The sequence below is a fragment of the Argopecten irradians genome, chromosome 7 (genome assembly GCF_041381155.1).
Source record: "Argopecten irradians isolate NY chromosome 7, Ai_NY, whole genome shotgun sequence".
NCBI lineage: Eukaryota > Metazoa > Mollusca > Bivalvia > Pectinida > Pectinidae > Argopecten > Argopecten irradians.
In genome coordinates this window covers 37,866,980-38,000,412 of record NC_091140.1, presented here as the reverse complement: position 1 = coordinate 38,000,412, position 133,433 = coordinate 37,866,980, and the positions used below count along the sequence as shown (strand labels likewise).

The window sequence follows — 133,433 nt, the reverse complement described above, 5'->3', positions numbered from 1 at the left end:
CCGATATACCACTGGAGTAGTGATGGTAAAATGGTTAAGGTTTTCTGACATACCACTGGGACAGTGATGGTAAAATGGTTAAGGTGTTCCTATAAACCACTGGAGTAGTGATGGTAAAAACGTTAAGGTGTTCCGATATACCACTGTAGTAGTGATGGTAAAATGGTTAAGGTGTTCCGATATACCACTGGAGTAGTGATGGTAAAATGGTTAAGATGTTCCGACATACCACTGGGACAGTGAATGGTTAAATGGTTAAGGTGTTCCGATATACCACTGGAGTAGTGATGGTAAAAAGGTTAAGGTGTTCCGACATACCACTGGAGTAGTGATGGTAAAATGGTTAAGGTGTTCCGCATATACCACACTGGAGTAGTGATGGTAAAATGGTTAAGATGTTCCGACATACCACTGGGACAGTGATGGTAAAATGGTTAATGTGTTCCGATATACCACTGGTGTAAGTGATGGTAAAATGGTTAAGGTGTTCTGACATACCACTGGGGCAGTGGTGGTAAAATGGTTAAGGTGTTCCGACATACCACTGGGTTTTGTTGTTAAATGTCCTATTAACAGCCAGGGTCATTTAAGGACGTGCCAGGATTGTTGGTAGAGGAAAACCGGAGAACCCGGTGAAAAACCACCGACCAGCGATCAGTACCGGGAGTATCTGGCAACTGCCCAACATGGGATTTGAACTCGCGACCCAGAGGTAGAGGGATTGTGGTAATATGTCGGGACATCTAAACCAATTCAGCCACCGTGGCCCCTACCATTTGACAGTGATGATAAAATGGTTAAGGTGTTCCGATATATTACCAGGTTACCACCAACCCTCCACTTACGGGTGTTTTAAATTTCACCAATAGTATCAAGATATGTGGTCTTCTTTTTGCGATCATCATTTATCCATTTCCAGTTTTACATTCGATGATATCCAAGCAAGTAGCAGACAGTGTCTGTTAAAAAACCGCACGACGCACAGCAACACTGATTTCGGACATTTTCATTAAGATTAATAATTAGAAGACACTGGACAAATACAAATAGTAGACGCTAGATTCTAATCCAATTGAAGAAGATTATATACACTTACCGTTGTAAGTTATGGATCCTCTTATTTACACAGTGTCAATTTCAAATAAGAAAATAGCTAAGATAGCTTATTTCACGAGTACTTGGATGGGAGGAGGACGGCATAGACAGGATTCGGGGGCGGATACAGAATTCTTTTGAAATGAAATGGATACAGGAGAGGAGCAGGTAGGTACTGTAAACTTGGGTATATTCGAAAGAGAATATTTTAGCTGAGTCAGTTTTTAAAACTGTTCGTGATGTCATTATATTCCCGCTGTGTAAGATTACTTACATGTCAAGATACACTTGTTGATATGTTTGCATGTAGATTATAAAGAAATATTAGCGGAGATTTAACAAGAGCGAGATAAGTGAAATGTCCATACTCCATTGCGCCTTATCATTATGAAAAAATATGCGTAATTGGGGATGCGTATGATTCGAGAAGGAATGGCGAAGTACATAATTTACCGTAACACAATAGTCTATTCCACGTGTTATATACAGTTTATGTTTGAATTATACGTTTATTTTATATTCATACTTGACTTTATATAGAATACTTGGAAGGGGTGGCTAGTATGACTATTGATATGTAATTGCATTCATTTAAAACCGTTATGAACTTTACTTGGAAACAAATTCTTGTGCTTGCTATCCCACTACATGGTCGTAAAAGGGTGACTAAATTTGGAATCTTAATTTTGTGGGGTACATAGATGAAAATGCCTTTAATTTTTCAATCATTTAATAGCTTGTGGGACCGCAGAATCAAACCAAAAAAAGACTCATGGGAATTCCCCTTTGGGCACAAGATTTCATCATAGAGAGGTGAAGGTTTCGGAGCCTACTGATTGGGTATTCAGGCGCACCAGTTTTAAATGTTTAATGTGTGGGTTGGGCAATACATGTAGATGTAAAAATATGAAAAGAAATTTAAAAAATCTGTCATGTGTGTTTCTGACAGGGGGAGGTAATCAATATTTGGAATTTCATGAATATTTTGGTCAATTTTTGGTGCGGAACATAAGATGGCACCCCCAACATAAACGTTTAGCAAGATGGTAGAAATTAATTTCAACAGTTAAGAGAGATGCCATTCACATCTAATTAGGGACAGGCAAGCAGACTTGGAAAACTCCCATTTAACCTGGACAATGGCAAACGTTAACATATCGTATACAGGTGGAAACCATTTGGTTCTGCGGTCTTCTTAAAAGTAACGTTTAGAGCTTTATTTGGAACTTGTCATGATCTGCCTAAGATTATTGCATCTTAGGGTCACATGAAGTGGGTGCAGGCACATTTCTATCATCATACTTGCAATGTAGACTTTGCTTATTATTTTCTCTTTAAAACATATTTAAAAAACAGAAACACTTGCTTTAAATAAATGGAAAATCCAGAAGATACTTAGTTGACATTAAAGCTGTTTTATATTAATAAAAACTTGATATGCACTGAGATTTTTGTTTTTCAAAAACTTATGACAGTAAACATTTGTAACTGATTCGAAAAACAATTATACCTATTAATATTTCCACGAGTCAACAGGTAATACCTAAAGTTAGGTCTGATACATACACACTTTTCTATGAACTGAGATATGTCAAGTTCACATTAAGATGTGACATATAGACACATACAAAATATCACTAGTTAAAGCAGGGTATAATACCCTAAAACATGTAAAGACACGAGGAGAAGATTCTCGGAAGTACACAGCTGCGATAAGAAAAAGCACGACACCCGACAAATCGGGTGGCTGACATTGTTATTGGTTGTGTGAATCCGACCTGAACAGTGAGTATAGTTTACAATTTAATGGAAAGTAATACTAACACTGATCTTCATAGAATCTTGTTAGCACTAATATAATGACGATTAAATAATTTTTATTTTATAACTTTATTGAGCATTGCCCTCGTAAAATCGAATGTATTGAGGACAAGTAACAGGTGCGTAGTTGTCCTCGGTTGTGACCTTGATTTTTCTTTCGATAACTTATGTTGAATATGAAGATGGGGTGGTAAAGAGGGCTAAACCGTTATGAATTTTCTTAAGAGATTCATCAATTAATAAAAGTTGTTTCAATGGTTATAGCTTTGATAAAGATTTGATATTGGTGAGACGCGTCAAGGAAGTAATACATGCTACAATGTAACAATCAGGGTATTGCATATAATAAACAAAAGCTTATAATGAACAATTACACAATCTCTCTCTTACCTCCCTCCTCATCCTCCCTTTCTCTCTCTGAAAGTTTTTCTCCGTCATAATTCTAAAACATAATGAAAAGTAAGCTACCTATATAACAATAAATCACTTATTAGATTAATTAAGTAATTTGTAATTCTCCTAATCTAATACATCATTTATTAACCCAATATGATATATAGACACGATCGATCATCGTTTTTAATTATTCTCTCACTTATCTCGCTAATCAATGTGGTTTTGTTGTCTAGCTTTGGTAAACAAGTGTCATTTTAAATCAGGATGTGATATTATCAAACCGCAAATCAATACAATAGATCGATAATTTATCAAGGTTATCGCCGTAGAATGGAAAACCACATTTTTCTAGTGTTATTGCACATATCACCAAATCGAATATACGATTTCATGTTATCATTTATTTACTTGACTTATTATCATATGTCTGCCCCCCCCCCCCCCCCCCCGAAAAAAAATTAAATACTGGCACAATTTTCTCTGAAAGAACCTATGTGATTAAAGTTTTACTAAGTCCTCGTAAAAGTTACACACCATAGAGAAAACAAACACCATTTCATTTTTTGATGAATGTGACTTTAAAATGAGATTGTTAATTTTGTTAAAGTCCCAAAAGTTGTTAACTTACCTTCAATTCTACACTTATCATAAATTCATAAACAAATGTATATCATGGAAAAACCACTTAATCTTACGGGGTGCTCCTTTGGTCCTATAATAATAATCAATGATGGAACCGGCAGTATGTACATTTATACAAGGGATAATGGGGATATTTTTATTTTATTTTATAACAACCAAAAAATAACTGAATTAATTACATACGAAATTCGTGAAATTATAACACGTATTTAAAGCAGATTTCAAAAGTCTATAAATCTAAAATGATTTTTAAATGCATTTGGTATGCTTTCTTTCTTTCTTTCTTTCTTTCTTTCTTTCTTTCTTTTTTCTTTTTTCTTTCTTTTCTTTCTTTCTATAGATGTAGGTCATCAGCAAAATTAAACTTACTTCAAATCTATTCATTATGAACGGAAATATAAAGCTAGTTACAGAGGCAACTCTATACATGTATTGGTATTACACATATGAAGATGTCTGTATATAAGAATTTAATGGATAGGCAAATTGCACTCTTCTACAATTTCCCTGTTGATTGATCAGAAATACAGAACACATAATTTCAATGTTCTGTGTTATTGATAAGAAAATCACAATTTACAAGATGGTGTAATACTACAAATCAAGCCAATCTTATTAAATTCGATGTTCTTCATCTATTCCAGAGTTTACAAAGTGGGTAATGGACATCAAATTTAATTTGATTGATATTAAGGGAATTTGTATTTCTATTTGCCGGAATCGTTCAATGGTACTCAAGTGACAAGTTTTTATTTTAGAAGTGGAACAATTCGTGGATAGCAGAATTTTTACTGAGTTTGCGTTCTGCTTTATATACTTCTATACCACAATTATGTTGTGTTATGTCGAAATATAAAAGTGTCATGAAAAACTCCCAGACATGAAAGGTCATGAAATTGAACGGTGTTCAGATATTTTATAAATATCATGAATTTTCTTCAATGGGACAACCAACGTCACCGGAAATAATATCGGCCACACGAAAACGGCAGAAAAAACGCCTGCTTAGAGGTAAGTTTTCACTATAAACCTTACAATGACGGTGTCTAATTTACTAATAAAACCTGTCGTGCATCAAAGACAGGAAGTTGTTTGAGATTACATAAAGTTCTTGGTACATCTTTTCACATTCAAGCTTAGATAATGTAACACACTTCGGCACAAATTTTTAGAAGACAGGGATATAAACGGTCACATTGTTTACGCAAAAGATGGATTAAATCACTAATTTGGCTATGTTCTGTATAACTCTTACCCTGTTCCATTTTTTGGTACATAATATTATGATTTTGTGTAGTTGTAAATGCATTACACTGCATATTCAGCATGTTATTGCAAAGCGACTCTGTTTCGTTGCGGAATATGATAATGATATCACAAGTCAATGTATAACTATGCGGGTAACGGTCACACACCTACACACACACATATATTTATATTACCCTTGTAAAAAGAGACCGCAGAACCAAATGATTTCCCTATATACGATATGTTATACGTTTGCCACTGTCCAGGATAAATGTAAGTTTTCAAAGTCTGGTCAGCTGTCACTAACTTTGAAGAATGGCACCTCACATACCTGAGTGAATAAAAAGAAAATTAAGATCTACATCCTTGCTAAACTTTTTTGTGGGGAGTGCCATATTAAGTTGAATTACCGCACCAAAAAATTGACCAAAAAATTTCATGAAATTCTCTAATATTTGAGTACTCCCCCCTGTCAGAAGGGAAAAATGACACGTCTTCCCTAAAAAATTTCTGTCTTTACATTATTTTACATCTAAATGTATATTGCACCAACAACCACACATTTAACTTTTGTGTATCTCGAGGACACCCTGCTTACCCAATCAGCAGGCTCATTATATCATACTTTCCAACCTTTTCTTTGAATTATTGTGCACCAAATGGGGATTTTTCCAGAATTTCTATTTTTAGTTTCATTCCGCGGGGTCCCCTTTATTAAATGAACTCCAGCATGTTGCTTTTTGTCATTGTGTATAACAAAATTTTTACACTCGGGCGCTTGTCGTGAGCCAATAAACAGTCGTGGGGACTAAACTATAAATTCGATCGCATTATTATGTTTTAAAACATCAGGTTCGATTTCCGCAAGGCGTAGCCAATTACAATTTTTCACAATTTATTTCTCATAATTTTATCTATTTATGTTTTATTTTTACTTGGTTAGTGAGTTAGGGTCCTAATCATAAAATGTTTATATTCTTGTTTTTGGTTTTCCCTTTTAACTTATCACATTTATATATATATCATAATTTTATATTATGAACAGTAATAAACAGAAACAGAACATTTGTGTGCAGTATTTGCCGGACGCACTTTGGCGTCTCAATAATCCCTAAATATCAACATGAAGAGGACGAAATAGCTCAAAGCTGGGAAAATAGGCCTGCGATGTGTGCGGACGTTGTTGTGCTTTTAGCAAAAGTAATTTTGAAGGACACATTGAAAAAAACTCCAAAAAAAAAGAGAATGAAATTTCGTGTGCACCAGAGTATACACAGTCAAAACTTCCCTGTGACGTTAAGGCTTCTTCAGGCGTAAATCATAAAACTAAGAGTCCACTAAGGACCTTTATTACATTAAAGCGTTGTTTGCCCTGCAGTTTTTGTTGTATCTGTCCCAACTTAACGGATCTTAATGAAATACCACAACGGGGGAAACCAAGACATTCTTGATCAAGTATGCAGGTAAGCGGTTTTTGATTTAGATCCAAATTGAACAGGGCACTAAAGAACTCACAGAGGATATGGTTCGGTGTGTAAGCATTTTGGCAAAAACGCTTGTCGTTCAAGATTTCTGAGGTCAGCATCTGAATTCACATTCAGAGTATTAGACTTTTAGCAGCAGACAGACTGGCTGTTTTTAACTTATTTTCTAATTATAGAGGACCTTCTGTTTTAATTTTGTAGGTATCGTCATTGTTTTGCTTTTTGCTTCTGTACTTCAGCTTATATCTCAGGTATTGGACGCGTTGTTCTTGTTCTTTAGCTCCCTTTTTTTTCGGGAGAAATTATACTCCATTTTGTCTGTGATATATTTTACCGTACTTGTTACTGTTTCTTATTATCTGAAAAAAAACTCGTTTCAAAACCCGATTATGTCTTCTACTTGATTGTGATTTACATATGTTGGCGTCTTTTTTGTTACTGTTTCAGATTTATTTGTTACTTGTTTATTTGTTGTTATGGCGCATTTTTTTTCCTAATTGTACTGAATTCGGAAATCATAAAAACATATGTATTTTATAGTTATGTTTTTTTTGTTATTAATTTGTTATTGGCTTTACTATCATTACTTTGTATGTGTTTTTCTTGTGAATTTGACATTTATTGTATATAAACTATGGGACTTAATATTTCTATTTACGATGCCTTAAAAGTCTCGTAAACTTGAACGATGTATGAATCAAGGATAAAAGCTTATTAATCTTTAAGAAGAATGGGAATCTACTCAATATATCAATATATTGACAGGTACACTATTAATGATTGTTTGGTACGCTCTTTTATACTAATTTTCAAATTTATGAATATTGTTGTCGGATCATGGTATTAATCCTCATACAAATGATTATTTAAACCATTAGTACAAATCAAAACCTACGTCTGTGTGTTACGTGGTTGAAATAAAATATAACCTAATACATATATTGTGTATCGGTATTATAATTTTTGGCGCCTCATAAAATTCCTACTATAATATATCATCACTATACTTCTTGTATGGTGTATATTGTATTTATTAATACTGTGTCCATGTGAGCTCTGTCTTAATATCATATCTTCGGGCTGTTCCAAATTCTACAAGTTGGAAGATTTCTGGGATTGGATTTGAGGGAGTGGCCTTATAAACAACCGATCGCCAAGGGTTACCTTTTCGTCAGCAGTTCTGTCTGTCACAGAAATCGTCGCCTCGTTGAACCCTTGCTTCTTCGTTCGAACTAGTGTGTGTTCTCCTTTTCAAAATCCACATGTTATAAGCGACAATCGCCTCTATCCATGGTTTTTCACAAACCCTGTTTTTGCTTATCGTCGTCGATATGATAGGCATGCTGTCTCAAACCTTTCTTTGATTGTGACATTCCCTTTCTACTGGCACCTGAACAAGTTCCTGGGAACTGGCAATTTTATTTTTCCCTATTCGGAAAGTAACTTACCGACACAAAAATTCGGTTGACGGGAATGGCGAAATTATATTCTGATTCAATCCCGGTCTTCAGTAATCAGACCCCATCCCCATTCCCCTCCCCCGCAGTTCACCTTCATTGTTCAAGATCTGGTTTGTGTTCTTATATTCAAGGACTTAAAACCTTAGAAATTTTCCAAACGTTTGTTTCTACTAACAATGTTATACATAAAATGTTTTTTGATTTAATCAATGTCATCTTCATTGTTGATTATGTGTCATGGTTTTATTACAATCACAGGTAAATACTTCACGATACAAGAGTAATAAGGATATGTTAATTGTGCGGAATTATGTTACCTGATATGGAATTCGCCTGGCATAATTAATCTATTTATGTAATCACCGGCAATCACCCAGCTGGTGGTGTGACTTTCTTGATGTTTTCGTCAGGTATTTTCGTTTTGGCTCATAATCATACAGATCATGCTCATCTTGGGAATTTGTTTCGTGTGATAAGTCCGATCTGTGGAGGAGTGAGATAACAATGATTTGGGCGAATTAAATGACATTGGTTGCTTGGTATCTTCATGACTTAATTTGGGATAGGTGACTCTTTGTGAACGCTTTGATCACGGTGGATCCCGTAGGTGTATATATTTGTGTTTAGGGACGGTCCAGAAGATGTAGCATGCAGCTTGACGGGAATGACATAAGGGTTACGGAGTCTTCTTCGTGATGTTTTTTTAACAAGAAATCCGGTATTTTGATGTTTTCATTTTCTCCGGTTTTTGTTTTATTGAAGTGTGTTTTCTTAGTACTTAGGGACTGTATCTATTTTAGTTTTGTTATTTGAGGTTGTGTTAGTTATCGGGCGTCGAGTGTAGTCCAGGTAACGACCTAAAAACTGGGTGGGGGTAAGTGTGATAGGGGTATCGTAGGGGCTTGGTTTATGAGGGAGAGGTGTTGTGGCCTGGTACCAACACACCCCCAAGGCGCGTAGTACGCGTGGGTGGATTGGTAGTCTGATGGTTAAGTTACAGCGGAAGGTGTTGTGGTCGTGTTCGTCTACGTTTGATGTTTTGGTGGGGGTTTTGGGGGGAAGATACGCCGTTGCAGGGGGTCATGCTATTATTTGTGTCACTAACGAAAGCGCGAGGAGTTGTGTTAAGTTAGGGGGTGGATACAGTTCAGTCCCGGGGTCATCTGCAAAATATATGTGTCGGGGTTATCCCTAGTCGCGGAGGGTAATTTAGGGTTCGAAGCGTTGAGCGTTATTAGGAAGATTAGGGGTAGAGGAGGGGGGGGAGAGATCACGTACTCTCTGACAACCTGCTGTGGTCGATGCAACAGTTTCATCCTCGATTTTCCGTTATATACAATTACTCTTCATAGATATGTAAAGGCAAAATTGATTTCCTATAACTTACAGATGTGGATGTTTTATTTGACAAATTTTTTTTTGGAGATCTTTCATGTTTTGTGGACATTTTTTAGATTATGTACATTTGCTCACACTCAACCTTTGCTCCAATTTCGTCGAATTATAACTGAATACGTATGTTAGTATGTTATTTTATTTAAGGATGTATTCTCATCTGGAGAAGTCAATATTTTCCTTGTATTAAACTTTTTTTGCTTCATTTAGAGTTTTAGACAATTAGGTGGTTCATACAATATGATAACTGAAATTAACAGCCATTTGCCGTGTGTACTCAGTATTATGCTATTGTCAATCAAAGAAAGTAACTTGACATAATAATATTAGATTTGAATTGGAATTTTCAGACGCTTTGTCATGATTCATGAAGTGAATTAAAGCCATAGCTTCCTTATGAGGTCGTTTGATATGTTTAGATGTTTCGACAGTATTTATTTACACAGTCTTTCCATAATGGGCCACAAGTTGGTGTTTATTTTAACTGCTATATAATCACCCCTTCTGACATGTGAAAATAGACTTACTTAGAATATAATTTTTTTTTTTTCTTGAGGTATATTTTTTCTTTCTCAAACTTTTCAAACATTTAAATTTGTAGTGTGGAATTCTGAGAATTGAGTTTTATTCTCAGAAATTCCAGTATGGCGTTCTTCTGAGCATCTGTCTGGTTGAAGCAATTGACTTTGGAACCAACTTACTCGGGGTACGCAAGTCTCTTTTCGATAAATGAATATCAGCGAGAACCCAATGAAAGTTTCAATACTAAACATAATGGACGAGCGGGTGATCCGGCGGGATCAGGGGGGACTAATGGTCCTTGAAGACATCCACATGTGTTCTCTTTGTGAGCCGGACGGTACATTTATTCCACTACTCTTTTGGATATGAGGCTGATAAACAAATATTTTTCTGATTTGGGCTCTATGACGGGGGACCAAGATGGATGGCGTTGACTTTCGACGATTTAAAAATGGAATCTATATGAAAAACCAAAGTAAGGGTTTTTTCTCCTCTATTTTTCTCCTTCTAGAAACCTACCTTCATTTTTTATGATACATTTGCTTACATATAAATATATCATATCGTTCTTTTTTATATATTTGTTTAAAACGTGTGTATTACCATTTAGTGCTTAAAGCGCGTTATCGTCGTCGATTCACGCATTGAAGGATGACCAGGAGGGCGTGCAGTCAGCGTGGACTCAGGCCAGGCAAATCAATCATGCGGTGTTTACAGCAGTAATAAAGTATCTCAAGGACACCATATGATTCACTAGACTTTGTAATAAACTAGATGACAGGCATAAAGAGGCCTCAGATATTCCTCTGGGTCCTCACTGTCCACGGCAATCTGGTCCGAATGCCTACAAAACAGTTCAGTTTACATGCGGGAAGCTGCTGAGGCGGTAAGAGTTTATTATTTAAATAAATGAATACGGATAATAAAATTGTAAAACAAAAACAGTTTGTATTTCTGTGTTTCATTGCTTCAACGTTTATCAAATATCTCATATCTGTAGTGACTTTAAATGATTCTCCTGCACGAATACCTAGAAAATTATCACGTCCCTAAAATTTAATGTATGCAATCAGTTTTTAATTTGTTTCAAGGAAACTGGTATTACACAACAACACGTGATCATCTAAAGATATGTCGCTCGAACCGGAAGTTTGCAATCTCTTTACTGCAAGTACCTCCCTCTTCAAACCCCTCTCCTCTCCCATCCACTTTCGGTACTCCTCTGGAACGGAAAGGAGAGGGGGGAATACAGGCATTTACTTTCCGGGTCAAAGTACGTTAACTGTGGTCCGATGTTAGACGCAAGCAGGAGGTAGGTAATAGGTTTGGTGAAACACACATTTTAAAAAAATCACACTTGATGCAACTTTCTTCCGTGGGTTTTTTTAAGGTATCAAGATATTTCTTTCACTGGAGCTAGAAAATTGAAAATTATGATGTTCTACGCGAAGTTCTTGTGAATAGCATCACTTTATTCTGAGATACATTGTCATGAGGGTATGAGTCAACACTAGGGCCACACAAACACAACTACTTGTCTTCATACAAAATGCAAAAGAAATGACATTGTTTCTGTGATCGGGTTATGAGAAAAATTTATAAATATTATAAATATAATCTATAAATAAATTTGTATAATCTGGGTGGTACACGGTTTAATAAAAAATGCATTTGTAATAAAATGCTATTTGTTAACTGCTCTGCACTATAGGCACTTGTCAAAAATTGGCGACCTGACGTTAGGCATTTTGGAAAAGATGAAAATGCAATTCACCCTTTTTTCTGATCGTTGTAAAAGGAGAGCTTTTGCGAACTCCGGTGCATTGTCATTTTGTCGGTTCGCTATTACGTTTTAGAGAGGATGTTCCGTTTATTAGAGGTAAAAATATATAAATGAAAACGCACTGGGGTGGAATTGTAGGTGGGTCAGTTCTATGCAAGCAGAGGGTCGCTGAATACAAATGATCTTCAGTACAGGATTCGATCTGCATATGCATTTCAGGAGGGTCAATAGACTTTACTCGTTCATGAGGATACAAGCGGGTTAGTTATTGATGGAAATCAACATAAGGCTTAATGGTGGGAGACTGGGGATACCGGCCTTGGGGTACAAGGTGGACCACGCCTTCCAACTTCTCCTATCAACGAGATTATTGGCTAACAGAGCTTTCAACTTGCGATTCATCTGACAAACCATACTCAAGCAGTCATGGTTGAAGTTATTCCGCGTTTTTGCAAGGACACACACTTAGCGAACCAATAAAAGCCCATATGCACGTTCTGATGAAAAAACAAATACAAATCCATCGGTTCACTCATTATTACAATGATTGATGCTTGCAAAGATCGATGAATCATTAGAAACATCACACAGCTAACAGATTGTGTATTCAAACCACAAATCTATATCGCGACATATGTCTTGTTGTTGGTGGATCAAGCTGCGGTTAAGTGGTGCATGGAGCGCGCTCTCACGAAACTAATTTCAATGGATACCAAAACTAGTAATCAGTCGTAAGTCCATTTGATGCTAACACTTTTGAGAGAGCCTTCATGCGTGAGGGGAGTGACGCAGCATAATGATGAGTCTCGGAGGGGTTTTCGGGAGTCCTCCTCAGTTATTCACGCGATGGAAAATTAAGATTAACTATTCCAAATTCTTCGACATGTTTAGTGCACAAACCTAGATGCAGGGCGTGCGAGTTCTCAAGGGTGCTGTTATCTACGGACTACGATACACCAAGGGCGATCATGTACGAGGGTTTTGTATGGATTCATACTGGGGTAGACACGGAAGAGAGTTGAATTGGTCGAAGGATCTATCATGAACACATCTAAAGAGTGGTTGTTAGGTTTAGTTGGAAACTGTGAGTTGTGAAGACAATATTCGACGTTCCATGTCAAGCGTAGGTGTTTCTTTATTAAACATTGGTGAAACCACTGGTTTTAAACAGTAGTATATCGCCCTCAAAGTCACGACAAAAACTGGTTATGGTTTTCGATGGTGGACTTTCTCTGAAAAACATGTACACGAGGTACTGATGAACACGAATCACAAGGATCTGTACAAATGTTAGGGCCAGTTTAGGATCGAACTTTCTCAAGATACGTATAAAGGTCGAGAAGGGTATGTATGGTTACGGATGTTTCTTACAGTGAAATACCAGAAACTAGAAATCCGAAGCTACAAATGAGGTTACTGAGCCGGAATCGTGTTAGCAGCTGGGCAAGTCCGATTTTTTGTAGATTGAATAGGGATTAATAAGGACATTTTAAGCGGTAACCAAATTATAACATATTTGGGGCACACGCCATTTCTATGTTATGACAATACTTTTTGTATAATCAAATTATTTTCACTTGCTTCCTCGGCGATTATAACTGTATTGGGCCTCCACAAAACCCCTCTCCTATTGACATTCCTACGACATTCTCGAAATGTTTCGCATGGTCTCAAATTATGCCTTTTGTATTTTAAAATTTAAAAAAAAACTCTGGATAGTATTCTTAGCGCTCTGAAATAGATAATACCCCTTATTCTTCTCGAACAGTATTGCCTTAACGTTCTATCAAGTGCTTACTTTGCTAGCTTTATAGTTTAATATTTTCTTCATTACCAAGGTTATCATCATATGAATCAAAAAATAAAATTACATTTTAAAAATTTTTTATAAAAAATTGTAAAATGACTTTAGTGAACAGCAATTCTAAAGTACTTTGACGTGCCATTGATTGTCCATTTGTTTGAGAGAACTGTTGTTGACCAGTTTATGACCAGCATTTGAAGCACCATAAACTTCTCAAAACACTTCATCAAACTATTAATCACAGTTCTCCCCTGCTGTTCGCGATTATAAATTATTTTTTTTTCATTCCAATTTTGCTTTAACACTAATTTGCAATCAGTAAAATTTCGTTTGCGACGAAATAAATGAGGTTACAAATATACGATTTTCAGATATCTAGGTGATGCGCAATATTCAATATGTATGGATGTGCAGTTATGTTTTATTTTTCAGTTGGACAGGACCTAGGGACCCATGGATATTTCACTATTTTAACTAACAGAAGAAAAGTTTTTATTTTAGCATCAGTTGGTACAACATGTTCTACTCGTACATATACAACCACCAACCGATGGCTCGGGTTTAAGTTTTTGTGATCATAAAACTTCACACTTTGCTTTAAAATGTTCTATTCTAAAATTGTTTTATTACGTTTCTTACATGTATCACATCGAATATTGTTAATGGATTTACCTTATATTTGAACCAGTTATATTATATAATAAACTGTCAATACCAATATAATCTTCGATCACACTATACATCTAACGAGCCTTTGATTTATGATTATGCTTTGTCAATCTAATGATTCTCAATTACTCCAATATGGGTTATACACGACCATTTGTTTACTTAAAAATTGGAAGTGTATACGAAAAACACGTCTTTGATTGATAAATCAAAAAACTCCAAAGCGGAAGCATAGGAAAAGAACTTTTAATCTTAAAAAAAGTCAGTATTTGTAATTACATTAAAGTTAGTAGGTGGTATATTGTTTAATCTAGTATGAAAAATTGGTGTATTGACTCCAATGTTAATACGTTTGTTGTTTTGTGTTGTATTTCTTAACGTACAGTGTGGTTTTCCTTAATACCTCATTTAAAGTGAATCTGTCCACGGGACCAAGGGATGGACTAAAGTCAGGTACAAATTGGTGTGTGATATGGTTCACAAGGATATTTTCTCTTTAAATGTAAATGGATAAAAATAAATCTTTCTGGAACAAAAATATGCTATGACGTACAATGTAAGAAATTAACGTTAAATGTATGGAAATTCTTAAAAACGTCCTCCCTGGATTACTACTGTCAGTGAGTTTAAATTTAAACGCTGGCCTCACGCTTTCTAAATGATTTCCAAACTTCTTCTTTTACTCTTTTAATGGGTCTAGATCCTGGAATAACTAAGCAAGAAACCTGCTACCGTTCAGTATATAATATGTAGAGAACTTGTAGGAAGGCTTATGAACGCATATTGACTGGTTTTCTTTGACCGACTTTTACCTACTCTTAACATTTAATAACACAACAGTACTTATCATAGAGAATATGCTACAATAACGTGAGTACCTTTAAACTAATACGATAAAGGATATATCAAAGTGCGGTTAATTATTATATAAACTTCACATACTTTGATTAGAATTATCATGATTAGAATTTTTTTCCAAAATCTCCAATGATTTAATCTACGATATATTGTCGAAATACGACATTCTACTTTCATTCTAAAATTATTTTAAAACAATTGAATCATTTGATGTAACAGCCGGTCAATTGATTGAATCCCAGAGCAGCAACCAGCGGAAATGTTGTGAAGTTCAGAATATACACAAAATACAGTTCAACATAACACTTTTCATTTCATTGTGATTTGACAGTAACTCTCCAATATTTTATTTTCAATTTTCAATACTATTCAAATTGTTTAATTGAAGATTAAAAAACATAGAAAACATAGGCCAAAATCTGATGCCCAATAGCACTACTTGCGGAAGTCAGTGTTCCGGTGTATGTATTCTTGTGCGAAACCGACTGCGTTTGCACAAGAGCAAAACTATTTTCCGGTTGGTAAGGTGATAAAGTAAAAAAAAAAAAAAAAAAAAAAAAAAAAAAAACGGAAAATGTAAATATATTTCATGGATTGAATTTCAATCTATCGATTTGATAGGTATGCTGACAATGTGACAGTGCAGTTGCTATGGTACCTAACCCATATATGCATAAATTGACATACTGTAGGTTTTCCCCTCAATATTTCTTGTTTTTAAAATTTTAAACTTTATATCTAGAAACCATTGAGCGCATCATTGACCAAACGTTATAGTTCAATGAAAAATACTATATAGAGAGAGTACCTACAAATTCTGAATACAAGCATACTCGATATATAAGAGGTTACTTTCACTATCGTTAATAACCAACTTGATATGTCAGAGGTTACTTTCACTAACGTTATAACCAACTTGATATGTCAGGGGTTACTTCACTGTCGTTATTAACCAACTTGATATGTCAGGGTTACTTTCACTGTCGTTATAACCAACTTGATATGTCATGGGTTACTTTCACTATCGTTATAACCAACTTGATATGTCAGGGGTTACTTTCACTGTCGTTATAACCAACTTATTACTTTCTCTTAATAAAATTGAAGGCAGTGCAAGAAAAAAACAGGTCTGCAGGAAATTTTCTTTGAAGTTACCATTGGAGTATCGAGGATGGCATAAATATTAAGTTTGTTCAGATTGCAGTCTGAAGATTAGGGTATCCAAAATATGTCTCTCGCGACGCTTCGTGTCTGTCCAGTGTTCGGTATAATCAATTGTTATTTCTATAACCATGTGACCGTGTTTGTTTAATGTGTTTTGTTAACCCTCAGACTGCCTTGAAAATTTGGCCATCTACTTTAGTTAATAAATTAACATATAAAAAAACAATTGTTGAATTTTGGCGCTGACCTTTATACTCCACAATTGCTAACAGAATGCACTTCTGAGAATGCTTAAATAGCACCCGGCCACTACCAGGCTTGTGTATGCGCATGTTTCAGAAGAGTATGTTGGGAAATTTCTGAGCTCTGTAAAGATGTGATGAAATATTGGTGAAATTGGACAATTTTGTGCAAAACTCTGATTGTTTTACCTTAACATTCGTGTGGTGTTGTTTTGCACTTGATTAATGCTATAGAGATGTCATGCGGAAACGTCTCATGGTGGCAACCGCGCCGGAATTAGAAAAGGTTACAGTTAAAAGTCATAGATGAAAGTTCGAGTGAATGTAATTCAATGTAATCGAATAAACAATTTCTTAAGTCCAATTTGAACAAGTCCAACCAGTTAGTAACGTCTGTACGGGGCAGTATACTTATATATTCAGTCGGACGCGAGTGCTCGCGAGCCATGGACACACGATCGCCGATATACGGTCGCCCCACTCTCCAAGATAAGAATTCATGGTATCGCTCAATTCTTTTAAAATTCCAATACAGTTTGTGAGTACATACATTGACGATTGACGATACAAAAACTTCAACGATAACTCCATATAGAACCATAATAAGCCTCCTTGCATCCAAAGTTATCAGCCGTCTACCGAGTCTATACAAAGTGTGTGGCAAGTGAAACTAGAACTGTCGCCAGAGTGGACGATTAATATACCCGGCTGCCACAAATTTAGTAATAACTCCATTAATAAATGGATATTGCAGAACTCTATATAGCTTACCTCAACTCCCCCTAGAGGTCAGGCAACTAGTGTACCAAATTTTATCAAAATTTGTCAAGTAGTTTAGGAGGAGTACAGTTTGCCGGACAAATAGTTGTGTTATACAAACCACCCGGGGTAATTGTCAAGTTTCACTAAGTCAGAGAAATTGAGCATAGTATACTGTGAAGTTTAGTTTCATTATTTAAATGTCTTATATGTCAATAATATACATTTAACCAAATTAAAGGATCAACAAAGTCCCTTCAAGTTAATAAAATATTAGGTTAAGAAGGAGTTTTCATAAAACTCTATCTTTGAACCAGATAGCTCTTTTAAAAAAAATAAGAACCTCAATAAGAAGGATGGCATTGGCTTCATACTTTCTAATTAAGTTTTTCCGTTAATCTAAAAAAATCTTAGCAGCCACTACCGAGACCATACAAAAGCAAGACAACTGAAAATATTATAGAGTCATCCTAGGCAAATCCTTAACATCGTATGTCATCAAACAATCACCAGTCCTCATGGATGAACTGTGTGAGTTAAAACCTTACAACAACCATGGTAACTATGGACATTAGTGTACGGACAAATGAAAAACAGTGTAACGAACAAGTTAGCAAAACTGATAGACACTGAAATTGATTCAAAAACAAAGAAATCTTGCACTATTTGTATTTGTGCATGTTATTTGCCGCTTTATATGTCAATAAAATTGTAAGCAAACGCAAAAAAAATCAATATAGTGTGTTGTAATGTAATGCACACAACCAAAATGCGTGAATAATGTAATTTTTAACTATTAAACTATCTTCTTTTGAATTATATTGTCAATATAGATGCCAGAGCTTTACAGACAATCATCTCATAATCCATTCATTATGTAGATTGTCTGCATAGCTCTGTGATCTCTATACCATAATATAACAGAGGCCAGGGTCAGGGATAATGCAACTATTTATATATACTAAAATGTTAATTCGTTTCCATTCATTTAAAACTCGTTTTCTGTTTGTGAATAACTATTTGTTGGCGGGAGACGCTCAATTACATCAGTGTACATGTACCTTCACTTGATTGAATAGAAATCACCGTTATAACTTTCTACTGACATTTAAATAGAATAGGTTTGTAATATGGTTTGTGTATAGCCGATGTCTGTATGTATCGACACGTCTAATTATATTCTCTTGGTGATCTAAGTATTACGTTCACAAACTTCATATATTGTGTACCTAAACGAGACGGCTGTTAATTCTGAAAAATTGAAAACTAGTTTGATAATTTTGTTTACAAAGTTATAAGCCTACCTTTAATACTAACTGACCATCGCTTCCTTTAAATAATTTTAAATCATAAAAAATTAAATTCCAATAGCGCGTGGGTCGTCTTATGTTTCTCAGCTTCGTCCTAAACCACGCGTACAAAACAGCTAACTGAATTCTTCATTGTTAATATAGATTTGACGATGGGCATTTTGTATTTGTTTGGTGTTGTAACATTCATATTAGGCCATCAATGTATATACAGCCGTCAAAATTTCAAATGATTAATCTAATAGTATTATAAAATTCATAGGTAAAATTAAACCCGTTAACATTTTCTAGTAGTTGACGTTAAAATACTCTACCCCCACGACATACCGATCTAAACATTTCAGATGGCAGAAGTACAAGCAGATTTTAAATATATTTGCATTGTGGTAAAACATCTGCAGTATATTTCATGTTTGCACTGTAATTTAAAGCTTTCCCTATACTACACATTTATCGTTCTATAAACCTGTGGCGACATGTACATGTATAAGGAGATTCTCACAGAATTGCATACCTGCCGGCAAGAAGCAGCCGACACCCGCCTGAATCGGTGGGCCGACATTGTCATTTGTCGTGTAAATCGTTGAAAAGTAAGTATCTATTACTATTTCATTGAAATTAATACTAACAGAGATTTTACATTTAATAGTCTTACCGTAATTATTTCACCAAAAAATATACTTTTTAAAGAAAAGTTGTTATGCGTTGTTGCGTCCAGATTTGACATATGAGACATACATGTTAAACATGGTAAAGCTTTAGATCAGGGTATTGAATTACATACAAATCGTAAGCGTTTAATATACAAATACTTCGACACACTTTTTAAAACTCTATGAAAGCTATTTTAAAACATTTTTTTTTGCAAAAAGCTTGCTATCTACGTTCATTAGAAGTATAACCGATGATATATTATTTTCTATCATACCTGAGTTTAATACTGTTTTATTCAGATGCAATTACACTCAAGCCGCCGCCTGAAAATGTATTGAATGTGTTATCTATAGCAATACGATTTTGTTACGGTCACTGCGTCAACAGAATATATTTTTTTATATATACTTTTGTCATATTTGTTAGAATACCAATAAATGTCAAGAATGTACTTAAGTTTTCATGTTAAAATGCTTTAAACATTGATAGTTTATTAGCAAGCCTACACACTCAATATACGGTGCTGCAATTGAACAAAAACTAACTTCATTAATTGTTGGTATGTACCCAGGCTAACTGTCAGTCCTTACTGTTTGATATGTTATTTGTGAAGCTGCTTGTATAAATTCAGTAAAATATGAGAAAAAATGATATATTTATCTGGAGAAGAAAAAAAAAATTAAAAAAAAAACTCGTGTTAATTACAATGATGGAACCAAATAGATCATGCCATCGTGTTCAAATATGCCGGTGTACACCAACAGTTTTTTTTGGCAAAAATCGGACCAGCAAATAAGCGCATGGAAGCCTATAGTAGTATTAAATATGCAAAAGGGCAGCTATAAATGGGCGGATCACAAATAACGCATATTCTATAAGATACAAATGGTTCGAGACATCCAATAATGGTACTCTATGACAAGAAAGTACTCTTCCACCGAAAAAATAATAGTTCTACCGATCTTGTTTGGTACAAAAAAATGCAAAATTTCCGGAAATAGCCTCAAATTCCCACATTTTATACTATTATGTTTTCGCTTCTTAGACATTTTCATTAGTACCTTCATAGTGTATATAAGAGCAATGCACTTATATCAATTAAAATGTCTTCTTATATTCTATTTAGTGATTCCGCCATTTCTAGCAGCTATTTGCATTACAATAATAGGCTCCCGCGCTACTAGCTGGAATTTTGCCAAACAAACAGTTGGAGTATGGCAATAGTCACAACTCGCGAACACGATTCAGCAATGATTATTTTGGTGCCATCAATGCAATACCCACAGGCGAGTTTCAATGTCTTCTCCCACACTTTTTCAGCTTATTTTACTGAATTTTACAAGCAGAATTCACGAAATTACATTTCCACAGTAGATTGACAATTAGCCAGGGTACAACCAACAATTAATTTAGTGTTCAAGTGCATCACAGACAATGAGTTATAGGCGTACACTGGTTAAAGCCTTTACATAACCTTAATACATATTTCAACTTTACTACGAATTTCTATTCATTCCATTTATATAATTTTTGGATTGTAATTTTTCTAGGCCTATCTCAGCACAATGCTAGGAAATCCATTCTTGATGAAACAAAACATTTATCGGATATGCTTTCACAACAATAAGTATGCAAGTTTATCATGCTCTTTGCTTCTAAAATGAATTACTTAAAGCTCAGATTGAAAAAGCAAAATGAAAAATTGTTAAAACATGGAAGAAACAATGAAATGGAAAAAACAACTTCAAAATTTGAGGTTTTTTTTAGTTTTAGAGAGAGCTTAAACCGATCTTTGATGCCGTATGTATATTTCTATGTATATTCTCAATCTATACTGTTCATCATAAAGAGTATCTTTCGATCTTTCTCAGGGGCCGTGTGGCTCCACCTCTGGGTTTCGTAGAAAGAAATCACCATGTGGACAGATGCCAGGTATTCTGATCACTGGTCGATTGGTTTTTTTCTCCGGGTACACCGGCATTCCTCCATCAAAACAAGCCTGACACGTCCTTAAATGGACCCTGGCTCATAAAATAAGGATCTTTTTATTTTTTCTTTTTTCTTGTGTTGTCTTTCAAATTATTCTATTTCTCATATTTTCTTTTGGGGGTAAATGGTTGGAAATGGTATCTGTAGTTCGATAGATTTTTAATTGTGCTTTGTAGTGTGATGATCATGATGATAGTGATTGATGAGACTATAATGATAATATGAGTCGTTATATGACGATATCAACTCCTTATTTTGTTTTCTCATAACTACATCTTCTCAGCACCTCTGACAAAATCCCTCACATGATACCCAGTGCTTTCTCGCACCTCGGACAGGGAAATCTCACTGATACCCAGTGCTTTCTCGCACGCTCGGACAGGGAAATATCACATGATACCCAGTGCTATATTTTTCTATATCGTCCGAATCTGACAGGTAACTTGACGTGATTTTTGGCGGACATTTACCCTATTCAGAAGTCACAATCATAAATCCTTATGGATAAATTATGTAAGTTAAAACCTTACAACAACCATGGTAATTATGGACATTAGAGGAACGGACAATGAAAAACAGTGTATTGGCCAAGTAAGCAAAACCGATAGACACTGGAATTGATTCAAATATAAAGAAAATCTTGCACTATTTGTATTTGTGCATTTTATTGCCGCTTTATATTGTCAATTAATGGTAACCAAACGCAAAAAAAAAGTCAATATCCACTAATTGTTCCACTTTTGAAGTCAAAATTTGTCCTTGGATACCGATGAAACGATACCGGCAAACATTATAAACTCGCGTGATATCAGTATTGGGATCTCTCTATATGGTTTTGTTATCAGTATTCCCTATCGGGTCCAGGAGGCTGGGCCGTTTATATTTTGTATATATTTATGTGGTGTTTAGTAATCTGAATTGTGAATATAGTAGAACATATCCACCCGGAAAATCTACCCTCAGTACATTACACATCGAATATTGCACACGGAAACGTTTTACGCCAAAACGTCCATCGCGTAATGAGCGTCCATATTTACTGTATAACTATATATATACTTCCAGTACCATCATCAAAGATATATCAATATCTTGGTTGTCGTCGCGGTTTCCTCTAAGATTTTTGTGTTATATCTCGATACATTTAACAAATTATTCAAGTTAATCTTTAAAGATAAACCCAAAATCACCAATACCAATATACCATATAGCATGTACTCTTCGTCTTGCGACTATGTAATTGATCCGTTTCGAGTTTGACAGTCGCTCATATATAGGAAAATAAGTGGACAGTGTTTGTATAAACAAACTTTACAGATGATTTCATTAAGATAATTATAGAATGAATTCATATCTTTCGATTAGTTTTCATTGAGTTATCCACCGTCAAATATAAACAGTTCCATATTAAGGAGTTTATCGGTTTTTTCCACGTCTAATTTGAATAGTTGTAATGCACACCCCCTAAATGCGTGAATAATGTTATTTGCACTACTAAAACTATCTTCTGTTTGTAATATAATGTCACATATAAATTGCGTGGACAATCATCTCAAAATGCGCGCATTTTGAAGATTGTCTGCATAGCTCTGTCATCTATATACAACAATATATATATAGAGGCCTAGCGTCATGCAATTTGTTATGTATCCTAAAACTAAGTATGTTAAATCGTTTCCATTCATTTAAAAGCAGTTTCTTCCTGTTTCTGTAATATCTATTTATTGGCGGGGGAGACGCTCAATTACACCAGTTTACCTTTACTTGTTGAAATAAAAATCATCGTTATACCTTGTTACTGGCATTTAAATAGAATAGGTTTGTAATATTGTTTGTGTATAGCCGATGTCTGTATGTATCAACACGTCTAATTATTATTCTCCGGTGATCTAACTATTTACGTTCACAAACTTCAAATATTTGTACCTAAATGAGACGGCTTTTAATTTTGTAAAATGGAAACAAGTTTAAAAATTTTGTTTACAAAGTTATTAGCCTACCTTTAATAACTAATTGACTATCGCTTCCTTTAAATAATTTTAAATCATAAAATTTAAATGTTAATTACCATAGCGCGGGTCGCCCTTATGCTTAGTCCTAATTATCCTGCTATAGTAGAGTAACACTAAACCACGAGGCAAAACAGCTAACTAAATCTTGATTGTTAATATAGATTGATATTTTGAATCTTGTCTTTGTTTGGTGGTGTAACTTCTATCAGGGCGTTCAATTCATACGCATCCGTAAATGTTTTAAATAATTAATTTTAAATGAGTAGTATTATACAATTATACGGTATAAGTAAACCCCTTAACATTTTCTAAAAGTTGACGTTAAAATACTCTACCCACGACATACCAATTTAAACAATTCAGATGGAAGCAGCATAGCGGATTTTAAATATATGTGATATTTCATGTCTGCATTTAAATATTTTCTTATACTACGCTTTTATCGTTCTTTAAACATGTGGCAACATGTACATGTAAAACGAGATTCTCAGAATTACCTGCCCGCCGGTAAGAAGCGGCCGACACCCGACTGATCAGTGGCCGAAACTGTCATTTGTCGTGTGAATTGTTTAAAAGTAAGTAGATTTTACTATTTCATTGAAAGTAACACCAACAAAGATTTGATAGAGTTTTTTTACACTTATATCATGACGATTATATCCTTTTTATTTTATAAATTTAGGATATCCTCCGTTAATTGATAATTTTTAAGATATGTATGAACTACTTCGTAGTTGTTTTGATTGTGACCTTGATATCTTTCAATATGTATGACAACATTCCTAGGTTAAATACTGACTACGACAATCCATGTATCATTTTACATAAATAGTTAAACCGTTATTATTATTTGATGATAAATACATGATTTAGAAATGAAACAAACGTTGGTTTTATCCAAATTTGACATGTACAAGGAAGTAAAATAAATTACTGTATTACGTATATATAAACCGAAATCATTTCCACAAACCGTTAACATGTGTGTTTAGGATGACATCAATGAAATGGATTTGGTATTAATCATAATGTATATGTGTTTTATTGTTGAAAGAGGAATATGTCATAGGATTGCTGTAAAACAGCTTCCTTTCGATTTTAATTGCATTTGCGAATTTCGTGATGCATAGAAAATTGCGAATGTTTATCTCCGCAAATTAATATCATTATCTGTTAAATTGATATGAATTTTCATTTATCTTTTAATCTGCATATGGTAATCTTCGCGAATTTATGTATTCGAATTTGCGAGAATTTAGTAGCCACGAAAGAAAGTTTGTTTAACCTCCCCCGATCGCACGTATAAGCTGTCATTTATCAAGTTCTGACGTAACCTTGAACTTATTTATTAATCACAGGTACACGTCAGAACGTCAGAGACCAACACACTCATTATTGCGTTATATATATCTAAAACTGAAAGTAGGATTCATTATCAGAGATATATATATCTAAACCAAAAGTAGAAATCAAACATACTGGTTTAACTATTAAGAATGCAAACAACATAATTTGTATTAAGGTTTAAGACTGTTTAAATTAGTGATACCACTAATGCAGCATATAATGTATGTTTACATATATATTATATTAATTTATGAATATGAAGGATAGGGATTTTTTCTATCCGAGGTTCGAAATATTTTGTAAAAAAACCCGAGGTTTGCTTGCCAGAAGAATCTGGTAAAACAGCGCTCCTAGTGCATGCTATAAAGACTAGTAAATATATGGTATGGTTTGATACAAATATGTACCGAATGCCGTGGACATACTGAACTTAAATGTACAATGATTTGCATATTTTCAATCAACATTCTTCGAGTTAAACGTAATAACCCAAGTTAAGGCCTGATTCATAAACACTTTTTTTTTATCAAGTATACCTAAAACGTGATATACGTTGTATAGCCATACAAAATATCACCAATTTCAACAGGGTCTAAAACCTTAATGCAAATCTAGTTTTTGTATTCTTTATAGTATATTTAACCAGCCATAGTTTTTGAAGATAAAATTAAAATAGGGAAAACAATTTTTTTGATGACGCCAGTGACGTATTGGATGGGATAAACAAGTATGTGTAGGAGAAATATAATATAGGCCCTGTGTCTAATCGAACCCCCACCTTAATATCAATATTGAGATGTTCTAGATTATGTTATGTTTCATAATCTTTTAACATGAGTTTTATATAATTTTCAAGCATGGAAGGTATACTATTATTTTATGCTATTATGTTATATGGCTTGGGTTATCATATGATGGTAATCGTTAATGGGGCAATTGACTATGACGTCATCTTTACATTTTTTTTACTATTTTTTTTTTGGGGGGGGGGAGGGGGGGTTACGATACATATATGTACACATAGATTATATAACTGTAATGTATTCCTTTGTTAAGAATTATTAATACAGGTAGTGTTCGTTTGTACATGTGGATCGGGTATACTATATCGATTATCATCTATAAATTGATTTGATATTTGAGAAAACTGTTGTGGAGTTATAACTTTCCTATCCCAATTAGTTGCATAAAGAAAACGAAACGCTCGAGTTAGTATCGGTATCACATTCCTAATGGAACGTTTTAAACGTATTACTAAATAGTGTAAGAAAAAGGATTTAATTCATGCTGTATGTAAATCAGTTGCCTTTATTGATTGATTGAGTCATTCATTCATTGACTGATTCAATCATTCCCCGACAAATAAAGAGTTTAATCAACAGACATTTATATATGTGTAATCAATAATACGTACAAAATAATAGCAAATAAGGCGAAAATACACATTGTAAGAAAATAATAAAAAAAAGATAACCAAAGGAATGTTGACAAGAAACGATAGAAGAAAGGATAACCACCACCCCTACATATGACTGTGTCCCTTTAGAAGAAAGGAGATATAGACATCCACCCTTACATATGAAGTGGTATATGTATAAATTATGGTTTAAATTAGATATGTCAGTCTCTCACTTGTACATATATGAAGGTAATGAAAAGAGACAGTTTTCTTGCATTACTACTCCAATGTAATTTAATGTCAAAAGCAAATGTCAATGGTACAACTTATGTTTTGTTGTTTTTGGATCCGTTGTATTTTTCTAAACGATTGGTTTGCTGTTATCTATATGTGTGTATTTTTTCTCATGTTTACATATATGATATCTAAATGCTTTGTGTATGTCGGATTTATATTTGATCAGAAACAATAATATTGTATGTTTAATTATTTGATAATATTTGTTTTTTGGTGTGTTTTGATATTATGAAATTTTTTAGCTGTATTATAAATTTCGTAGGTAGTATTACACCCTGTTTTTAACATTTTCTATACATCTGTGCGATTATAAAATGTATTTAGTTTATATACTAACATATCGATTTAAACAATACAGTTTGTTGTAATACACCGTCATTTAAAACATATGTGTATTGTGCTTAATGGTCTGTAGTGTTCCTCACGAAGTGCGCAAAATTGGGCAACATGTGTAACGCAATTATCAGAATCACACACCCAGCCGGTACGAAGCAGCCACACACCCGGCTCCTCGGTGACCGACAGTGTCATTTGTCATGTTTATCGGTGTGTTATAGTAAATATTTTTGCATTGAGATTTGATTGAAATTGCTAACATTTTTAATTGTGACTATAATATCAATTTAGTTAAAAACCTTTATGGACATAAGTCCTCGTTATTTCAATATATTTAAGACGTATAATAACCGCGTAGATTGTGACCTTGATTTTTCTTTCGATATTTATATTAACACCCTAAATTAAATGCTAACTACAACAATTGACTATCGTTTTACATAAATAAATAAACCGTTATGATTCTTCCATGACAAATACACGATTTAATTATCCAGAATTGAGATTTGGGTTGCAGAAAGTAAGTAATATAGATCACTGTATTACGTATATACAAACCGAAAGCGTTTAATAATCAAATTCTTCAATATACTTTGTGCTGCTTTAAAATAATGTTGCAATATTTGTATTAACCGTGATATATAAACCCCATGCTGTCAGGTTTACACATCGAAAAACTTGTGAGCGTGTGCTATATTTATATATACCGATACTTAGATTTCAAATTTATATTGTTTAATAATCTGTAATTTGTTCCAATTTTACATTTTGAATTTTTACACTGCTAATGTTCTATTATGTGGACCGTGTTCCATAATATTCCTACGCATTATCCGCACCTGGGGTATATTCCCGTGGGGAAGCAAAAATCAGGCATTTTTCTATTATTTTGTAAATTAAATTATCGATAGCCAGTACCGGCAGATTGTCCCGGTGTTATACTTCGATGACAATTTCCAGGAATTATTGATATCAGGAACTGTATTACTATTCATATCTAGCATAAATATGCTATTTTTGAGTGAAATATAATCATATCGACATTGAAAGTTTTTACAAGTACATCATTTTTCAAGTTTTATCCAGTCAATCGTGTATTTTTTGAAACTGTGAAAAACCAACAAATATTATAGGAACATATATATTTTTAATATTATTTATTTTTCACAGAGTAGCTGTAAAAAATTGGTTATCGGTATTGTGCTGACACAATCAATTGCATAAAAAGCCTGACAGAAATAATGAAGTCAATCACACTTGAAATAAGTATGTGTTAAATGTACAAAAAAATCAATGTATTTGATACCTAGTTACACACATGCGTACAATACGATTCTATAACCATTTTGAATGGGTTTTGATAGATTTTTTTTATTTATACGTTTCAATATGACTGTATTGTATCACATAGATAATTCTAGATACGTTTGTAATCGGGGCATTGCATTGGGAGAAGGGAGGGGCAGGAACTAGTTACCTGGTTATTTTCTCGGGATTTATATTTTCATGATTTCATTGCACATTGCTTTGATCCCCAAATATAGAAGAAGTGGTAGGGCGGTTAAATCAACAAATAAATGCAAATTAATTTCCGAAACAAAAAGATAAAAATAAACACAAATAAAAACATATCAGACTGCAAGCTCATCACACAACTTCGTACTGTTTTAAGGAGTAATAGGTTTGTAAAAAAACATTTACGACGAGAATGTATTATGACAACATGCAGAATCACTCTTTTACTCAAAAGTATCATTTTACTAATATGGTGATACATACCGATACCCAGTATGTAATTCTTGTATTACTTATCATTACATTAATGAAATATACATATATGTTTAATTCAATTATTCCAAACCCCGTTGACGTTTTTTTATAGAGTGATTTTTAAGCAAAACAACTGTTTTAAAATGAAATCATCTTTTTCTCACTTGAAGTCTAGCCACCTCTCACTATGGGAGGACAAAAGCAATAGCTTACGTGAGAGACACATCTCATCAGCCATATATTTTGTCCGGAATCCTCCTGTAGTTGAGAGGTACTATATATCTATAGATGTGTATAGGGATTATATAAAAATTATATATAAATATATATATATTTAAAAAACAGGAAGGTTAAAATAGTATGTAAAGTAGATAAGGCTGAGTGAAAAAGTAAGGATGATTGGGTGTTGAATGAATCAATCCAGTGTGAGGACACTAGATGTTATGGAATATTATGTTTTATGTTTTTTAATAAAATTTGATTTGAAAAAAAAATCTGCACCATAAAAAAAGCAATATAGTTTAATGCTTTAATATTTACATTTCGTGCCATTTATACTTTATAAACTAACCAAGCTAAAGTGAAGTCTATGTAATTTGTAATCAAATGCATGTACATAAGGAGAAGGGATGGGCAGAAATTAATTAGGTCGAATCAACAGGCAATATTTCTTCGCGTTCATTTCACTTAAAACTGGGGTTCAAAGTATATTTTTATGCGAAATTCATGTGAAATTCACGCGAAAATGTAAATTCAAATAATTACCGAAATAAAACATAAAAAGAAAACAGAATTAGAAAACATACGAGACTGCAAGCTCGTAACACTACTTTTTAAATATTTTGAGGGAGCAATAAATATTTACGAAGAAAATATTCCATATCAACATGCAAAATCAATCTTTTCTTCAAAAATATCAATTTACTAATATGGTGTTGTATATCGGTTTGTATTACTTATCAAACGTTGATGAAACATTAAACATAGTACAATGCAAATCAATTATTTCAAACGCAGTGTAATGTATCTATAAAAAAAATTCTCGTTGATGATGTATTTTTTGGTAGTTTTGGTTGATGATTAATTACGATGAAGACGTTGTCTTCTTTCCATGGTTTTTTATTTGTTTCCATATGCATGATTAGTATAGTGGATAACGGACCGTATAGTCCTATACATCCTGACGGGAATTACAATCATAACTTCTCTGTCTACTAAAATACATGTTCATACAAATAACTTCCATGCTTCCTAGAGTTGGTATATTCAGACGTGTCGTGGTGGGAAGTGTATCATGTCTGCAATGTCTGTAATGTATGTTGCGTATGTAGTGCGTTTTAAAGAATATCCCTAGTCTCTTATATATTCGATACCAGGAAGCAGGAATGGCGTAAAGATCACGATTCCCTAAAATGATGTCAGGCAATGATTGAATAACAACTTCCTAGATATGAAATAACTTCCTATATGGACTTAATTCTTAGACGATGTTCCTGAACCAACTGCCTGAAGACATATTCACATTGGTCAACCATATTATCAATTTATATATATTATACATAGCTTACTTTAACTTAAATCTTTAAATTAAATTTCCATATCAAGGCATCGTTATATTACAGCAGTCGATGTTTGTTTCAGAAACGTGAGTATGGCTTCCTCAGAAAACCATCTACTAGTTGCTGCTATTGACTTCGGGACCACGTACTCCGGGTACGCCTTCTCCTTCCGGCATGAATATGAACTTAATCCATTAAAAGTTTCGTCACACAGCTGGGCAGCGGGAGCAGCTCTGATGTCATTGAAGACTTCCACATGCGTCCTCTTTAAACCCAATGGGGTCTTCCACTCTTTTGGATTCGAGGCTGAAGACAAGTATGCTGATCTGGCTCCTAGACGAAGAACAAGAGGGATGGCGATATTTTCGACGATTCAAAATAAACTTTATGAAAATAGAGTACGTATTAAATTAATGCTTTGGTTTAATTATTTTGATGTCACATTAACAGTCAGTGTCATTTTATTTAAGGACTTAGCAGATTTACATTGTGATGGAGAGCCGAAGTACCGACGATCATGTGAATATGGCTACTAGGCCACATATGAGATTCATATATGTGGTCAAGTGGGAAATGACTTTTGGTAATATGTCGGGACAATTCTAATATGTGACCAAGTAGGAAATGTCGTGTGGTAATATGTCGGGACAAATTCTAATATGTGACCAAGTAGGAGATGTCGGGGACATACTAACCTTAACCTAAATGAATGTCCTGCTTCACCCACTTGTTTACGTGTATTTTGGTTTAAATATTTAACTGCAGTTATATTTTTCTAGTGCTTAAATCGAGACTTTACCTTGGAAGATGATCAGGGCCAATCAATGCAGGCTATCAAGGTGTTCACAGCAGCTATCAAATATCTCAAGGACCATATGATGGAGACTTGCAATAACCAGATGACAGGCATACAGTCCTCCGATATCCTCTGGGTCCTCACTGTCCCGGCAATCTGGTCTGATGCCTCAAAACAGTTCATGCGGGAGGCGGCTGTGGCAGTAAGTATTTCATGTGAAAACCCATGAACGTAGGAACAACTGAAAATTATATATTATGATGAGTCCTTAAAGTAATTGAAATTATTATATAATTATGATTAGAAAGTATTCTAATATTTTTGACGACGGGAATACGTGTAATGAATGTTATAGAAAACATACATTTGTGTCAAATAAATTTGTGAATACCGATGCCTAACTCACTTACATCTTTAGTTAATACTAGCTATATCATTCTTATTTTAAGGCAGGTATTGATGGAAATCGCCTAAAGATCGCTTTAGAACCAGAAGCTGCATCTCTTTACTGCAAATACCTTCCTGTGGAACGAAAAGGAGGAGAGGGCGGAATGAAGGGCTTTACTTCCGGGTCCAAGTACGTTGTTCTGGACGCTGGAGGTAGGTATAATGTGATGACCGGTCCATGAAATATGACTGTATATTAATTCATGACACGCGAATGAAGTTTCTTCTCTAACCTGCCATCTGTTATTTGCCAATGTTGGTAATTTCTATAACGCCAAGAAGTAAAACACATAATATGTTTTAATTGACGTTTATATGACGTGTATATTCAACCAAAAGTTGCCAATAGCATTTAAAATTGAATCAACAACTTTATACCAACAACGGATAAGAATACATTAACCGGTACCCCGTAGATTTTGTTTCGAGTGGTTCGTAATATTATAAACTGAGAACGATAAACAAATGACACGGTTATACTTTTATTAAGAATATGATTCTTGAACTATGTAAAGCATTGAAATTGGATAGATATATCAGTTACCTATTGTACTGGTCTATGTTTTAGTATCATCAGTGGTCGCAATTTGTATTTAGACACTTGAATCTAAACTATGCCATTTTTGTTTTATCTTTTTTGAAAGTGCTATGGTAGCGTTTAGTACACATTATGATATGTTTAATTAAATACAAATTCACAACTCGATACTTTCTATACTCTTTTTAACAAAAAGAATTATTTTAGGTGGTACGATAGACATCATGATACATCAGGTACAGCGGGATGGATCACTAAAGGAAATCCACAAGGCCAATGGTAGAGACTGGGGAGGTACCAAGGTGGACAACTCCTTCCAACTTCTCTTATCAGGAATCATTGGCAATGGCGCATTTCACAGATTCATGGAAAACAACAAAGCAGACATGGTTGATTTCCTGCGCGATTTCGAAGTAAAGAAACGCACAATAAAACCGAATGCTTCATCCGAGGACAAAACTACATTCAAGGTTCCATCTTCAATGACTGATGCTTGTAAAGAAGAAAATGGTCAGGATATCGCTACGATTGTGAAATCGAAACCACAATTCAAAGATAATATGTCTCTCGTCGGTGACAAATTTAGAGTAAGCGGGGACAGGGCAAAGGAATTGTTCAAGGATCCGACAAGGCATACCGTAGACCATTTGAAGAAGCTTTTAAGAAATCCGTCAGCTAGGGGGGTATCAAGCATACTGATGGTCGGAGGATTTTCGGAGTGTCTCGTTCTTCAGGAGGAAATCAAAAGAAACTTCCCAAGTCTCCGAATGATTGTTCCGCAAGATGCAGGGCTGGCAGTTCTCAAGGGAGCTGTTATCTTCGGGCACGAACCAAGGGCGATCAAGTCGAGAGTTTGTAAGTACACTTACGGGGTACAAGTGAGTGATGATTTTGACGAGGCCTTGCATGACATTTCTAAGCGTGTTGTTGTATCAGACGGAAGTGTAAAATGTAAGGATTTATTCAGCGTACATATACGGGAGGGAGATTCTGTTACCATTGGTGAACCACAGGTTAAAAAGTCGTATAGGCCCATAAATACCGATCAAACTGGTATAGATTTCAATGTGTACATCTCTAAAAAGAGGAACCCGATGTATGTGACAGATCCAGAATGTACAAAGATAGGACAGTTCAGGATCGAAATGCCAGATACATCTAAAGGTCGAGACAGGTCTGTCTGGGTACAGATGACCTTCAGTAAGACAGAGCTCGAAATCGAAGCTACAAACGAAAATACTGGGGAGTCGGTTACCGTGGCGTTCGATTTTTTGTAGCGACATCAGTGTAGAACACTACAAACGGACATTTGAAGCGGTAACAAATATAAACGCTTTTTGCACCAGACATTTTATGTTAAGACTGTTTTTTTTGTATGTTGCTAATACAATATAGCACATCTAACTAACATTCCATGAATACCCCCATCCGTCGAATTGATCGCATGGTCCAAACTATGCCCTATATATTTAAAATGACGAACCTCCGGATAGCTCAAACCGCTTTTACCGAATGACCCTTTTCCCTCGAAAAGATTTGTGTACCCTTTCTATCAAGGACATAAGTGTAGTATGTTAAAATAGATAATAATAATTATAAATAATAGTTAAAATGCTGTAAAACGCAGAAATTCAAATGTTATTGACATGTATGTTTGTCTTTATTGAGATGACTGTCATTGACATGTATGTTTGTCATTGCTGAGACAAATGTCATTGACATGTATGTTTGTCTTTGTTGAGATGACTGTCATTGACATGTATGTTTGTCATTGTTGAGATAACTGTAATATGACCAACCTCTGATGACTTGAATACCATGAGTTCATCCAAAATCGGGTCCCCAGCTGTTGTTTGAGTTAAATAGGTAATTTGGACTTCAATTGTGTTTAAAATCTGACAATAAAATGTTCTAAAATGAAACAAAAAACTACAATCAATACTAAAATATAATGTCACGATCAATATAATACATAAAGATAACATCATAGTTTTTCAACGATTACGGTTTTATGGTGATACTGTAAGTATTAAACTTTTTACTAATACATACATAATGTATATTCTGTTCCCTTTTTTATTAACCTTTTGAAAAAAATATTGTATTATTATCAACTTGTTTTTCCCAAATTGTTTGTCTAATATCGTTGTATCTAATTATTACTTCCATTACATAAAATGTTGATGGAATACCTAATTTAGAAAAAAAATCTACGTTATTTTTAAATAACAGTCATGTCAATATATCACCGATCACCTGCTATATACGGACTTGCAAGTTTTGCTATATTTTTGTTTAGTTTTGTTCACTTAATATTTTTGTCATTAATGATTCAATTCTGAGTTCTTATATCAACTTATTTAGTGGACTAGAAATGAAAAGAAAACATGATTTATAAATCTTTTAATAATAGTATATTCATGTGAATACTAAGTAATGGTTTTTTCTATTGTGAAAACTGTATATGATCACTGTTAATTGATGTTGTTTTAATTTGTATACTTAAGTCTATTTTATTTACTTGATAAAATATTTCACAATCTTTGTGACAGTTTTATTTCTTATTTAAAAAAAAATGATTTTACGGAACGAATATTTGGTGAAATGGAATACTTCAAGACTATTTTTTTTTCTTGAAAATAAATGATGAAACACCATTACGGTTTGTGATTAAGATAACATTTGGAATTAAAACTTCACACTATTTGGAAAAATTGCAAACCGAAAAGCATAGTAAATACATTGTGAAACTCGAGACAAACATCACGACAGATATGATATTCTACCCTCATTCAAAAATTATCTAAATAATAGAATGACATGCCGTCAGTTGGAAAAAATCCAATCGATTAGTCACTTCCCTTTAGCCAATGACAAAACTACTACTTCATAAATAATTTTGTATATGGTTTTTTGCCCTTTTTGCACCCTTCGCTCTCTCCTAACCCCTTAGACCTATTATTTATAGATTAAAATGACATCCACTATTAATATTCCGTTTTATACTTCTCTCGGACTGGAGCAACGCTCGCTTAACCGCACATAGTAAAGCTCTCTATCCATTGCACTGTTAACTACCATGGGAAATATCATTGAGTCATTGCAAAATAGGTTCATTTTAAAAAAAAAAAAAATTTGACTTAATTAAGAAATTTATTCATCTTAAACTATATGAAATTATTACACATTTACAATAAATTCTCTACATAGAGTTGTTTAATTTACAATTCAAGCCAATAAACAATCCAGGGAAACATTTCACATATGGCACGTGAATCGTATTGATGGATAAAGCCATCGTATTGACGGATAAAGCACAAGTTTATCCGATGTACCGTTGAAAATGGACCCCCGATTAAAAATTACCCCAAAAACCGTTGAAAACTTAACTTTAAGTGCACTTTTCACAACGACCCGTTGAAAATGGACACCGTTGAAAGGTGATCCCAAAAGAACTCGTTCCTTTTTTATTACGTAACCCAACTTTCCCGATGACTGGCCTCAGTCGACTCGATCTATATATCTTAATTTGGAAGAATTAGTGCTAAAATTTAAGGTCAATATTTTCATTATAGCCCAAGATTTTTTTGTACATTTTTATCTATTTTTTAAAAGATATTATGAAGCAAATAAGTGCAGAAATTCAGAAAAAGTTGTCGGACAAATGCATTAGTTAGTTTGGTTTGGTTTATTTTTGTTTTATGTCCTATTAACAGTCTGGGTCATTTCAAGACGTGCCAGGTCTAGGAGTTAGTAGAAAGTCAGAGAACCTACAGAAAAACCACACCACACCAAACGCCACACACCACACAACACTAAAACACACAACACACAACAACACAACACAACAACACCATACGACAACACAATGCATCAACACACAACAAAACCACACAACAACATCACAAACAACAACAAAAAAAAAACACAACAACACACAATAACACACAACGACACAACAAAACATCACACAGCAACATACAAAACAACCACAAAACAACAACACCACACTACACAACATAACATCATACAAAACAACAACAAACAACACCATAACACAACACAATATTACACCATACAACTCAACATCACACAACACAACAAAAACATCACAAAATAGCACAACATCACACAACAACATACAACATACCATTACACAACAATAACACAACACCATACAATACAACACAACACACGACAACAAAAAACAATAAAACCACATAACACACAATACAACAACAAACTATCAACACAGCACGACAACACACACTATAAAACAACACACGACAACAGAACATTACACAACCACACATCACGCATTACAACAACACACCTACAATACAGACCGACACAACGCAACAACACAGAACACAACACATCAAAACAACATCAAACAACATCACACAACAACACAACACACAAACAAACCTGATCACAACACCAAACAACACAACACACACCACCACACAACATCAACACAACACCACACAACAGTAACACAACACAACAACACAATACACGACACCGCAACATCACACAATGCAACAACACACCAACACCACACAATATCGCAAATACAACAACACAACTCACAACTACACAACAACAGCAGCACCACACCACACAACTCAATAACACAAAATACCACACAACACAACACAAAACAACAACACAACACACACACACACCAAACCATACAAGAAATTGACACGACACATCAACACAACACAACATCACACAACACTACATAACACCACAACACACAACAACACCACAATACACAAAGACGCAACACACAATAACACCATACGACAACACAAATTATCAACACTCAACATCACACAACAAAACCACACAACAACACCACATCACACAACACAGTTCAACACATCATACAACTCACAACCACACAACGCAACACCACACAACACAACATCACACAACACCTTTACGCACAACACCACAACACACAACAACATACAACACCATACCACAACACAACACACAAAACAACATCACTACACAACAACATCACAATACACAACGACACAACACATCAACCAACACCATACGACAAAGCATCATATCAATCAACAACACAACATCACATAATATCAACATGCAATAACACATCACACAACATCACACAGCAACACACAACACAACATCCCACAACACACCAAAACATAGAACAACACCACAATACACAACGACGCAACATCATACGCATTACAGCACATTAAATCGCAACAATCATTACACAACAACACAACACAACGCAACAACATAACACACAACACATTAACACAACACACAACACATTAACACACCAAAACAAAACATTACACAAAACCACAACACAACCACACAACATCACACCAAAACAAAATATCACACAACAACACAACACAACCACACAACACCATACAGCAAAACACCAGTCAACAAAACAACAACGCAACATAACACATCAACAACACAATTATATCATAATACATAACGACACAACACCATGCGACAACACAACACCTCAACACACAACACAACAGCACACAACAACACCAAACAACAACACAACACACAACAACACACAAACCAACACCACATAACAACACATCACACACGCAACAATACCCAACAACACAACACAACACCACTCACCATCACACAACAAAAATCACAAACACACAACAGCACACAAACAACAACACACAACACAACAACACACAACACTTCAAAATACACAACAACATATCACACAACACAACAACACACAACAACACAACAACAAACACAACACCACACACATCACACAACACAAAATCACACAACACAACACCACACAACCCATCACACAACACTAACAACAAAACACAGCAACACAACAACACACAATAACACAACACCACACAACAACACAACACACGACAACACAGCACCACACAAATAGGTATATATTACATGCATTATTGTATTGCAGTGAATAAATATATATTAACATTCGCCGATTACCTGATAAAGTGTGTGGACGCCAAAGCTATTCAAGTAAGAATGTACATTTCATCTAGAATCATGGTGTTCCAAAAAATCTTATAACCTAGCAATGGTGCAAATTTTGCAACGTAATAAAAAAGCCCCTTACAAAAGAATGGTGATACAGCATCGAATAGCTTCTCCTTATCACCCACAGACCGGGGGCCTTACAGAGAGGTATAACAGGATACTATGTACAATGATTTCGTTATATACAAACGAAAATAGCAACTACCGGGAAGAAAAGTTGGATTTTGTTCTGTTTGCATACAGAACGGCGAATCACAAGTCTACCAAAATGGACTCATTCTCATTAGTGTATGGGGAAAAAGCTGTGCTTCAAGTTGAACTGGATATATCTGTTGTTGGAGAAGATTTACCAAATGAGCCGCTCTGCAGTTGAGGGTGGAGTGTTTTGTCAACTTAGGTGCATAACGGAAACAGGCATTGGAACACGTGAAGCGGGCACAGGGTCGACAAAAACATTATCATAACAAGAAAGCGTCAAAACAATATTCCATAAGTCCTTCTTCATAACACCAGGAAAAACACGAGAAAAGGAAGAAAGCTTGATTCCCGATGGCTTGGCCCATACAAGATTGAATCTGTTCTTCCGAAAGGGACATATCGCCTTGAAGGTTTGCGTAGCATCATCAATGCTAGTAGACTGAAGCACCACTTGCAGGACACCCGATGTTCTGACGCGGGTAGTAGTAAAATTTCGGAAAAAGGAACAACTTATCTAATACCATTATCCAAACATGGGAATATGGATATGAATTTTAACTCTACACAGAAGGAAAGGGATCCTTCTCCGGATTCTGATTATTCAGGAAAAACTTTTTCGTACGTGTACCAGTCAGATTTACACCAAGGAGATGATATAATTACTTTCACGCATGTTGAAACGGAACTCGCAAAACTTATTTTGTTTCCGAAGATGGACAGAAAATGGCAGAGAGATAAATCCGCTCAGTTTGAAATAAGGGTAAAAAATTATCACCCAGACTCCACGTCCCAATACATTGATGTATGTACCCGCCCCGGGGATACGATTCCTAAGAGAGCAGAAAGAAATTGCCTATTTAGAGCATTCAGTTACGTGTTGTTTGGGGGAAAGTCGTTGATACGCGATTACATAATTAAATACATGAAACAAAACGAGAACGTTTTCAACAATATCACCTCTACACCAGTACACGCATACATTAAGGAAACTCCAATAGGAGATGTTGGCACGGAAGTAGAAATATTGGCTATGGTAACAAAACTGAACACAAACATATACGTATATTGTGAATAGGACGAGGATGGGGGATGTTCATGGCTGTTGTATGCACCACTTAAAGATACGGGAAATGTAACTGAATATAAAAACATACACGGACATTTTGAGCCCGTCGTGTATATCGATACCGAGGAAAACGCGTTGATGAAGAATTCGTACATTGGAGTAAAGCACAGTTTACTCGGGGACTCTGGATGGAATTCTTGTGGACAATTACCACGACGAGGATATTTGTATGGAGCAAGGCCATGTCCAGGATATCTTTGTGAAGTCGTACACAGATGTTCCATACAAAATTGAGGTAACGGAACAATAGATCCGAATATGTTTAACCTTCTATGTGACACTGAGAATTTTGCTGAGAAAGTTGTTGTTAAGTTGAAGTATTTGTAAGCTGCATGTACATATTTATGCTCAACAGCCATATTTCAGATTAGGGACTTCTATCTAAATATTGTGTGAATTTGAGTCTCGCAAAGATATTTGTGGTAAACGTCGAAATAGTTTTAAGTACATACTCATAAGTGATTTGTGCATGCGCATCTGTCACGAAAACATGTATTAATTCGTAATACTTGAGTGGTATTGTTGGTCTTGATGTGTTTATATATACTAAACATCTTCTGAAGAGCAGCGATAGCTGCGAAAGCGCTAGAGATTGCAGACTTGTTTTGATTTTTGTTCTTGCTTTAATGCCTACAAATTGTGTTCATGTTCGCAACCCTCATAAGGCGAGTTCAGTTGTTTGTCAGATACAATTTGTGACGTAAAATAAATCGTCGTCGAAAATATAATCATAAAACAAAAATTAAAAACCAAATTGATAATATCCCATAATTATAGTTTTGTAACACCATCCACTGATACCCGGAAGTGAACATCACACAGTACAAACTTTGCATGCAGTTTATAACAACATTCCTTTTTATTTACTGCGTTACCCCAGTGTTATATACCAATTCCTCAGAATGAGAACACTTAATAGTATCTACACGGACGGGCGGACAAAATGACTATAGCAAAATGAAAGTTTTGAAGTGTCGTATTCTTCCTAATAAAGTGAATAAACACACAAGCACCTAAAATATTTAAATGAGGTATTTGTTACGAAGATAACAATACAAAATTTCAATTCAAATCGCAGTGATTACGTAATTAAAATACCAGCACAGAAGGGGCGCTTATATTAGGAATGGCGATAACATAATTCGAGAATTATGTTTGTGCAACAGCTATATATGTGTTTGTACGAAAGTCATTTTTCAACAGACCATCCGTTGAGAGTTTGCCAAGGTCATTTTTCGACGGTCATTTTTCCAACAGACCTGCCGTTGAGAATTGACCCTCGAATCTGTAAATTTTCAAAGGCATACTCAATGTTCAACGGCATTCGGGGTCCGTTTTAAACGTTGAAAAATGACCCGAGGTCAATTTTCAACGGAGGTCCATTTTCAATGTCACACCGGCAGTAGTTATCGGTCAGTATGTGGGACAGTTGCAGGATAAAAGTTCTTTCTATGACAATGTGAGAAACATGTTTAATCCCACCATCAACAAATTTCCTATCGAAATCATTCGTGGTTCATCTGTTCTTTCGTCCGTTCTTTAATTATAATATTTCTCACCATTTCTCAGGAAGTACAGAGGGTTTTTGGAGTCCCTCGTACTTCACGAAGAAATAAGAAGACATTTTTGAAGCGTCCTTATGATTGTTCCACAAGACGCCAGACATGCAGTTCCATAGGGCATGACATGAGCCGAGGGCCACTACGCCGAGAGTTTGTAATTATAACGTGTGGCATGGAAACGTCATGTACCTTTGATGAAAGTTTGCATGACATTTCTAAGCATATAAGTAGGTCAGGTGGCAGAGTAAAATGTGAGGATATATTCGGCGTGCATGTTCGTGAAGGGGATTCTGTTGATATCGGACAACCGAATTAGTGCGATCTTATCATCCATCCTGGATAACCCGATCTATTTTCAATCTTATTCGAAGTGTATGTTTCTACAGAAAAAGGAACATATTTGACGGATCCAGGATATACAAATATAGGACAACTTAGAATCGCTATGTCGGACACGTTTAGGGTTTGGGTTTTATTAGTTGAACCTCCTTATGACAGCCAGGGTCATGTAAGGACGTGCTAGGTGTGTTGGTGGAGGAAGCCGTAGTACCCGGAAAAAAAACCACCGACCAGTGGTCAGTACATGGCAACTGCCTTACATGGGATTCCAACTCGCGACCCAGAGGTGGAGGGCTTGTGGTAATATGTCGAGACATATTTAACACTCGGCCACCGCGGCCCCTACGCCAAAAGGACTTGATAGATCCGTCACGGTACAGATGACCTTCATTAAAACTGAAGCTACCAACAAAAATACCGGAGAGTCGGTTACCGCCGCATTCGACTTTTTGTAATTGTGTAAACATCAAAAGAACATTGTGATGTGTATAAAAGTAGAACATCAATGAATCACAGTTTCACAGATTTTAATTACTGGCAGGTTCAGTCGGAAAAATATATTTATCTCTTGTATAACGCCATGTTTGTATTTATGCAATAAAATAAATGATGTATCAGTTGACAGCATGGATATCACGGAATAATCAGCATTATGATCAATAAACTGAAATTAAATCGAACAGATATGATCATTATTGCTATGTCATTAGGACATACCGTTACTATCAAAGACAAATGTGTAATGATACTTTTGCGATGTCATGGGTAATGACAACGTCATAATATGTACCATCAGATGATTGTCTCAGCAGGTGGAAAGGTTAAATCTGATTACGCCAGTTTCACATCAACACAAATGATAAAATAATTTTAATATATTCATAAAATACTACAAATTATTTTTCTTTGCTTTCACACTCATCGGACGTTCTTTTTTGGTCGATTCTTGTTCTTTATGTCTTCAATAAAGCTGTTCTTTGCTCTTTAGTTTTAATATTGTTGTTTCATAAGAAACCAGGAAAAGAAATTACACCTTATTGTCAAAATATGTTAGTTATTTATCTATAGTTCCAAAGAAAATAAAAGTGTCAATGTTATTCCATTATGTTTTATTTACCGTTTACCTCCATAGTGTTGACTCAGGACCTTGGGCCTTTATTTGATATATTTACTAACAAATGGTTAAGTTGTATTTCCTGTAATTTTCACAATCACAAACTGTCATAAAACATACAATGTGTGAAATTGGATGCTTAAATATATGTATGATGGTTCGGATATATACAAGCACCAATATACTATTAACATGCGGTAAATGTCACACGTTTTGAAAGAACTACTACAGTTAACGCCATATTTCAAACTTTCGGGTAAAATCGGAAAACCGAGTGGCATCAGGTGACCGACATCGGGGATACCCGTATAGATCGGAACAGTTCGGAGACGACCTCCGAGCTATCTTAAGCGTGTACACGTTAATAATCAATATTTAAATTTAATAGTTTAATAACTTTGCGATTACGAATTTTACAAAAAGTAGGTTAATGGGGAAAGTTTAAAATATGTAGAACACTTTATTTTGTGGTTTCATAACAAGATTTACATATATTTCCGGAAATTTAGTTCAAGTGGTTCTTCTTTCGCTTTTTTGATGACATTTAAAGAAGATATTAAAACAATACTCAACAAGACAACATGATAAGCATTATTATTATATGACTGGTGGTTAAACTGTTTTGATCGGCTGAGCCGTTTTTAGAAGTATTTCTCAAATGTAATATCATCCCCGATATCAGCGGAAAAAGCACGCAAGGTTATTGGACTGAGTTCAGATACCTCTCAAGATTTCATATACCAAAATAGATCAAGGAATGTGACGTCATGATCTCTTTGATCTCGTACCCAAATAGCTAAATGGACTTTCCAATGTTGACAACGTAAAAACCATAGTCATCAAAATCGGTAGCATATGATGGAAGGAAATAGGTTTCCTGGAGTCAACGGTGATCAACTGTAGACTTCAATAGAACGGAAAACGTACAAGAATGCCAGACGGGCCGTTGATGCAACGATAAAATTTTCTGATTCTATAAGATAGAAAAAAAATTATATTTATCATTCACAATATGGATTACGGATAAACTACATATATGTACTTACTTGTTAAACTCTTGGAAAAAGAACATGCAAAATTATTTAAATGTTTTCTTGTTAATTTTAGCATAGTTTCTTTGAAGGGGCTAATATCATGTAAATATCATATAATAAAACAGTTATCGACCTGTTTTCAGGTGGATACGGTGTCTTATCAACCCTTGCCTGCGGGGTCGGATTATATCAGTTACTCGGGTTGATAACTCACCGTATTCACCTGGAAATTCGTTAATGTATTATATTTCTTTAATTTAAAAAATGATGAAATATTGTATTGTAATATGCTGTATTTGATATGACGCAATTGCAAGAATATTTCCTTATGGCACAACGCTGACGAATGTAATGTTACGTCATATTTATAAGTTGATCTCGATGTTTAAAAAAATGGACACGCCCCATCAAGCTCTCTTTACTTATATATATGTACAATACATATACATGTATAGGCCCTACACACAAAGAGTATATCATTGTTGGTATATTTCTTTGTTAGAGATCGTCAATTCAGCCATTGTTCTTTTGTATATGTGGGTCGAGTCAACTACCGATTACCAAAACAATGCTTATATGTACAATGAGATTCTCAGAATCACAGAAGCGGCCGAAACCTGACTAATCGGTGCCCGACAGAGTGATTGGTCGCGTGAATCGTTGAAAAGTAAGTATATTGTGCTATTCCATGGAAAGTAACACTTACAAAGATTTGATATAATTTATTCCCACTTATATTGTGACGATAAACATTTTATTTTATAACTTTATTAGCATTGCCCCCGTAAATTGAATATTTTAAGACATGTAAGAACTGTGTAGTTGTCTTATTTATGACCTTGATTTTTCTTTCGATATTTATGTGAACATCCTAGGTCAAATGCTTTCTACGGCAATTGATGTATCGTTTTACATAAATAATTAAACCGTTATCATTATTCGATGATCAATAAAGATTTAGAAATGAAACAAAAGTTGGTTTTATCAAGATTTTACATGTACAAGGAAGTAATGTAAATTACTGTATTACGTATATATAAACCGAAAATGTTTCCACAAACAGTTAAGATGTGTGTTTAGGATGACATCAATGAAAGGAAATTGGTATTAATCATAGTGTATATGTGTGTTATTGTTAAAAGAGGAAGATGTTCTATGATTGCTGTAAAACAACTTCCTTTCCATTTTAATTACATTTACGAATTTACCGAAGCATGCAAAATCGCAAAGGTTTATCTCCGCAAATTATTATCGACATCTGTTAAATTGATATGGATTTCCATTCATGTTTTAAATCTGCAAATGGTAATCTTCGCGAATTTATGAAATCGTATTTGCGAAAATTTAGTAGCCGCGAAAGAAAGTGTGTTTAACATTCCCTCACTGCACGTATAAGCTGTCATTTATCAAGTTCTGACGTAACCTTGAACTTAATTATTATCACAGGTACACGTCAGAGACCCACACACTCTTATTGCGTTATATATATCTAAACCGAAAGTGTGATTCATAATTAGGGTTATATATATCTAAACCGAAAGTAGAATTCATTATTAGCATTGTATATATCTAAACCGAAAAGCAGAATTTAAACAACATTAAATGCTGGTTTTACTATAAAGAATTCAAACAAAAGTATTTGCTTTAAGGTTTTAAACCCTGTTGAAATACTAGTAATACAACACATTGTATGTGTACATATATATTATATTAATTTATGAATATGAAGGACAGGAATTATCTACCCGAGGTTCGCAATATTTTGTAAAACTCGAGGCTTGCTTGTTACAGTAGAATCTGGTCAGACCAGCGCTCCTAGTAATGCTATAAACGCTAGTAAATACAATAGCATGATATTTGGTGACACAAATATGTACCGAATCCCTGGACTTACTAAACTGAAATGTACATTGTTTTGCATATTTTGCCAAAATTTTCAATCAGCAATCTTCGAGTTAACAGTAATACCTAAGGTTAGGCCTGATCCATACACACGTTTTATCAAGTATACATAAGAAGTGATATACATTGTATAGTCATACAAAATATCACTATTTAAAAAGGGTCTAAAACCTTAATGCAAATCCGGATATTTGCAATCTTCATAGTAAAAAATCAGCATATTTTTTGAAGATAAATTTAAAATTCATCGGGAAAACAGTAATTTTGATGACGCAGTTACATAACCTTAACCAACATGTATTGCATGGGATCAACCATTATGAGAAAAATATATGATATATATACGCATTCAATCCACATTATTGGACTTACTTCACATTTTAATACTTTTGTTAAAAGCTGATGTCGAGCAAGCATGGAAGGCATATTACTTAAATTTATCTTTTTAGCTTTTCTTTCCTCTGCTATTATGTTTTATGGCTCGGGTTATCATATGATTGTTATTATTGATGAGGCAATTAACTGTGACGTCATATTTACAATTTGGTCTCGATGATTCTGGGGTTTTACGATACAGATACATGTATGCACACATAGAGTATATCACTGTAATATATTCCTTTGTTAAAATTTATTTTGATATTTGAACATGTGGACCGTGTATACTACCGATTATCATCTATAAATTGATTTGATATTTGAACATGTGGACCGTGTATACTACCGATTATCATCTATAAATAGATTTGATATTTGAACATGTGGACCGTGTATACTACCGATTATCATCTATAAATAGATTTGATATTTGAACATGTGGACCGTGTATACTACCGATTATCATCTATAAATTGATTTGATATTTGAACATGTGGACCGTGTATACTACCGATTATCATCTATAAATTGATTTGATATTTGAACATGTGGACCGTGTATACTACCGATTATCATCTATAAATTGATTTGATATTTGAACATGTGGACCGTGTATACTACCGATTATCATCTATAAATAGATTTGATGTTTGAGAAAACTATTGAAGAGTTATAACTTTCCTATCCCCACTTGCTTTAACGAACAAAACGCTCGGGTGTAGTATCGGTATCACATTCCTGTTGGAACGTTTAATGTATTACCAAATAGTGAAAGAAAAACGGATTTGATTCTGCGGTATGTAAACAGTCGCATTAATTGATTGATTGATTGATTGATTTATTGATTGACTGATTCAATCATTCCCCGAGAAATAAAGAGTTTAATCAACAGATATATATGTATAATCAATAACAATTACACAATAATAGCAAAAAAGGCGAAAATACACAATGTAAGAAAAAGATGGAAAAAAAGATAAACAAAGGAATGTTGACAAGAAACGATAGAAGAAAGGATAACAACACCCTACATGTGATGGTCTGGTTAGCATTATATGTCTGTCTACTCACATGAATATAATAGGCGTTATATTCAATAAAATTGTCGGTAAACAAACGTCAAAGGTCAACTCAATTTTGTTTTTGGACCCGTTGATATATATATAAGTGCAGTCGGCATATATTGATCAAAACAATAAATATTTTATTTTAATATATGTACAGTTATTTGGGGTGTTTTGTATTAAGAAATTTTATGCTATTATAAACTTCGTAGATACATATAGAATTACACCCGTTAACATTTTCTACACATGTGGCCCGATATAAATGTATATAGTTTATATACTGACATATCGATTTAAACAATACAGTTTGTTGTAAAACACCGTCATTTAAACATATGTGTATTGTGCTTAATGGTCTGTAGTGTTCCTCACGAAGTGCGCCAAATTTGGCGACATGTGTAACGCAATTCTCAGAATATCACACCAGCCGGTACGAAGCGGCCACCCGGCTCCTTGGTGACCGACAGTGTCATTTGTCATGTTGATCGGTGTATAGTAAGTATTTTAACATAGAGATTTGATTGAAACTTTTAGCATTTTATTATGACGATTATATCATTGTTTGTTTTAAAACGTTATAAACATTAGTCCTCATAATTTGAATATATTTAAGACGTATAGGAACTGCGTAGATTGTGACCTTAATTTTTCTTCCGATATTTATATTAACACCCTAAATTAACTACAGCAATTGACTATAGTTTTTCATTAATAAATAAACCGTTATGATTTTTCCATGACAAATACACGATTTAGTTATCCAGAATTGAGATTTCGGTTGCGAAAAGTAAGTAATATAGATCACTGTATTATGTATATACAAACCGAAAGCGTTTGATATCACATTCTTCAATATACTTTATGCTGCTTTAAAATAATGTTGTACTATTTGTATTAACCGTGATATATTAACCCCATGAAACAATGAAAAACTAACAAATATCATATGAAAAAAGTATTTAAATATTATTTAGTTTTCATAGAGTATCTGTAAAAGTTGGTTATCGGTATTGTGCTGACACAATTAATTGCATAAAAATACTGACAGAAATAATGAAGTCGTTCACGCTTGAACAAAGTGTGTGTTAAATGTACAAAAATACAATGTATTTGATACTTCGTTACACACATGTGCACAATACGATTCTGTAACCATTTTGAATGGGTTTTGATAGATTTGTTTTATTCATACATTTCAATGTGATTGTATGGTATCACATAGATGATTTTAGATACTGTTGTAATCGGGGCATTGCATTGGGAGAAGGGAGGGGCAGGAACTAGTTACCTGGTTATTTTCTCGGGAATTATATTTTCGTGATTTCAATGCATATTGCTCTGATCCCCAAAAATAGAAGAAATGGTTGAATCAACAAATAAATGCAAATAATTTCCGAAACAAAAGATAAAAATAAACACAAATAGAAACATACCAGACTGCAAGCTCATCACACAACTTGGTACTGTTGTACTGCATACCGATACCAGTATGTAATGTTTGTATTACTTATCACACATTAATGAAATATACATGTATATTTAATTCAATTATTCCAAACCCCGTTGAAGGTTTTTTATAGAGTGATATTTAAGCAATACAACTGTGATAAAATGAAATCATCTTTTTCTCTTGAAGTCTAGCCACCTCTCAAATTGGGAGGACGAAAGCAATTGGTTAGGTGAGGCACATCTCATCAGCCATATATTTTGTCCGGAATCCTCCTGTAGTTGGGAGGTACTATATATCTATAGATGTGTATATGGATTATATAAAAATGATATATATATATTTAAAAAACAGGAAGGTTAAACTAGTATGTAAAGTAGATAAGGTTGAGTGAAAAAAGTATGTATGATTGGGTGTTGAATGAATCTCCTCCAGTGTGAGAAAACTAGATGTTATGTAATATTATGATTTTTCTTAAATAAAATTTGATTTGAAAAAAAAACGCACCATAAAAAATAGGAATTAATACAGTTTAATGCTTTAATATTTACATTCCGTGCCATTTATACTATATAAACTAACCAAGCTAAAGTGAAGTCTATGTAATTTGTAACCAAGGTAGGTAGATAAGGAGAAGGGATGGACAGAAATTAGTTAGCCGGTTATTTAACGGCACATTGTTGTGATCGCAAAACATGGGACAAATGCTCGAATCAACAGGCGATATTTCGTCATGTTCATTTCACTTAAACTGGGGCACAAAGTATATTTTTATGCGAAATTCATATGAAATTCACGTAAAAATGTAAATTTAAATAATTCAAATAACAATAACGAAATAAAACATAAAAAGAAAACAGAATTAGAAACATACGAGACTGCCAGCTCATCACACTACTTTTTAATATTTTAGGGAGCAATAAATATTTACGAAGAAAATATTCCATATCAACATACAATATCAATCTTTTCTTCAAAAATATCAATTTACTAATATGGTGTTGTATATCGGTTTGTATTACTTATCACACATTGATGAAACATTAAACATAGTGCAATTCAAATCAATTATTTCAAACCCAGTCGATGTTTGTTTCAGGAACGTGAGTATGGCTTCCTCAGAAAACCATCTACTAGTTGCTGCTATTGACTTCGGGACCACGTACTCCGGGTACGCCTTCTCGTTCCGGCATGAATATGAACTTAATCCATTAAAAGTTTCCTCACACAGCTGGGCAGCGGGAGCAGCTCTAATGTCATTGAAGACGTCCACATGTGTCCTCTTTAAACCCAATGGGGTCTTCCACTCCTTTGGATTTGAGGCAGAAGACAAGTATTCTGATCTGGCTTTAGACGAAGAACATGAGGGATAGCGATATTTTCGACGATTTAAAATGAAACTTTATGAAAATAGAGTACGTATTAAATTAATGTTTTGGTTTGATTGTTTGACGTCACATTGACAGTCAGTGTCATTTTATTTAAGGTCTTAACAGATTTACATTGTGATGGAAAGCCGAAGTACCCGATCATGTGAATATGGCTACTATGCCACGTATGGGATTCATATATGTGGTCAAGTGGGAAATGACTTGTGGTAATATATACAATTCTAATATGTGACCAAATATGAGGTGTCTTGTTGTAATAGATCGTGAAAATTCTAATATGTGACCAAGTAGGAGAGAACATGCGGTAATATGTCGAGACAATTCTAATATGTGACCAAGTGGGAGAGTTGATGCAGTAATATGTCGGGACAATTCTAATATGTGACCAAGTAGGATATGTCGTGTGGTTATATGTCGGGACAATTCTAATACGTGACCAAGTGGATGATCTTAACCTTCACACTGACCCCTAGATGAATGCCCTGCTTCACCCACTTGTTTACGTTTATTTTGGTTTAAATATTTAACTGTAGGCAGTTATATTTTTCTAGTGCTTAAATCGAGACTTTACCTTGGAAGATGATCAGGGCCAGTCAATGCAGGCTATCAAGGTATTCACAGCAGCCATCAAGTATCTCAAGGACCATATGATGGAGACATGCAAGAACCAGATGACAGGCATAAAGGCCTCCGATATCCTCTGGGCCTCACTGTCCCGGCAATCTGGTCTGATGCCTCAAAACAGTTCATGCGGGAGGCGGCTGTGGCAGTACGTATTTTATGTGAAAATCAATTAACATACAAACTATTGAAAATGAAACGATGACTTAAACGAATTGAAACTATAACATAATTATGTTTATAAAGTATTGTATTTTTTGTCGGAAATACATGTAATCAATGTCAAATAGATTTGTGAATACCGATGTCTACCTCACTTACATCTTTAGATAATCTTGGTTGTATCGTTCATATTTCTAGGCCGGTATTAAAGGAAATCACCTAAAGATCGCTTTAGAACCGGAAGCTGCATCTCTTTACTGCAAATACCTTCCTGTCGAACGGAAAGGAGGAGAGGGCGGAATGAAGGGCTTTACTTCCGGGTCAAAGTACGTTGTTCTGGACGCTGGAGGTAGGTATAATGTGATGAACGTAACATGACTGTTTATATCTTCTTTAACCTACCGGCAGTTATGTGCCAATGTTTTAATAACTATAACTCCAAACCTAGTAAAATACTAACTTCCAAAGATACAAACACATTGTAGAGAGTGTCACCGATATAGGTACGGTAATTTACGACTAATTATTTCTAAAATTTCATACTTCGAAATATGTATGATAAATGCGACAGATGCGAATTTTAAATGTCGGTAATGGTCTAAAGTAAGTAATTTTTGTAACTGAAGAAAATAATAAATCGTCGACTCCCGTTTTTGATAACAGACAAAATATCATTTGTCAGCGATGGTCCATCTTTAAAAACTAAATAACAAAAAACGGATGTTGTTTTTAAGTACAATTTAGTCGGTATCATATCCAGTTTTATTTGTTTTGTTATTAATACGTTTAATATTTCATGAACTATGTAAAGTGTTGGAACGGAATGGACATTATATTGACCTACTGTACTGGTCTATGCTTTAGTACCAGTAATGGACCTTACAAACTCTGATCGAAACTTTATAATTGTTGAACTTCGTGCTATGCTAACGATTGGTACCTATTTACAATGTTTAATTTAATAACAATTCACAACTCGATGCATTCTATATGATTTTAAAACAAAAATGCATATTTCTAGGTGGGACGATAGACATCACGGTACATGAGGTACAGCGGGATGGATCCCTGAAGGAAATCCACAAGGCTAATGGTGGCGACTGGGGAGGTACCAAGGTGGACCACGCCTTCCAACTTCTCCTATCAGGAATTATTGGAAACTGCGCATTTCACAGATTTATGGAAATCAACAAAGCAGACATGGTTGATTTTCTTCGCGATTTTGAAGTAAAGAAGCGCACAATAAAACCGAATGCTCCTTCCAATGACAAAACTACATTCAAGGTCCCAACTTCTATGAATGATGCATGTAAAGAAGAAAATGGCAAGGATATCGCTACGATTGTGAAATCGAAACCACAATTCAAAGGCAATATATCTCGTCGGGGACAAAGTAAGAGTAAGCGGAGACAGAGCAAAGGGATTGTTCAAGTACCCGACAAGGCATATCGTAGACCATTTGAAGAAGCTTTTAAGAGAGCCTTCAGCTAGAGGGGTGTCAAGCATCCTAATGGTCGGAGGATTTTCGGAGTCGCCCGTCCTTCAGGATGAAATAAAGAAAAACTTTCCAGATCTCCGAATGATTGTGCCACAAGATGCAGGGCTGGCTGTTCTCAAGGGGGCTGTTATCTACGGACACGAACCAATGGCGATCAAGTCGAGAATGTGTAAGTACACTTACGGGGTACATTCGTACGCTGATTTTGACGAGGCCTTGCATGACATTTCTAAGCGTGTTGTTGAATCAGATGGAAGTGTAAACTGTAAGGATATATTCAACGTACATGTACGGGAGGGAGATTCTGTTAACATTGGTGAACCACAGGTTAAAAAGTCGTATTGTCCCCTAAGGCCCGGTCAAACTTATATGACTTTCAACGTATACATCTCCAAAAAGAGGAACCCGATGTATGTGACAGATCCAGATTGTACAAAGATTGGACAGTTCAGGATCGATATACCAGATATGTCTAAAGGTCTTGACAGGCCTGTCCATGTACAGATGACCTTCAGTAAGACAGAGCTCGAAATCGAAGCTACAAACAAAAATACTGGGGAGTCGGTTACCGCGGCGTTCGACTTTCTGTAGTGACATCAGTGTAGAAAACTATTAACGGAGATTTGAAACGTTAACAAATATAAACTATTCGGGCCAGACATCATATGTTAAGATACGAATATATTTTGTCTGTCGCCGTTTAAATGATTGTGTATGCGCGAAATTATTTATGCCCTAACATGTTTGGAAGATCAATTATTCGTTACATTTGATGGATTTTAACAATGAATTTGCAATGGATTGGTCATTTACTTTTTAGTCATGAATATTGTAACTAAGATGACATGAGCGGTAGTCATATAAAGAACAAGAACATTATTGTGACGTCATCAATTTTATACCGATGGTAAAACTGTTCCGCCCCCAGGTATTGGCTCACCCCGGACGGACAGATAACAAGGCTCCAACTTGTATTCACAACTTTATTGGATCCCGTAAAAACTGTAACATAATTGATTATAGAACTAATTAAACACACCCTCACGTGTTTGAACTATATCCAATATGTGCACATTAAATTTGCTTATAATAAATGGCTAGCATAGCTTGTCATTACTTTGATACTAGTAAGAGTAGTAGATAGTATGTAAATGATAAATGCGAACATACACAACTTACATTCAACGTATCGATCAATCAATAATATCTCTGTACATAGTACTACAAACTGTAAATATAACGGATTGTCATACAATAAACTTAAGCATATTAACAAAGGCTTACGTCAGAGTGCACCTGTACTGATGGATATATTCACTCATTAGATGACTGTACCACACATCAACATGTCATACGTTCACTGAAAAAGTTAAATACAAAACTTTAAAATGAATGCAAACGCTGGGTCGAAAAGTCCTACGCAAATCCGACAACAACAATACGTTCATAAATTTAGACACACCTGGTGTCACACATATCAAATCCGACACGAAGATTAGTTATCGCTACCTGTATCAACCTGTCGATAGTCACATCACATTAAGTTCAGATAAACTTCCATAAAACAACAAATTGTTCCATTATTTACTCCATGCGCTCAGCGGCATGCGGCTGGCGAGAGTTCACATAAAGGGCGATAACTACCGCACGGTAGTGACTAAAACACAAAAACGGAATCCGGAATACTGTTCCGGAACACTCCCCGTCCTGAGAATATCAGTATATTTGAAAGCCTATAGCTATAATCGTTCCATCCTGGTTCAACAAGGCTGCTTCTCCACTAGCACTGTTATTTCTGTAACTGGTCGAGTTAGCAATGTCACATTTCCAGCCTTTGAAACTCTTACTTCTACCTTACGTACCCTTTTATCACAATCACTTTTGAACACTCTTTCTACAATACCCATGGGCCACTCACAGCGAGGAACTGATTTATCGCGCAGAAGTACGACGTCGCCCTCTTCCAAATCTCTGCGGTTGTTCTCCCATTTTCTTCTGGGTTGAAGGTTCTGAAGGTATCCTTCGCGCCACCTCTTCCAAAACATTTCAGAGAGAACTTGCACTTGCTTCCAATGAGACTTGTATAAATCCTTCTCAGAGAAAGTTAGTTTTGTCATAGGATCAGAGTAGTGAATCTTCTGATTTAAGAGTGTAGCTGGACTGAGAATTTCAGGGGTAGTCGCATCATTCGATATCGAAGCAACAGGGCGAGAATTCACGATAGCGCAAATTTCTGCCATAAGAGTGGTGAGCACGTCATGTGTTAGGTTTCTGGCTGAGACACTTGACATCATAGAATCTAGGATCCTTCGCACGAGTCCAATCATTCTTTCCCACACCCCTCCCATGTGGGAGGAGTGAGGGGCGTTGAACTTCCAAACAATGCCCGAATCATCTAGGTACCCCGAAATTGATTCATCACCCACGTTGACACTGGTGAGGCCGAGTTCATTAACAGCGCCGACGAAATTGGTGCCACAATCGGACCTGATCTCCTTTACATTCCCACGCAGAGCTACAAATCGTCGAAGTGCGTTAATGAAGCAAGCACTTGACATTGACTCTACAACCTCGACATGTATTGCCCGAGTAGTCAAACATGTAAATAGTATGGCCCATCTCTTTGAATTAGCTGAGCCTCCTCTCGTTTTCCTCGTTACAACAGACCAAGGTCCAAAGGTATCGATTCCTACCGCAGTGAAGGGCGGACCTGGAGTAAGTCGATCCTGAGGGAGGTCTGCCATCTTCTGATGTTCAAGTTTACCGCGTAGTTTTCTGCACGAGACGCATTTGTTGATAACCCTGCCAATCAGTCTTTTGGCGCCAACGATCCAATAACCATTGTTCCTCAGTGCGCCCTCAGTAATCACGCGACCCTGATGATGGACGCATTCATGGTAATGTTGTACAATCAGATGTGCCACGTGATGCTTCCTTGATAAAATTAGCGGGTTAGTCTCCTTGATGGACAGATTACTGGTTTTGAGTCGACCACCAACCCGCAACAAGCCGGCGTCGTCCAAATAGGGATCAAGTCCCTTGATTGAACTAGTCTTCGACACTTACTTGCCAGCGCAAAGGTCCGAGATTTCTTCCTCAAAGTCAGATCTTTGAGCTTGTCTGATGATCGTAACTTCAGAGTCGGCTCTGGTGAGAGGTGTCTCCACAGCCTGGTCTGCGCTGATCCGCTTATTCTTTCTGAATCGTTGAACCAGTTGTTTGATTCTGAGCACTACGTTTACAAGACGTCGCCACTTAGAAAATCTCTCAAATCGGTCACAGAAGTCTCCAACAACAGTTTTGCGTGACACAACTGCCACCTCAGGTCGGATTTCCTTGTCGTCCTTAGGTTCAACTAAATCATAGACATCAGAAGAAGCTGATTCAGTATCTTCTTGGAGCTGTTTTGGTCCTCGAAGCCATATGCTAGACTCGAAACCATCTACTCGCGCCGAAGATCGTGTCGCTTGATCTGCCGGATTCATGGCCGTTGAAACATATTTCCACTGGGAAGGCTGGGAACTCTGAAGTATTCTCTCCACCCTATTAGCGACGTACGTATAAAATCTTCTGGTTCTGTTGTTGATATAACCTAAGACTACACGGCTATCACTATGATATCTCACATCTTGTACACTCAATGTCCGACACACAATCTCGCCAACCTCGATGGCCAAGACCGCGGCACACAACTCCAACCTAGGAATTGAGTGTCCATTTGAGAGGGCTAACTTTGCCTTCCCCATGACAAACCCGACATGTGAAGTGCCGTCATCTTTAATCTTTAAGTAGGCAACTGCTGCCACAGCCGATTCAGAGGCGTCACAGTATACGTGTAGCTGAACGTCTTTGGCTGTGCTTGTCGACACAGGGGTGTACATCCTTGGGCTCTGGACGTCCTTCAACTTCTTTAATGACGTCTTCCAGTCGTCCCATTTCCTTTGGTGCTCGCCAGGTAGAGGCGTATCCCAATCCGTCCCGGATGTCAGCTCCCTTAACAAAATCCGGCCTTGGATGGTGAAAGGGGTCAGAAAGCCTATGGGGTCAAAGATGCTGTCTAAGGTAGACAACATCTCCCTGCGTGATTCTGACTGGTCTGAAAGATGTACATCAAACTGAAACGTGTCCTTGGCCATATTCCACGATACTCCAAGACTGCTCTGAGTAGGTAAGCTGTCTACTTGGAAGTCTAATGGCTTAAGGTCTTCCCCCAAGTCCTCCGATGGAAAAGATTTAACAATCTCAACACTGTTTGATGCCACCTTGTGTAGGCGAATGTTACCGTTTTGCTTCAGTACTCTTTGTGTCCGGTGCATGAGATCTGACACACATTTTGCTTCGGGTCCTGATGTCAGTGCATCATCCACATAAAAGTTGTTTGTAACGAAGCTCCTTACATCCTCGCCTGCTCCCTCGACTGCCTTACGAAGTGCAAATGTTGCTATAGCAGGAGAGGGGCTATTTCCAAATGCGTGAGCCCGCATCCTGTATTCAATCAAGTCAAGATCAGGGTTGTTGTCGCGGTACCACAAGAAACGCAAGTAATCCCGATGTTCTTCCTTCACTAGGAAACGATAGAACATCTGTTCTATGTCTGCAGATGCAGCGTATTTGTCTCGACGAAAGCGCAGTAGGATCGCGAGAAGACTGTTTGTGAGATTGGGGCCTGACAGCAAATGTTTGTTTAAGGAAACACCCTTGAACTCCGCCGAAGAGTCAAACACTCCACGAATTTTCCCAGGTTTTTTGCTGTTATAAATGCCAAAGATAGGAAGATACCACACCTCTCCTTTAGTTGGTGGCGCCACCTTGGCAGCCCCGGAGCTGATAACCTTTTCCATAAAGGATATAAAGTGTTGACGTTTGACTAAGTCCTTCTTCAGGCTGGTATCCAAAATCATAGCTCGTTTCAAGGCTACAGATCTGTTGTTTGGCATCGTCTTCATTCCTTTACGAAAGGGTAGTGGTGCGGTCCAAAATCCGTTTTCCTGAACACATTCACGATTCATGAGGTTCACGAACTCACGGTCTTCTACTGACCAGGCAGGTATCTCGTCATCCTTAGTTTTGAGAAACAATGGGTCATAGATGATGCTTTCCTGTAGACGAAGGTTGTTTGTACATGGCGTAAACAGAGATAAACGCCCTTTCATAACGTTAGTCTTAAAGGAACTTATCCTTACTGGCTCGTCAGGTGGGTGTACTTTGTTGAAGCAAACTTCTCCCACAATTACCCATCCTAACCTGGTCTTCTGGGCGAAAGGAGACCCACGGGGGCCAGTTATTTGTTGGTGAATATGGTGTGCTTCAGGAACATCTCTTCCAATTAACAAGCCAATTGAACAGTCTGACCGGTACTCCGGAAGGCATGAGGCGATGCTGTCAAGGTGACTGAAGTGACTAACTATTTCCGGTGTGGGTATTTCGGAATCATCGGAAGGAATGCTGTTACACTCAATAAGTTGAGGTAGGCAGAAACTGTCAGATCCATTGCTTGTCTGGACTACAAGCCCTTTCACCTTACGACCAGAACATTTGAAGTTTCCTGAGCAGGATGACAATGTATAATCAATCGCATCTCCTGTGACTCCCAAGGTATCCAAAAGTTCACTTGATGCCAAAGACCTGTTACTCTGATCATCGAGAAGAGCGTAAGCAGACACTGCTCTTTCTGGTTCATTTTCTGAGTACACACGCACCAAAACAACTTTAGCACATGAACGTCCATGAAACCCTTCACCACAGACTGCGGTACATTTACTGTTGACGTCATCTTGACCCTCCCCGCCATGCGGCTGTTTCGCGTTATGGTCGGAAACGTCCTTTCTCTCACTGTTGTTCTGGGGTTGATGTAAGGCTGTGATGTGTTTACGGCTACCACATTCAGAGCATTTCACTTGTACATTACAATCTTTCCTGATATGCTTGTCGCTGGAGCAACACCTATAACAAATGGATTTGTCTTTCAAGAACTGCCTCCGGTCCGATAGGGTCCTTTTGAGGAATTCTCTACAATCCTCAAGGGAATGAGTGCTGCTCTCTGGGTGGATTGGACAGCATCTCTCAGATGTCTGGGCAGGGCTCTCCTTCTGTATTCCTGTCTTCTTCACCTTTACACCTGGTCCACGGTCACCACGCGAATAGTTAGGACCACTGCCTCGCCCTTGAACATTATCCAATGTACTAAACATCAAACCAGGGTCGTTCATCATGCGAGCCATGTCCTTGATGAATGACACAAAATATGAAAATGGAGGGAAGGCAACATGTTTCGTAGCCTTGTATGAAAAGGCACGGTCTGTCCACTTGGATTGCACACGAGTAGGTAACTTGGTCAATACCTGTCTCAAACCCAGTGGAGAGTCATAGTGTGACAGAATCTGATGGTAATTTTGGTCGTCCTTCAGCACTAGAATTTCAGTGAGCACATCAGCCAGCTCATACATCTTGGATTTATCAATGAGTTTTGGGAAGCTCTCTAATTTTGTCCGTAGGGCTGCCTCCACTGCTTCTGGGCTCCCATACCTTTCGTCGAGTCGCTCCCATAATAGTCTTCTCCCAAGGACAGGGTCGCTACCATTGCTGCTCCTAATACTTGAAGCATAAGTGGACGAAATTGGCCCTAGCCACTTGACCAAGAGGTCAAGTTCTTCTCCTGGAGCGACAGATGCTTCTTTCATGACTGACTGGAATGTGGTCCTCCAGCATAAGTAGGAATCTGGCCGATCGTTAAAAGTAGTTAGTCGCGACGAAGCAAGTTCCTTTCGCATGAGAAAGTTCACAATAGCAGGTAGACCATCATCTTTGGTACTGGTGATATGGTGAGAAGGCATCTCGGGTTGATTGGTCACAAATTCCTGAGGTCTGAAGGGTTTTGCTGTAACTCGCAGTGCCGTATCAGGACCCTCAGTACTTTGATGTTTGTTTACATATTCCTCAGTCCGGTCATATGCACTTTGAACTTGTTTTGGTAGGAAAATATCTGACTTCCCTGACTTAGAGGCAGAAAACTCATAAACTCCAGCCTCAGCCTCTGCCTCAGCACATACCTTCTCTTCTTTAATGAGGTCAAGGTCAACTTCAAGTTCTTGTTTCATACGCTGAGTCCTGGCTTGAGCTAGGCTTTCTTGTTCTTTTAGCTCGGCTTGTTTTTTCCGAATAATGGCCTCCCTCTGAGAAAATTCTCTGGCCGCCTTGGCTCTCTCTGCCTTTGCTCTTGCTCTCATTGCTTCAGACCCAGTGTCTGATTTCGACGAACGCTGAGAGTTACTGCTACCAGAGCGTGAGGAACGAGTAGATCGTTCTGCCAACGCATCCGCTTGGTCATCAAGTTGTGCTAAAACAGCTTTCACTGTAGTGTCATAAAAATCATCATCCTTCGTGAAGGAAGTAAGATAACGAATGCTATCGTCCGTATAATTTGAATGTAGATAGCTTACATAGTGTCTGGCCTGTATTCTGTAATTTCCATATGCAAGATATAAAGTTGTTCTAGCATTGTTTATGACTGTTTTGTTGTTTTCGATAGTGTTCATAGTACCTATTAGCTCATGAACGTTCTGCCAAGTGGAATTTATGAGATCTTGGTGCTTCTTTATCGCATCATTGTAGGCTTCCAAAGCCTTAGGAGTGAGGTTTCGAACTCGCCGCCCTTGCTCGGTGGGTGTGGCTGGACCATTTCCTGTCGCCTCCTGTGGCTGCTCATCTCGTTTATCTCCATTAGGGACTTGATCTGTTCCCGACATGGTATGAGTAATGGCCACTCAATAAACAAACGATGAACAATAACACCTTACCTTGGACTACTGGACAGGTCTGTTCTGACTTTTTACTGTTCCGCCCCCAGGTATTGGCTCACCCCGGACGGACAGATAACAAGGCTCCAACTTGTATTCACAACTTTATTGGATCCCGTAAAAACTGTAACATAATTGATTATAGAACTAATTAAACACACCCTCACGTGTTTGAACTATATCCAATATGTGCACATTAAATTTGCTTATAATAAATGGCTAGCATAGCTTGTCATTACTTTGATACTAGTAAGAGTAGTAGATAGTATGTAAATGATAAATGCGAACATACACAACTTACATTCAACGTATCGATCAATCAATAATATCTCTGTACATAGTACTACAAACTGTAAATATAACGGATTGTCATACAATAAATTTAAGCATATTAACAAAGGCTTACGTCAGAGTGCACCTGTACTGATGGATATATTCACTCATTAGATGACTGTACCACACATCAACATGTCATACGTTCACTGAAAAAGTTAAATACAAAACTTTAAAATGAATGCAAACGCTGGGTCGAAAAGTCCTACGCAAATCCGACAACAACAATACGTTCATAAATTTAGACACACCTGGTGTCACACATATCAAATCCGACACGAAGATTAGTTATCGCTACCTGTATCAACCTGTCGATAGTCACATCACATTAAGTTCAGATAAACTTCCATAAAACAACAAATTGTTCCATTATTTACTCCATGCGCTCAGCAGCATGCGGCTGGCGAGAGTTCACATAAAGGGCGATAACTACCGCACGGTAGTGAGTAAAACACAAAAACGGAATCCGGAATACTGTTCCGGAACAAAAACAGTTTTACAGTACATATACGCCCCGTTTGAGGGCTCGGATTTAAGCGCGCTATGAGCTGTAGACGTTTAAGAAACCGAAGTTCTCGGAGAAATCAACGTGGATAGCGCCAAAGAATCATGATAACGCATGTGCCGAGAATTGAACTCAGATAGAAAACTTGATACTTTCTGAACATAACATCATATTTTCCAACAATATCGGTTTTGTGGTGATACTGTAAGTATTTACCTTCTTACTTATGCATGTAGATTATATGTGTTTTTTATTGCTTAACAAATGGTAATTATTCTCTATCAAAAACCGGATCAGATAAATTAGTATTTTTCTTCAGTTACAAAAGTTACTTACTTAGTTACTCTACACCATTACCACCATTGAAAAGTTTGAGCTTCTTATTTTACTTCAAGACAAAATCATCAAAAAATTCCTTGTATATGGAATGCAGTACTGATTGCGCATCCATCGAAAGCAAAATAGATTATTTTAGATTACTTTATGTGTTATACACGATTAAATACCAATTCTTGTTCAAATGATGGGTATCATTTATGCTCTGTCTGCGGTGGAGCATCTTTAACCTTTTGAAAACAGATATTTTAGTATTACCAACTAATTTTCCCCCCAAATTGTTTATCTAACATTGTTTTATCATGTTGTTACTTTCATTACATAAAATGTTGTTTAAAACCCTTATTTAGAACAAACAAAAACATTATTTATAAATAATAGTCATGCCAATATATCACCGATCACCTGTTATATACGGACTTGAGTGTTTTCTTATTTTTAAGTTTTGTTCAATAATCATTTTGTCATTAATGAGTCAACTTCGTTTACTGGAATAGAAGTGAACAGAAAACATAAATTTAATACTATATGCATTTGAATATTAAGCATATTAATTTTATCTACTGTGAGAAGTGTACCTGTCACTATTAATTGATATTATTTGTATTCTTAAGTTTATTTTGTTTACTTAATAAATATTTCACAATTTTTGTGACAGTTTTTTTGCTTCTTCTTTTAAGAATGGTTTTACGGAACGAATATTTGGTAAAATGGAATACTTTAATTTCACCTTGGTAGCACTAGGAGTCCGGTGACGCTTCCTAGTGCCGGCCAGAGAGGCCCCAGAACGGGAAGGTTCTTGGGGAGGGGGAGCCAACAACCCACCGAAATGCTGCTGAGTGGGAGGGACCAAACCCCAAGGGTGCCATGGAGGGAAACCATATGGCCCAAAACCAAACCCTTGGGGGCAATTAGGAGGTCCCGTGGGCTGGGAGTGACCCCAGGATTGGCCAAATTGACCTGTCTGTGTCTGGGGCTGGAAACCTTGTTCATAGAACGAAGGTAATCCGCCACTCCCTCCGGAAGCAGACCCGGACATGTACGGATTGGGACCGTAACTGCCGGGATTCTGAGTCCCCAAACCATTCACAGGCTGGTTTGGTTGTCCCAGAGAACCTTGCGCGCACGCAGGATTTACCCCAGGACTAGGGAAAGCCGTCGGATGAAAATCAACCGACTGATCGACCGACCCTGAGCCCGAATAAAAAGTCGGGTTCCCAGACACCGATAAACCAGGGCCAGTCACAGACTGACTGGAGCCTGGCAAGGAATGTCTGGGAGGGAAGGACGACTGAGGTCCTGACCGACTGCCAGCAACGCTGACCAAGGGAGCCAACTGCAATCCAAAGGAATTAGCAGGAGGAGCACCCAAACTTGATGGCAGAGCCATACAAGGAGCCGGACAAGGACCCTCCCAAGGACCAGAAGCTGCCGGAACACCGGAGCCACCAACAGAGTTGGTGACTGCAGACTGGGACACAACTCTACCTAACGGCAAGCTCTGAAAAGGCTTACTAGAGGTCCCAGACAATTCGGCGTCAGAGCGTGCCAACTCTGCGCCAGGCTGTCCAATCAAAGAACCAGACTGATGCTGGGATGAAGGGACCGCCCCCTGACTACCCAACGAAACCGCCGGGGCGGGGAGGGAAGGGTCAGAAACATAACTATCTGCCGGCGAGTCCATAGACCTGCCGGAAATAGCCTGCGTCTCCCCCTACTTCTGTCAGAAGACTTGACCTTCCTAGAAGAGGAGGGGCGCCGAGGAGTCGCCGCCGGCCTGTCTGAAGTATCACCGAGTAAACAAACATCACAGGGTGAAGTATCAGAGCAGGAACGGCACTGCGGACATGAAAGATGGGGGTCGGCATCACTATAAAAATGATCGCACCCATCAATAGTACCGCGATGTTGACCGACGTGAGACATGGTACACTTAATACTACGACTAAGTACGCAAATATCGTCAACAAAAACGACAAAACGAAAGCAGAAATAAATACACGATTTATTCACTTGCTGTAAAAGAAAACCGCAAACAAAGTGTAAAAAACGGCAGACGTTTAACACAGAACTAAGCGGTAAACAAACACAGTGTAACAACAAAAAGGTTACAAACTAGAACGTAAACACGCCGCCACGTGTCGGAACACGGGAGGTGAAAACGGGCCAAAAACTCGACCGAACGCTACACAAACAAACGGGAATAACAAACGGTAATAACTGCAGAAACTAGCAGTATAAAAAATAAAGGAGTGGAAATGACGCTGAGAATACGTGGACACGTCCAGTCAGTTCAGCGCCATGGAAAAGAAGGATGTATTTCCGGTCGTGCGTACGCTCGACAGGCAGGTAAGAGGGGCCTCCTACGGGAGGTTTATGGGGTTTAATTTTGTTCATATTTATATACAAATGAATGGGAAATTGTGGAAGATATGCATACTAAAGTTATGGTAACGTATTACTGAAATGAAATGGAATACTTTAATTTCACCTTAGATTCACTGTAAGAATATTTTTCTTGAAAATAAATGATGAAACACCAATGCGATATGTGATTCAAATAGATTGTATTTAAAACTTCACACTATTTGGACCAATTGCAAACCGAAAGCATAGTGCATACAATGTGAAACTCGAGGGTCAGACAAACATCACGACGGATTAATAGACCAACTGAGCGGATGTAAGAATGAGCTGTGAATGTGAACTCTGACGGGGGGGGGGGGGGGGGGGGGTCTCAAAACGTTATTTGTTTTTTTATGCTTTTAAAACTATATCATGTTGGGGAACGACAGTCGGTAAGACTGTCGTTCACCAACCCCTGCTGCCCTATGTCTAGGAAATTAAGATTATATTTTTAAGATATAAAAAATTGTCGTTCCGTGACACGAGGGTCTCTAGTTCGACGCACGTCCTTTGGAGATGAAAGATTTTTATTTTGTTATATAATGCACAATTCGTTTTAAAAAAATAAATTTGTATTGCATCTACTGACTGCCGTAGATTGATTCATAAATTACGTTAGTAAACAAACTAATTAACTGACGTGGGCTACTATGCCACATATATAGTTATATTAGAGTAATATTAGTTATTACACTATTACACTATTACGTATATATTTACATTTGATAATTTGTAAATACATGTTTAACAATTGTAATGAGGTTGTGATAGCACACATATGTCAAACTTTATATCACTCGATTAACTTTTGAGACGACTCCCGTCAGAGTTCACATTCACAGCTCATTCTCACATTCGCTCAGTTGGTTGGTGGAAATGTCTAGTAGGATCTTCCCAACCTTGAAGGTAGGACCGAGAAATCTCTATCCGAGGAGGAGATTCACGACTGTCTAACCCGAGGCTTACCGAGGTTTAGACTGTCGTGAATTTCCTTCGGGATAGATATTTCTCTGTCCTACTCTCTAAGTAGGGAATGATTCTTTTTTCTGCCCTTGTAATTTCCCCAAAAATGATAAAAACTACAAATAAGCAATTAAAAAATCCAAAGAATAATCAATAAATCAAGTTATAGATTTTTATTTTATTTCGTCAAAAACTTTCTTAAACTTGTTGCACTGTGACAAACAATGAAAACCAGTTAAATAAGCCTTTTCACCGGGTAAAAATCGACGAAAATATGTGATGATAGGTGGAATTCCGATTGCGATGATCATAAGGTCAAAGTTCAGCACGCGCGTGAATCACGAGCTCGAGTTCGAATGTGATATTGATTGTCCAATTGGACTATACGGGTTAATGTTTTATTTGCATATGACTTTTTCAACTTTATCCCGCGAATATTTTCTACGCTCCGATGGGGTGTAAATGATATTCTAATCTGATTCTAAAATTATTGAAATAATAAAATGACGTTCAACAACCACCGACATCTGAAAAGAAATCTGATCGTCTAGTCACTTACCTTTAGTCAATGACATTACTCCATTAATAAATTTGTATGGCTTGTGCCCTTGTTGAACCACCCTTCCCCCGCCGAAATCCGTCTCAGACCTTTTATTTATAGATTAATTTCAAATGGTTGAATTTCAACTGTCGATTACATCCTCGATTTGATAGGTATGGTGACTGTTATCAATGTAGCTGTAATAGTTGCTATGGTAACCATCCTACATAATTATTCTGAATAATTACATACTCGATACTCTACGGTTTACTTTCATTGTCATTATATCCATTTCATGACTATCTCTAAGTAAAACTGCATGCAGTTCGAGAGAAGAAAAAAACTAACCAATCATAGGCCCTTGGAATTAACCCATTGGAAATCGAGAATGGTATAAATGTTAAGTTTGATTTGGCATGTTTAATTTAACTTCCTATAAACAGAGAGGGTCATGTAAGAACATGCCAAACGTGATGGTGGTTTACGCGGAGAAAAACCATCGACCAGCGGTTAGTGCCTGGAAACTACACCATATTGGATTCGAATTCATGACCCAGACTTGGAGGGCTTGTGGTAATATGTCGGGGCATTTTAATCACTTGGCCCCGCACTTTTATTTTTCAAATATTTTTTAATTAAAAGTAGAAAGTACAACATAGTGGAAACAAATATTATACCAAAATTAAGGGCAATAAACCCCTGTATGGTCCCTCAATAATCCAGGGGTTAGTGTAACTGACATTATAGCCACCTCCGGACAGAACAAAACAAGTAATTTGATCCTTTGATGCACATCAAAAGAGCCGTATAACAATATACTGTGGTTTACTGTGTGGCTTTGAGGATAGTCCAGGAGCGGATATAACATGAGTTATAGTAACCCCTGCAGTATCATGAATGTCTTTCGACAAGAAGAATCTAGTATGGTTTATCCGTGATGTCCAAAACGAATGATACAACTGAAACCGTTTTAAATGACTTAAATGTTTGAAAAATATCCGCTAGTGAATAACAAAATTTCGAGTCGCTTCATTTTCAGCTTTGTGAATAATCCTAAAAAAACTAATCTATAAAATGAGATTATTGAATTAAATAGTACAATGGGACTAATCCACGTACCACGTGATACCTGATAACGTTGGCGCGGGACTTCTGTTTCTTTTGGTAATGAAATGACGTCAAAAGGTAAAATCCCGCTCTAACGTCATTTTTTGTGGGAATATATATTACAAAGAGTTATGTGACATCGCCACTGAGATACTAGTCCCGCACACACGTTATGGGGTGTCATTTGGTACGTCAAAATGTAATCCAAATACCAATATTATACTAGAAAATTAATATTAATATTAAAATCCCGCGCTAACGTCATTTGAGTGGGAATATATATAACAAAGAGTTATGTGACATCGCCACTGAGATACTAGTCCCGCACACACGTTATGGGGTGTCATTTGGTACGTCAAAATGTAATCCAAATACCAATATTATACTAGAAAATTAACATTAATATTAAAATCCCGCGCTAACGTCATTTTAGTGGGAATATATATAACAAAGAGTTATGTGACATCGCCACTGAGATACTAGTCCCGCACACACGTTATGGGGTGTCATTTGGTCCGTCAAAATGTAATCCAAATACCAATATTATACTAGGAAATTAATATTAATATTAAAAAGAAAATTGTACAAATACTAGGATCGATAATGAAAGGTGATTTACACAATGCAAATTCGTCTGCTGTGTAGAATTATCAATTTAAGTTGTTTAAAGGACATTGCATATGCAGGTAGAAAGGGGTCTTACATTATTAAACCTGTCGTAAAATCACTCTGAAAAAAATCCAGACTAAATGTAGTAATTGTTATTATCATTATTGCTTTCCAACTGTTTCATGTTTCCTTGTACCTGTATGGGTGTAAAAATGGAATTCATTACATGTAAATATCTTAGCTGGTCATTTTAAGATATGTAGGGATGTGTTTTTTTAAAACCTCCCTCCCCCATCCTCAGAGCGTAATAATGTATTGTTTGCCATTGGTATAATTATATACTCGAAAAATTGTAGCTTCAAATCTTTCTTTTATATACAATAAACAACAGTTCAATAATAACAAATCTCTGCTTTATTTTTAGATGTATTTTATTCGACAACTATGCCTTTATGAAAGTCATTTATATAAAAAGCACAGTTGTATACCACTTTTCTGACGTTCGCTATCACATTATGTGAGAAATCCTTCATGCGTGTCCATTACGCATCATTATCAAATAGAAGACAAACACAAAATTGATATTTACCAAGACTTAATTTTAATTGAAAATATCCAATCAATATTCAATCAATAACAACCTTCATTATAATACTTAGCCTTCAATGGGAATATTAAACTATACTTGAATATATTTTTAACCTAATAGGAATGGCAGAAGTTGGCCAAAGCTTCAACATGAGAATTAAAAACAGCTAATATTAAAATGGAAACTGGGAACAGGAAATTCCACAAAATAGAAGCTGTTGTATATAATAGACTTACAAATTCTATATCAGCATTTTCTGTTGCTCCAAGTGAAAACACCGCCAAATGGAATTTACACCGAGCAATTAATTTCACGACAAAGTTCAGATAATTCTTGCTACCGCAATATGTCCCAAACAATCTGTGATGCCCTGGAATAACTTCCACTGCACTCTGGGAAATCATGCTGAAGCCTACGACGAAGGATCTTCACACAGGAAGTGATGAGCTGAAACATACAAATTAAAAACCGACAGCAGAAACGCAAGATATCAATCAGCACACTAGCAATAGAAAAATGGGTGGGAAGGGTGGGTTTTTTGGCAAACAAATCTATGGGAGCAAATATTGTGCACCTTCCCTGTACGTAAACTAGATTAAAAAGGATTTTATTCACCTCCCAACAGGAGAGTTCCACTGCTATAGAAGGACAGGGGGCGTAACTCTTTTGTCTTCATCTGATAAACTGAACTAATTGAGAGACCATTAGTTCTTATTATCAAATAGAAGACAAACACAAAATTGATATTTACCAAGACTTAATTTTAATTGAAAATATCCAATCAATATTCAATCAATAACAACCTTCATTATAATACTTAGCCTTCAATGGGAATATTAAACTATACTTGAATATATTTTTAACCTAATAGGAATGGCAGAAGTTGGCCAAAGCTTCAACATGAGAATTAAAAAAAACAGCTAATATTAAAATGGAAACTGGGAACAGGAAATTCCACAAAATAGAAGCTGTTGTATATAATAGACTTACAAATTCTATATCAGCATTTTCTGTTGCTCCAAGTGAAACACCGCCAAATGACAACATTAGATGTTGTCACCGCCAACAGAAATGCGTTACAGTCAGGACAATTCCAAGTAAAAATGGCCAAAATATAAATAAATTTGCTGCGTAAAGCCATATCAAAAATGGCATATAAAATGCTAAAATAACAAGATGCACCATACAAATAAGTGCCAAGCCATATCAAAAATGGCATATAAAATGCTAAAATAACAAGATGCACCATACAAATAAGTGCCAAAATAACAAATATGAGGAAGAGCAGATGTCAAAATGAGCCAATTGCTCTGCTGGAAGCGTAACCAAACAAATGTACGCACAAAAATTATGCAAATCGCATAAAAGAGGACACCGACCCAACCAAAATTTGGGCGTATTAGGGCGACCACAAATAAAACCAGCAATATCAAACTCTTCCTCCAAAATATACAAATCAATGCAGCATAGCAAAACAAAATCAATCAATAAATTTTGTTATCATTTTTTTTTTCTTTTTTATTATTGTCCTGACTGCAAGCACCAACTTAACGAAACGTGCACCAAACAATTACCAACTACATTTGCTTAAAACTAAAGCAACCAGGCCCAAGTGCCTAATTCGCCAAAAGGAGAAGAAACTCTTTCTGTGCTAGTTACAAATGCTGCAAACGATACAAAAAACAGATTACTATCCGACTCAAGTGAACACCATCCGAAAACAAAACTTAGTTCTTATCAGTTATTTCTGGATGTCTCAATGTAACAACCACCTCACCTACCATTGCAAGACTCTATCTGGCTAATGATTCTCAATGGAATAAGTTTAACTGTAAATTAACTTCACCCCGCCAATTAATGCAAGGTAAAATGGCTGACCACACCAGTCTATTGGTAGGGAACATATCCTGAAAATTCGTCAACAATCCTTAATATCAGCCTATGCCTTAACTCGCATGAATTAACCTGTGCTACATCATTCACCCCACAATGTATAACTAAATGGGCTGGTGGTTCAACAATTGTAAAAGGCGAGCTGAAAATAATACCAACTACAAACCACTGATAATATCTGTATTAACTTAACTAACAACTCTGGTAATCATGAGATAGGAAGACGGCTATCAACTCTATCATATAGTCTTGACATGAATTACAGACATCTGTTTGTTTTTGACCAGACTTATTACCTACTACTCCCGAATCACCATACATATAGAGGAGCCACAACTCCTGGTACACCTGATACCATAGCAATGAATTGTGACGAACCTTTTTAAGGCGAAACTGTTCGTCATAAGATTTCCATGTCAGTCCCCCAGTTCTCCTGACCCCTAACCTAACTGTATGCATATACTTTAACAACCCAGAAATATCCTCAGGATGGGCAGATGTATAGACAGAAATGAAAATAGTAAAAGCATCCGTCCACATATTAATGTCATTTATCTTCACACTCTTTTGTTTTTCTTACATTACCAACTGCCCGTTAACAACAGAAAAATGTTTATCTTCAACAATTGGGGCAGGTTTTGACAAAAGCTGCCCAAGGCCAACAAATTCCCTAATGATTATCTTTTGTCTTATAGAGCACGATACTGAAACACCCAAATCATCACAAACGCTTTGAACCTGATGTAGGATTGGGTTAAAATGGCTTACATTTCATGCCAAAGATTGTAATGAATTCTGAATTACTAGTACCTTCAGGTCGGGGAGTTGTGCAAACCAGCTCAGTTGCCTGATGGACTGCTTCCACTAGCTGTTGGGCAACCCTGGCAGACACCTGCTCAAAACAGACTCCAGCTGATCTGCTGATAAAGGACCATGGACCGGTTCCCTGTTACCCTTTGACTTTTAAACATATCTTATTGTCATAAATGTACAAATTGATTAGGCAGTTATTTCAACTTAAGAAGCCTTCTTCAATCAACATGAAATATTTACAGGTGATGACATACATACTATAGGTATAAATAATAATTACGGGTATATTTGTCAGAGTATATAATAACAAGATATATACTATGTATTATAATATTATATAGAATTCCAAATCTTCTGCTGGACTTTATAAATGAATGCACAAGTTCAGATACATGACAGTTTACTTCCAAAGCCAAGTTTTCATTTCCATAAAGTAATAAATTTAAATTTACTTGTATATATAAATCATTTAAAACTTGGGAGCATTTCTGTATGGGCAGCAGCATAATTTTAACATACAAAAAAAAAGAAAAGAAATGGTTAGCATTTTCACAAGAGTAGCCACAATTTATACAAATAGAATTTGGTGCCAAATTTACACGGAAAAGGTCATCTTTTAGAGAACTACACTGATGACTTAATTTAGTATGTATAATATTAAATTTTCTTTCTCCATAATTAAAATAACATGGTAGACTCATAGATATAGGCTGAGAAAGAGCTAGTTTAAAGGTAAAGATTTAACTTTAACATCTAAGTTGTTCCAGCTTCTTTAAGTAGTGGGAAAGAAAGATTTTGTTGTAGTAGAGTCGATAATTGGAATTTGGAAACTTTCACAATTTCTTAAAGTATAAGGATTATGATAGCCTAGTAGGAGGTAATAAGTTTGATAGATAACTTGGAGTCATATTATTATTTATCTTATAAAGTAACTGTAGTTTTCTTTTAGCTCTTCTGTCCGAAAGGGGTTCCAAATTTGTTTCAAAATATAATGATTCATTTCTAGTATAACACGGTAATCCGCTAATAATTAGCCTGAGAACATCCGTCCCAAACTTCACATGCATATTCAAGAACAGGTAAAATAAAAGACTTATAAATTCTTAAAAGAGCATCACGCTTTAACATATATTTGATTTTCCTTAGGATATTATTATTATTTTTTTTTTTTTTTTTATATCTGATTTATAAATTTCATTGATGTGATCAGACCATTTAGCATTTGAATTAAAATGACCTCAAAATGTCTATGAAAACTACTAAAATCTAAAATGTTCCATCAAAAATTAAGTCCAAATATTTGTCAATGTTATCAAAATTTGATATAAAAATTACCTCAGTTTTATTAGGATTAAAAGAAACAAGCCACGTTTTGCCCATCGATTTGATTTATCTAAATCCCTATGTAAATCTGCTTCTAATTCACGACATGAAGATGATGACTTTATAAGGGTAGTGTCATCAGCGAATAAACGTGTTGTTGATTGAAGTTCATCAGCTAAATCATTTATATAAATAAGGAAAAGAAGTGGTCCAAGAATTGAGCCTTGAGGGACACCTTCTCATATCATACCAATATCAGAAGAATTGTCTATAAATACGTTTTGATGTCTTTCTCTTAAGTAATTTTCTAACCAGGACAATAGGTTACCCGATCGAAATACCATATGATTTTAATTTAATTATAAGACCTTTGTGGCAGACTCTGTCAAAGGCTTTAGAAATGTCACAGAATATCATACAAGTACCGGGTATGGTTTTTTTTTTTTTTTTTTTTTTTTTTTTTTAGATTTAGACAAATGTTATGGTATATTTCAATTAATTGGTATACTATTGAATGACCAGGCATAAATCCGGCTTGAAACTGGTAAAATAAATTATTATTATTATTAAATAATTATGCACGTGCTTAAACATTACCCTTTTAAACACTTTCCCAACTGTGAACAGTAGAAAGGAGAGAAATGGGACGATAGTTTGATATAGAATGTCTATCTCCTTTTTTAAAGAGAGGCATAACTTTAGCCATTTTCCATACATTTGGAAATATACAGGTAGATGAAAGAACCTTAAGAGGTTTACAAACTGTATCAGCCGTGTATTTAAGTCTATGGTGACTTATACCATCTTCACCTGAAGCTTTTCCAAGCTTTAAATTAATTAAAACACCACAAATTTCATTAGAAGTAACAAGTAGATTATTTAAAACACTATTAGTTTTCAACTGTAAAATAGGCACTTGCTATCGTCAATATTAGTAATCCTACAGAAATATTCATTTAATAGATTTGCCTTGTCTTTATCATCTACAATGTTACCCCCACTAGCTACTGCTGGAGCTGTAACACTCGAAGTACTGGGACCATTCTCACTCCGACTGGCTGCTGCACTCAACGACATGGAACCATTCTTGTTCCTTACATAGGGGCTGGTAGAGAGCCTCGAGGGTCGCTTTCCTTTACCCCGCACGACTGAAACTCAAATAAGGACATATAGAACACAAGTCGACATTATCCGACATACAAACATGCCCCTACATCCTCGGTAACTCGGCATTGGACATTTACCTATCAGCGTTAGCATATATAACGCCCGGGGCACCGAGGATGACAACACTTACACATGATCAAAGGGCAGCAACTCCCATCAACGACAATACCAAGGTCCAAACACAACTTAAACGAATTAATTATCGCCACTTACATTAAAAAATAATGACGACTACCAGTCTGAAAATATATCACGATACGAATAAAAATAGTGATACTCAAAATCAATACCTAATTCATGTCTCCGCTAATGCTAACTCCGTTTGCTATGAACTAGAAGTGCAAGATTAATTTTACAATAAAATAAAAATACCGAAATAAATTCCGGTATGGGATAATGCAGTAAAATTCCGGCAAAATATTAGCGACGATGCCAGGAACAAGACATTTCTTTTTAAACGGTGTTAACAACTGGAACCGGGACGAACACGTGTTCGATGGTAGGAAGGCCATGGCCGCACCATGCGGTACGGCTGACCACACGATATATCAGAATCGAACGACATCTGCTTCAATACAAACCAATTCTGTATAACAGACACACAAAGAATGTCCGTATGAACACTAAATTACTGCTAGCACCACAAAACTTCAACAAGCGATTTTTTTTTTTTTTTTTTTTTGGCAAACAAATCTATGGGAGCAAATATTGTGCACCTTCCCTGTACGTAAACTAGATTAAAAAGGATTTTATTCACCTCCCAACAGGAGAGTTCCACTGCTATAGAAGGACAGGGGGCGTAACTCTTTTGTCTTCATCTGATAAACTGAACTAATTGAGAGACCATTAGTTCTTATTATGTGAGGAGGGACATCAGCCATATACAACATGTCGGCCGTCTCAGTTGGTGTAAGAGGGTAACTTCGATTGTCCAATGGAGGTACGTAAATATATGGCTTTGGTAGTTTTACTTTGCATGCGTTGTTAATGTTTACTTTGCTTGAATGCGTTGTAATATCGTTGTAATAATGTTGTTCGGTATGTGAAATAGTCGATACCAGGAATTTGTTGGAAAACATTAATGTGATATAAAAATAGAAAACAGATTATACAGGTTTATATATATCCTAATAATTTGTTATAATAGTTGCTAAATCGTTTCTCAGGTTTTAAATAAACTAAACAATATATGTTATTAGTGAAATATAGAGGAATCCTTTGTGTATAGCGTCAGCCTATATATAGCTACGTTATGTGTATGACAAGGCTCGTCAATCATAATATGATCTTGTGGGTTTTCAAGTTGTTCTTGATCTTATTGTCAATGTCATGACTGCTAACGCTATTTGCTCAAGAATTCATGTTAAAATGTACCCTTTATTATATTCAAAAAACATAATGCAGTACTCAGGTATTGTACAGATTCGATAAAATGGGTACTTATTCAGTGGGATTTCAGGTGTAACGTAAAGATTTACCCCCGGTAGAAAGTACCCGGGATCATTATTCTTCGTACATGTAGTCATCTTATCCATGCAGCTGCCGAAGTAATATTAGCACCTTGGTTGAACAAACTGGTCAAATTTGTTCCGAGGCAAATAATTATACAATTATATGATTAGCTCGTTTCCATGGCAATGGTTAAACTAATAGTATTTATAGCCATTGGCATCGATATTAGCAATGTCATGCTTTCATGGTATATGTTCTTCAATAGTTGAGTTATTGCACGTTCTTATGTTTTATTGTATCCGGTTTTACAAATCCCCCGAAGGTCGATATAGAGGAGCCTTCTGCAAAACCATGGAAGTTGTTTTTTTAGCTCTCTGGAATAGAGAGATTACGCGATCAGTTGGGTTTTTTGGCATGTGTTACTTTATCTAGATTGCATTACTTTATTGAGCAAGCACTAAGATGTTCGAGGTTAAGGAATTCTCTAATTCCATCCAGCGTGTGACTCATAACGCGAGGGAACTCCGAAATGAGTCAAAGTCAAATATGTGTTAAATCCGAGACACGGCATAGCGTTTTAATAACAAATGTAAATCAAATTGGATTCTTTGCATGTGTTTCCATTTATAAAAGCTTAATCATGGAATTTATCGAAAAATTGAATATTAAATTTTAATAAGTTATTAATAGCAAAGACATATATAACACATAGGTAACTCTATTATGTCCCGATAACTTTTCCTACTTTTATATATTATCCTATTTCATTTCAACAAATTTTATTGCAAATAATATGCAAATGGATTTGGCAACAGGTAAAGCGTATATTGGCCATCTCCAAAAACATTATCCTATATTGGTATTGAATGATAATAGCCTGTATTATTTTCTGTCATGCACAAAAGGGAGAGTCAGGGGAGCAGTCGTTTTTCCTATATGAAGGTTAAATACAGATATCTCTATTTCATGTCAAATGATGGTATTTTTAATTCAAATAGAGATATCTGATTTTACAATAAAGATATCTGTATATTTGAAATATAGATATCTTCGATTGAATAAGTGATATTTCTATATCGTGTTTTATTTGAGATATTTGTATTTTAAATAGAGATTTATCTAATTCAAATACAGATTTCAATAATTAAATAAAATATATATATATTTAAATTAAAGATATATCGATTTAAATCAAAGATATATATATTTAAATTAAAGATATATCTATTTGAATTAAAGATTTGTTTTTTATATTAATAATAATATCTTTATTTTGAATACATATATCAGTATTTATTGATACCAAACGGCATTTAATGAGCTCAAACGGCTTGCTATAGTCTTTTGCCTGTAACCAAACGGTTGTAATTTGTCTTAACGAGTAAAGTGCCTGGTGAGACATGCTAAAACCTCCAATGCAATGACTTTTAACTAAGGTGTGCATTTCATCAGCAACAATGGTTTATACCGTTAAGTCAAACTTGATGAGTGAGGACTATTATATAATGGTAAACATGAACAAAGTGGATGACTCACAACAATTATAATGGTACTGCTGTATACCAATAAACAAGATGAACCAATAATTATTTATCGTTAATAATTTCTCAACTTTGCATTTCTTTAAAAGAATTAACATCATGAGGCCATTTCTGACAAGAACATAATTTCCAATATTCTCTTGCTACAACGAGATTAGTGTTCCAGAGAGTTACGTGCCCCTTGGGCTCTTGTTTTTAATTTCAACACGAAAGTTTTAATTTTTTTATCATTGCCAATAATACTAGAGTTGTTATATCATCCTGGGGGACATTGAGGCAAAAAGGTAAGATGTACTCAAGTAAACAGATAAGCTGTGTATTTCCCAGTTGTTCAACAGCGACGGCCACCACGAGTTGTATTTCGATGTTAACAACTCATTTCTGGTATTCCTTAGTGTGTTCTGTATTGACATTAGTGTTATAGTCGATGTTTCATCTATGATATTATTTCAAATTATGATTGATAATATACACCATTTGAGTTTCTTCCTGTTGTAGAGAATGCTTAAAATCGGCAGCGTTTTACAGTTCATGCAGATGACCGTAGTTAAATATGCCTACTGTACAATGTAAGTTGGCCGAGGACCACAACACCAAGGAAATATATAACCAGCCCTGTTTCAGACTGAAATACCTATATATATTACAGTGACACCAGCTTCCAAACCGGTAAGCGAGATACATTGTTTTGGTATTCAAATATGACAGAACCACAATTTTAAAATTACACCAACAGACCTATGGATGAAATTGAATTCCAGGTCTGTCGATTTGGGGAAGCAGAAAGAGTTGGGCCCACTAGGGAATTAGAGTTGAATCTTTAAATTCCTTCAGAAAGGAACAATGGATTTTTATTCAGAACATTACTTGGCATTCCAGCAGGTGAGCGATACAGGCCATATGGGCCTCATGTTAGTTTACCCGCAACGAAAATAATAAATGATAGTATTAATCACAACTGAAACTATAATGAATAACTTTGATAAATAATAACTTATGTTTTATTGCTTTAGGATTTCAAACCAGCATTCAACATGGCTTCAAAAATACCAGACAGTGTTATACATGCCCATAACGAGATGGTATTAGATTTGGACAAAAATATAGAGCATTGGAAGTTAAAGGAGCTTATCGACCACCTGAAGGACGACCCACTTACAGCGACAGATATAGGTAGAATAGACACGGTACAGCAACTGTTCTTGTGCCTGATGGGCAAAACATTCATTAGCTATGGAGATTACGAACAATTAGTACCAAAATTGAAACTAGTGAAACCTGTACTGGTAAAAATCACAGACAGATACACGGAGAAGATGAACAAATTGCTCAACCGGAAAAAACATTCAAGTGAGTAATGATTTGATGTACAACATTCTAATACGTTATTTTTTATTGACACTGGCAATTGCAACGTGGTAAATAATAAAATGATTTCAAATAATCTTGACATCATTACAAGCCAAACATTATGATTCACTATTTTAAAGAACAAGAGGCATATCATATTGACACAAAATACTGGCCCTTCAAGTCAGTGGTTTTATAGATTTGACTTTTTAAGGTCAAAGTCATTGAAGTTTTCTTTCGTGATTCTGTTCAATGCAAAATAAAAACGTTAGGTAAAATTTGTTTTTAAAATTAAAATTAAAACCATTGTTAAAACATAAGATATAGTGTGTCAAATTCATATAAAGTGTTAGATATTTTTCTGTCAATTTTCATATCCTGGTTGTCCGTTCAAAATTATAATGTGACCAGGATTTTTTTCATGAGTACTGACCTTCAGACTAATGACATCAACACTCCTACCCAGGCCCCGGACTACAGACATGGCTCCCTCACACATCAGGCTGTAACACAAATCAGTATTATTATCATTGTCACATTACCGTATAACGGCGTATTCGACCCAATAAGGGCCCATGTCCCTAAAATCGCCCTTCCCCCTTTTTGAGGCCTCGATTTCCATTGCCCAGGCATAAATAAAGACCAAAACTACACGAAACTGTATAGATTTGAAATAATTTAGTCTTAGAGCACCTTTTCATTTTTTCAATATTTATGGGCGCTTATTTGTTTGAATACGGCATTACTACTCCTGTATTTGAGTTTGGTGGCATGCAAACTATACTGAAAATTATTTTTATTGAAATATGGTAAATAGGAATGTCAATTTCAATTGTCAATCTACAATTTGGAAAAAAGAAAAATCCTGTTGGGAAAAAACCCACAGATACCTATGTTTAATATTTTTTTCAAAAACTTTGTTGATCTCATTATGATATGTTAATATTTACTATTTGTGTCACTGATTTCTTATTATTGATTAATAGAATTATGACTAAGTAGTCAAGTAAAGCATACAATGTAGAATAGTTGCGCAGTAATGGGAAAACAATCCATCATTGAAAGGATAATGAAATACAGTAGTTTTCATTCATATTTCACATTTGTGAAAATTTGGATCTTGTATGAGTTGATAATGACAATATGTCCTAATTCATTCAGTGGTCTTGTTTAGTGTTGTTCCAATTATTGATTGTAATCGATTTCCAATCAGAAAGGTAACCAATTACTGATAATCAATTATGATATGTAAACATTAATGATTATTTCAAAAGCAGAATCGCAAGTTTACTTTCATTTTTGCTCAAAGAGAGAAGAGGTGTTCTACATCATTTTATTCTGACCTATAATGTCTTACCAATCATCCTATTGAACCACAATTAACTGGAAAACACATATATGTTCATTGATATTGATATAAGATTATTATGTTGAAATGCGATGATAAAAATAATGTAAATCTGTATAATAATTAATTGTTATACCCCTATGAAATAGTTCCTATATAAACTCTATTCACAAAAATTTCAATAAATGAACTGTTCTGTCGAGCTGACCAAAGACCTGTCAAAATCGACTGATAAAATGTGCTGTTGGACCAGAGTGACGTCACACCTACAATTCGTGACGTCAATGCATTGTTTTGAGTCAATGGGTATAACAAAACAGTCATCGACTAAGTTTTCGTGTAACAAATGATTTGTTGGACCCTCACACAAACTGTTGGCCTCAGTCTTCGGCCTCGGGCAACAGCTAGTTTGTCTTGTCAGTTTAACCACTATCTTTTAAAGATTTATATCATATTATTATTAAACTAACTGATAATTAATTGAAAATTGATTGGATGACACTATTTTAAAACCAACATTAGCTGATCATCGATGACGAAATCTCAACCGACTCCAAAACTTGGTGTCATTAAACTTACAGAACTTGATCTTTATCTGCACCAAACAACAGCTTAGCAAAACGATTTTTGAGGCCAAGGGGGATAACTCCAACTGGAATGTTTTGTCTAAATGTCTGAAACAAGATTTTGAAGAACTGTCTGAGAAATACAGAAGACAATATTAAGACTTAGATATTATGTACGGTAAACTAAATTGCTTTATAAACTTGAAGCTCCATCATGATTCTCTAATAAAGAGTTTGATTACATACATTGTATATCAGAACACTTATTGCATATCCATCAATTTGTGTGAGGACAACATTTTTTGCAATTGTTTTTTTAACAAACATGGCTACAACAATTTAATTTGCAAAATAATCACTTATAGATAATAATCCAAATTGAGATTCGTTAAAATTCAATATTCTCATTGTAATTTATTTTTTCCATGAAAGTAACATGTTATATGGTCTATCTAATACAGTATCTAGTAAACTTAATGTTGAACATTTTTATTTGTCAGCCATTTAAAAGGATATGCCGTAATATAGGACATTCACAAAGCATAATATAGTGCCTGGAATTTTACTCTGTTAATATCAACATTAAAGTGAATAGTCGGGCAAAGAAAACCAGTCTAAATGCATTCATTGGCCTTTCAAAAGTTCTCACTTATTAGTACGACGGTCAAGTTATGCTTAGTTTCCCAGTTCTGACCATTAAAGTAAAGAAAAGTTGAAAGCATTGAAAACGAGACTGCGTGGAAATGTAACCACGGACATAGTGAGCCGGGAGGACGTTTTAGAATTCCCATACTTTAAATTAATTTCTTCGTACGCAGACAGATTTTGGCGAGAGATTTTATTTTTCTATTTCACAAGAAATTATACTGGATACATTCACACCATTTTTACCGACTTTAGCCATCCTTGCCCGACTGTTCACTTTAAGCGGTATTAAGTATTTTATCAAAAATCAACTTACCTTATCTTCTTTTCTCATAATTCCAGTAATTGTCTGAAAATTAAATAAATACACTTTATATGGAACTATATCTTATAAAAGCGATAATTTTAAATAAGTTTCAGGAAAACTAAAACAGAAAGTTTTCATAATTCAGCAATATTTCTTATTGTATAGATTTCTCAGATAATCTCTAGGTACTGCAAAGCAAATTCCATAAATATCATAAATATAGCACAAAAAACCTCCATTTTTGTTCTCTTCCATTAGCTACCAAGATTAAAAGCAAAAAAACATTTATGTTAGAATTCTAGTATCAATACACATTAAGTTATCAAGCCAATCTAATTTTAGTTTCGGAAAATCAAACTACCCCAAATAGATGGGAACATTGTTTCCATAGACCTCACCATAAACCAAAATTTTAATACCAAGAGATTTGATCAATGAAGATAGATCCCCATCATACCTTCAAATCTAAATACAAATGTCTGTCACCGCCTTCACACAAAAATATTAGAATAGATCTTTACACAATTGTGAAGAGTTATGCAGAACTTAAACAAGTACTGACTGTAATGGAAACCATTACAGATGTCCCCTGAAAAGCCCATAGTCATATCATTGTTTGATGTCCCTCATAAACCCTATGTTCCGATTTTCACATGTTTTTTTAAAAACTTGTTTTGCTAGCAAATTCTAAATTTCGACCAATTACAGTCTTCCATTTGTTACTATGGCGACAGATTAAGTTTCACGTTTTTTTTTTAAATTTTTTTGCCTGCAAATATCAAATTTTAGCCAATTAGAGGCTTCCATTTTGTTACTATGGTGACAGATTCAGCATTTTTACCTCAAGCAGTGTGCCATCCCCACCCGCCACCACTATACCGTCTGTGTCCGACCTCTCCATGATCGCCACTAACTTTTTCACCTGGCCTTCATATTCCACCTAATAAAGGGATAAAAAGTTCACTAAAAACAGATACACCCTCAAAACTTGAAAAACATTTCAAACCAAAAACTGTAGATCTATATTGTATAAAACAAAGAAAACAGGAAAATCAAAATAAACATCATCTAAGTACAAAATAAATTACATTTTGAGTTTTCCATTACTCACAGAATTATGGTATATTTCCACTGTTTCATTCACTTTTTCTTTAAAACTATTTGACAATTAAGCAATTAATTGATTTTGACATCAGATGTACATTTAGTCTATCTGTTTAAGTAACAATACGTTAATAAACATATGAGCCAAAGGGAGATAAGTCCTGGATGAAGACATATTCAAAAAAACAAAACTATAACAGATATATTTAACATGTTCATTTTGAATAAACTGTAAAAACAACTTTCATTTGTGGTTATGTAATTTCACAATATCTATTAAACAAAAACAACAACACATTTTTTAGATTAACTTTCATAGAATGAAACGCAAATAGAAGTATCTTTTGATCTTAATTACATGAATAGTTATTTTGGGAGGTTATTTTCTTTGATCTCCAAAACAGTCCTGAAAAGAGAGAAAAAATCAAGGGGAGGTAATAAAACTAGCAGGCAATGACTCTAACTACAATGGATCTAACATTAGTAACATACCTTTACAACGTTGATGTCCAATCAAGGGGAGGTAATAACACTACCAGACAATGACTTACTATAATGGATCTAACATACCTTTACAACATTGACGTCCAATCCCGCAGAGTGTAAGATCGGGGCTGCATTCTTCTCAAAAACCTTCACAGCACCTCTGACAGGGGAGACAATTCATAATTTACACAGGTCAGAAAATGTCAACTGAGAATGAAATGATAGCTTATGTGTTGAAAGCAAATTTTTCTATTTTTTCTTTTTATGTGTGGACGGAATAGTGTATTGTTCTTGAATGATTAATATAAGATGAAAGTATGAAGTGTGATAAATGACAGTATGATGAGATGATAAAGACGATGTGATGATGAATGTTGATGATGAAGATGAAGATGTTGATGATAATAATTATGTTGATGAAGATAAAGATTATGGTGGTGGTGATGATATTGATGATGATGATGATGATGATGATGATGATGATGATGATGATGATGATGATGAAAATCATGGAACAATGTTGGTTGTGATGATGGTGACGATTGATGATGTGATGATGATGATGATATGATATGAGTATAAGATGTTTTGAGAATGAGCGTGATAGTGATATTGAATGTGAATAAGAATGCAAGTACATGTATCTATTTATTATGTGGTGTATTGCACATGAAAATGAAATAAAAAATAAATTATATAAAAAAAATAATTCTAATTTAATGTTTTTTTGGTCTTTTTTTTCCCATTTTCAAGAGTTCAATGATTCCCATTAAAAACTGAGCTCACCACCAACATAAATAAAATATGTTGCCACATAAGATATCAAGATTTCTGAAGCTACAATTTGCATTTATTACACCATCTACATGATAAATCTGAATGAATTATTTGTTTGAACATACTTCGTCCCGGACCTGGTTACTGTTGGTGATATACATTTAAGTACCAGGATGTGCAAGAAGAAAGCCAAAGTTGTACATGTCATGAAAACTTACCAACCCATTTTATAAAGTTGTAACGATTCACCAATGCAACAATGTATTATATCACAGAGTTATGTATTAATGCATCATTTAGTCCAAATAACGGTTTATGTTTATTATAAGAGAAGTGTCAGCAGGCAGGCATTTTTTTAAATTTTTTTTCTTCTTTAAATTTTATTCCCTGTCTGAGTTATTCGAATACAAAACTTAAATATCCTTTAATACAGCCTTATATAGATCATGGTTTTGATTCTCAGAGTTCTCTTGGTATCTTATGACAAAATCTGTACCAAAAATCCTGATTTTGTGCAAAACAAAAAATTGCATGATGATAAAATTGAATTTTTTTGTGTGTAAGCACTAATTTTATAGGGATGGTTGGTTATCCTATGCAAAATGTATACTTGAAACAGTATAGTTGTCTCCCTTGGTCATATACACATTGTTTCATGATCGCTGTATTGTGATACGCATTTTATTACACACAGCCAGGGTAATTATACATGTACATACCCGCCTGAAGCTGCTGGGTTTAGGAAAACAGTTATCTTTCTAGGTCGCTCTTTAAGGCTGATCCTTGCGTTACCATATTTCTGTCAATTTGAATAATAAGAAATAATACTATAGAACAGATAATGAGAGATAATGATCATAGTCCTTCGGAATAAACCATTCTGGTTTGCTAGAGTTATTTCCCTTTGTTTGAATTCATCAACAGCTGTCGAAATCTGATTTTAGAATAGAAGGGGTAGACTGGCAAATTTTTTCCAAAACCAAAAGCAAGAGACCTTTGCTCCGTCAGTACTGACAGAGTAAAACAAAGGGAAACAACTTTGGTAGATCAGAATGGCAACATTAAAAATGACAGCATTTGTATCATAATGGGACTAATTCACATACCACGTGATACCCAATAACGTTTGTGCGGGACTAGTGTCTCCAGTGGTGATGGAACGTAATCATTTGTACTCTTCTCGCTGAAATGATGTTATCCCGCGATAATGTCATTTGACGTCATTTCATCACCAATATAGAAACGATAGTCCTGCACAAATATTACCGGGTATCACGTGGTACGTGAATAAATCCCATTTAATCTTATTGATATATACAGAGTGAACTAATGATGTAAAAATGGGCACAAACAGGATTTTAAAGAAAAGAAGAAATGTCGAAACATTTTCTATATATGTACATACCAAGGCCTCTTCACAAAACTCCCTTCGTATCCACTCTTGGCTGAAATAAAATAAAATCAATTATTACATGTAAACCTGATGATTGCTTAGAGACATTAGTAAAGCTTATAAAATTAATTCAACACAAACTGTAATAAGATTTCATAATTCAATTTTATATGTGCATAACTTTAAAATTTTAAGAGCGATATTTTTGTTAGCTTTTTACGATACAGATCTAGTTGCTGTAGTTATCAATACATACTAGAACGATGTCTGTCATCTGTCTGTATGTACTGAACTAAAAGAACATCATTACAGTAGTGGTTCATATTTTGCAAAACCAGAAATAGTCCTGTTTCTGATCAAATACATGACCGTTCTCATCAGCATTAGACTATCACGTGTCTCTATCAATATGATCTTGAGGCAAGAACATGCATCTACAAAATCTGACAATTCTTCTGTAGTGATATTAGTATGTTGCATTTGGCCAAGCATTAATTCTTGTCGCTTACTCGTATTTCCCTTTCGCATAGTTTACGCCATAAATTACAGCTCCAACAGCGACAACTGATTTCTTCCAGTTATTTCTGATAACTTTGGCATATTTTATCACGAGAGCCATCTGGGACCATGCTGTATTCAATGTCAGTTTAAAAACTCGACGTTGATCGCACGCTTTGTTTAAATGTTTGCTTGCTACAAGCGCATCAGGGCACAGATAGTCAAAGATCTTTTTCTAAGCAATGAAACGAATCCGGTGATCATGAAAAGTCGGAATGCGTGCGGACTTTGAATAGGTGATTAGTGACGTACATTGTACTTATAATTTATTTTATTTTTTTATCGCTTGTACCAGAAACATATATACATATATATATGTATATACACTTGTTTGTTTCTGCTCATACAAGAAAAAAAAAAAAAAAAAAAAAAAAAAAAATTCTTAAGTAATATCGGCACTTTTTCTAATGATATAAAATACATTTTGTATGTAACAATATATATATAGGCATAGGCCGTTTTCGATTATACTGTTTGACTGGTTTGACTAGTTGTTCGTTTATTAATAAAAGAAGGACCTGGTGATTTTAGAGACGAGCCTTGATAAAGCCCTCACAGGCCCGTATAAAAAAAACAAAAACAAAAAAACTACAGGTCCGGTCGAACCGGTTGTTCCGAATAAACGAAAACTAGTACTAGTCCGCTAATGTCTATATTATTATTTGCTTTTTTTTTTTTTTTAATTTTTTAATCATTTTTTTGCAAAAAAAAAATAATAATAATAATAATAAAATGAAAATAAAAATAAAAAAAAGCCTCAATAATCTATACATACACAAAATTGTATTCGAATTACACGTAGCTACAATATGGGAGGGAATCGTTATGAATTTATCTCGATAAAAAGAACGAGATCTAAATGATATGCCGATCCTTATTTATCTCTATTTCATGATACGTCAATGTACTAATATGAGGGCACTGTTTGTTTGTTTTAGTTTTATCAAATAATTTTTTTTGTAACAATAATAATCCATATTTAAAGCTTATCCCTTCCGTGCAAACTAAAGTATTGATCAAGAAATAAAACATAATTGTAAAGTACGACTTGACACCGATATCAACCAGTTACAAAATACACATATGTTACAATATCGGAAATACAGTCAAACCTCGATGATTCGAACTCCGATGAATCGAATTTCTCGCTGTATCGAACTTTTTGTCTGGTCCCGAATTTCTTCACTATATAACATTACTAACTAACCCATGTATGACTGTGCATTTCTAATGGAAATTTCAAAACAACATGTAACCTAATAATGTATGATTGGGATCTCTAGTAATTGATTACTATGAGATAGTCCAGGGGTGGATATAACGTCAGTTATAGTAACTCCTGGAGTGTCGAGGATGCACATGTACTTGTACATTAAAACCAAGTAAATATGTATTATGGAACAGATTTAAACCATGTTAATTCAAAGAACGAATTCAAAAATACACAGAGGAACATTTTTATTGCAAAAGATCTATATCAAGTGGGATAAATAAAGAGTTTCGAAAAATGCACTATAAACGTTAAATAACAACAACTGTTTAAATGGCACCATCTCAAACCACAGGCACGGTTTTTTTTGCCAACAGTATATGTATACTACAATATATATGGGTCAAGGAAGTAATATCAACAGTTATTTTCCATATAACACTTGATCCTTATAGACATATTTCTGTAGGATACGAATTACTTTAAGTAATAAATATAGGACAAAGAAGTAATTCTAACAGAGTGGGCAATTGTCGAATTTTCGAGGCGATCTGCCCCTTTGTCAAGAGTTACTACAATTTATACATATACTGTTGGTAAAAAAATCGTGCCAGGTCCCTGTGTTTCACACCTTAAACAAAACAATACTGACAAAAACCAGCTTAATAAAAGATTCAGAACAACAAGACATGAGATAAATGCATCAAGGAACATTTATAGATAATACACCATGGTCCATGAACATTTAAAACAATTACTGTACATGTAGGTCCTACTATAACCTAAATTTTGGCGTCTTAATTTCGCTCGCACACTTATCAAAGTACAGAACTAATAGAATCCGAGCTGGCGTTCGTATATATACAGTAAACTAATTACTATATAATTGGTCATTTTGCAGAACCCCCCCCCCCCCCCCCCAAAAAAAAAAAAAAAATACACATTGAAAATATGTACACATGGACACAATATATTGCCAATGAATAACCGAGTTACCGGTACTATTGAGTGAACTCTAAAAAGTCAAAAACTTGTCAGATTGCTGAAACAATAAAAATGTAGTTGCTCCCTAATTTAAAGTTCATTATAATCTATGGAACGTTATCTGATACCAGACACCTCTTCTTCAATGGTTAGCTGACGTCAGCTAATTCTGACTGATTTCAGCTTATTCTGACTGACGTCAGTTAATTCTGACTGATGTCAGCTAATCAAATACGCAGCTTTCTCATGTGATCACAATTTTGCAATACATTTTGAGATATGTACATGTATACAAATATATAATGCCAACTTATTTAGTTGAAGTTGACATACCAAAACTAATTATACTTAAAACTTCAATGATAAGATGATTCTAGATAGACTAATCACGATGTGAATTATATTTAAAATTCCGATAAATTGATCCAATGAAGAATTTTTCTAACGCTTATTTTTCTGCCCCTGTTTTCAAGAATACGGTTTGATGTTAATGGAAAATTGTTATGTTCATGAATGCAATTGGCAGATCACAATATGTTTAGACATCCGAACGTTATATGAAAAAAAAAAAAAAAAAATGACGATAAATTATAGAGAAACTGATTAAAGATATATGTTGTTAACAGCAAGCGACTTCTTATCACAGCTTTTTGAAATGCAATAATTTTATGCATCATTTAGGTTTATTTCCAAAAAGACACCAATGCACGATTTACACAAAATACCTCTATATGGACTCGATGAAGTATAATTGAGTTTGGTTTGGTTTGTTTAGTTTTACGTCCTATTAACAGCCAGGGTCATGTAAGGACGTGCCAGATTTGTTGGTGGAGGAAAGCCGGAGTACCCGGAGAAAAACCACCGATCAGCGGTCAGTACCTGGCAACTGCCCCACATGGGATTCGAACCCGCATCCCAGGTGGAGGGCTTGTGGTAATATGTCGGGACATCTTAACCACTCGGCCACCGCGGCCCCGTATAATTGATTATTCGGCCGCGTATAATTGAGAGTATATGCGGCCGAATAATATTTTTTGACATATAAGACTAATGAATTTATAAGAGTGACCTGACAAACTATGAAGTTCAGAACAGACATATTATTCATCCAGACTTTGAATGAATTACTAAATGTATATCAAATATCCTTTTAATAACCCAGGACATCTAATCAATTAGTGCGAAATATTGAATCTGAAATTAATACCAACATATATTTTGTTTTAAAATATATTTGATACATGTTAACGATATAAACACCGTGACTAACTGAATTACAGCATAATTTCAAAATAATTTTCTTAGCTGCAATATTGTAGCTCAACAGACTTCTAGACAGATAGTAGAGCTACAATTAATGCTGATGGAGCAAATCAATGATTATGAAAACAATTCTTAGAAAATTTGTTTGCATTTCATGCATATACACGCATAAAATACTTAAAAACCTACAAATATATAGAAAAGTGTGCCAAAGTGATTCTCTGAGGCAGTGCTGTTCAGTAGGACAGGTTACTACCACCATTTCGTGCCCCGCTGAAAGGCATAATATGCCGGGTATGTATATTCGTTCTAAATCTCTTCATTTGAGATTTATCGATGGGTGTAAATGGGATACAGTCTTCGTTACCTTCAGCTAGATGTGACGTAACTATACACCCATGCAACTGATGATAACCTTTAATGCGAAACCCGACATATGTAGTATTGACAATATTTACTGTCCCAACGTTTAAGGGTAATATGACTAGACACTCACAAAGTGCATTATACTATTTGTGTACACGTATTAATTTACAAAACCAAGTTCAAATCCTACATCAGTTTTATTTACTTTATTTCCAGCATCATATACATAGTAGATTAAAAAATGAATTAAGTTATCGTAAACAGATCTATTTAAAGGTTAGCGTGATAAAATTAATGATCAACATTAAGCCATTTCTCAAATTCCATACGAAGCTTGGTTATTATTGAACATACTTGAAATAAGTGTACATGTAAATACGTTAGTATCATGTGTTGCGAGCGGCGCGGTTTTGTACATGTCATTTCTTTTTTTTAACTGTATGCTACTTGTTTTGAAGAGGAGGCTGGGGAGCCTATAATAATGCATTGGAATTACAAGTCTAATTTTAATTCGATTGACGAGTCTACACACCCTGATATTTGGTAATCTAAACCTATCTAGAAATGATATTGTTCATAATTGTACTTAGAAATATATCCTTGATGCGAAGAAAAAAAAATCATACCCCACGCGTACTTTTACAGTTTCTCGCCATGATTTTGCAGTATTATTGTGTTTTTATATACATGTAGTTAGTTATCACAATTGTATATAATGTCTGCCTTCTTCATATTGTTGATTAACGATTGTAGTTTATGTTGTAGAGAGCTTCATATAAATTTAATAACATGTGCTCAATAATTTGCATCAATAGAATACAATGTTGGATTCATACATATTCTACATTTACCGACTGTCTGTAGGTCAATAAGAGAAATAGAGAGAAGGATGATATTTCCTGAAGCCATATGGCTATGGATGCACGTGTGTTCATGTTGATGGAAGTTCAGCTTTGTTTTGTATTATTATAAATTACTACCTTTAATATTTTTATCAACATTGGTTGTAGTTATAATTCGTTTAAATAGTTCTTTGGTTGGTATACTTATTCATTAATAAAGCATTACATTAAAACAGACCTTTAAAGTATACATGTATGATATCTTTTCTCGTGTATTGAAATATATATATAACATCTGCATGCAGTACCCCATTTTCGGTTTTTAACAAACTTGTGCAGGCATGTGGAACAGCTGTGAATGTAGCTCACCCAGTTCTCGGAAAACACACCTGTCGGTGAGAAGCGGCCGACACATATACCTTATCGGTGACCGACATTGTCATTGGTCGTGGGCTGTCGGGTGGATCCTCAAAAAGTAAGTACATTTACAACATCTTCTTAAAGCTATAGTTTAAGTCAGATATGAGGTAAATGGTTAAAGTATGACGATTTAATCACTAAAACATCTTAAAGATTTTGTTTGTAAGTTATATGGATTTGTAATACCTATTTTAAAGAAATGCGTAGTTGACAATTATTTCAGGTTTGATATTTTTATGAAATGCTGGGAGTGAATAATAAAATGACAATTAATAAAGTATCTTAAGTCAATAATTAATTCGTCGTGGTTGCAATATCACAAAATGTAATTTGGAAAAGACACGAAAGTAATTCAATGTTTTTGGCTTTAATCCAAAGTTGATATATCAAACAGAATTTCACCAGGAAGTAAATCTCAGTGTTACATGTATACAAAACGAAAGCGTTTAAGAAAACATACTTTTACACATTTTTCTTTACGTTTCTTTCTAATTAATCATGTATGCTATCCATATCCAAATGAGTATTTGTTAAATTAATTTAGAGATTTGTAACACTTCTGATCTACTGTATCGTGCGTGTATCAGCAGATATGATTTATCGGTATGGTCTATAGTTTACCATTACCGCAAAAGCTAATAATTCAGACAGACCAGAAATGATATTGTAGGCTAGTCTTGGTAAATATTTGTGTAACTGTAAAATAAGGAAGTAATATTGTCAAAACGAAAACACATATAAGAGTATTATATTATAAGCTATGATTTACAAGGTTATTGACGTAGGTTGCAGAGAATAATAGTTTTCTTATGCTACTTTTACCTAAACCGAAAGTAGATTTTACATTAAGGTAGACCGTCCCTTCTGGTTTCCTCTCAGGGATTTCGTTTATTTTTTGATATTTTGATTTTAGGTATATCCTGATCACAAAAACCACATAAAAATGATATGTCACCGGGTTAATTTTTCTTCCAGGGTTGCTTAAAGATATGTATTAACGACTTAATATTCCGGATTTTAAGGATTTTTAAATAAATAATATTTCCTCCTTGTAACATCACTTAACATATAAAGAATATGCTCATAACATCTTCATATCTTCAGTAGGTGATATATAATTCATAAATATATCAAATAAGCTGGGTTTTCCACAATAAACCAAAATATCGTTATTTCAAAAGTAATTCCGGACCCAATTTTAGTGAAAAATTGCATCCAAATAGTCATGTTTTCTTTTTTTCTGAAAAAATGATCTCAAGAAAAATCGTTAGAATTTTCATGAAGATTGACCTATTGGCAATAAGAAAAGCCAATAAAAACTATACCTCACCGCATTATTTTTCAAAATATGACCGATTTGCTTTCTAATACTCCTTAAATTTTGGCCTGAAAACGTTAAAAATAGGCGAATCCGTAGCATTTTCAACGTTTTATGTTATTCATTTACCTTTGTTAGTTTTCTATATTTATTATATTAATGGAGCATACAAGATAACATGATAATTACATATACCTTCATGATTTTATTCATCTATTATATAAAATATAACAAACCAGTTTGCAAGCTACATGTAGGCCTGACCTCAAACTTTCAAAAAGAGTCTATTTCAGCAGGAATTATATAAGCTTTTTCTGAGACAAATATTTTGCTCTGTGTGGTACTGTATTAAAATGGATTATTTTCCGTTATAGCATCTTTCAAATCGTAAGTAAATATTTTAACAACAACAAGAGATCCCAGAGGGATCTTGGCGCCCACCAAAGAATGATCTATATCTGACAAAGGAAAGATGGATCTTTTCTCTACTTTTTAAACTTTTTCAAACATACTACATATAAAATTTGAGACAGAACGCTTCAGTACCTTTTGAGAAATAGCGGTAACAAACTTCAACTATCAAAATCCAAGATGACTCCTTGGCGGCCATCTTGTTGATCAATCGGTCCCAAATCACAATATGCACAACTAGGGCCCTAGGGGAACCTACATGTGAAATTTGAGAAAGATCCATTCAATACTTTCTGAGAAATAGCGATAACAAACTTTGAATATAAAAATCCAAGATGGCTGCCTGGCGGACATCTTGTTAACCGATCGGTCCCAAAATGCAATATGCACAACTAGGTCCCTAGGGGAACCTACATATGAAATTTGAGACAGATCCCTTCAGTACTATCTGAGAAATAGCCATAACAAACTTTAACTATCGAAATCCAAGATGGCGGCCTGGCGGCCATCTTGTTCACCGATTGGTCCAAAAATGCAATATGCACAACAAGGGCCCTAGGGGAACCTACATATTAAATTTGAGAAAGATCCCTTCAGCACTTTTTGAGAAATGGGGATATCAAACCTTAACTATCAAAATCCAAGATGGCCGCCTGCGGCCATCTTGTTTTTCCTATCAGCCTCAAAATCTGTATGGCACAACTAGGGACCAAGGGTAACCTCCATGTGAAGTTTGAACAAAATTCCTTCAGTAGTTCTCAAGAAATATCGATAACAAACTTCAACTGCCAAAATCAAAGATGGCTGCCTGGCGGCCATCTTATTTTTCTGATCAGCCGCAAAATCTGAATGGCACAACTAGGGATCAAGGGTACTCTCCATGTGAAGTTTGAACAAAATCCCTTCAGTAGTTCTTAAGAAATATTGATAACAAACTTCAACTGCCAAAATCAAAGATGGCTGCCTGGCGGCCATCTTCTTTTTCCGATCAGCCTCAAAATCTGTATGGCACAACTAGGGACCAAGGGTAACCTCCATGTAAAGTTTGAACAAAATCCCTTCAGTAGTTCTCAAGAAATATCGATAACAAACTTCAACTGCCAAAATCAAAGATGGCTGCCTGGCGGCCATCTTGTTTTTCCGATCAGCCTCAAAATCTGTATGGCACAACTAGGGACCAAGGGTAACCTCCATGTGAAGTTTGAACAAAATCCCTTCAGTAGTTCTCAAGAAATATCGATAACAAACTTCAACTGCCAAAATCAAAAATGGCTACCTGGCGGCCATCTTGTTTTTCCGATCAGCCTCAAAATCTGTATGGCACAAATATGGACCAAGGGGACCCTCCATGTGACGTGTGAACAAAATCCCTGCAGCAGTTTTTAAGAAATAGTGATAACAAGCATTGTTTACGGACGGACGACCGACGACGGACGCCGGACGACGGACCACGGACGCAGGGCGATTTGAATAGCCCACCATCTGATGATGGTGGGCTAAAAAAATGAAAATATGTTCCAGCAATTTTAATTCCGTATATTATTTATCCATTTCCGGACGAAAATTAGTATCCCGGTATGTTGCGATTCGTATCTATCGTAGCTCAAAACTCGAATGTTTGCATTCAAAACACCGCTAACTTCCTTCAGCATTGATATACAGTGGGAATTAAGTTATATCCTGCAAAAACATAGGTACATAGCATGACGGTCATTCTGATGTTCAGTTACTAGGCCTACAGTAACTGATGCGTTTTGGGTCCCCGTCAATCCATGTGTATTCCATGTTATTGTTCAGCAACCATTATGATTCTTGGAATTTACTTCATGCACGAATCTTAAAAATTGTACTATATTTACCGATTAGCACACAGTTCACACCTTTAGATTGGCACACGTCAAGCACAGGGCCTCGTTACTATTGATGATATATATAAGATAGGTCACGTCTATTTACATACATTACCCTCGTTACTATTGATGATATATATAAGATAGGTCACGTCTATTTACATACATTACACGTGTAATGTATGTAAATAGACGTGACCTATCTTATATATATCATCAATAGTAACGAGGCCCTGTGCGTCAAGTAAACACTCGGAAAGCTGGCAGACGAAATATTTACGGATATCCGAAGCGAGTTATAATAGGTGGGTACGGAGAAATAAAATTTGTTTGCCGGGAACCGGAAAGCGACGTTACAATCGTATGACGTCATAGAAGGGACGGTCTACGTTAAAGTGTTATCGTTTCGTTCATCAATTTGGTTGAGATTTTCTTATTATGACTGTATATTATGAGTTATTGTGAAGTATTTTCTTGTTTAAACCGATACATCTGCGTAAATGTAAGAAGTATAGTAATGTGCTATTAAATAATCATTATTGTCTGAATATTGCTTTCAGCATTATATCATAAATATTAAAGAGAAATAAAATTTATAAACACAATCATCATAACTAGGAAGGTATCAATCTTAATTGAATAAAACATATCAACCGGTCGTATGCAAGACAACCGATACATTGCTTGACATATTTCATATTATAGTACATGATTTATATATTTATATTGTATACTGTATAAAATTTTAATCAATAAGAATAAAAACTCATAGCATAATTGATAAATTATAAAGATTTTTTTTTAAATAATTTTGTGTAATCTCTATTATTTTATGTTAAACAACAACATGTCCATTTAAACGTCGTTATATTTTTTTTTTTTGTGTAATCTCTTTCAGATAGTAAAAATAAGCTCATAACAATATTGTAAACATGTCTTTAGTATGTACTTCTAGTGGTGCATCTAACAAAACGGCAACTACAAAATAATGCCAGTTACAACGAAATATCGATTTGTCCAAACTCCAAACCGAAATCGTGATTGGCACATACTTCTTTTTTTGGACATCCGATGATTTAAATTGGTTTTTACAAATTTTGTATTTTCACTAAAAGAGTATCACAAACCTCGGGTACTTCAAATCAGTGTTGCATATATATATATGCAAAACGAAAGTGTTTCACGAAAACTTACTCTTACATATTTTCTTTCTCGTTGAAAGTTGTTCCTAATATATGTATTCTATTACGAAATGTTATTCATTTAACAATTATCTCTTATAATATTAATTCAGAAATTAATTGCAGTTTTGACCAAACTTTTCATGCATTAACCGACAAGACATAGTGGCACGACGATTTTTAAAAAGAGTATTCCTTGCATAGCTTATAGAAAGAAATTACAGGGCAGGCCAGGATACTGTGAAATCAGGAAGTTAAATTGTCAAACCGAATAATAGACTCGACTATCAAGGTTATTGGCGTATGTTGAATATCATTGTGTTATTTACATGTAAACAAAGGCAGATTTGAAATCAATGTTTTGTTATTCCGTCCATCATGTATTGTTTGGATAAAGTATTTTACAAAACTACGTCGACGTCTGTATATATTGTCTTAATATGAAGCCTCGTCTTGCTAAATAACGTGTAGTACATACTGTTACACAAAAAAGAAAGTGTGTACTTTTTATATCCATGTCATTTGCATCATGCTCACTGTATACTGTAACTTATGATATACAATTACTTACACATCAACAAAGAGGAACGCGAGAGAATAAGTACTTGTATCTTTTTTTTGTTTTGTTTTATGTTTTACAAAAAAATTGTTTTAGACGACTTTGCATGTTTCATTTGAAAATGAAGCATTTTCCTGCCATTTGAACAAAATATTATTTGATGAGATGCATTTCGCTCAATTTACAGATGTGGTGAAATCAAATACCCTTCATAGATTCTAGAGTCTTAAGGTTCTTTTGTAAATATCACGGCCGTCAGGTTTCAGATTTCCCCATTGGATGAAGGCAATTTTCTTTTGTTTATATAGGAGAAACAATTTTGAGCATTATTTATAGTTTCTATGTCAACTGAGTCAAATTTAATTTAAAATTTAATGGGACAATTCACTCAGGCTAATTCTTTTACATAACCAAGAAGCGAAATATGGCATAAATGTATTGTTCTACATTTCTTATGAAACATATAACATAAAATATTGACAAATTCCACGTCATTGTTTAGTATTTTAATCTATACCGTTGTAATTATAAATCGTTGATCAATACGATTCAGCAGGTAAAATATGTTCGCTGTATCTATACCTGAGCCAACGTCACGCACGTTTAACAAATGAACTGCATAACCACTGAGGAGGTGATAAAATGATTTTTTTAGACGAACCAATTCACCTAATAAGGTAAACACACTATTGTCAGAGCGATTTGAGCAGTTCTAGACAAAAGTAGCATTACTCTACGAGCAAGGGACAGGGTTCGGCATACAAGAAGTTCGACCACAATGTGTAATGGCGGACAGCGAGCGAGTTTGAACACTCCACACGCATTTCACCACCATGGGCTTTTCTGGCATATTACAGTAAAACCAACTGATCTAATTTCCATTAGAACTGGTTTTTTCCCGATATATGTACAAATTTTAATGTTCTTTTAGCCTGAATTGTCCCTTTAAAATTAAATTGAATATTCATGTAAAACGAAATTTAAAAAAAAAAAAAACTTGCCAGACCCAATTGGCCTGAGGAGTAGGACCAAAGTGGTCAAAATGACATAAATTGCACAATTCTTCTAAACTCACAGACACGGTATCTTATCAAATACACTTCAATGTTCTTTTGCAAAATTTATGCATTTCTTGGCTCTGGTGTCTCAGATATTCCCTTAGACAGGTCTACAACAGTTTTTTTTATATGGAAACACATTTTTGTGTATTATATGTTTAATTGCCACAGGAAATGAGACAAACATGATAAGAACAAATAGTAATATGTAAAAAATTAAGATATTGACCTAATGAAGTTAACAAGGTGATCGGTTGGTGTAATTATTAAGCCGCTCGCCTTTCACCTAGCCGACCTGGGTTCGATCCCCGGCAAGGACGTGAAAAGTTAGGGGTTACCTGCCCGATCACATAGGTTTTATCCGGGCACTTGCGTTCTTACATCGGCGCCATCGACAGTAATTTGCATAATTTGTACAACTTGTTTCGCAATCACTATTAAAAAAATTAAATCTATTTAAAAGATAGTCGAAAAATTGTAGACAAAAATGTTGTTCAAGACTAAATACAAAATTTGTCCTTCATATCTAAAATTCCCCTGCCCCATTCTTTCTCATATCACTCAAAACCACAATTTTAGAAACACAAATCTTCTTATCTTTTTCCGAAATTTTTTCTATCACCAATCTTTATTTTCAAATCCAATCAGAGACTTGCCTGAAACACTTATCATTAACTGACTTCTTCCCATCACCCTCTCATCTATTTACAGTCAAGCGTATTCCAGTTTCAAAATGCCTTAAAACATTGACACTTTTACAATATAGCCAACAATAAAGTCCTCGGGAAACTCATATATATCTTTCTATCCCGTCCAAATCATACTCAAATACTGTGTGCGCCCAAACATTTTCAATGCTGTTTGTCATGGACTTACTCTAAATGTCAATACATATACTTTTACCCTTGATGAAACATCAAATAAAATTGTATTTGACCACTTTTTAATTACATCGTACATATTTTTGATAAAATCCGCAAATCCGAAATTTTCTCTCTGATTTTCCCATTTCCTTTGTGTGCATGCATGTCTGTATATGGGTGTGAACATGTATGTATGTGTAAACGACGCATTTGTGAGAGATATTTGTAATACTTTATTTGTAATTCTAAATTTACATATAGATATTTGGTTTTTTTATATGTTGAGGAGCGTAGCCTTTTTCTCTATGTAATCCTCTTTAAACAAATAAACAATACATTAAGTCATATTAGCCTATTGGTCCTTAAAAGTCCAAAGTGATATCATTCGAAAAATTCTCACAGATTGAAGGGTCAAATTTACAAAACGATTATTCATTTCAAAAGTATGAGCAGGCTTTTACTAAGTAGTATTGTTATTTTATAAAAAATATTAGCTCTGATGATTTTATCTTTAATGGTGCTATCGAAATGCCCACATCAGTCCTGGGTGGTATTAAGATGCTGAACAAAGTATTCACACATATTGGTGAACGTTAAGACTCTTTGGCCGCATGTGAAATAGTTGATCAATGTTTGAGACCGACTCTTTAGTAACCGATTCTTTAGTAACCGATTCTTTAGTAACCGATTCTTTAGTAACCGATTCTTTAGTAACCGATTCTTTCTTAAATTGATTCTCTTTTAAAGTCACACTATAAGTAGCTATAGATAAAAAGTCAAGTTAGATTCGACCCCGATGTTGTTAGTATTTGTAATTTTAGTTGAAATTAAGTTTTATCTAAGAATATTGATAAGGATTTCTTAATAACTTTGGTGCAGTAGCTGTTGAAAGTCGATACTTGTAAACATGTCTTCATTTGAAACTGGTCACCATAGCAGTTACGATTATTGCCGAAAGGAAGTAGAAAGTTCATGACCCGTTCTCGGAAGACTTCGGACAGACGTTATGTAGTAACGGTAGTCACATGACGTTTTCGGCAACAACGTTACAATGTCGGCTATCTTCGGCTTGTTTGACTAAACGGGACCAACCTAGCGATGTTCAATATTTATTTGATTTTTTTTTTATCAAAAGTTTCCGAATCATTATCGCCGATCTTGAATTCGATTTAGTCCTGTCTTTGCATGATTTACAACAGGATTGTTTTTCAAATTCTTCTAAATCATGAAAAAAATAGACATATACGGATATGGGGACTTTAAAATGATATTTTTATACCTATTTATGAAACATTCATCTAGAATATACAGTATAACTTGTCTAAACCGGATGTGAACGGGACCAGTCTATTTGTTCGGTTTATACAGGTAACCGGTTTATAGAGGATAGAACCTTATCACGATATGTTAACATAAAAATCATCAGAAGAATTTTTTTTATTACAGCACCAAAATTTATTCTCACATATGTACATGGTAGAATACATAATTCCATCCTACGTTTTCTTGGTTTCTGAGGTGTACATGTACGATCCATTTTTCTCGGTGTGCTGCATTCAAATGAACTCTCAGAAGTTATGCGTATGTTTTATTGTTAGAATTGACCGTGAAAAGTATTCACAAATACAATGTACATGTAACAAAACCGTCGAATGAAAAGTGAAAAGTTGTCACTACATGTGTATCTAGCCCTTAGTATACTGGTACAGGTAAATCCCCTTAGGCGCCTCATGATCAGTCCCATGTTGTGAAAACATTGCTGCCGGTTTGCCCAAATTAATTTTGCAAAGAAAGGTATAGTAACATTACCTAGACAGTTCCGGTTTTCAGAGTAGACAGGTTCCGGATTATGCAGGTTTTAAGTACTATAGTTTGTTAAGAAATTTGCCGGGACCAAACACATTAATTGGTATAGACAAGTTTCCGGTTTATACAGGGTTCGGTTTAGACAAGTTATACTGTATTACTTTTCTTCACATTTAACATAATATACTTGAAATGTTTAATATACTCAATTGATTTATCAAGCACGCATCTACAGTACATATATATTACATTTTCTTTAACTTTTCAGATAATAAATGTTTGTTCTTTACTTTAGAAATTCCAGCATGGCTTCTTCAGAACATCTACTTGTTGCTGCGATTGACTTCGGAACCACGTACTCGGGGTACGCATTCTCTTCCCTAAATGACTATAAGCGAGACCCATTGAAAGTTTCCGCCAATAGCTGGACCGCGGGATCAGGGGGACTTATGTCCTTGAAGACATCCACGTGTGTTCTCTTTAAGCCCGACGGAACATTCCACTCCTTTGGATATGAGGCTGAAGACAAGTATTCTGATCTGGCTCTAGACGAGGAACAGAATGGATGGCGTTACTTCCGACGATTCAAAATGAAACTTTATGAAAACAACGTGAGTAGATTTATTTCTCCTCGTATAAACGTTTTTATGACACATACATTGTATATATAAATCCTATTGTTTTTAAAATTAAAACAAAATAATTGTGTATTACCATTTAGTGCTTACACCGAAGCTTTACGATAGAAGATGATCAGGGTCAGTCAATGCAGGCGATCAAGGTGTTTACAGCAGTAATAAAGTATCTCAAGGACCATTTGATGAAGACTTGTAATAACCAGATGACAGGCATAAAGCCCGCGGATATCCTCTGGGTCCTCACAGTCCCGGCAATCTGGTCCGATGCCTCAAAACAGTTCATGCGGGAGGCTGCTGAAGCGGTAAGAGTTTATACGCGTAATTAATATCGTTGAAAGTAAAAAAACCATCTGTTTGTTCGTTGCTTCTATGGTATCAAACTCACAATATCTAAACAATGACTTTCATAGTGTTCTGAGAAATTACGAAATATCTACCCTTTGAGTAAAAATCAAAAAACAGACTGTCTTTGTTTCAAGGCTGGTATCAAAGGGGATCATCTAAAAATAGCTCTGGAACCGGAAGCTGCATCTCTTTACTGCAAGTACCTCCCTTTAGAACGGAAAGGAGAAGGTGGAATGAAGGCATTTACTTCCAGGTCAAAGTACGTCGTGTTAGACGCTGGAGGTAGGTAAGATGTAAATGGTTTTGACTAAATGTCACCACCCATTCTGTTAAACCCTTCACCATTTCCATCGACTTTCTGTATAATGACAAAATGTTTGTTTTGAATTTTGAAAATTATTTCACACTAAGGGAAGCATTGATAATTGTTTAATATTGTTCAAAACCAATTTAACCGTGGCTGTAAATTAAGATGTAAACAATGCATGATTGCGCTTCTAAAATTGCCAATATATGTATTAAATACAAAAAAGTATATCTATTTTTAGGAGGGACTATAGACATTACTGTACATGAGGTACAGCAGGATGGATCTCTGAAAGAAATCCACAAGGCCAATGGTGGAGACTGGGGAGGTACCAAGGTGGACCACGCCTTCCAACTTCTCCTATCAGGAATTATTGGTAATGGCGCATTTCATCGATTCATGGAAAACAACAAAGCAGATATGATCGAGTTCTTCCGAGATTTCGAAGTGAAAAAGCGAACAATAAAGCCCGGTGCACGCTCTGATGAAAAAACTACCTTCAAGGTTCCATCCTCTATGAATGATGCTTGTAGAGATGAGAATAGACAGGACATTGCAACCATTGTTAAATCGAAATCAAATCTCAATGGGACCATGGCTCTTGTTAGTGATAAACTGCGGGTGACCGGTGATAGAGCAAAAGAACTCTTCAAGGACCCGGCAAGGCATATCGTCGACCATTTGAAGAAGCTTTTGAGAGAGCCTTCTGCGAGAGGAGTGACGAGCATACTGATGGTAGGAGGGTTTTCGGAGTCCCTCGTCCTTCAGGATGAAATCAAAAGAAATTTCCCAAGGCTCCGAATAATTGTTCCACAAGACGCCGGGCTTGCAGTTCTGAAGGGCGCTGTTATCTTTGGACATGAACCACGGGCAATCAAGTCACGGGTTTGTAAATACACATACGGTGTAAATGTGTCAAATCCATTTAAAGAGGGGTTGCATGACGTTTCCAAGCGTACTGTTAAGTCAGACGGTAGGGTGTACTGTCTTGACCTATTCAGCGTACATGTTAGAGTAGGCGATTCTGTTGATATTGGTCAACCGCAAGTTGTGCAATCTTACAATCCCACAGAACCCGACCAAACTGCAATTTTATTCAAGGTGTACGTTTCCATGGAAAAAGAGCCTATGTATGTGACAGACCCCGGATGCACCAAAATTGGACAACTTGAAATCGCTATGCCAGACACGTCAAAAGGACTTGACAGATCCGTCACGGTACAGATGACCTTTAGTAACACTGAACTTGAGGTGGAAGCCACTAACAAAAATACCGGAGAGTCGGTTACCGCCGCATTCGACTTTTTGTAATTGATGTAGATATCATAAGTATATTGTAATTAGAATAACAACGGACTATCAACGAATCGGAAGTTTCATGCAGATGTTCTTTTGGTGCAATTCAATGTATCAGAAAGCATTGGGTGAAATAAATTCACCTCTTTGACACCTCTTTATATTTATGACTTATTATCAAAGCTTCGAGCTTGCATTTAATCGTTTATCAGACACCCGTAAGGTGTTCTGCCATAACATAATGGGATATCATAATCGCCATAAGGCACAATGTGTACTTTTAAAACTATATTATAACACCACAGGCAATTCCTTTGGTATTCGTTACCAAAAAATGTGTTATCAGCTGTCAATCAATCATCTAATGACTTTGCATTTGACATTGTGTATGCGACATTTTCTCCAACATCGAATAGATTGCGCTTGCGAGCACGAGGTGTATCAACAAACCGCCCGGCGATCTTGGATACGAATGATTTTTTTTCAAACGACATATCTTTTTTTTAATTATTCATTATAGAAATTGAAATAAAAAGGCATATATATTATATATTAAATAAGACATCTTATTTTTTTTTACATTTGATATTGAAACAGTATTGGAATACACTGGTTTTCATATGCTTCAAGAATAATTTAAAAATGACACTACACTAAGGATATTGAATTTGATTCTAAAACTGGAAGAACTAAATCTACATTGAAAGTATCGAAAGGTCAAATTCATGTATTAAATACTTAATGTCATTTCGACATGACCCCTGTGAATTAACACAGCACAATCATAATAAAACCAAAATTAAGTCTCATAGATTGAATTAAGATAATACGGTACATGTGTTAGACAATTAATGATATTAAAGACATGACAATAAAAATAGCAACATCTGAGAGAGAAATTTCTGTTGTGATTGCAAAGAATAACTTTTTTATTGAAATGGATTTAACTAGTTTCAGTCCCATCAAGTGCTGTGATTAAAATAAGCAACCAATCTCGGTTAGCCAAATAATTCATAGAATAGATTGTTAGACTGTTTCGATATTTGTTAGACTGGTTCGATGTTTCTTAGACCGGTTCGATGTTTGTTAGACCGTTTCGATATTAGTTAGACTGGTCGATGTTTCTTAGACCGTGTCGATGTTTCTTAGACTGGTTCGATGTTTGTTAGACTGGTTCGATGTTTGTTAGACTGGTTCGATGTTTGTTAGACCGATTCGATATTTGTTAGACTGGTTCTATGACATGTGTTTCTACATTAAGAAGACCGACTATAAGGTAAACAGATCTTGATAAAAAATAAGCATATGAAATATCACTTAGTTCAATGAAAAACCTGTCCCAATCTGAAATTGATTATCATGTAACAGTATTGATACCATTCATATTAGTTCTTCTTTAATATAATATCAATTAACATTTAGATACGAAAGCTACCGGTCCACATTATTTCTGAAACAAAGGTTAAAAACTTCTTAGTAACATTTAAACGTCAGGGTCCAGTTGTTAAAAAAAGTGATTAGGCAAATCACAGTTTAACGATACTTTTCAAATCAAGATTAAATGATATCTGGTGATAAGAATTTTAATATAAGAATCTTAATATTTGCATACTTGCTGATATTAGTGAAGATATGATCACAAATTTCATTAATGATGTGATTAAGCTAATCATGCTTTGAACAACCGGGCACAGAACAGCAGAAGATAAAGTTACAACATTAAACAAATAGAAGATTTCCGGTATAAATCTATATTTTGACGCGTGTTTTAGTGGTAGTAGATTTCCATTTAAATAAGTCGTTTTGTTTAAATACAGTGTGTACATTTAAAATTTGTGAACGTAATGCAGTAATACGTAGTTAAGTCAATGGATAATGATAACATTTTATCATGATTTGATCTAACTATTACCACTAGTAGAAACTTATCTAACCATGTTATATTTCTTCCTAAAAGTAATACACATGTCAATTGCTCCTGGTGCACAAAACATGTTCATAAATACAGACATGTACAACACGCAAATTATATTGCAAACTTATTGAAACGCGAGAAGACAGGATAAATGGGCGAATCTAGAATAATTTTGAAATGAAGTGGATACAGGAGACAGTGATGCAGGTAGGTACTGTAAATTAGGATACATTCGTGTGTGGATATTGATGCTAAGTCAGTTATTCGTGAAGTCAAAATTATTTACATGTCGGGATTCACTTGTTGATATATTTGTGCATAGATCAATAAACTATTTGAGATGCAGGATTCAGGAAAACAAAAAGCGATTAAACTTGTTATATGCAGTTTATTCCTGACTTATAATTACAAGTGTTCATATAAATATTAAACATTTTGTTAAATTTGTAAACTTTTTTTATCATTTATTCTATCCTCTCGTAACTTCATTTTGTATAGATTTGTATTGAATTTACTATTTTTAAATATTCAGTGTAGTTTGGGGAAATACTTAGGCATGTATGGACTTATCGTAGTCTCCGAATCATTTTCAAATAAGTAAAGATTTAGATGATACATAAATATTCTAAACATCTGAATAGTGTAAACGTTCTTATTTTAGCACGTTAAGTTTAGTGAAAAAATGTAAAGTCAGCGCGAATAGCGTTAAACAGTACACCTAACTATAAATAAGTACATTCAAAGTATGTAATAGTCTAAAATAGAGTAATCCGAAATCATCCTAATGTGTGTCTTTTCACAAACACTGTCTACTGTTTTTTTAAATATGATCAACTGTCTAACTTGAAATAGATAAATACCATGGTCGCAAGATGAATAACCCATATTTGGTACTATTGGTTCGAAACTAAAGTGATTTGTTGTGCCAAGCAAAACAGTACAAAATACTCTAAAATTGTTCTGTCAATACGACGAAATGAGCGACCTTTAAAATAAAATGAGGTAGATATTCGTATATATATCGTTTGGGATACTTTTATTTTTTTTCTAACTGATAAGAATCCCTGCATTGTAGAACACTCCGTAATTTAAATTTCACCCGTTAATATTTTCTAAAGGTTGGTTTTACATCAACATAATAACCGACATATGCTCACAACAGTGAAGATTTCAGGGACATATCGCCTTTTAAATATGTGTATTGCGATCAATGGTCGTCAGTATATTCAATACATTATAGTTTTAAATCTCATGTGTTAGTCGCCAAATTTGTCGTTCTTTAAGCATGCAGCGACATGTAGAATATATGGAGTTCTCAGAATTACTTACCTGCCGGTATGAAGCGGCCGACACTCAGTTCATCGTTGGCAGGCATTGTCATTGGTCGTGTGAAGCGGTACATGGTAAGTATGTGTTACCAGGTCGTAAGGAATCTAATATTATATTATTTAGATAGATATTTTAAGTAATCATATTTTGACGATCTTGTCATTTTTCATTTCTGTAACTTCATCAACACTGTGCCCATAAATTGAATCTATTTATGATATATAACAGCTGCGTAGTTGTCTAGAATATGACCTTGATTGTTCTTCCGATATTTATATGGAATACTTCTATGGGGTAGTAAATATGACTGTTAATATAAAATTTTATATAAATTAAACCTTTAATACTTTTATTAAAAATTTACAATTAACAGAAGTTGTTCTGTGGTTATAGCTTAATATCGAGATTCGATATTGGTGAGAGACGACAAGGAAGTAATACGTGTAAACTACAATTTGACATCAGGGTATTGCATATATACAAACCGAAACCGTTCAACGAAAAATAACTTTTATACAATCTCTCTCTCTCTCTCTCTCTCTCTCTCTCTCTCTCTTTATTATTTCTCTCTCTCTCTCTCTGAAATTGTTCCTATTATTCAATATATAGTGTAAAGCAGCGATCTATAATCTTTCTAACTTTAACCACTTATAAGATTAATTAAGTAATTTATAAAACTCCTAATCGAATACATCACTTATTAACCAATAGGATTTCTCGACACGATCGATCTTCGTTTTAATATTCTCTGACCGCTAATCTTTGTGGTGTTGTTGTCTTTACTTGGTAAACAGGTATGTCACGATAAAATCAAAGTTATATATACGAGACCCCATTCATTCTTTCTTTCTTTCTTTCAGTTATTCATTTATTCTTTCTTTCATTCATTCATTCTTTCTTTCTTTCTTTCTTTCTTTCTTTCTTTTATTAATGTATCTTTTCATTAAAATTAGCAAACTCAAATTTATACATTTTGACAATTCTACACAAGTATTGTTATTACACATTGTCATATGAAGATGTTTGCATATAAACAATAGACAATTTGCAATCTGCCTGTTAATTAATCGCCGTACTGTACGTTATATAAACATGTTGTATACTGGATATTCTTCACACAAATAAATGTAAAAAACATACGTAGTAAAAGAAATACAGCGGCTGTATTATTTTAACCTAACAAACTTTCTGATAGTGTTGCATATGTCGAATTTTGTTCAGTGTTATTGATAAGAAAATACTATCTACAAGATGTTTTAAGGATGTATACCTCAGAGAAGTCAAAATGTTCTTGTATTATAGGGGTTCATACCATAGAAGAAAATGGTAGAAAATTATGCATGTATGTCCGTGAGATCGTTTTTGAGCTATTGTCACTCAAATTTACCCCATTGACATAATATTGGATTTTATGGTAATTTTGCCGTCTTTACCATACATACGTACGAGATATTATATCCATTATTTACTAATGAGGTGTTTGATATGCATAGATGTTTGCAGAATCATGCTATACAATACATGCTACCTCTACTCCTCTATTTTGAGGTACATAATGCACCATTTTCAGGCATTTTTGTCAGATTTAACCCTTTATAGAAAAAACTTATGGTATTAAACGTTTGTAAAGATTTTGCATATCAATAGGGAAAAGGTTGCTCTTTCTAAATCAGGCAGAAAAATGGGGTCCTTGTGCTTATTTTTTCTCCTATTTTATTATTTATTATTTTGCAATATTTTAGAGTAAAAAATAAAAGTGCTCAAATTACCATTAATGTAAAAATCAAGTGACAGATTAATGCTTAATATTTTGATAACAACGATCCTTGTATAGTAAAGATTTACGGCAAAAGTTAGCTGGATACAGCTTAATATGCCGGCGCAGTGATGATTTAAGTGAAAACAATTTAAGTAAAAAATTGTGAAACTTTGGCTCTACTCAAAGCGAAAAAAGACACATTTTCAAAATGGCCGCCAAATTGTCCATTTCTTAAAGTCCCGTATAGAAAAATATAGAATTATAATTTATGACAAAATTTGTAACAATTTTCAACAAATATTGATAAATTGTAATTCAAAGTCCAAAAATAAATGTCAAAATATTATGCAATGTATGCCTGAATACATGGTATTTACATGTAACATACAAATTATCTTATTTGCGTTAAAAACGACGGTATGTTAATTGCAGCCCACAGTAAATGAATTGGCCGCAACCTTTTCATAGGGTTTTTCGTAACTAAAACCCACTTTTTACGTAGAACGCCTTAAATAACCAACTTCGTCTTTGTCTCAGATTATTCAATGTAGTACAATACAACTTTAATCCTATCCTAAAAAGTGCTCCTCTGATGCGCTCGTATCGACAAATGAGAAAAACGTAGTTGACTATTTTAATTTATTATGAGCTAGACTGCATATAAATTTTAAATCAGAACAAACGTATTTATTAGTCCTCTTAGTGAATTATATGTAATATTAGATAAATTACTTTAACAGTCAAAATGAAACATCTTTATCAGAAAAATATATACACGTTTTTGTATCTATCCAATATACACCATATAAACACGCAAAGACGTTAACAGGGAGGGAAAGAGGGGTAAGTTGTATGAAATTCACTTTTATTTTCTCACAGAATATTAAGAATTGATGTCACTACGTGTATTCTTTAATTTCATTGGGGTATAAAAAAAAATTGCAAACTATTTGAATCCACATAGCGAATTTTCACCAACGTCTATATGCGACCAATGAAGTAGAGCATAACATTTTTAGAGAATCACTGTTTTTGAAATCCGTAATTCGTCACGTAATATTGTACCTGTAGCGTATTTTACCTCGGGCTTAACATATGTTAAAATGTTTTGACTTAAGTCAGTTTTAAACTAGACCTGACCGACATTAATGTGCTGATGAGATCATGGGGTCGAATAGTTTTGACACATGTTTTGGAAGAGCTCTGATCACCGTCAATGCCTCTCGTGGTAATAACAGGTAGAGGTGATCAATGCTGGTAATCGTGTAGCTCTTAAATGGTTTAAAGTAAAATTTGTCTAAACCGAATGTCGTCAGGACCAGTATATTTGGCTGGTATAGCCAGGTTTTAATAATTATAATTAAGAAGGAAACTGCCACACGATATTAAATCGGAATAGAAGGTGTTCCGGATTAGACAAGGGGTGGGTCTGTCAGGTTACACTATATCTCAATACCTATTTATCAAGCACGCTTCATGAGTATAGAAATTTTGTTTCACCTTTCACAAAATATTCTTGAAATGTTTAATATTCTGAATTGTTGTTTATTTCAGAAAATTCCAACATGGCTTCCTCAGAGCATCTCCTGGTTGCTGCCATTGACTTTGGAACCACGTACTCGGGGTACGCATTCTCTTCTCTGAATGATTATAAGCGTGACCCATTGAAAGTTTCCGCCAACAGCTGGACTGCGGGATCAGCAGGACTAATGTCCTTGAAGGCATCCACATGTGTTCTCTTTAAGCCTAACGGAACATTCCACTCCTTTGGATATGAGGCTGAAGACAAGTATTCTGATCTGGCTCTGGACGAGGAACAAGATGGATGGCGTTACTTTCGACGATTTAAAATGAAACTTTATGAAAACAACGTGAGTAGGTTTATTTCTCCTCGTATAAACGTTTTTATGATACATACATTGTATGTATATATTCTATTGTTTTTAAAATAAAATCAAATGTGTATTACCATTTAGTGCTTACGCCGAAGCTTTACGATAGAAGATGATCAGGGTCAGTCAATGCAGGCAATCAAGGTGTTCACAGCAGTGATACAGTATCTCAAGGACCATATGATGAAGACTTGTAATAAACAGATGACAGGCATAAAGGCCTCGGATATCCTCTGGGTCCTCACTGTACCGGCAATCTGGTCTGATGCCTCAAAACAGTTCATGCGGGAGGCTGCTGTGGCGGTAAGAGATAATACGCGTAATTTGTATCTTCGAAAGTAAAAGATTGATAGAATCTTACATGGGTCTGTGAAGTGGACAGGGATACCTCAACCCAAATGAAAGATTTTGGCCGGTCAACCAGAGGCTTGCCGAGGGTTGACGGCCAAAATCTGTCACGAGGGTTGAGATATCCATGTCCACTTCACAGACTCATGTTTGATTCTTTTTCTCCCATACTTGATAGAAAAAATAATAAAATTCCACTTGGTTTCCAGCTTTTTCATCGCGCCATTATCGCAAAAACGTCGTTATGCGTCAAAATTGATGACGTCATCTACAATGCGCGCCGCAGTTACGCCGCATGTATTGATGACGTCACGTTATTGTCTAGCGGGTGTGAGCTGTCTTACATCCCCTCCTGTGTAAGGTAGAGATATATTTTCCCTAGTAACCACGGGATATCCCTGTGAAGTATGGGAGAAAATATTTGTCTTCTGTTATTTCGTTGCTTCAAAGTTAATAAACGCATTATATCTATACAGTGACTTACATAATGTCCCGCGAAATCACAAAACTATTTCCTCTCGAAATAGAAATATAATTTCAACCTTTCTTTGTTTCAAGGCTGGTATTAATGGGGATAATCTAAAAATGGCTCTGGAACCGGAAGCTGCATCTCTTTACTGCAAATACCTCCCTCTGGAACGGAAAGGAGAGGGTGGAATGAAGGCATTTACTTCCGGGTCGAAATACGTCGTGTTAGACGCTGGAGGTAGATAAAATGTGTTTAATTTCACCACTCATTTTTTTAAACCAATCACCATTTTCCATTCAATTTCCGTATAAAGACGGCTAGCTAAAGACTCAGTGCAAGTCTGTCATAAACTATTAATTTGTAATTATTTGACGACATACAATGAGTAAATTTGTGTTTGAAAGTCTGAGAAACAGATAATATGTTTATTTGGAGATTTATTTGGAAAGTATTGTAAAGCTGAAGGAAGTATTGTAATGATTAAAGTAGTGTTAAAACCAATATAAAGTTGGCTGTACATTTGGATACAAAGAATGCATTGTTTCACTTTTTAAATCGCTGTTATGTATTAAATACATATATTTCTAGGAGGGACTATAGACATTACAGTACATGAGGTACAGCGGGATGGATCACTGAAGGAAATCCACAAGGCCAATGGTGGAGACTGGGGAGGTACCAAGGTTGACCACGCCTTCCAAATTCTCCTATCAGGAATTATTGGTAATGGCGCATTTCACAGATTCATGAAAGACAATAAAGCAGACATGGTCGAGTTCTTCCGCGATTTCGAAGTTAAAAAGCGAACAATAAAGCCCGATGCAGGTTCTGATGAAAAAACTACCTTCAAGGTTCCAACTACAATGAATGATGCTTGTAGAGATGAGAACAATCAGGACATCGCTACAATTGTGAAATCAAAGCCGTATCTCAAGGGGAAGATGTCTCTTGTTGGTGATAAGCTGCGGATGAGTGGTGATAAAGCAAAAGAACTCTTCAAGGACACAGCAAGACACATCGTAGACCATTTGAAAAAGCTTTTGAGAGAGCCTTCTGCGAGAGGAGTGACAAGCATACTGATGGTCGGAGGGTTTTCGGAGTCCCTTGTCCTTCAGGATGAAATCAAAAGAAACTTCCCAAGGCTTCGAATGATCGTTCCACAAGACGCCGGACTTGCAGTTCTCAAGGGGGCAGTCATCTTTGGACATGAGCCGAGGGCCATCAAGTCGAGAGTTTGTAAATACACGTATGGCGTGAACACGGCACGTGCCTTTGATGAACATTTGCATGACATTTCTAAGCGTGTTGTTAGATCAGATGGAAGAGTAAGATGCGAGGATATATTCGATGTGCATGTTCGAGTAGGAGATTCTGTTGATATCGGACAACCACAAATAGTGCGATCTTACTCTCCGGCAGAACCTGATCTAACTTCAGTCTTAGTTAATGTGTATGTTTCCACTGAGAAAGAACCTTTCTATGTGACGGATCCAGGATGTACAAAGATAGGACAACTGGAAATCGCTATGCCGGACACGTCAAAAGGAATTGACAGATCTGTCACGGTACAGATGACCTTCAGTAACACTGAAGTAGAGGTGGAAGCTACTAACGAAAATACCGGAGAGTCGGTTACCGTGGCGTTCGACTTTTTGTAATGGTGTAAAGATCAAGAGAACATTGTTATGAGTACAGTATAAAACCAGACCATAACTGAATCAAAAGATTCATGAAAAATTTAGTCACCAGCATGGTCAATGTAAAGAAAATATATTTTCCTTCTTTTATATAACGGCATGTTTGTGTTTCTGGCGGGATATCCAGAGTCATTGCTATTTCATGAAATGACAATCAAGAATAAAATACAAGTGCTTAGTTGACAACATGGTAACGCGGATAAAACAGTCAGCATTATGTTCAATGTAGCTGAAAATTAAACTCAACAGATATTTTCCCGATCATTACCACTATATCATCATGACATGTCATTATTATCGAAGACATGATAATATACACCAAAGTTATCAATAATATATTCATAGAAATTCGACTATATTTTTTTTTTCATTCTAATCCTGATTCGCTGATTCTTTTTCTTCATATCTCTACAAAGAAAAGAAATCACAGGACAATGTTTTTCAAAGTCCGATAAGATTAAAAAAAGATAGTGACATTAATGCTTAGATGTGGGGAAAATGTTTAGTGTAATAACATGCAATAACATAACATGCATTATCACATAATCCGCCTATATCCAGTGATTTAGCCCGTGTAATATTTTTGCATAAGTGTAATATGACCTGGAGCGATTTTCATTGGCTAGAACTTCATTGTGACATCAGACAGAAACAATAAAATGACGTCAGGAAAAATAACGTGACGTCAAGATTACGAGGACGGCTGGACAAAATGATGGCCTTTGCTGGATTTTCGGAATACATTTTGATATGACATTCTTTTTTATGGAGGTATTTGTAGATATGTGATAAAAAGTACCTTAAATTTGTGTTTATTTCATATGAGAATTTATGAAACTCGTCTCGAAGTTTTAATTTTTGCTCGCCAAGGCTCGCGAAAATAAAAACTTCATAGACTCGTTTCATACAATCTCATATGAAATGAACGCTCATGTAAGATTCTGTATATATGACATTTCTCTAAATGATATAAATGAATAGATATTTTATGAGGATTTATCATAATCATCAGTGTAAGATATCATGTTTAAATCAATTTACTCCCCGTATTTCAGAATCAAAGCTGGCATCAAATCAGTGTTAATCCTTTCTGATAATTCTACACTTTTCATTAAATCTTTCTTGTACTTATCAAAATGGGTACCAGTACTCATGATGCCAAATATTGACGTTGTGTTATAGTGCCACAGAACAGTCATATACATCCTTTATAATGATTGTTTGATTGTGACGTTAGAAAGACATATTGATAAAGTTTTACTAATGGTAGCCCATATAAATATTCATGTATACAGTTTCCATTACTAAGATTTATATTAGTTTACAAATTGTATATCACGCCATCAGTTAAATTGACAATTCTTTGAAAATATGTTTGTTAAAATCAAATGAATATTTTTTGTTACAATTTCACAGTAGAAATAACCCGACCTCTTTTTAAGTATTTTTTCTGGGATTGTCTAATTCTTTATAATCATCTTTTGTTGTTTGGTTCTATTACTGACATAAAATATCATAGAATTATTTTTTTGATTTTTTAAAATCTATTTATTCTACTTTGTTTTCCCAATATAGTCACCCCTACAAACATTATTTGAGGACTGGTGTGCTTAATTTGTGCTCATTTTTTTTGTTTCTCATATTCTTTCCTTGTGTATTACATATATAAAACAAAAAGCACGAATTTTGTATTAATTAATCAAATATCTCCTGATTATGAATTATAAAAATGGCATATCAAATCTTTCTCAAAGCTTTTCATACCCAATCTAAATCGACTTATATAAATGTACACACTTACTGTTATGAAAGTTTTTCTTGTTTCTTAGTTCTATTATTGTTGTTCGATAGGAAACCACAGGGACCTGGCACGAAAATTTTTAACCAATAGTATATATATATTATAGTATCAAGGGTATGAACTCGGCGGTCGAGAAAAACGGACCTAGTTTTTTAAAACCGTGATTATTTTAATAAATAGGTTTTATACAACATTGACAAATTTATCTTTCCATTAAGTGCTTGATGAACAAAATTGGCAAAGTATTGACGAAGTTATGGCTTGATGAATCGGAAAATTTACATCGTGTAGCTCTCTTACTTTAACCGTCACCGCCATGGTCATTTGTTCTTCGGAATGCTTCTCGAGTTTACTCACAATCACAACACAACATAATTTGCATAATGTAGTCAAGATATGTAAAGTCGAGAAGCGTTCCGAGAGAAAAATGAACATGGCGGTGACGGTTTAAGTAAGTGAGCTACACGATGTTTAAATGGAGTTTCTACAAAGTACGGGACATGACACCTTCAAAGGAGATTATGGATGAACACAGTTATGGGTACTGTTTACCACCACAAGCGTAGATTTTGTGATTTTGGCTTGGTTTTTGAGGTACCCATTAGAGCCGAGACGACATTTCGACCGGACAGGGAAATGTCTACCTAGCATATTTGTCGTAAATTTCCCGATTCATCAAGTCAAATAATCACGGTTTAAAAAAAATAGGTCCGTTTTTCTCGACCGCCGAGTTCATACCCTAGATACTATAATAAATATATATATGTATACTGTTAGTTTAAAAAAAAAATCGTGCCAGGTCCCTGTGTAGGAAACCAAGGACAGAAATTCTAACCTGTTCTCCCTTATTATCAAAATGTTTCAGTCCAATTATCTATTGTTCCATAGTAAATAAAAGTGTGTTTATTATTGTATTAGGTTTCATTTACCGTTTAACTCCATATATAGTGTTGTCTCATGACCTTGAAACACGTTGTCGAGCAACTAAAATAAACTTTCATTCCGTTACTTGTACCGTACTTTGATTAAAAAAACTAATATAAACAAAAACATGTTTTTTTTAATTTCGTTATTGGTACCAAAGTTTCATAAGAAAATTAATATAAACTAATATATGTTTTTTTTTTCTTTTCGTTACTTGTACCACAATTTGATTACAAAACTCATATAAACTAATAAAATATGTACTTTCTCCATTTCGTTACTTGTACCACATTCTAATTACAGATGTGATCTATTTTTCCATTTCGTTTCTTGTAGAGAATCTGATAACATAACTGAGATAACCTGACATACTGTAAAATAACCTATTTTCACGGTGTAATAAATTCGCGTTTCCATGTCCATCGGTTTTTGACGGCGATTCAAATTCTTGATCTACATTAAAAACATTTTATTTCCTTTGTAGTTAGAATTTTTTGCGTTGATTTTTTTTGTGATTTCCTATACACCACGAAATACACATACTTAAATCGACGCGAAAATACGTTAATTTACTGTACGTGGTAATTTTTTTTAAATTGTGAAATATTTACTTATTGCTTGTAAAAATAAATCGTAGTCATATCAGCATATTTACTAATCATTTTTTTATCTTTCAATTGAAGTTGTAAACTGTGAATCAGAAAGACACTGTACATCTAAAGTGCATTTTCTAAATGATGATTATATAATATTTGAAATGAATTGAAACCTTAAGTATTTTTACAAAACACACATAGATGGATTAACATTATAACACAACGTACAAAGATTTAAAACTACCCAAATGAGTAAAGTTAATGAAAAATGTAAAAGAAATCGATAAGGACCTTAACCAAACATATATAAACATGTATTGTAAACTGTTTTGTGTTCTGAGAAACAAATTTCCATGTTATTTCGTGAGAAAACTCCAAGGCGCATTCGAATGCCTCATGAATAACTAAAGTGTAATACATGTATATGAATGCATGATCATCAATAAGAGTCCTTGGTCGCGAATTTATGTTGGAAAAAGACGCGAAAATATAGTATACACGATAATAAAGTGGATGTCTGTTATATTTACTTCTGTATAAAATTATCATTTGTTATATATAGTTATGACTGCTTGTTTTATTTTTGCCTTGTTTTTATATATTTACTAATAAAAGATTAAGGTAATATGTTTGCGTATATTATTTTTTATTTTTTACTTAAAATAATTTATTTGTGGGTTTTACCAATGTAATGTAATTGTAACTTATTACTGTAATACACTTTATTTGGTTTGGCACAATTTCAAGAAAAGTTATTTGATAGCATCACCCGGAGGAACGTAACGTTAGTATAGGAGATATTAATTGTGACGTCATATGTACAAGTTGGTCTCGTTGTTTCTAAAGATAGACAAGCTCAATTAAGCTCCCTTAACTATATATTTACAATAAACAGATACACAAAAAGAGAATATTATTTTTGGTATATCCCTTTAAAAGAAATCGTCACTTCTGCTTTTGTTCTTTTGTACATCCAAGATCGTCGGAGGAAACAAAGTAATCTCCAATCTATATAACGAATACATGGATTAACATTGTAAAACATTGAACGGGGATTGTAATTGTAAATTTGTATTGTAATACATTGTATTTGATATGGCGCAATTACAAGGAAAAATATCTTATGGCACCACCCGTAAGAACGCGACGTTAGTATTTGATATATAAATCGTCATATTTACAATTTGATGTCGATGTTTCTAAAAAATTGACAAGAACAATCAAGCTCCCTCTACTGTATATATTTACAATAAGCAGATACACAAATGGCATTGTTAGTATATTCCTTTTTAGCCATCGTCACTTCAGCTATTGTCCTTTTGTACATCCAAGAGAGTCGGAGGAAACAATTACAGTCTATATACCGAATGCATTCTAGGAAGAGTGTGCATGTTGTATATGTGTATCTATACAAACGATAAAATCTATTAATAATGATCTATTAACGTAATGTATTGAGCTTATGAAATGTTATTTATTTTAGTTAATTGAGCTAGTTTTTTGTCGTATGATAACAAAGGAAGCAATACCCCTTATGCTTATATATTTACATACTAACGCGCTACATTGAATATGTCTGTATCCCATTGCGTTCATACCACCTTTAACGCAATCAAAACACTGTTCAATCTCTTTATACATTGTTAAGGTAATAACTGACCAATAGGAAGAAGAGAAAAGATGAGATCCCACATCCTAGTCTTTCATGATAAAATGATGACACTATGTACTATCATTACGCCCTGCATGTATGGTAGTTTTTGCTCCTAGTTAATGTTCAGCGTCAAGGGAGTAGGACGGCTGGATCGCCCGTTGTCATTATAATCTGACCGGGTGAGGTGTAGTCTGGTTTATTTATCGGTATGTTTCAATGTGATAGCACTATAAAGAAGGCATGAGTTTCCACTATCGGAAAGAGACACAACATTGATATACTACAGCCTCCTAAAACATACAGACATTCACAAACGCAATGCACTGCATATATGAGAGACTGCCATTAAGTTCAGTATCCAGATCTGTATTTGGTCTGATACATAGAGTCACAAATACGTAATATAAAATATAAGAACTATATAGATCAACAAGTGCAAAGTAATTGCATATAAGACGAAAAAACACACAATTTTAAAAAAGGGGAATGTAGGAAAATAGAGTTTGTTGTATATGTAATATTATATGCTGGTATATATACCTAAGTTTACTCGCAGAAATATATAAAATTGTTTTATCGAAGAATAAATTGGACCAATTAGTGTATCTGACGATTTTTAAATCGAATTATATCCTGAAGAGCCATCAAGAAATGGCGAAAGTACTAGAGGAAGGTCGTTGAGTTTTATCTTTTATATATATATATAGTAGCTGGGTATACAGATGAAAACAAGTGTCTTGTTATTCTCATTTGTTTTGTAATTGATGTAATTTTTTATGCGTTATTAAACATTTTGTAGATACACTTCCACTCGTTAAAAGTTTCAAACGGCTGCTTTTACACCTACGTATAATACTATTATCATATCGATCTAAACTATATATATTGAAGTAATGGGGTAACTTTTATATATAACATACCTTGTTGTAAGTGTAAAAGATATGTAATGTGTAACCTATATCTTTGTCTCGTCATTGTTAAACATGTAAAGACAAGAGGAGTAGAATTCTCGGAATTACACAGCTGCGATAAAACGAGGCCGACACCCGGCTCATCAGTAGCTGACATTGTCAGTGGTCGTGTGAATCGGTGAACAGTGAGTATATTTTACGATTTCCTTAAAAGTGATACTAACAGAGATTTGATAGAATTTGGTAGCACTTATGTCACGACGATTATATCATTTTTATTTTTTAACTTTATGAGCATTGCCCCGTAAATTGAATATATTTAGGACATGTAACAGCTGCGTAGTTGTCTTGGTCGCCACCTTGATATTTCTTTCGATAAGTATGTGGAATATGTAGATGGGGTGGAAAATATGGTTATTGATACACAATTTATTATCAATAAATCCGTTATGAATTTTATGAATACTCAACAAATAACAAAAGTTGTTCGGTGTTTATAGCTTTGAACGAGATCGAGGGTTGAGATTCTCCTGTCCCACCCCAAAGGGGTGAGCGATTTTATCATTCTTTAACAAACGCTAATCTATACATTATAAACGTTTTGATATTAACCTGATTATTCTGATATATCAGTATAATATCTGTCGGAATCGTTCATCGGTACCCAAGGGCAAATTTTGATAAGTCGAATAACAGACGGAGACTTTTTCCGCATTTGCTTACTACTAGTCATTAACTTAGATCAGATTAATCTTTGTTATGCCAAAAATAGCTGTTTCGAAATATGAAAGTGCCAGCAGTTCATGTTGAATTTGTTTCAAGAGCAATTCACTTCATCACCCCATGAAATTGACCATATCATGATTCAATACTTATATTTCAATTCAATCGAATTAGAATTTCGTTGATTTTTGTTAAAAAAAATTACGAGTTTCTTGGCTTGTGCAAGTCTACAACGAGAGACGTAAGAAAATAGTGCGCCATTAGAAAACAACTAATTAAAAATAAATGGCGCAAATATTACAATTTGTCATATATTTATTTAGAAACAACTTTATTATCAATGAAATTCAGATGAAACATAAAACATTAACAATAGATTAAGAAATGATTGCAAAAATTCGTCCGCCGAAGACGAGGAAGGATAATGTCTAGACGGTGTGATACGGTTGTCTCCCGCTTTGATTCAAAATGGAGAGTCACCGTACGTAACGTGATGGGAACGGAAAGGTTCTAGTGGTTTACAGGCGCAGATCCAAGAGGGGGCGGACCCGGCGTACGCCTCCCCTAAAATAGGAGAGAGAAAAAAAGAAAAAAGGAAAAAGAAGGGAAAAAGAAAGAGGGGAAGGAAGGAAAAGAAGGAAGAAAGAAAAGAGGGAGAAAGGGAAAAAATTAAGGAATTAGATAAAGAGTGAGAATTAGACAGAAAGCTCCATTTCCTACCTTTACCGTTTGATGTTATCATTTTAAAATCTAAATGTATTTGTGGTACATACATGCATGAACATACTTGTATCCAGGCACAATGGAATAATTATATTTTTTTCGTGTAAGTTAAGGTTTTATCTCCATCGCTTAAAAGGTACAATGTAAATCCCTTCAAGTATTTACTTTTTCCAAAAAAAACCCCGATAAAATCCCAATATATTAGATAATTTATTGTCATTAATATTCAATATTGACAGGTTATATCTCGATATCCTTAGCAATAAAAGAAAAGGGGGAGAGGGTGGGTGGAAGGAATTGTAGCTGGCCATGAGTCTTCGCTGGTTGACTATATGTCATGCCCTTCGTTTTCCAGGTTGTAAATGATATATACACATTTTTGAATCAGCATTAAATCCGACTATCAATTCACAAATGTGTGCGTACTTTCAAAACGCCAGTTACAAGATCACTACTGACGCCGAATGCTTCTAGACGCCTTTTAATTGTCCTAAGAAAATGTGTGTAAAGAAAAAAGTGGAATGCGACAGAAAATGAGAGCTTCTAGGGTCTGGGTGCACCCCATGCTAGATGCCTTCCTTTATTGTTTCAATAAAAACATATCTTAACGATAATGTTATAAGATAGGCAAACGATGTTAAAAAATTAATGCACATGACAAAAGGCTCCCTATTAGAAAACAGGATGATAGCAATGGTTCCTGGCACCGTATGGCCATAGACAAGACCACTAGCCTTCTTTTCTTTCGTTGTCCAATACACGAATTATGAAGATTGTGTAAGTTAGGGAAAATGAATTATCTAATCTGACAGATAATGTATACAAGTAAAAACTTATATCGTTAAAAAAGTTCACATACACTTTCATTAGTCCTATAAAAACCTTCAATAGGCGACCCCTAGCTGCAATATTGTAGCTCAAAAGACTTTTAGACTGAAAATGGTGTCTTCTTTAGAGCTACAATTGTTCCCTATTACTTCAAAACCTTCAAAAAAGTATGAAAAACTGTGCACGAGTGATTTTCGGAGGCAGTGCTCCACTACGATACATAGGGACCAATTCGTACCCGGCCTAAAGGCATAGTAGGCCGGGTACGTATATTCGTTCTAGGCGGCCCCCAGACCCCCATCCTTTTCTTTGCTTCGTGCCTCTATGAATAGATATTCAGATTTTAGGCAGTGCAATTCTGTAACTTTATATTCAAAATATGACATTAGACGTCAAAAATAATAAACGAACATTTTTACATGGCTTCAATTATTTTTTGGAAAAAGTGTACATTTATTCGAGGGCTTCTGGGGGCCTAGGCGGCCCCCACCCAGACCCCCGCCCTTCTTCGCTTTATGTCCATGTAAATGTTAAGATTTTGTTATTGCAATTCTGTAAGTAAAAAAAATTAAATCAAAACTTCAAATAAAAAATATGACACTTGACACGAAAACCATAAATAAACATCCTTAAATGGCTTCAATTATTTTCTGGAAAATGTGTTCATGAAATCCTCAGAATGCAGGATTTTGCACCATTTATTCGAGAGCTTCTGGGGGCCTAGGCGGCCCCCACACCCCTCGCCTGATTTGCTTTGTCCCACGCCCTCTCTAACCTCAAAACCTAAATCCGCCCCAGGTTTATGTAGCCTTTAGCCTTGATACAAGTTAAACAACTGATTAAAGGTAAATCGACACTCATTGACTTTTATATAGTATTTCTTATCGCCGTTTAGGCTTCATGATTTGTTTGTAACTGAGACGTTCTAACGTAGTTTCGAAACGCGTCACACCGGGACATGGTACATTTTATTTTGATTCGGTAGGCAATGTTGCTGACTCGAACGATACACAAGAGTCATGGAGTCAGTAAAACGAGAGTTCATAAAAATGCTTTTAAAATTGTAAAAATATGTCCGGAATATTTGCATCTTTTAAGCCATCGCTGTTTAGATCTATGCCTAGGCCTAGTAGGAAGCTTCTTAGGAAAAGGTAGGTCTAGATAAAATATTTTCTTGCGCGAAAACCGATGTTAAGATATCCAAGTTCATGCGTAAATAAAACCGGATTTTTTAAGTAGTTTCATTGAGTCCAACCTCAGTGAAAATTGAAATATATATAGATCCAGCAACAATGAAAACCTAATGTTAGGTATGAAGCTTTATCAATATAAACACAACCCTGAAATATTGGTATCCAATAAAATGATTAATAGGCACACATCTAATTTTATTCATGTTAGCTAAAAAGAAAGACTCGCACAGGTAACGTTTTTCTCAGGTTGACAGCACATACCAGAAGTGTATGTTTATGTAACGCGATCAAATAATTTACCCGAGAGCACAAGTTCACATACCTAATAAATGACATATAAATGTACTGATCGTTATATACAAATAACTGAATACGTAGCCAAATCCTTGTGTGTTAAATTTTAGAGCTTTCATGCCAACGCCAAATAAGCCAAAATTTAACCACATCCAAAATATCCCAATTAACGGTAATACCATTTATAGATTGAAAGGACGAATTGATATGCAAGTTTTGCGGTGTAATTTTACCCAATTTTAGATTTTATGACATTCGTTCTTTTTGATAGTATACATAAACCCAATGCAGTCCTGACTGACAAATGTGCTGATGGGTACATGGAGTCAAACATTTTGAGACAGATTCTGGGACAGAAATCTAGTTACCATTAATGCCCGATGGGTCTCTCGTAGTTGATCAATGCTGGTAATTGCTTCGATCTTAAACTTTTATAATGTCGTACGGTCGTAACCGAATGTCATCAGGACCAGTAGTAATAACATGAGGTACAGTTGATCAAGTTGGTACTTGAGTAGCTCTTAAATCAGAATAGACAGGGATCCGGATCAGACAATAACCGGTTTTGACCATTTAATCTGTATGTTAATAGCGATTTATCAAGCACGGATCCAGAGCATATTAATTTTATTTCACCTTTCACATACTAATAAACTTGAATTACTTAAGGATGTACTCATATGAGAAGTCAATATTTTCTTGAATTGAACTTTTTTTTTTTCTCAAATAAATTTGTGGAAATAGGAGTTCATACTATACAAAATGAAAGAAAAAATTATGGCAGTGTGCTCTTTTTGAGCAATTGTCACTCAAAGATACCTAGTTGACAAAATTATTGGATTTCATGGGAATTTTGCCGTTTTGACCATATACATAAGAGAGTAAAGCCATCATTTCCTAATGAGGTGTTTAGTATGGATGGATGTTTGCAGAATTTATTTTCCAGTTTCCATTTTTGCCAAATTTAACCCTTTATTGAAAAAAGTTCTGGTATTAAACTTATAAAAAAAATTGTATATCAATTGGGGAAAGGTTGTTTTTTCTAGATAGGGCAGAAAATGGGAGGCCCTTGTGTTTACGTGTTTTGCCCAATATAAATATTTGTTATTTTTCAATATTTTCAAGTGAAAAATAAAAGTGTTAAAATACCATTAAATGTAAAAATTGACAAAAGTGCATAATTTCACACAATAATGTTCAATATATTTAATTACCACGCACCTAGTAAAGATTTACTGAAAGAAATACGATACGAAAAAGCTGGTGCAGTGATGATTTAAGTTAACAATAGGCCCAAAGGGCATTAACGGTCATCTGACTATCTTGGCAATAGTAAAATTAATTATATATGGTGTCACGTTGTCAGGACCATGTCATGATCATTTTCAATTTCTTTCAACAAATTTTATTTCAAACAAGAGGCCCAAAGGCCTTAACATATAGGAAATTAATTAGATATAGTGTCATGTTAGCCATCTTCGATTTGGGATCAACCAGAGATGTAACAATACTTTGTTGGGACCATGTCTGGATCATTTCATGCAAGTTTCAGCCAAATCACACCGGTAAAACTTGAAAGAAGTTCAAAATGTGTTTTAGGCTTTGGCGGCCATCTTGGATTTCAGATCAACCCGAAAAATAACAACACTTTGTCGGGACCATGTCAGGATTATTTCATGCACGTTTGAAACTTGAGAAGATGTTCAAAATGTGTTTTCAAGATGGCGGCTGTGGCGGCCATCTTAGATTTCGGATCGAACCGAAAAATAACAACACTTTGTCGGGACCATGTCAGGACCATTTCATGCAAGTTTCAGCATAATCGCACTGGTCAAACTTGAGAAGAAGATTGAAATGTGAAAAGTTTCTTTGATTTATGTCGAAATGAGACTTTAACGTGACTGAAACCGCAGAGGAATACATCCTTAATAAACCGAATTGAATTGATTTTTTTTCCTTCAGAAAATCCAACATGGCTTCCTCAGAATATCTACTGGTTGCTGCCATTGACTTCGGAACCACGTACTCGGGGTACGCATTCTCTTCTCTAAATGATTATAAGCGGGACCCATTGAAAGTTTCCGCCAACACCTGGACAGCGGGATCAGGGGAACTAATGTCTAAACAACCACGTGTGTTCTTTTTGAGCCTAACGGAACATTCCATTCCTTTGGATATGAGGCTGAAGACAAGTATTCTGATCTGGCTCTAGACGAGGAAGAAAATGGATGGCGTTACTTCCGACGATTTAAAATGACACTTTACGAAAACAACGCAAGTAGATTTATTTCTCAACCGATGAACCTTCGTTTGTTAATACATTATTTTCGTATGTAAATATCCTATCGTTTATAAAATTAAAACATGTGTATTATATGCCATGGGCTAGGAGGGTCCCACATGCAACCCCATCACCCCAAACCTCCGAATAAATATTTTTTCCGAACTTTATGACCCAATGATCTCAAATCAAAATGTTAACATTTATTAGTTGGGACGAACTTCCGGCTTTGATGTCGTAAAGATGGCCGCCATCTAGAATTTCATTAAAATTTGAAAAAATAGTCATAATATTGACATTTTTCAATCAATGAAGTCGACAAGTGAGATATAAATATTGGTTCGAAGTTGTTTTTTTTTTTTTTTTTTTTTTTTTTTTTTTTGGGGGGGGGGGGGTGCATTTGGGACCCTCCTAGCTCATGGCCTATTATCATTCAGCGCTTACACAGAAGCTTTACGATTGAAGACGACCAGGGCCAGTCAATGCGGGCGATCAAGGTGTTTACAGCAGCCATCAAGTATCTCAAGGACCATATGATGGATACATGTGATAAACAGATGACAGGCATAAAGCCCACAGATATCCTCTGGGTCCTCACTGTCCCGGCTATCTGGTCTGACGCCTCAGAACAGTTTATGCGGGAAGCTGCTGAGGCGGTAAGCATTAATTCACGTAATAAATATATTCCAAAGTAAAACAGACATTTTGTCTTCTGTGTTTTCGTTGCTTTGACATTTTGAAACAAATTATTAATGACTAATTACTTCCTAGGAAATCACAAAAATATCATCCCTCAAAATAGAAATATAAAAAATAATTCTGTCTTTGTTTCAAGGCTGGTATTAGAGGGAATCGTCTAAAAATAGCCCTGGAACCGGAAGCTGCATCTTTTTACTGCAAGTACCTCCCTCTAGAACGGAGAGGAGGATGTGGAATTAAAGCACTTACTTCCGGTCAAAGTACGTCGTTTTAGACGCTGGAGGTAGGTATATAGATGGAAAGCATTAAGCACTAATGGCCCTGGTGGCAGTGTGAACATTTATTTACCAGAAGGTGTAATATTTTCCGAGGGTTTGTCTTGGGGAAATATTATATCTAAGGGAGAATAAACCTTCATATCACACTAGTTGGGCGCCAAATGGGACACTTGAAATTTTGTACACAAAACTCAATTTTGTGGAAAGAATGGAACTTGTTTAACAAAACTGATTTCAGATCAACATTTTTTGAAAATAAGTCAGATTAATTTTACTTTAACTTGACAGAAATATTTCACTAAATGATATATTTGCCCGAGACATTCTGGTCCCAACACCAGACTTAGACATTATGACAAATATATGTCTGGTTTTTGGCCCGAGCGCGGTGCTATATCAAAAGCTGGAACTCGCCGGCGCTGTTTGGTATTGTGCCAGGTCATCTCCTATTCCGACTGACCACCGAGAGGCGCCACTTACCTAGGTGTTTTCAACAAATGAAGTATTTATCTACCCAAATATAGCAATTCGTCGAAATTTGATGCGATTTGCATACTATGAAAAAATGGCGACGATGAAGAGGGAAATTTAAAGTTACGGAAAAGAAACTACTATGTTGACACAATAGAACGTGCATGGGTTATAAATTGGATGACTTCAACTAGATAAATTATTGATTTGTTGAAAAGACTAAAACCGACACGTAGTCTGACAAAAGTCAATTTTGTTAGGCAGCTTTTTTGGTACAAAATTGGATTTTGTGAATACAAAAATACAAAATTGATTTTGTCCCACAAAATCACTTTTCTCACACAATAAGTGTTTTCGTATAGAATAACATAAGCTATTTGTGGATATAATTCATCTCAGTGTAACAAAAATGAGTTTTGTAGTTGGAGTCTATTTCTGACATAACACTGTAAGCCGCTCACAGATTGGCTGGAAAGGAGGACATTATCCGAGATTTGAATTCGCATTTTGGAAACAAACAATGTGATACAGTGTAATGTTTACGGCCGCGTCTGTTTAAGTTGATATTTATAAATAAATGAGCTTACATTTTATGTAAAATAGAGATACATTTTAACAGTATAAAAATATATATATATATATATATAAAGATATGAATGGTATAGAAAATTTCCATCTTATCTCTTTGAATGCACAGGGATTGAGAGACTCATCTAAAAGAGAACGTCTATTACAATATATTAAACAACAGAAATGTGACATAATTTTTCTACAAGAAACACATTATACTCTAGAGTTATTTCCCTTGATAGAACAAGAATATGATGGACACATCTATAATAGTATTGGGAAAAGCGATAGTAGAGGAGTTTCAATTTATATTAATAAAAATGTGCATTATAATTTGATAGATCAATTTAAGTCTGAAGATGGTAGGATTTTGATGTTAATCTTGAAAATAAATAATAACACATATACATTAACAAATGTTTATGCACCAAATGAGCCGATAAAACGAAATGCATTTTTAAAAAAAAATTAAAAGAAAAGTTGAATGAATTAAGTGTTGGAATAAATATCATTGGGGGAGATTTCAATGAAACTCAGAAACCAATTGACAGAAAAACAAATAATATCAAAAATAGAAAACCGGTGTTTGGTCTGACGGATCTAATTAAATCATTTAATCTCATTGATATATGGCGAAGTAAACATTCAAATACAATACAATACAGTTGGAGAAGAAAAAATGGAAAAGAAGCAAGCAGGATAGATTACTGGCTTATAGCAAAAGATTTCTTAAATAGAATTAACTCCTGTGATATAAGACCAGCTCAGATACGCTCAACTGATCATATGGCTATATCAATAAAACTGATAAATGTAGGCGAAACACGCGGAAAGGGAATTTGGAAAATGAACAACAGTGTGCTAAAAGACATAAACTTTACTGAAAAAAAATTAAAAATGTAATTGTAAATGCGAAAAAAGAATGTGGAAGGAGTAAGCTAAATAAAAGGCAAACATGGGATTATATAAAAATTCTAATTAAAGAAGCAACAATTGGTTACTGTAAAAATTTAAGTAAACAGAGGAAGGATAAAGTTATATACCTTGAAGAAAAACTTAAAATGGTTCATGAAAAAAATGAAAGTAAATCAGAAAAAGAAAATGAAGAGCAAATCCTTATATTGGAAAAAGAAATAGAAGAATATTATGAACACAAAGCACAGGGTGAACAAATTAGGTCAAGATGTCAATACATAAAAAAGGGAGAGAAACCAAATAAATACTTTTTAGGCTTAGAAAAACAAAGACAAGCTAAAAAAGTTATACATAAGGTTAAAGACAAGAATAATAAATTAGTAACGAAAAAGACTAAAATCCTGGATGTTATTCGTCTGTTTTACGAGGACCTATACAAAAGTAAAAATCCTAATGAAGAATCCATAAAGCAATATCTCAGAAATACAAATTGTCAAAACACCCTAAATGAATCGGAAAAGGCTATTTGTGATGGACCCCTAACAAAATCTGAATGTACACATGCTATTAAAAATATGAAAAAAATAAAAGCCCTGGTTTAGACGGTCTAACAGTAGAATTCTACGAGCATTTCTGGAGTATTATTGGATATGATGTAATCAACGCCTTAAATGAAGGGTATTATGCAGGAGAAATGTCAGTCACAAAAAATAGGTTTACCTTCTTCAATATACAAAAAGGGTGATGAAACTTCATTACAAAATTGGAGACCGATCAACTTACTAAATATAGACTATAAATTGCAGATTTATATTAGCTCAAAGATTGAAAAAAATAATGCCTAAAGTTATACATACAGATCAAAATGGTTACATCAAAAATAGATTTATTGGGTTTGATATACGACAAATACAAGATGTGATAGACTATGCTGAAAAATTTGGAACAGATAGCGCAATTTTATTTTTAGATTTTAAAAAGGCCTTTGATACTATTGAATGGGTATTCATGCTAGAAGCTTTAGAAAAAATTGGTTTTGGAAAATCTTTTATCTCTTGGGTACAGACACTGTACTATGATATATACGGGTGTATTTCCAACAATAATTATGTATCTGATACATATAAAATCTCACGAGGAATAAGACAAGGCTGTCCATTGGGTTGTTTGATCTTTGTGATTGCAGTTGAAACTATGGCAATAAATATAAGAGAAAACCAAAACATCAAAGGGGTTAAAATTTAAAAGAAAAATAATGAAAATTTCCCAATTAGCAGATAATACAACATTATTTGTAAAATCGAGTGATATAAAAGAAGCAATAAAAGAAATTGAGAACTTTGGTATACATTCTGGGCTTGAGCTTAATAAAGAAAAATCATAAGGTCTTTGGCTTGGTAAAACAAGAACAAAAAGAGGTTTATGGTATAAAGATGACAAGAGAAAACATCAAGTCTCTAGGTGTGATTTTTGGTGTTAAAGTTGTATGGTCTATAACTTTCGCTCTTTTGGTCATAGTGAAAACTGTTTAAGTGTTATACAAATTTTTCTCCGTCTGCCTGAGGTTTAAACTTTCTAATTTTACCACTTTTTATAAAGTTGCAGCACTGGAAGTATCTTTAATTATAAAACTAAAAAATCTTTTTAACGTGTACACGTGAAAAATAGGCTCGAAAGATGCCGAATCATTCCGAACTCTTCCGAACATCGTCGCGACAATCTCGAAGTAAAACGAGAGTTGTGAAACCAAGAAAAAATATCAACAATTTTTCATAAACAAAATATGTGGTCTACAAAGAAAATAATGCTCGCACATTAAAATATTTGATACACACAAGATTTTACGGTAATGTGTAAATTGGATGTTTCAAATACTCAATATGTGGACATATACTAGCATGATTTGCTCATATAGGCCAGAAGGAAAGCGTAAACAAACACATGTGTGCTTACGCTAGTTACCTGGCTCACCACGTGCAGGTCGTGTCGAACGTCAGTCACGTGATACGATAAGGAATCCGACAAAACCCGAAGTCACTGAACATGGCGGTGATTGAAGGCGCTTTATTCAAAACCAGGAATATATGATTCCTAGATTTCGGCTCTCTTATAGGCCGACATATGCTTTTGGGGAGCCAAATCATCAAGTTACATGTCAATGTTTAAATATCAAATGTTTAAGTTACATATCGTTACAGTGAAATAAGCAGCAATACAACTTTAAAAATAAAGAAGTAGAGCAAATGAATTGGGAAAAAAATATAAATGCTATCAATTATCTCATAAAAAACTGGAAAAAAAGAAAACTGACACTAATTGGAAAAGCTACTATAATAAATGCATTAATCATACCTAAAATAACCTCCTGGCAACAGTTCAACATATAAATAAATATCAAATAAAGACACTGGAAAAAATAATATTTGGATATCTATGGGATGATAAACCAGACAAAATTAAGTGAAATGAACTGATAAATGAAAAAGATAATGGGATTTGAACATAAGAGATATTGAAACGCATATAGAAATGCTTAGGATTACATGAGTGAAAAGACTATTTGACACAAAAAATACTTTTTCGTACTGGACAATAATACCTAAACTCTATTATGATAAATTTGGTAAAAATTCACTAATATTCAGAATGAATATCAAATCACTTAAAAAGATACATGATATTGAAGAGATCCCAGCTTTTTATAAAAAAAATACTACAGTCTTGGATTAAATTTAGATCACAAGAGCGAAATGCTTCACCAACATACGTGCATAATGAGATAATATGGGGTAACTCCAGCATTACTTACGGGGGTAAATCTATTATTGTTAAAAATTGGATCGACAGTAATATAATACAAATAAAAAAATTATTTGATGAAACCGGAAAAATTAATGATGCTAGCATTTATGAAAAACTAGTTTGCAAAGCAAACTGTATCGCAGAACTGATCAAATTAAAAAAATCAATACCGAAAACATTGATAGAAAAAATGAAAACACAAGTAAGAACAGAGCCAAGTAAAGATAAAGATGAAATTCAAGTATTGAATGGACATACAAACAAATTCTGATATAAAACCTGACTTAATCATAAAATAAAAAAAAAAAAAACCTATTAGAAAAATGGAGATATCATTTTCGATGTGATATCAATGAGTTCTGTGAAATTTTCAAATGGAAATTGATTCATAATTGTACAGCGACGAAAATTACGACACGAGACCTGGTCTTGTTAAGATGTAATTTAATGCTGAACGAATCAAGTAAGGCTGAAATACAGAAACATAATCTGTATCAGCAACGATATCATGATATTGACATATCTTTAGAATTACACAATTATTAGCTATTAGATCGATTAAACATTACATGTACATACATATGCATCATATAATACCAATATATCTTTAGAATCAACCTAATATTATCTAAACTTACATCATATGGGGCTATGCACTTTAACCGTGGTCGTCCATGTTTCGGATCGTTGTATCAACGTTTTACAAAAGAGTGAACACAAGGGAGATCACTCTGAAGAATAATTATAAAATACAAGCAAGGGAAGTAACTCTAAGCAACTATCCTATTTTAAAGTTGCACACTAATATTTGAGGCAACACACTCCCCGTCTGATATTCAAAATATCACAAACAATAATCCACATCTTACATATGTATATGATGACAATTACTTGAAAGTCCTCATGTAAACTAACATTTAACTAAACTTTAAATTCGAATATGATTCAAACACATAAATGAATTCGAAATGTCATCAAGGCGGTTGTCTCATACCGCAAATGTTCGCATTTTAACATTGACACTCGCAAGTCACTGTTGCACGTCAATAAGCTTGACTAGATCAACCACTGGACGAATAAAGTTTGAAATCTTATCGTCGCGACTGATACGAACTTCCACTTTCCTGACCAAGCCGTCATCTCATGGAAAGACGCGCGAGACAACTTCTAGGGGCCAATGATTACGTGGTAAGTCTTTGTCTTCCATCAAGACGACATCACCTTCCTTAAGGTTGGGGCGCTCCTTTTGCCATTTACGTCTTTGTTGAAGAGTTGGCAGAAACTCCTTCTGCCATCGTTTCCAAAACTGTTCTGAAAGAACTTGGACATGCTTCCAGTGTGACTTATATACTTCTCTCACATCCAGGTTAGCAAATGGTTCCACAGAGGCGTCTGTCTTCTGAGTCAAGAGTATGTTTGGTGTCAATATAAATGGTGACTCTGGGTCTGATGAAACTGGTGTGATTGGCCTAGAGTTCACGATTGCCATCACTTCGCACATAAATGTAGACAATACCTCGTGTGTGAGGTTTTTCCTTCCCTCTTCCAGGAGCAGAGAATCCAATACTCGTCTGATCACTCCAATCATCCTTTTCCAGCTGCCGCCCATGTGTGATGAACATGGCGGATTGAATTTCCAGACTGTTCCTGAAGCATACAGATGTTTCCGCAAGGGTATGTCCCCGACATTTATGGCATTAATATGGAGGTCATCGGAAGCACCGACAAAGTTAGTTCCCCTGTCGGATCTGAATTCCGTTACTTTCCCGCGTATAAACTGAAATCTTCTGAGGCTGTTTATGAAGGAAGATGAACTCATATCTTCAACAAGTTCTATGTGGACTGCACGGCATGTCAAACATGTAAACATGACAGCCCAGCGCTTAGAATTTGATACTCCTCCTCGTGTTCTTCTAGCTACAATGTTCCATGGCCCGAAAACGTCAACCCCTACATAGGTAAAGGGTGGAGCAGGTGTAAGACGAGCATCTGGTAGATCACTCATTTGTTGTTGACACATCCTTCCACGGAGTCTCTGGCATTTAACGCAACGGCTGATTAATTGGTAAATCAAGCGTTTTCCTCCTGTAATCCAATAATCCATCTGTCTCACCTACCTTCAGTGAAATGGCGGCCCTGGTGGCTGACTTTTTCATGACAGTCTGTAATGATTAGCTTTGCAAGGTAGGCTTTGCCAGGTATCAGTAAGGGATTCTTCTGTGACGAAGGTAGTTGAGCCTTGCGTAATCGACCACCGACACGTAGTAATCCATCGCCATCCAAGATAGGAGACAGAGAAAGAATATTGCTGTCCTTTGGTATAGGTTTTCTTGCTTTCAAACGCTCTATCTCTGTGCCATAGAACTTGCTTTGTACCTCCTTGATTATGAGATGAGTAGCACGTTTCCCATTGTCAACGCTGAGGAATGAGGAACAACGGTGCCAGCCACGACAGTTCCTGTTAGGAGTCTGAAAACTATCAGCTATATGGATGATCCACGCGATAGCCCTTACTAGACTCTGAAGACTAGAGAATCTCTCAAATGTTTCTATCCCGAGACTAGACTGACAAACTTGTGTTTTGGCAACTGTAACCTGAGAGACGACCTTGACTTGTGGACGTACTTCTGCATCCTCGTCAGGGTTGACTAATTCAAAATCTGTGCTGACTGGTTGGACTTGATCCTTCAATACTGATGGTCCCATTAGCCACATGCTTTCTTGTAAGAGTTCTGCTTTGAGACACCTGGTGCCTTGGTCAGCTGGGTTGAAATTTGTTGGTATGTACGTCCATTGGTCAGGCTGTGAGAACGCAAGGATTTTGTCGACGCGGTTTGAAACATAAATGTAGAATCGACGAATGCGATTATTCAGGTATCCGAGTACGACCTTGCTGTCTGTATAAAAGTTCATGTCCTTTGAAGGAATGCCAAGCTCCTCCTCTATTGTTTGACCTAGTTGAACTCCTAAAACAGCTGCACAAAGCTCTAATCTCGGCACGGTATGACCATGCTTGGGTGCAACTTTTGCCTTGCCAATGACAAAACCAACATTGGAGATATTTTCATCACACACTTTCATGTATGCTACAGCAGCTATAGCTTCCTGAGAAGCGTCGCAGAATATGTGGATTTGACCAGTAATTGCAGATGATGACATCTTGACGTACTGCCGTGGAACTTGTACTTGGTTGAGAGAAGAAAGAGAGTTTCTCCAGGTTTCCCATTCTTCGGGTAGGGGATCATCCCAGTCCAGCATACAGGCTACATGGTCCCGAAGAAGCAGTTTTCCTTTCAAACTGACAGGTGCAGCAAAGCCTAGAGGGTCATATAGACTGTTAATGGTGGCTAATACTCCCCGCCGTGAATACGGTTTGGGTTCTGCAGTAGAGTGGAATGTGAAATAGTCTGCTGCTATATTCCAACAGAGACCAAGACTTCTATGGACAGGAGGGGTATCGACATCAAGGTCGAGATCCTTGATACTGCTGGAAAGATCATTGTTTTCGAAGGCCTTTAACACTGCTGTGCTGTTAGACGCAATCTTATGGAGGCGCAACTTTCCGACGTGTGAGAGTGCCTTTTGAGTTCTTTGCACAAGACTGATGATTTCCTCTGCCGACTGAAGAGAGACAAGTCCGTCGTCGACATAAAAGTTGTTGTTGACGAAGTCCTCAATATCCTTCCCATAAAGTGACGATGCACACTCAGCTGTCTTACGTAGACCGTATGTCGCTACAGCAGGGGAGGGACTATTCCCAAATACGTGGACTTTCATTCTGTACTCAATTAGATCTCCATCTATATTGTTGTTCCTATACCAAAAAAAACTCAAAAAGTCTCTGTGTTTCTCATGCACGTAGAATTGGTAAAACATTTGTTGTATGTCTGCCGTCACTGCAATGGTGCCTTTACGGAACCTTAGTAGGACGCCGATAAGGGTGTTGTTCAGATCTGGCCCAGAGAGAAGAACGTCATTGAGTGAAACACCGTTAAACTTCGCTGAAGAGTCGAATACTGCACGTATTTGGTCTCTTTTCTGTGGATGATAGACCCCGAACACTGGGAGGTACCAGCACTCATCACTCGTTTGTATGGGAGGGGCTTCCTCTGCATGACCATTCTCAAGAAGTTTATCCATAAACTGGAAGAAGTGTTGTCTCTTAACTGGGTCCTTCTTAAGTGACGTGTCCAAGATACGGGCACGCTTTAGGGCTTGTGGTTTGTTGTTCGGTAACCTTGGTCGTGATTTCCGAAATGGCAAAGGTGCGGTCCAATGATCGCTCTCATCCTTCTGGAACTCCTGGTCCATAATATACAGAAACTCCTTATCCTCTATAGACAGACCAATTTTGTCATCATGTGCTGTTCTCTCAAACAAACCGGTTTCGTAGCTTGGTTGGTCCTTGACCGTAAGACTGTTGTCACATTCTTGGAGGGTAGTGGGGCGACCGTTATGCATCACGGTAGTCTTAAGGACTTTCAGTGAGCTAGGTGTAGATGGTGGCAAGTGTTGACCATCAAGGCATACTTCTCCAATTATAGTCCAGCCTAAGCCAAGTTTTTGAGCAAATGGAGTACCCTTGGGACCGGTGCGCTGTTCTATGATATGGTGAGCCTCTGGTACGTCTCTACCAACGAGAAGGAGAATGGAGGCATTGTCATTTAAGGGTGGAATCTCTACATCAGCCAGATGATCGAAGTAGTTCTTAACTTCAGGGATAGGTATTTCTTCCCTCGAACTAGGGATATATGCACATTCAGTAATCGTAGGAAGATCAAGACTAAAACTACCATCAAGCGACGAAATGATAACATCTGTAGCTTTCCGTCCCTGCATATCAAGACCACCTGCACACGAGATAAGTTTGTAAGGAAACATGTCTCTGTCCGAAATGTCTAATATTTTGAACAAATCAGGGTGTCCTAATGTCCGATTACTCTGGTCATCCATGATTACATAAACTTGATGTTTTTCGTCCGGCTTTCCAGCTAAGTGAATATTAACTAACACTGTCTTTGCGCAAGATCGCCCTGTAAAACCTTGTCCACATAACTTTGTACACCTTGTAGAGACGCTGACCGTATTGTCCTCGGTTTCCGTTTTTTCTCGTAGTTCCTCCTTATTATGTAATGCACCTGGATGTTTATCGCTACCACAAACACTACACTGCAACTTTGCAGTACAGTTCTTGTAAATATGAGTAGAAGTCTCACAGCACCTGAAGCACAGGTTGTTTTCCCTCAGAAACTGTTTTCGTTGGGTGATGGTTTTCTTCCTGAATCCTCTACAATCATTCAAGGAATGCTTAGTTTCGTGGATTGGACACAGAGGAGTTGATGATGTGTTTGCAGATGTGTTGCAATTGTCTATCTGTGTTTTTTCTGACTGTGACAGACGAAATCTGTTTTGTTCCTGCAGGCTTATGACTGTTCTGTTTGTTGTAGGAAGTATTATTTGTAGTATCTAACCTACTAACAGATGCTGGGGTACACACTAGACCTGGGTCGTTCATCATGGTGCTCTGTTCTCTAATGAAGTCACAGAACTCTGTAAATGGGGGAAAGGAGACTGTATGACGCTTTTTGTACTTTGAAGCTCTGCTAGTCCATTTGTTCTGAAGACTAGTCGGTAGTTTGTTTACAATTGGGAGTACCCCCATTGAAGAATTGAAGTAACTCAACAAGGTTTCATACTTTGGATCCTCCATAACCGATTCTATCTCTGATAATATATCAGACAGTTCATAAAGTTTCTTCATATCTTTTCCCACTCTCTGAAAGTTTGCTAGTTTTTCTTGTAAGGCTCTTTCAATAATCTCTGGGCTTCCGTATCTTTCGTCCAATCGCTGCCACAGTCTAAGTATGCCTCTAGTAGGGTTCGTTGGATTAGATGCCCGAAGACTTTTTGCATGTTTCACAGACTCAGGCCCAAGGTACTTAATCAGCAGATCAAACTCTTCAGAAGGGCATAGGTTTAGTTCAGATTTTATTCTAACAAAGCTGGTTTTCCACACAGAATAATGTTCAGGTTTGTCA

At 35.3% G+C, this 133,433-nt stretch overlaps 9 protein-coding genes, 1 long non-coding RNA gene and 2 pseudogenes across 11 annotated transcripts; 6 read left to right on the top strand and 6 right to left on the bottom strand.

Moving 5' to 3' along the window:
- Positions 1-23,726: 23,726 nt before the first annotated feature.
- On the top strand, positions 23,727-34,248 carry LOC138328347 (heat shock 70 kDa protein 12A-like; annotated as a pseudogene).
- A 12,641-nt stretch (positions 34,249-46,889) lies between these two features.
- Positions 46,890-52,986, top strand: LOC138328346 (heat shock 70 kDa protein 12B-like; annotated as a pseudogene).
- A 472-nt stretch (positions 52,987-53,458) lies between these two features.
- Positions 53,459-54,442, bottom strand: LOC138327204 (uncharacterized). Its single transcript, XM_069273185.1, has one exon. It carries the CDS (start codon positions 54,440-54,442, stop codon positions 53,459-53,461), a length of 984 nt encoding a protein of 327 aa, XP_069129286.1.
- A 318-nt stretch (positions 54,443-54,760) lies between these two features.
- On the bottom strand, positions 54,761-60,293 carry LOC138328345 (uncharacterized). 2 transcript variants are annotated; one of them, XM_069275108.1, is made up of 3 exons: positions 60,126-60,293; positions 59,901-59,976; positions 54,761-59,618 (listed from the first exon to the last, which is right to left on the bottom strand). In XM_069275108.1, exon 3 carries the CDS (start codon positions 59,441-59,443, stop codon positions 54,761-54,763), a length of 4,683 nt encoding a protein of 1,560 aa, XP_069131209.1. In that variant the 5' UTR covers positions 59,444-59,618; positions 59,901-59,976; positions 60,126-60,293. The 2 variants fall into 2 exon arrangements, with proteins under 2 accessions (XP_069131209.1, XP_069131208.1); XM_069275107.1 differs by having other exon boundaries at positions 59,901-60,293.
- Positions 60,294-61,308: 1,015 nt separating this feature from the next.
- LOC138327203 (splicing factor 1-like) lies at positions 61,309-62,352 on the bottom strand. Its single transcript, XM_069273184.1, has one exon. The coding sequence runs from the start codon at positions 62,350-62,352 to the stop codon at positions 61,309-61,311; it is 1,044 nt and encodes a 347-aa protein (XP_069129285.1).
- A 10,403-nt stretch (positions 62,353-72,755) lies between these two features.
- LOC138328344 (uncharacterized) lies at positions 72,756-76,441 on the top strand. Its single transcript, XR_011209198.1, has 3 exons — positions 72,756-73,019; positions 75,571-75,741; positions 76,086-76,441. It is a non-coding gene; the product is annotated as an uncharacterized lncRNA (long non-coding RNA).
- A 345-nt stretch (positions 76,442-76,786) lies between these two features.
- LOC138327202 (acylglycerol kinase, mitochondrial-like) lies at positions 76,787-83,731 on the bottom strand. The gene is made up of 8 exons (XM_069273183.1): positions 83,558-83,731; positions 83,061-83,100; positions 82,375-82,454; positions 80,963-81,038; positions 80,130-80,228; positions 79,298-79,330; positions 78,350-78,444; positions 76,787-76,925 (listed from the first exon to the last, which is right to left on the bottom strand). The coding sequence occupies exons 1-8, from the start codon at positions 83,665-83,667 to the stop codon at positions 76,787-76,789; spliced, it is 672 nt and encodes a 223-aa protein (XP_069129284.1). The 5' UTR covers positions 83,668-83,731.
- A 4,857-nt stretch (positions 83,732-88,588) lies between these two features.
- On the top strand, positions 88,589-100,873 carry LOC138328342 (heat shock 70 kDa protein 12B-like). Its single transcript, XM_069275104.1, has 5 exons — positions 88,589-88,746; positions 98,033-98,348; positions 98,459-98,677; positions 98,855-99,002; positions 99,269-100,873. Exons 1-5 carry the CDS (start codon positions 88,613-88,615, stop codon positions 100,336-100,338), a joined length of 1,887 nt encoding a protein of 628 aa, XP_069131205.1. The 5' UTR covers positions 88,589-88,612; the 3' UTR covers positions 100,339-100,873.
- A 2,649-nt stretch (positions 100,874-103,522) lies between these two features.
- On the top strand, positions 103,523-113,678 carry LOC138328343 (heat shock 70 kDa protein 12B-like). Its single transcript, XM_069275105.1, has 5 exons — positions 103,523-103,641; positions 106,881-107,197; positions 107,303-107,521; positions 108,125-108,272; positions 108,624-113,678. Exons 1-5 carry the CDS (start codon positions 103,524-103,526, stop codon positions 109,691-109,693), a joined length of 1,872 nt encoding a protein of 623 aa, XP_069131206.1. The 5' UTR covers position 103,523; the 3' UTR covers positions 109,694-113,678.
- An 8,464-nt stretch (positions 113,679-122,142) lies between these two features.
- Positions 122,143-122,633, top strand: LOC138327201 (heat shock 70 kDa protein 12A-like). Its single transcript, XM_069273181.1, has 2 exons — positions 122,143-122,316; positions 122,496-122,633. Exons 1-2 carry the CDS (start codon positions 122,143-122,145, stop codon positions 122,631-122,633), a joined length of 312 nt encoding a protein of 103 aa, XP_069129282.1.
- Positions 122,634-128,536: 5,903 nt separating this feature from the next.
- Positions 128,537-129,415, bottom strand: LOC138327200 (uncharacterized). The gene has a single exon (XM_069273180.1). The coding sequence runs from the start codon at positions 129,413-129,415 to the stop codon at positions 128,537-128,539; it is 879 nt and encodes a 292-aa protein (XP_069129281.1).
- Positions 129,416-129,504: 89 nt separating this feature from the next.
- On the bottom strand, positions 129,505-132,348 carry LOC138327199 (uncharacterized). Its single transcript, XM_069273179.1, has one exon. The coding sequence runs from the start codon at positions 132,346-132,348 to the stop codon at positions 129,505-129,507; it is 2,844 nt and encodes a 947-aa protein (XP_069129280.1).
- Between the last annotated feature and the right edge of the window lie 1,085 nt (positions 132,349-133,433).

Bases quoted from the DNA above. Each gene is read 5' to 3' on its own strand.
- LOC138327204 (XM_069273185.1), bottom strand. From the start codon at position 54,442: ATGGCAGACCTCCCTCAGGATCGACTTACTCCAGGTCCGCCCTTCACT.
- LOC138328345 (XM_069275107.1), bottom strand. From the start codon at position 59,443: ATGTCGGGAACAGATCAAGTCCCTAATGGAGATAAACGAGATGAGCAG.
- LOC138327203 (XM_069273184.1), bottom strand. From the start codon at position 62,352: ATGGACTCGCCGGCAGATAGTTATGTTTCTGACCCTTCCCTCCCCGCC.
- LOC138327202 (XM_069273183.1), bottom strand. From the start codon at position 83,667: ATGGCTCTCGTGATAAAATATGCCAAAGTTATCAGAAATAACTGGAAG. The intron at 78,445-79,297 runs GTAAGTTGATTT...ATCTTGTTTCAG, and splicing joins TTATGAGAAAAGAAGATAAG to ACATTTAGACAAAACATTCC. The intron at 76,926-78,349 runs GTAAGTTTAATG...TTTGTGTTACAG, and splicing joins GCAGATAAAGATCAAGTTCT to CCTGATGTGTGAGGGAGCCA.
- LOC138328342 (XM_069275104.1), top strand. From the start codon at position 88,613: ATGTGGAACAGCTGTGAATGTAGCTCACCCAGTTCTCGGAAAACACAC. The intron at 98,349-98,458 runs GTGAGTAGATTT...ATTACCATTTAG, and splicing joins TGAAACTTTATGAAAACAAC to TGCTTACACCGAAGCTTTAC. The intron at 98,678-98,854 runs GTAAGAGTTTAT...CTTTGTTTCAAG, and splicing joins TGCGGGAGGCTGCTGAAGCG to GCTGGTATCAAAGGGGATCA.
- LOC138328343 (XM_069275105.1), top strand. From the start codon at position 103,524: ATGCAGCGACATGTAGAATATATGGAGTTCTCAGAATTACTTACCTGC. The intron at 103,642-106,880 runs GTAAGTATGTGT...TGTTTATTTCAG, and splicing joins GTCGTGTGAAGCGGTACATG to AAAATTCCAACATGGCTTCC. The intron at 107,522-108,124 runs GTAAGAGATAAT...CTTTGTTTCAAG, and splicing joins TGCGGGAGGCTGCTGTGGCG to GCTGGTATTAATGGGGATAA.
- LOC138327201 (XM_069273181.1), top strand. From the start codon at position 122,143: ATGCGGGCGATCAAGGTGTTTACAGCAGCCATCAAGTATCTCAAGGAC. The intron at 122,317-122,495 runs GTAAGCATTAAT...CTTTGTTTCAAG, and splicing joins TGCGGGAAGCTGCTGAGGCG to GCTGGTATTAGAGGGAATCG.
- LOC138327200 (XM_069273180.1), bottom strand. From the start codon at position 129,415: ATGTGTCAACAACAAATGAGTGATCTACCAGATGCTCGTCTTACACCT.
- LOC138327199 (XM_069273179.1), bottom strand. From the start codon at position 132,348: ATGGATGACCAGAGTAATCGGACATTAGGACACCCTGATTTGTTCAAA.